Genomic DNA, 143,678 nt, shown 5'->3' on the forward strand with positions numbered 1-143,678 from the left:
TCTTTGAATAAAATTTGTCATAACAGTTTTAGTATACAAAATAAAAGATTAAGATGGAAAACGTTCTGGTCCAAAAAAGAAAAACAAAAGTTCAGCAGGCACAACAGGTGTAAAGGTTATGAATAGTTAAATATATGCTCCAAACGTGTTGTTACTGTACCTAGATTTCAGAAATACTGCATTTATGTGTATTTTTACTTAAATAATCCAATTTAAAGTAATTCTATGTATATTTTTACCTGTTGGTGATTGATATTTAAAAACATAAACATCATAAATTGTTGAACAGCATGAAAATTAAAAAAAAATTCCTATAGTAAAACAGGAATACTTTTCATTCATGACCATACTGAAAACGTCATTTGAAAGCGCACAGAATAAAAAAAAAAAAAAGTGACGTCATTTATTTGCGACAGTGTGTCCAGTCGGTATAGAGAGCAGGGAGTTCAGCAGCATCCCTGGCGCTTGTATAGGAGCTTTAGAACGGATTATTGTTAAAAGCTAACCAACAGCTTGGTCTCTCCGGGTGTGCTTTTCCTCATATAATCATCGGACGTCATCCTTTTTTGCTCAGTGGAAAAAACGAGCCAATGGTTCGATGGAGACACTTAGTTTGAAGCAGCTGCTAACGTTAGCGGTGTTTTACTAGCCAGCTAACAACACGAACTGGGGATGTGGAGGCTAGTTAGCTGCAAATGCTAACTTGTTAGCTTCGTTTAGTTAGGTGCGAACTAACTGCTGCTGGGAGCTGAGAGACGACTGAGGAGCTTCTACCTCTGAGGTTTACTTCAGAAAACTTTAAAGGATATATCCGCTTGGATTCCTGGCCACTGGGGGTTGACAAAAGAGTCCTGTCCCGCCTATGTCACCAGTTTTCAGGTAAATACAGCTCAAAAGCAGGATAACAAGTGTGTTGTGCTCTAATAGTTGGACCACTGGGCAGGGGCCTCGCATTGACTGGGTACACAGAGCTAGCAATTTACTTGCGTGCAGTCTGTTAGCATCGCTAATGCTAGCCAACTTAACGCTACTGCTAAGTGTAGCTTGTTTTGGACGAAACTGAAAATGACAAACCAGTTAAGCAGGCGATCAAGAAGTTTAAGTGACCTACTAGAGAATATGGTTCAGTTTGTGATGTTTGAGTTTATTTTTCTTGCTAAATTATGAGCTTCCCCTAAACGGCACTTTACCCTGCAAACAAAAAGTGCCAAACGCACCGTGTTACCATGGCGAACCGCGTGTACTCGACAGCTTTCCACCTTTTTTGTCATTAAAACAAACTTTTTTATTCACACATTCTATCGTAGAGATGTTAGATTAATTCATACAAGTCTGGATAATTAGGAAATAACCTATTTTATCATGGTTTCAACCAAAATTGAAAACTCATCTCAGAACACATGCATTAGTTAGTGATGCCTGTGTTAAACCTTAATATTTAGAATTATTAATGGATTTTAACTTGTGTAGTCATTAATAAGCAGGATCAAAACACAAAATTTACGACGAACAAGCCTGCATAGTGCAGGGAAATACTAATTACGAAGTCACTGTTCATACTAATTGAGTAAAAACTCACAAACATAACAAACAGATGAAACACGTTTGCACAGTAATAACTTGTTGTTGTTAGTTTCTTACTAACTAACTAGACTAAGTTCTTAAGATTTGAAATGCAAGGACGTTTAAACATCCATTTTTTGTTTTAAAGTTCAGTACAGATTATCTGAAGGAGAACAACTTGTAGGAAAGAATTGTAGATAAACTTGAAACCAACAGATTATTGATTTAAGTTCTTAAAGACCTAACTGGATAATAAGCATCTTCTACATGATTAATTGATAAATTAAGTTAGATGTAGTTCAAAGGAGTCTTGACGGATTAAATTATAACATAGCATTGTCAAATAAATCCCTGTCATGCTTTTTGCATTCAAAATTCATCTGCAAAGAAAAATGTAGCGATCAATTCTGTTCTTTGCTATCCAATGGCACTTTTTGTGCTCTATTAAGAATACTAAGGTAGGCTTTTTGTGAAAATTTTACTTGCAGGGTTCATTGATGATTTGTCTTGGTGTGTAAAGCCTAGACAGAGTTCTCATAAAATACAGAATAACATTTGTCTACATTTAAGCAACACAATGTTGTCTGGTAAATCAAAGTATGTTTGTTTTTGATAAAACTTCTCATTAAAGGCAGTTATTTTATCAGTTTTTGAACACTGCAGCTAAATTTGACGCGTCAATTATACTCCTGAAATGCTAATGTAAATACAAGATGCTTTCTCACGATGGTCATGCTATGTTGGCAAAGAAAAAAAAACATGCTTCCCAAAGGAGCGCCGTTCCTCTTCAGCAAGTCACAGGTCAAGTGGGTGTTATAGCTCTAATTTGTTGTGTACTTACACTCTGGAAGGTGTATTCACTGAAAGTGTCGTTACTGTCCCACTTAGTGCTGCATTTGACCTATTCTCATGCATTCACACAATGCATGAAGGTGATAAGAAAAAGTACGTCCTTCTGTGATGCTGTAAGTCACAGAGCAAAGCGATTTAATGCTCAAGTTGTGTGAAAGAGGCTCATAAAACAACACAAAACGTTCCTTTACTTTTCTTGTGTCCTTACTTATTTGTTTCTTAAAGATGAATTTTTGTCCAAGGATGTTTTGTGTGAATTGCTTCAGATAAAAAAGTGAATGCCCAAAACACAAAGTTCAGCAGTTAATTGTTTTGTTATTTTATTATTGTTAGTATTTTTGTTACTTTTGATCTACTTTAATAAAATTTGGAGTAAAAGTTGAAGGCCTTCTAAAACATTCCGCCTTTTTCATATTAAACCAACTTTCTAGTTATAAATTTTAGATGTTGGACAGTACAAAACAATTGTTTTTCTGCAGTAATTTTATTTGACATGCATATTAATATATAGGTCATGGTCATGACCATGACTGGTATCATTATTTGTTCAATTTGATTATTATTTGGAGCAATTTTTTTATAGTAAACGAAGCACTGATTAAGAAATACTGTTTTTCTTTTGTTGGAACAACTAATAAATTTTTTTACTTTTTAAAGAGCAATAGGTTAGCACATGACGTCCGTCTTTTTGTGACATTCTGTATTTATTTTTGTGTCAACTTTTGAAATGTTGACAGCTGGTTTATATTTAGTAGAACCAATGATCTCAATATTGATTTATTTCTTTGAAACTATTTACCTGATGAACAGTTAAATTTCTCTTAACGTATTTGCTTGTTCCTCTTCTTAACATGTTTGAGGCACTGGTTATGATTTGAAAAAGGGACAAAACACATGAATCAATAACAGAGCTGGGCGATACCTCGTAATATCTATTGTATAACACTATTGTTTTCACATGAAAACTAGGTGAAAACAATATTGCCTCCTACACCTAATGTGTTGTCAGTTTGTGTATTCTTTCTGATGATCCCACAGCTTATGTTGTGAACACAAACTGTCCCTTCCCTTATTCATGCAACACCTATGAGGCTGCAGGTAAACTTACAGGATTTCCTCGTTGTCAACCAAATTCTTGAGTAACACAATTGAAAAACATTATTTCTTTAATTAAGACTTTGTACAAAAAAGGCAGCTTCAGGCAGAAAATGTTCTGATATCAAATCAATATTTAATATGAACAATCTAAACATTTTATGCTGCTCCTACAGCCCAGAGTGCATGAATGAAAACAATAGGATTCTTTAAGGCAATAGGATGAGGAAGAGAAAGTTTCCTTTGAAATTGGGAAAAGCTTTAGCCACATTTAAATCCCAATTTTGAACCCAATCTGTCTGATTAAGTTTCGTGAGGTACTAACTTATAAATCTTTGTGTTTGTCTGGAGACCCAAAACTAGTTTTCCAGATCCGCTGCCACAGAAAAATAAAATATAAAACCATTGATTGTATAAGAGAACTGGATTGAGTGTACCTTTCCTCCTTGTGTTCCAAACAGAAAAAAACGCTGGCTCTAAAAAGCCAAATCCCATAACTGTCTATTGAGAAATAAACAGCTATTACTTTTTCATTATATTTGTCAGAATACCCACTCTTGCTCTGCTACCTTTTTCTGAAGATGGTCTTGCTAATCCCAAAATCCCCCCCCCCCCATTAACATTAGTTATTTGTTTCAAGTTCTTCAAGTTATAAATTGGCCAATCAGATGCCTAAATAATGCCATGTGCTGCCCGCTGGCCCCCACCTCGAACGTTCGAAAAGGTTGACAGATTTTCCTGAGCCAGCTTTCACTGGAAAGGGGCGTGGACTTCCAATAAGTTTGCTAATGATTGGCGACAGCAGTTCTCATAGAAACTTTGATTCAAACTCTGACTCGGACCAATCGTTGTGTACTAACGTTGCCTGACCCTCCAAATGACTTCCTTTGTATCGCACAAAAATCGGTCCAGTTCTCATATACAGTCAATGGAATGAAACAGAAAAATGGGTGGGGCTTCAAAAACTAGTTTCTTGAAAGTCTCAACAAGTCAATATTGATATACATAGCTGTTTATCATCCAAATATTGTATTAGGAAAAAAAATATATTTTTGTGTCAACTAACTATGCAGTTCCCCGTGCTTTAAATCATTTTATTTTACCTCAGTAGCTATGTCTTACTCTCACACCACATTAGAAACAAGCACTCTTCTTATGTAGCGGGCCTTTGCAGAGTAATGCTTTTTGGTCAGTCATTTGATTACCGTTTCTGTGCCGCTTTGAATGCACAATGAGACTACCGGAGATTTCTTATAAGAATGTGGGATTCCTCCGCTGTTGTGAAAGACACTCTGCTTCACATCTGTGAGGCACAACAACCTCTTAATAATTCAGAGCTGTGCCATGTTGCTCTTCGCTGCTTAATCAACAGGAAAAAAAAATCTCCTAGTCATATTGCTTTGTTGTGGTCCAAACTGTGACAGTACAAGAAGAAGAGGAGCTTTCTTAGTAGAAAAAAGAGACAGCCGGTTTAACTGTGCCACAGTTCCAAATAAAATCAACAAATGTATGTGAAAATACTATGCTGTTTATGAAGAGCATTTTGTTTTTTCATTGCCAAAGTGCTGTTTGTCAAAGGCTGCCTGTTGAGGTGTTACTCAGCAGCTATAAAAAAAGGTTTTGCCAATGGAGACTGTTTAACTTCTGAAAAAGTCACTGCTGCTTAATAACTCGTGTAACATTCAGACCTGTCATTAGAAGAGTTAAAAATGGCTGTCGTGTCCTTGAGTTATGACTGATGACCTGTATTGGAGGCAATGACAAGTTTTAATGCAGGTGGATTGATGTTTGGTTTGTAATGCATGTATCATGAGAAGACTGCAGCCTTCCACCTAAAGCAATCTACCAAGATTTTGAATGTTTAATATTTTATAGAACTAATATTGATTTATAAACCCAGATTTTTGACCTTTTTAGTAGTGTTTTAAGGGAATTGTATTGAGCAGTATTGCATTTACTTTTAGTAGCCAAGGAAAATTTCACATAAAAACGACAACTTTAAATACAAAACTCAACATGATTGAAAGAACTTTATCTTTTAGCAAGGGACTTGGCATAAGCCAGTTGTATTTGACCTTTACCAAATATATAAAAAAAATGTTTAAATTCAGGCATTTATTTTCAGTATGGCCTTTTTTTTTTACATATTTAGCCCTTCTATGAAATTTAAGTATATTTTTTCATACATCAATGTTTTTATGCATGTTATTTTATTTATAGATGGAAGAAAAAAGAAAGAAATGATTGTAAAAAATATTATTTTTATTCAGAAAAAGAGTTTAGTCACGGTAAGACATCTTTCCTTGGAGTTGATCTGGTTGGGTTCCCACAGACGGACACAAGCAGCTGGCAGCTCAGTTAAAGTGCCTGTAAGTCAATTAGAGAGGATAATCCTCAAAGGAAAGTTCACTCAATCAGTGTGTTTACCTGCACTGGAAAGGCAAACTATAGTTACTACTCAACTAAACAACTGAAATAAACAACACTATGACAATTGATAAGTGTAGAAAAGACGCCCCCTTTTTTTAAATTAACAGTCTGACATTGCTACAAAACTTAGCATATTACATATTATGTCCAGTGCTGCTCAAAATTTGGTGAAAAAGTGTTAAATAATACTGTTAAAATTATATTTTTGATTTAACGCCACACATTATAATAACACTTGATGTCTACCTGTTTCTGAGTGGTTGCTCGCTTGTATCCCAGTCTCAGAAAATGAATACCGGTAGATTATTAGGTACTTTAAAACTCCTGTGCTTTCAAAAATGCGAATGAAGTGAATCATGATGAATTTAGCGGTATATACTTCAATAAGCTGTTGCTTATGGCGTTTCTTGGCTGCCATTAATTGGTATAAATTAGGTGAATATACATGTACACTTTAGTTAGCTCGAGACAGAGCTACTACGCAACTCAAAGTAATGGAAACATGTATTAGCATGTGGTTAACAAAGGTAACAATGGAGCAGCATCTCACTGTTGAGAGCTTGACCTTTTTCGGGTCTGTCATTTCGAGACCTGGAAAGATGACCGGTGGGGGGGACAGAAATCAAACAGTTAAGTAATATACCTATGTAACTAACGAACAAACAGATATATCTGTATGTAAAAAACATACAAAAATAAAAAAAATAATATATATTTTTTTTAAAACCAATAATTTAAAAACTAAGCAGTAAAACGAAGATTCATTTTATACTACATGGTTGAGAGGCTGCTCAATTGTTAGCATTTGTTTAGCACATGCTAATACACAATTACTGTACTTTGAGTTGCGTAGTAGCTCTGTCTTGGGCTAACTAAAATGTACATGTATATTTACCCAATAAAGTGATTTTCACATGAGAAAAAAAAACCAGCTGCAGTTTCTTACCTTGGTCTTGAGCCGTTCTTTAACGTTTTAATCCACGTTACATCTGCCGTTTTTTATGCTATCAAAGCCTCTAAAGAATTGAAAGTCCTGCCTCGCTGGATTGGACAGGAGCGCCGCTCAGTCAGGATTGCAACTGTGCAGTTTTAAAAATGTGGGGTAGCTCGGTTAGCATCGCGCTTGTGCAGTTGTAAAGTTTGCTCACTCAGTTTCTGAATACACTCGCTCAGTTATCTTTGTGCTCATTCTAAGCCATGGAAAAAACATTCTTGGCTGAAGAGTTCATAACAGTTACTGCTCTCTTTTGAAAAGTTTCTGTTACACTTAGGTTATTTTGGTGAGCTGCTGTGTTTTGTTGTAAAGTATTGATAGAGGGCTTTAGGCTTTGTGGTTGTTTGATCCTTCTTTCTTATATTTTTTGGCTAAAAGCAAAAATATATTTAAATGCGATCCTTTTGTATTTAGAAGGATTTTCCAACACTTCAGTACTGACAAACTTCAAAGTATGCATGCTCCTGACAAGATTACATAATACATTATCTCAAAAACTTTGCTTTTATTATTTAATTTAGTTACTCTATGAGGCTTGCCTTTCAAACAAATACACAAAGACACATGCACAAAAGAAATAATTTTTTTTATGAACTTCGCATATCAGTGCACACATTTTCAATAGAATGTAAATGGTAATTTAGTTTGTGTGAGACTTGTTGCTGCTGAACATCCCCCGCAGCCAGGCTGCATTTACTAGCCAGCTGATCATGACAAAATATTATCTTCATTACCTTGAAACTTGAAAGTATTGAGACAAATTGGTTGATATTTAAAAGTATTCAAGGTTTTATTCAGACAGGGAAATCAGTTTGGTCCGGACCCAGTCCACTTAATTTGGTCCAGATCGAGCTCTGAACCTTGCATTTGGTCTGTATTCAGACTGCCGTCAAGTGGCCTTTCCTGATTTGAACCAAAGCTTGTAAAGCTTAGGCGACAAGTGGCTCAGGCGGTAGAGCAGGTCGTCCAATAACCGAAGGGTTGCTGGTTTGATCTCCGCACCCCCCAGCCAGCTTTCGTCTCTCGAGCGCGGCTCGTCTGCAGCTCACCACACCCTTAGGGGATGGGTCAAATGCGGAGAATCTCCATTGTGGGATAGATAAAGTAAACTTTATTATTATTATTAAACAAAAACGTGAATACAATCTCATTGGTCAGGAATTACGAGAGTGGACCAGAGCAACCAGAGATGAAATAAATATAGATGTCTTGCCCTTTGCAGTCCTTGTAGGGATAGTTAATTTAAACAGATTTTACTGACCAATTTTGCACTTGTGGATCAACGTCAGGTTTAAGATTTTTTACTCGCTTTTTTTGGTCCGGTGGAGGCATGCAGCAGGGTGGTTACTGACGAGAACATAGCTAAGAAGATACGCAAGTAAGTGTTTATGGCATATAGATTGTTAGGAAAACAGTGTGAAAAGCAATGTGTGTCATGTTAAAAGTTGTTTTAATGAGCCTCTTCTGTGCTCTTTGCCCTCCTGGCGGTGTTGCCAGATTGGGCAGTTTTGGTTCTAAATTTGCAGGTAAAAATGGCTTTTAGGGGAGTAGGCAAAATTTAGGGGATTTTTGGGTCGGTTTGGCAGTTCTTATTTTCTCATGAAAATATATTACCGGACTGTGTGGCTCTTGGATTTCTGCGAAGCTTCTATGTACTGGAGCTCCGTGAAAGCACCAGGCCGAGTGTGGGAGGAGCTACAAGCTAATGTTTTTAGCCGGATCGCTACATGGAGCGTGTCTGTGTCACTCATTATCTTACTTACGATGCATGGAAGACATGGAGAATGTTGAGAGATCAGGTGTATTTATTTTAAAGAGTTCTACATGGTAATCATAATGTTTCCGTGTTCGAGTTCATCCCAGAGATTCTCCCAGAGATGTTCTGCTTCAGCTTCCAGGCATGACGGCCACTGCAGGCTGCGGTTTTCCATCTCCCATCTCAAAAAAAAAAAAGATTCAGGAGAAGGGTTTAGGATTAGGTTAAAACGTGTCAACAACAACATTTAGCTTTGGATGCATTTAAATCTGTACTGCGGGCAATGCCACAATGTGCATCTTGGCTGTAAATATGTGGGAAAAACTTCAGCCTTTATTTTGTCTGGACACGATTGGAAACACATTCACATGATTGCATGGTTTCTCAAGACTGCCAGAAGTGGCACTTCCGCCTTCAAAAGCCGCCTCAAAGCAACTCCTCTGCTCAGAGACTCGGTTCTCCCGGGAGACACAGTCAGACTTTTATTTTTAATTATACTCCAGAAAAAGTTCCATAAGTCTGAACACATCCTAACTCAATAAGCCCTAGTAAACACAAGCAAAAAAGAGATTTTGTTTGTGTCATGATTTTAAAATATATTTTGGGATGCAAGTTTTTTGTAATACAAGAGTTACTAAACATGAGATCAGTGAGATTAGTAAAAATGGATCAGTTATGCCTTTGTTACCACAAAAATTAGCTTTATTGTCATACATTGCTTCACAGCCTCTGACTGTCTTGAGTCCAGAAAAAAAAGAAGCTGTTCAACATCTGCTTTTTGGACAGGTGTTGGAAGTTCAGCTGCAGCTGCAATGCTGAGTGCAGGAAATTGATAAAATGCCTGATCTCTGTGGACACAATCCACACAAACACCTCCACAGAAGAAATGCCCTGAAATAAAGTAAAAGTTAAAAACATCAATAACTAGTCTTTGAAACCAATCATTTTGAGTTGATGACATTTTTACAGTCTATATTCCTGGAACTACTAACTAACTACATTTAAATGCATGTATATACATCCAACAATCCTATCACATTCATTTTGAAAAAACTGGAACAATATTCATCCATACTGGTTGAAATTTAAGTTTGTTGTTAAATTTGTGGAGGTTGTTTACATACCCACAAAAATCAGACATCTGGGAGTAAGTATATATATTCACATCGACTATAAAATATTTTCATTCACAATATTACATAATTGGCAACTAATAAAAATCTGGTGACAATAAAAATAATTGTTTTACAGTATATTAGAAGTACATGGTTGTAAATGAAACAACAATCCCTTTTTATGGAGTTTTCATCATCTGTTGCTTTGTGGAGAAATCCACTGATCTCTTTTGTTTCTCTCCACTTTTTTGTGCTTTTTTTACCTTCAAAATTGATCAGATTGACTGAATTAATGTTCTTTTTGTGGCTGTGATTTTCCTAATTTCATTTGGACACAGTGCCTTAACCCTTATTGGTGGCCCTGTGCAACTGGGGTTACAAATGCATGAAAGATTACATCAAAATAACGTGGTCACATGGTCAGTTAAAAGGCCAGAGCTGGTGGTGCTAAAAATCTTGTCATTTATGGCTTTCACCAAATTCCCTGCAAAAAAAATCTTGTCTCACTTTGTTTTCATTGTAGCCTCACATAACATTTAAATGTGCTTTAATGAACTTTCCACTGTAAAAATTGCATGTGCATCAGCTGTTATATTGTCCCACAATTATCGAATGTCAACAGCTGGATGGTCTGAGCATCTGTTAGTTTTCTAGCTTAGTGTCAGTATTTAGTTTTTTTTAAATGCCTCCTATCATTTTCCTAGAAGTTCAGGATATGCAACAAATTTCCCAATTTTCTGAAATTTAATGAACCAAACAAAATGTTTAAAATATTGTACGGCATTGAAAGAATTGTGGAACTCTGAGAGAGGATTTTGGGTGTTGAATTATTTTACATAATCCAGTATTTGCTTACAGTAGTTTACAGTAATAAGCGGTTATCCGGTTTTCCGAGACAACCATATTTCACGGAGGACAACAACCAATGAATCTGATGGTTGTCCGTGTGACAACCTGGTCTTTGATTCAACATTTTGGTATTTTTCGACTATTTTTCAAAGTTTTTGGGAAACCGACGTCCGACTTTTTAAGATAAAACAGAGTGTACGCGAGTACGCCCGAAGACATCGCAAAAGGACAACACTGCACCTGCATGTCTTGTTTAAAAGATCAGGGATATTAGTCTTTACTGCTACTGCATCGCACAATGTAAACATGGTATCATTTACACATGTGTTTATTTGAAATAGATGTTATATCATATTATAACTTTTCATCACATATAAATATTACTTTATATTTGGAATGCTGTAATAGTCCCAGTCCATACAAGTGTTCTAAATTTTAAAAATACTCATTAGGTTACAGTGTTGGTTAATGTAATCAATTTTCTGATATATTTTAGGGTAAGATAAAGTATTTTCTTTTAACTGTAACAGTATTTGATTTACATGGCAATACTTTGTGTAACCAGATGCTTCAATATTTAGTAAAATGTTTGTTTTTAATATTTAAAGAGTTTTTTAAATGTCCATAAGAGGCAGTTGATATTAGATGTATAGAAGAAATAAAGATTTAAGTACTGACATCTGAGTAGGTTTCGTTTCTGTTGAATATTGGTATCGAAAGACAACCAAAAATATGGGAGGACAACCAAATATTACTTGCCAGGACAACCATTTTTTCCCCCTTATTTCTACCGCTGAAATATATCGTGATAGAACCTTTTCTCAATCGAATAATGAGCCTATCACAATAGACTTTTATTTTGAAATGTCAAAAATTAACACTTGCCAGTTGCGGGCATTTTCTCTTTTGCCGTGTAAAAGTTAGAGGGTTAGTGGTCACATGGGGAGTAAATGTTTGTCTAAACTTCAAGCTGAAGCAAACTGTGCACCTGAAGCGGACCTACCAAGCATGCTCAATCTCAGACTGAAATTAATGATAATTCTGCTTATAAGACAATTTAAGGTAAAATCCAAATACAGCAACAAAATTAAATTAGATATATTTGTATAGAATAATTTAATATTTTCCGTACATTCTTACTGCTTGGGCATTGAAAACTGAGAATTATCAACCTAAAGTTATGAGGGGAAGGTAAATTTTGAAGTTTTGAAGTTGAAACGCACATATATGTTGAAACGCAAGAAAGCAAAAAAACATGTCACAGTTGGAAGAAGTATGTTTTATATGTTAGTATATGGGTAAACCAGTTATGACAAAGCCACCTTGGTTCAATAAGTTCTTGTGCATTTTCGACTTTATATTCTCAGCTTTTGATTAGCTTCTGGGTGTTTTCTATTCAATTGGTGTCAAGAATAGTAACTTATGTATTCTATAAAGTCAAGTGTGTACTTGAGCCACTAAATAATTAATTTCAAGCAGGTGCACATGGGTTAAAGGTAAAGTGATAGGACACATGCTGCTGCATTTTTAAAGTGTGAATTGGCACTAAATAACAAAATGCCAACATTGTCCTTCTCAAGAAAACTTACTCTTGTTTCAGTCAACGGAAAGGGGATATTTGATACAGAGTTTGAATAATTTATGATCAAGGTGAAATCCGAAAGAGTTAAAGCTTCTGAAGTCAAACTTCTTTTCTAATGTTATTTACTTTTACTCCTGTGGTTATTGCTCAATATCTTTTTACAAACTTGATATTCAAAAGGTTTTTTTGTGCAATTTGAAATAACTTGTGATTCATAGAATTTTTTTTTTTTTTCAAGGAAGGTTTAATAGTTTTTTTTTTTTACCTTTATTTTGTTCTGGTAGACTGTGGTTTTCTATTTTCAAAAATTGGGTGGCAGGAAATTTGTTTATCTGCCTTAACCACTTTAAGACAACATTAGTTGGCAGTACTGTTGCCAATACTTCTATTGCAAGTTTTAAGTGTCTTCTAACAAAAATTTAAGCCAGCAAAAATACTGTTTTAACAGAGATGAGAAATTTGGACCCGTTTCTTATTAACCAAAAGGCAGCATGAACGGCAAAGCCTACATCACCGTATAGAAAAAGTCAACACTGTATTTGTATTTATGTTGTTGTGACTAATAAAATATATTTATAATCTGTGGTTTTAAATATTTAAGATTTTAAATAACCCCATAAAATTATATACTCTGATGTTATACAAAATCAAGTCAAAAAAGTTCTAATGACAAGACTACTTTAGTGCACCATCATCTTTTATCTTTTGTCAGTGCATATAAACATGAGAATTGTGGTTTAGGTTCCAATATTAAAAAACATCTAAATATTTTTTTGCAATTATATACATTAAAGATTTTGCCTCTGAACAAAGCAAATTCTTTTGCTGCACAACAGCTAAACACTGTTATGCAGCAAAAGATAAGAAAATGCAGAATTTTGATAGGCCATTGAACAAAATGATGGTAAAGCTTTTAGTTATCCTAAATGTCTGCATTTTAAATCTAGTTTAAAAATCTAACAAAATAAATATAATTAACGTAAATTACACATCAATTATATTCAAATTATTTGCATTTTTTTTCTAAGCCAGAGAGAACCAATGATAAAAAGAGCAGCAAATGGCTTTGGAGGCCCAGGTTGCAGAGCCTTGGTTTATGGTAATTGGTTGAAGGATTTGTTTGGGCACCAATGGCGTGAAGCCAGACGGAGGCTTGTGTCATCACACATGGGAAAGCATTCCCCTGCATGTCCTGATTTCCTGTTTGATACTTAGTATGAGAACCTTTTGTGGAAATGTGCAGCTGCTGCCAAATGTCTTAAATGGCATATACCATGCAAAATCAACTTTTTGAGCTTTTAACTGTATTATAAAGTTCACTTCTCACTATTAACAGCCCCACAGCTGTATTTTAAACCATTGATGCATTTCTGAGTTATCCTCCAAAATGATCTGACGTAAATTATTCAGAACAGCCCCTTCCAGGAAGAGTGCACTGCCAGCACCGCCCCCAGGCTAACACACACCCACTCTCTCCAAGGTTCTAGCAGTCACCGGTCTCCAATAGTGGCTGGGCTCCTTTAAGACACACACCCAGGGTCACGCACGCGTTATTTGTGTTGTGAGCCAGTATAGCGATGGCCAAGAACCGCTCATTTGTTTTAGCGTTTACATTTCATGTGGTGGCATAAGCCAAAGAACATTCTGGTGAGGAAATCTGCAAAACATTACTGGGGTGGATCCTTAAGGTATCAGAGAATGGAGCAGAAAGATGGGTGATATTTAAAAGGCGGCTGCAGAAAGAGGCAGACCGACTTCCTGGTGGAGGTTCAAAGAAAGCAAGCGACGAATTAGAGGAGCTGCTTTTGACATGGATTAATGAGCAAAGTTAGAAAGGTGCGCGTGTCTCCAGGAAAGTGATCCACATGAAAGTGAAGAGGATTTTTTTATATAGACATTGATCCTTCAAGGAGAAAAGAAATATTCGCTAATCAGATCATAATACAATGTCCGTACATTGTAAAAGCAAAATAACGAATAGCAGTTATATAAGAACGAAAAATGCAAAAATACCCCCCCCCCCCCGACGATGTCATCGTCCATCCCGATGGTTGACAGCAAACATCGTCAACGGCCAATTTAGGGGACATCGCCCAACCCTAGGTTGAACCATAAAGGACATTGACATGGCATCAGTTAAAAGTGTTTGAGCATGTTCTGCTAAAGGCAGCAGTAGGTCTTGGAGTCATTTTAACTTTACCATTACCAAGAAGCAGACTGTCCCAATCCATGCCATCTGTAGACTATTGTCCTTTTTCAGTTTCTGTGGCGCAAGGAGTGTCACATCCACTGTCTCCATTGTTTAGATAAAACATATCCAATCCACAGTGCAATATTTTCTTCTTTAGCACCCTCTTCCTTAGAGTCTCATTTATATTAAATTGAAATGTCAAAAGCCTGTGGGATCCTTGTGTATGTGGTGTTTCTGGCTTCACTGAGGCTTTTCTTTGATCTGAACCACACTGTTGAGTCTTCAAGGAAAAAAATGCCAAGTAGATTTTTTTACTCAAATTTTTAAACTATGTTCAGCAGAATATTTTGTATACCTAGCATTTATTGGATTCAGTTTAAGGTAAAAATGAACAGAAGAAAACCCTTTTAAGGTCACTCAAATGAAAACGTTTAAGTATGATAAACAACAAACACAGTCAACTTCATTAAATTACCGGTATAGTTTTTTTTATAGTAACAACTATATTTTTAGTCTGAGACAGCTTCCTGCTGCTTTTTTATTAAACCCTGCTTTTGAAATTTTTAAGACTTTATGACATGTAATTTGTGTGTCCTCCAATAAACGACGTCCTGTACATAAAAGTAAAAAACACCAGTATAGTTTAATAGAAACAGTATTGTGCTTCACTTTTGTTACTTTTGTAAACAAGAAAATGGAACACAGAAAATTGGGGCACAGTACACTTAACTGATAAAAACATTGCACGGCGTTGGATCTGGCTATTGCTGTATTGTAATTTATTTTATACAAATTTAATTGATGATATTTTATGAACAATAATGCTAAAATATCCGACTCACTGATGTTTGATTTCCTGCTCCCTCAAGCTGCTGAATGTTAAATTTGTGTTTTGCCTTCCTGTGAAACCCTGCAGTGCAGTGAGTTTCCACTTTGTGGATCAATACTGAAGCAGTAAGCTGACACAATGAAAAGCAATATTCATAAATAATGAATAGGGAACCTTACTACCCTTCTCTGTCCTTTTTCTAAGAACGGAGGAAAATGTGCAGAGGATGGTCTTTACCCTGGTTATTTTTATTGTTAAACAAACATTTAGACGTCTCTCAAACATGTAACTGGTTCTTGTTACATGAACAATGTGGGGGTCACTGTCTGGGTTGAATAAGTGCTGCTTGTGCATTTTTTTTGATAACATTTAGGGCAATCTCACTAAGCATGATTGAGCAAACACCATCAATGTGACATGTTAAATCTTGCATATTATTTATATAAAAAAAAAGCTTCAGATTTTTACCATTTCTTATTTGATATAAATAAAGTCCATTCTTATATCAAATTTATATTTAAAAATCAATTTTGTTTGGTAATGAAAAGGTATTTTTACATGTCTAATGGTTTAAACTGAACAAATATTTTATTTTTACATAAAATGATCAATTTTACAACGGAAACAAACAGAAATGTTATTTTTTCTTTCAAATTCTTAAATCAAAATCTGTTGAGTAAATCGAATAGAATTTTTTTCTTTACTGAAGTTTGATTGTTGTTGATTGTAAAATTATTTTCCTAGTGAGCAGTTTCTCAGTTGTTAATTTAGAATAAAAAAAAAAAAACTGCTCAACTGCTAAAGATCATGTATCTTGATTTGGCTATTACTTTGTCGTTGTATAATTCATTTGTCACACTCCTAAGGATCTATTTTTAGTTTCTAACATCTTTCCATGCTTCCTTTTTAATCCAGACAATTTCTGGCATTGATAATCTGATTACAATAAACTTTTTGGTCAAATATTTGTTATCTGGTGCGCAGATTCCTGAAAAATCCATATGAAGGTGGATAATGTATGTGTAGTTTCACTACCTAATACCTTAGTCACAACTAGGGTTGAGCATCAACAATAATTTCTTGAATCAATTTGATTCGATTACACAGAATCTGGATTAAGTCAAATCACGATTTTTTTTAAATTCCATTTTATTCTATTCAATTCAATTATGAATTCACGCGATTTACACATTTAGATGGATCTGTATAGCAATGCATTAATAATCTATATATGTTTTGAATTTATTTATACTTAGTCAGCAATGTATGTTTAGGTTGACCGAGCTTTAGCATTACCCGTCCTATGGAAAATTCTATTATACGTTAGCATCAAGCTAGAAGACTTTGGCTTTACTGCCCTAATGCGTTAGGTCACCAGAAAAGGAAAAGCATCAAAGGTCACCGGAAAAGGAAAAGCATCAAAGGTCACCGGAAAAGGAAAAGCATCAAAGGTCACCGGAAAAGGAAAAGCATCAAAGATCAAGCTCTCCTTTTATGGATCAATGATTGATCTATTAAGCTTGGATCGATTCAGATTGATTAGTTGATTTTGTTAACCCAGCCCTAGTCACAACTATCCTTACAGTTAGATGTGGTCTGGCTGCAGGTGAAAAAGTGGCAAAATTGTACGGGCCCATATTAAGGTTGTTGACAGTTTAGTGAAAAACTCTTTTTTTACAAGGCTTATGCTTTTGGCGACAGGCCTTAATGAATACGTATATGATAAGCAAGGGTAAAGTAAGGGTGGAGTGGGAGAGACGCTGCAGTGCTGTATAGATTTTTCATTTCGATTCTCTGCAAAACCTGCGGACTGAGCAAGGGGCTCCTGAATGCAGTTTAGGTGCTCCTTGTGTGCAGCCTGACTGCTACAAATGAGGAAATTAGACAGAACGTAGTTTGTGTGGGCATCCACTGGACGTTCTACTGGACACCCAGTTATCACATGCACACCCAACATGTGTGGCAGTCAGTATTGGACCAATATGTGGACCTCACTATTGACTAGAGTGTGGCATAAGAGCATCATGCAACAGCATCACAACAGCTCTTTTTACTAAATCAATAAAACATTTTTTTTATTGTTATAAATACTAAACAATCACATTTTAGGCTATTAAGTATCCATGTGTTTAAAATAATATTGAAGTATTAAGTATTGACATCTTGGCCCTAGTGACAGATTATTGCATTAATAATTATGTCTGCCATCCTGCCATCTCCAACCTGCTTACCCAGTCTCCTCCCCTGCTGCATATTAACTGTCTCCTCCTTATCAATTCTTCAGCTGTATGCAGAGTGGCTTTGATTTCTGTGCATTGCTTTCTCAATTAATGGAGCTGCCTGCAGATCAAATTTCAATTGGGAAAAGCACTTTTATCGGCAAGTCGGAGGAGCTCAAGTATAAGTGGTTCACCGCTGCATCTGGCGATGTGTGTGTGTGTGTGTGTGGGGGGGGGGGGGGTAGTGGTGGATGCTGTTTTGACAGGGGTAGCTTCCTCATTGCACAGTGGAAAGCCAGTGGAGGGAGTGCACAGAAAACTATGGGAGATGGAAGCCAGTGGACACATACATAGCATCCTGTGTATTTTTTGCTGCAAAAGACAGGTGTTTTGTGCATAGAGGGGAGTTTTGCAGAAGACCTGCTCTCCAAGAGAAAGCTTTTGCTTCTGACAGTTAAAATATGGTAGAAAGAGGAAAAAAGATCACTAAACTTTTTACTCACTTGAGTACCTTTACTATGGATTGAGGTGAGCATCTGCATCCGTGTTGTGATTATCTTCGTTACAACCAGCCTGATCCTTGATGAAATACCTTCGGCTTACCGCTCTGTGGACTGTACTGCCCAAAATTCTTCAATCTTTATGAAAATTAAGGGACCTTGGAAGCACCGGGAAATCACTGCAGATTTTTTGCATTTTCTTCTCGGCTTTAACTCCGGAACAGCTAAGTTACTGATGAACAATTTGATGTGTGGCTGTGGCTGCAGCATCATCTCCTCCCTGATGAAGAGGCTGGGCCGCACAGCTTGCTGCTCAGATCTCCTCTCCTGCAGTCACACCTCAGAGACGCTGCAACGTCTATCCACTAGCTGTCCACCCCGAACAAAGGTAACAACACGTACCTCCAAGAGACACAGACAACAATAACCCTAAGGCAATTTATATTTCTTGTGGCAAACGTGGGATCTTAAAACAGTTCATAGTTCAGTTTGTGTTTACCTGCTCTGAAACCGTTATAGTAGGTTGAAGATCTACGGGCAACTGAGTAATTTATTTAGTTTTGAGGCCTTGTAAATGCTGTAGAATGCAGTCTGTAGAGTTGCTAAACCGACTGGGACCAGGGGTGTCTGTACACACGGGAGTTCTGAAAAACACATTGCATCAGGTGTAAATGGGTTAAGTGCTCAGCCTTCATTCCCTCTGTGGTTTACAGTGATTGCTGTTCCTCCATAATTTAAGGAAAAGCCAATAAAAGCCAAACAAAATGGTATATGCATCAGTGTATGTATGTGCTTGTGTCAGCCTGTAAATGAGAGTGCAAATTGCTTCGTACTTGGGCTTTTATTGCATTACTGTAGTAGTTCACTGCCTTTTGTTGCACACAACTGTTTCGATTGTAAGCTGGTCTGAATGGAGTTTTAACTCCCAAACCAGAATTCTTTCTGACAGTTGATCATTCTTCCAGCTGAAAAGCTTGGTTCTCTTGGTGTACAGGAAGCTATATGCTCTAATGAGAAATGATGCAAATCTACAAAGGAAAGTGTTTTGGCACAATTGAGTTGTTACTTAGCAACAGACCTAAAGGAAAAAAGATGAGTGACAGTTTTAGATTGGACGGGTTTCTTTTTGTCAGACCTTTCGTGCCACTTTTTTTTTTTTTTTTTGCATCAAAGGAATTGTTTTCCTGAGCCTAGTCTTTAACTGAATTTGGAAAAGATCTTGTCCTGAAGCTAAGCAGTTTAAAGATTTAAATTTTACTTTCATCCACCAGAACATCACACTGTGCCGTCCTGAAATAGAGCCTTGGAATTAAGCACTTTTATATAACTGAAGACACATTTTTTTTTGACAAACACTGTATTTCTAAGAAACCTTGCTATTTTGTGTTGATTTTTTTAAGTCAAAATATATTTTGCAAAAAAGATGTAAAAGTTCTGTAAAAAAGCATTTAAATTTCTGTTTCAGGATGGAATTTGTTTTTTTCCACATATCTGTTTTATAATGTTAGTACTATTGATTTTAAAGGCTGCCTTTATTCATTTATCTGCACAGTATATTGTCAACAGCTTTGTGTCTGGTTACCAGCCAACATATCTCCATTCCAACTGCTCTGATTACATAGATGTGATTAATTCCTACAATTTGAGGTTTTTAAGCTTCAATCCTCAGAAACCAGGGTTCGACTCCGGGCTGCTCCCTGTTCCCTTCTCTTCCTCTGCCGGTCCCAAGCCCGGTTGCTTTGAGAAGGTTGCGTCAGGAAGGGCATCCGGCGTAAAACATTGCCAAATTTACCATGCGACTTGTTCGCTGTGGCGACCCCTGATGGGAAAAGCCGAAAGTGGAAGAATCCTCAGATTCTCTGATTATCATAGAGATTGAAGCAGAATCTTATTATATTTGAAAAATAATGCAGATTTTATGTAATTTGGAAAATGTATAAATAAATTACTTAATTGCTATCAATTCTTTATGTATTTAACCAGTCTTAGTTTTGGAGAAGACAGTGCAGACCTGGGTTCTATAGCTTTTCAGACTATCAAGTGTTCTACTGTAGACCATAAATCAATCAGTGTGTTTGACTGATAGTCGTTAAAGACCCATTTCAATGAAAATAGTTTTTGGTGTTTTTAACATGCTCTTGTGGCCTTTTTCTGATGATGGATGACATATATAAAATAATTTACAATTAAAACTCTGTTTCTGAGTATTTCTTTGTTCAAATCATTGTGAATTGGGAGCAGACGAAAAAAATGCTGTTTCAACAAGACCTTGTTTGTGTTGATATGCTGGACGGGCCACAAGCTCCCTGCTCCGAGCTCTCAGCAACGAGAGGGAAAGGGGGGCGGGGTCGCTCCATGCCAGCGGCCCCACCCACAACTCATAAACCAAATTCACAACAACAGTCGTCTCAATGGGCTTCGTACTAGTAATTGTAAAGTAAAACATTAAATTAAAAGGATCATAAATGCATAGAATTCAATAGGAGAGTACTAAACTTAACTGACTAAACAGACTAAACTAAACTGGGCATCCCTGCCCTTAGACCCTCCTTCCGTTTATAAATATTGTTATATTCATAAACAAGATTTAGTTAGTTTGCATTCAGTCAATCTCTATGGAACTTGAACAGTACTTTTAATGCAAGTTGAGATTATATGAATATAACATAAAGGCCCGTACACACCGGGACGAATATTCGCCAGGCGTTATTCGCCAGCGTTTTTCGCCACGTTTTTTGTGTTCACACCCAGGCGATTTTCGCTGACAATGAGCCGAGCGAACATGCAATTTTATTCCCTAACATTAGATGGCGCTTAATGTAAACAGAAATACTCCTGTACACAAGGTGGCGCTGCGCAACTTTACGCTTCTTACAGTCGCTTTTCACTCAGAAGAAGAGAGCAAGTATTTACGCGCTTGTCAGAATAATACAAAGAAAACATGAATATTTCAAGCATCAGTAGCTCCAACTGGTACTTGGTAAGGGGATATTTTAGAATGTCCGTCATTATTTCTTTGCGGCAGCGTAGACGCTACTTGGCGTCTATCTTCTTCGCTGGTATGTGTGCTCAGCAAGGCAGTTTTGTGTTTGAGCGCCCCCAAGTTGTGTTTTACTGTAACTTCAGAAGCTCCAGACACGTGTGCAAAAGCGCCATTCTCATTGGTCGAATAGATTTCGACGCGATGCGTCGAAAAAAAAAACGAACCCGAGGCGTTTTTTTTTTTGACGCTTTGGCGCGTGGCGCGGTGTGCACACTCTCATTGGTGCCCTTTGTTTAGTCACGAGGCGTTAAACTTCGTCCCGGTGTGAACAGGCCTTTAATGTGTTGTTCGGAGCTGTCAATACACTCGTTTTTTAAGCAAGCACTTCAGAATGTATAGATCCCTTTCCACATCTTAAAAAAGGCACCATATGTTTTTAAGTGCACCATGTTGAGTCTGACTCTGGGCACTCGGCTTAACTGTTGTCTGTTTTCCACAGCTGTGGTTTTATCTGTGGAGAGCCAACTTGGCAACTTGACAGAAATCTCTTTCCCTTCTCATTGGCAGCATTGACCAACAACTTTATGTTGGACTGGCACACTGCTGGCTGTTTGCTTGCACTGTTGGGTGTTATTTTGTTAATATCATAATCAATTTAAAGCAGATGCATTGCTTTTCCCTGCCTTTGTTTGCTTTTTTCCTGTGCTGCAAAAGCTTTAGCTTTTTTGCAAACCGCTTTTGGATTTTCTCTGTGTATACAAAAAGGTGCCTTGCCTAAGTTAATTCACTGATGTTTATAATTAATAAAGAAATTATGCATTACCATTTAAAAGTTTGGAAGCACTATTTAAATCAGTGGGCAGCTGAAAATTTTTGACATTTACCAACTGTGGCATCCATGTACTTGATAGTCAGGATGGACTACTTGGTGTGGGTGTGTGGGTGCGGGTGCGTTTTCTTGTTACGAAAAATTACCGGTAGAAAACAAACAACATGTTTTATACTATTTATTTTATAAGTTTAATCTATTTCCGATAAACAGGAGTGCATTCCTTTATAAGGCCAAGCGCTGCATCCTCTAATACCATAATAATTTAGTTTTAATTATATATAGTTTTCTTTCTTTCCTCTGCTTGGCTTTTGGTTAGGAACCACACAGTCAAAGCTCCTCTGTTGGTTTTTTTCACATCTTCAGCTTGTCAAAAAACAATAAATTGATGAATGCAACTTGTCTCATGCTGACTGTAATGTCTAGCTAATACTTAACTTATCTGCATGTACGCTACAAAGAGTATTCTTTCTTACTACAATATTTCCGAGTTTTGAGTAGTGTATTAAGACTGTCAAAATCCTCAGCAGCGATGGCTCAAAAAGGAACCAGAGATGTGCATTTGCTCTGTTCCAGGAAGACCTGGCTGTTAGAACAGTCTCTTTCTTGATCTGTGTACTAACTTCACAACTGTCTGCTCATCATCAAAAAAATAAGAATTACATTTTAGGATGTGTCAAGGACATTAATGGCAGAATGCTTGTTGTTCCAGTAAAAAGCTTGAGAATTTCTGCTATTCATAGCCTTCTTTTCTGAGGCTTAGAGCAATGGACTGCTGTTCCCTTGAGGAGGAAGGAGCATGGAGAAGGTGTGGGGGGGGATGCAATCTGAGACAGGTCTAATGCTTCTCACCACAAAAGCACTGAGACTTTACACCAGTGAAGAAAAGCTTTAAAAATGGATCATTGACCTTTCCATCAAGGTCAATGAATTTAGAAAGAAGTGCATTAGATTGAAGAACATTATTCTACTTGAGGATTTCACAAACGTTATTTATACGATATTCCTTCGATTCTTGCAGAGATCTTGAATATTAAAGACTTCATATGCAATTTGGCAGTTTTAAATTACAGTATATTTCAATGTAATAAAAATAAAAAACAAAAAAAAAAATTTGGGGCAGTGCATCCAGCAATGACAGATTTATCTAGTAGATTTACCTGCCCTACTACAAAGATAAGATTCATAATGACTAAAAGACCATACCGGGAAATGGATTTCTAATGAAAGGTGAAGCCACTAATGTTTTCCCACTGCGTCAAATAAAAAAACTCATACATTGCTTGTCACTCGTCATGCAACGAGGATTCTCCTTTTTCTCTTATAATATTAAAAAAAAACAACAATTTAGATATTTAATGGCACACAAACACAAACGTGATACGCCAAAAAGCACTTTTAGTAAATAATGAAAACCTACATTCTTTTACTGGAAACTTGAGATGATTTTTAAGATCATGGCTAATCAAAGTATTTACTGGAACTTCCTTTTGCGTTGACGTTTGTAATATGAGGAAGGAGGAACTCTTTCGAATAAAAAAACAAAAAAAAACCCAGCAGGATGCGGCTCTTTTTTGTACTGAAGGATCATTCTTCAAAATTGATGGTGAAGTTTTGCATGGAATGGTAGATTACTGAATTCCTTGTTAAAAAAGTTCTATTAATGTACACTTCCCTAGGTTTTTATGCTGGCTGAGGTTTATCTTTGAATAAAATTACACCTTACTAACTCATTTCTGTTTTTACTTCTCACTTTGTAACACTTGTTGAACACATTTCCTTGATTTGAATTTCTCTCAAAGAATAAAATGAGAGCAATGCAACAACATTCAAGATAATGAAATGTTAGAAACAATTTAACAATTTTAATTACATGTGTTCATTGTGCTATGAAAAGTTTTATGCACTGAAATGCAAATGTACTTACAGTTTTCACTCTGTCAGGTGGATGTTTATTGTTTTGCACCAAATCTCATAAGATTTACTGTCTTGATGGTACCTCTACCCTTTTTTTATTAGGATTTTTAATGGCTACACAGTACAACGCTGTTTATTTTTTACACCTTAAAGATATACATGATCACCTCTCAGTCCACACACACACGTGCATATGCATGCACACACATACAGACCCGTATGTGCTTTAGACTCGTGAACAAAGGAACTTGCAACTTTGCGAGCACTGCTGGCATCTGTGGTGCTTTGCAGCAGGAGTGTTGTTCTCTTTTCTGCATGCAAACAAGTCATTGCATTACTGCCCTCTTGTGATTAAACTAATGCATTACCAGAAATCACCAGGGAACACACAGAACAATTGACAGTTCAACCCAAAATATTTAATGTCTTATTACAGTAAACTATTTTTTATCAGGGCTTTCTAGGTAATCTTACAATACGATTATATTAATACTTTGTCAAAAATATTCAAGCACTAAAAACAGTCAAATCAGTATTGAATGTTCAGAATTGACCCAAAGGGGCATGTCAAACACAGAAACACTGTTTCAGAGTTCCTAGTGCTTAAAGCATGGTTTCATTAGTGGAGAATTCAGAAAGATATTACTCTGTGCCAAATGAAATTTGATCACATCAAGAATTGTAGGAGCATCCAGCTCTATGCTACTTTAAAATATAGTATTCATAAATCAAATTATTCAAAAATGAGGGGTTAATGAAACGTCCTCCCCTCATCTAACTAAATAAATAAAGTAAGTAAAACCTTCAACATCTGTGTCTTTTTATTTTTTTTTTATCTTTGCAGAATGTCAAGACCTTCTCATCTTCAGACAGCCTAGCGAAGGTCCAGGAGGTAGCAAGCTGGCTTTTAGAAATGAACCAGGATCTGCTGTCGGGGGGCAGCAGCAGCAGGCGGAGTCGGGGGCCCGGGGGTCCAGCAGTGCGAGGTAACACCTCCTCTACGACCCGGGCACCCCAGCAGGCGGCAGAAGAAGCCGACGAGGATGAGCACATTAACCGGGTTGTCGAGGAGGATGAGCAGTTGCAACAGAGGGTGAGGCCAGCTCATGCTTAGGAAACATTTCCCTTTTATGTAGGGGGAAGATTATAAAAAATGTGTTGATACTTGAAAGATTTATAACTATTTTGATAATGGTGGATTAAGTTTTCCCTAACATGTTAAAAAAAAAAACGTAGGGATCCTTCTTTATGAATATGAACTCAAGGAAATGCATAACTCTTTAATTGTGTTTTCTTGGGTTGGCCTGTAAAGAAACATCTCTACACGAGAGGCCTAGACTGCAGTCAACTGTGTTTTTTTTATCTTATATTTCTCAGTTTAGTAAAATAAGTAATTAAATGAGTCGCTTTGATCTCACAGAATTCGATGGATGGCCTCACATCTAGCTCCAGAACAAAGTGATTTATATAAAGTCTTGGCAGAAGCCAGAAACGTTACCCACCCAACCTTAGGAGTTTGAGTAAACACAGCCCTTCACTGTCTTCTCAATGTGGGATCGTCTCTGCGTACAACTTTGTTCCAGAAGTGTTCTTGTTTTTTTTAGGTTCAAGTTTGCAACCTTTTTCTGTTTTGATTCACAAACTTCTTTAAAAGCAGTCTTATATTCCTTTGAACTTTAAAACTTAATTCTCTTTAGGTGGTACTCAAAATATCATCTTTAGCATTGTTTTAACATCCTATAGCCTTAGAATTGAAAGGCATTTCACATAAGCATCCGCTGTTCTTTTCCTTTTCAAAGCCCGAGGTGTCCCAGGTTGATGGTGAGAGGGAGCAGCTTTGGGAGCCCAGCGAATCAGGAGCCAGCAATGGCCCTCAGGGAAACGAGGAGGTGGAGGAAGATGAAGGAGCCCCGCCAAACGAAGTGAACGGAGACGAAAAAGGAGCCAGGTGGATGTGGGGGACCGAACACAGACAGGTGAGAGGGCAGCCACCCCTCGAAGAGGAGGAGGAAGAAGAGGAGAACAACAACAACAACAGCAGCAGCCACCAAGAGGAGGATGAAACTGAGGAGAGGACAGAGGGAGGGGATGAACAAGGAAGGGACGAGAGGGGAGAAGGAGAGGAGGAAGAGGAGGAGGATGAGGAGGAGATGGACCAAGACAGCGATGAGTTTGAACATTCAGCAGAAAGCGAAAGGGAGGAGGAAGAGGAGGAGGAGGGAGGTGAAGGGGAAGAAGAGTTGCATCCCCCCTCTTTCGCGAACAGGGTTTCTGCCCCCAACAATCAGGACTCTAGATGTAAACCCCAAAGCCCTTCCAACAAGAAGGACAAGGTAAGACATCAACAAATCCATTTGTTTCCTTTATATATGGTCTCTCTTTGTAGCTGAGAAGTGTGAACTTTGTTTGGGGAAAATCACCGTTTACAATTTGCACCAAAAGGTTTTAAAGTATTTTTGTTTGAACACATTTCCATTCACATTCATTCATAATAATAAAACATATATGTGAAACACTTAGATGGAATGACTGAAACTGAAATTCCCACTGTATACTAGATTTATAGGTGATTGGCTCCATCTTGTGGCATAAGCGATACTCCTCAACAGTTCCTACTAAGAGCGTCTATTTTACTTGAAAACTTATAACTAGGGATCATAATTACTTTACCCTACACCAGTGAGGAAATCCAAAGAAAGATACTTTCAGAGCCTTGTTACAATTGGAGTTTGTGGCTTTCAGTCTATCGTTCGATGAGTGGGCATATTCGAAGAATTACAAGTGTTGGTGATTCTCCTGCAAAATAAGCATAAAGCGACGATATTTACTGAATATAACTTAGCCTGGGGAGAAAATATCAAATATAGGTAAAGTTGTGCATTTTTCCAGTTCCAATAATAACAGTGAATTTTAAAGAAGCAGATTTGTTTTTATTCCCCTAAGATATCTGAGTCAAAGATCTTTTGAAAAGCAATGGTGGGATAATTTACATTCCTTAAATCTGTGGAATTAAGCTGATTTTAAGTTACAGTTTGTCTATTTATCTGAATAGACTTAAGTCTGAATAGACTACATTATTATTAATAGAAAGACCTGTTCTGAAAGGGATGTTTATTACACTGGCTCCTTACATGGCCTTTACAATGCTTTAATCCTTGGTTTCGAATGATATTTATGCCATTTAAAACTACTTATGCCAAAGCAGTCTGTCTATGTTGCTGTGAGTGTTTGTCACATTTCTGTGCCGTTTGTTTGCTTTGGCCCCTCTGTAGTCGTGTTTCAAGATGCAGGATTTGGCCACATAACACTTGGATGAAAGCAAGTACAAGCTTTTGGTTCTGGGAATTTTAGAAGATCCATCCCCCAGCCAACTTGACAAGCTTTACAAATATTCTCTAAAAATATTGTTATTGCAAAAAGGAACTCTGTGTCCTGTCACATGTTAATAATGTATAAAACCATCTATTTATCAGTGTTATTTTATTACAATTTGAAAAATCTTTCTAATCAATGTGTTTGAGTACAGATGTTCGATAACTTATGTTTTTAAGAGGTGTTTCAATGCTTTACTTGCAGTGTGGATGTTGCAGCCCCTTAAGCCCCACAAGGAGCCAATTGTCTGAAATCATTCACATTCCCCATCATGTTTGTTTCCGATTCATGTTTTTTTTTGTCCCTGAATCCTGACATATTTAAAGTCATTGCTTTCAATATTCTCTTGGTACGCTCACAAGAATTCAGATTTCATGTCTCATACATTTCAAGACCAGCCACTGTAGAGGAGAAGTCAGGCCAACTTTTTAAAAATGCTTAAAAAACATATTTATCTTTATTCCAGATGTTGCATTTGCTTTTACCTTAATCAAGGAGCTGAATATCATTTTTGGGAAAGCAGGAACACACATATATATATATATATATATATATATATATATATATATATATATATATATATATATATATATATATATATATATATATATATATATATATATATATATATATATATATATATATATATATATATATATATATATATATATATATATATATATATATATATATATAGAATACAAACACCCAATAAGAGAAATATATACATGTATATGTATATATATATATATATATATATATATATATATATATATATATATATATATATATATATATATATATATATATATATATATACACACACACATATACATGTATATATTTCTCTTATTGGGTGTTTGTATTCTATAGAACTGTCATTGTAATGTTATTCTAGACTGCAGTGTTTTTTAGGGATTACTCAATCTGAATCGATCCAAACTTAATACATCAGTAATCAATCCATAAAAGTAGAGATTGATCTTCTTTTGCCTTTCCTTTTCTGGTGACCGAACACGTAATAGCAGTAAAGCCAAAGTCTGCTAGCTTGATGCAACGTATAATGGAAGTTCCCTTCCCTTAGGACAGTTAACGCTCTGCCGACATAAATATACATTGCTGACTTAATGAACAACTTTATATACTCACAGGCATGAATATTCCAAACTCCTTTAAAGCAAAACTTTTTTAAAGGTAAATCTGTGGTGTAAAGCTCTCTTTTGTTTTCTTTGCTCAAATCTTTTGGAAGAAAGTGTAATGCTATAACGAGAGCTCCACCTAGTGGGCAAACTGAAACGCCCTCCAGTACACGCAGATCATTTACTGGGTAATATGAGGCAGTTTAGAGCTTTTACAGTGTTAATGACCTGCACATTTTTGTTGGAGTTTCTCCTTTTTCAGAAACCATGTAACGCTGTTTGGTGTTAACAATCTCATTAGTTTATTATTTCACTTATACATTTTACAGGATGTGAACTGTATTAAATGAACATGAACATCTTCTAAACATATATAAAGTATTAATGTATTTCTATATAAATATGTCTGAATGTGTGAATCAAATCGAATTGAATCGATTGGATTGAAAGGGAAAAAAGCGTATCGATCTAGGCTCTGGTGAATTGAATCTGATTGGTTCTAGAAATTATTGGTAATACCCAGTGTTTTGACTTCATTTAAATGAATTTTACTTGAGATGAAGATGTTTGTTGACTAATACTAACAATTAAGTTGGGCTACAATTGCTATTTTCCCCTTTTGCTTTTTTTTCATTTTTTACAACACCCTTGTATTTACTGTAATTATACACAACACCAAGCCTGCAAAAACCACAGTTTATCCCAGATTGCTTTTATACCTCAGCGTTCCTAATGTTGAAAATACATGTTTTGTTTGGAGTTGATTTTTTTTTTGCGATGTAGCACATTCTTGTACCAAGCCAATGTGGGGGATGTGTTTTACCTTCCCATTTTTGTTTTTTTGGTATTTTGGTGCATGTAACAACATTCCGTCCATCTTGTTAAGGAAATTTGGCTTTAGTTTTTTGCAGAAATTGCTCATAACTTGAAGAAAATGTGATGTTTTAGTGGAGGTGATCACGTCTGAGCAGACTGGAATAGCCTGTCTTTCTCGTGGCCTGGTGGCTCCAAGATGAGTCTGCAAGCTCAAGTAACCTACACACGCTCTGGAATGTGTCCGAAACGAGCAGCTGCACAATATAATATTGTATTGTTTATTTTGCGTATGACCTGCAAAAACATTTTACAGTTGAAAAATCTCATTCGAAAATGTGAGTACCGGTATTTGATTCAAAGTAATACCACAGAAGCATATGTAGTATTTAGAATATATTTTTACCGTCACGGCATGCTCAACAGTTGGGAGTAAATAGAAAAGACCTTGTGTGCACATTGTGTTGGCATGAAACGTGTGCACAAAGTAGTGTGCTCCTGAACAATATAAAGTTGGTCGTTTCTGTATAAGCACTTGCTCACATTATTTTTTTTAATGTTGCATGTGCTGTGCATTGCTTAACTTGGTTTTTCTGGTGTACAGAAGCCTTAAAGTTTATTAATTAGAAAATTAAAGTTGTAATTTTCATAAAACTGTTTTGTTTAAGTAGGAAGAGATAGATGGATAGATCTTTATTTGTCCTTATCACAAGTACAATAAAATTAAAAGTGCTTCCTGGTCGGTGCAACATTCATTCCTTAAGAACAACCCCTGGCAAAAAAAACTTACTACTAAAAATAATAAATGATGCCTAAAAACACATAAAAAGGGGTTCAATATGTGTTAACATTGTTAAAAAAATGTAACAATTGATAAATGTGGCCCCAGAAAATACTGGTTATTGTTGAATGGATTTCACAGGTCAACAGTCCTTTTTAGACTAATCTGGATTCAAGTCTTTTGGGTTTGATAAGAGACATAAAGGTGTTTAAATCAGTGAATTTGGTTAAAGGAAAAAACAAAAAAAACCCTTTCATTGCCACTGTAGCTAAATGGGATAGACAAATGGACGTCCATCCAATTCAATTCTGTTCAAAGGAATTCCTGATTAGGTGCATTAGTGACACATTCTAACCATAGACAACTGGGATCTCCTCCTGAAATAACCTAGACCTCTTTGCTAACATAACCAAATAATTGGCATTCCCTAACACATTGGTGCATGGAAGAGTAAGAGAAAGTTGCCCATAAATCTAACCTCAGCTTCAGCACCTCTGGTGACCTGTGGGATTCAGATGGAGATGTACTGAGCAGTTCTTTTTCCTTAAATGTTGTTCATGGGATAAACCTAAACTAAGCCTGGATATAGCCATCTGTACGTTGGGAGGAGTGGGGTCACAGGCCGACCACAATGAGGAAGCTCCTTGGGCTCTGTGTCCTGACGCACATTCCACCACCGAGGAGGGGGGTTCATAGAGCAGATTCCACAGTGACTCTCTGAGGGGGGTGAGACTGAGCTGGTCCATCCTCTTTCAGGCCCTGACATCAGCTGTTCTCTCTGGCTTCAGGGCAAAAGTGACCTCACAGCCTCGAGTCACTTTAAAGGGAGCCAGTCGGTGAGGAGCAAAGTGTGAATAGGCAGGAGCAAGTGTAGTTTTAATACGTCTGCAAAACCGAGATTCAGAAATACCTTTTTATTTTCTTAAGAACGGCTTTCCACTCGCAGCTGTAGCTCTTTAAGTTCTAGAACCTCCTGGGACATGATCCATTAGATAGCGAATTTTGCAATGCTTCGGCATTGCTATATTCCCCGCTTCTCATCGACGGGTGCCCAGAAAAAGATGCCAAATGTTGCCTGTGGGAAAGAGAAGCCTTTGCATGTGCCGCTGGGTAGCCAAGCGCTCAGCCAGGCTGAGCCCAAGGAGGTCGCCCCTGAATCGCTCCCCTCGCAGAGAGTTCTCAAGATCTTTAGCATCAACATCATCGCCCAAGGTTTGCCTTTCTGCCGCAGACGGGTGAGTCTTTTCCACCCGCAGGCGATCACGCCGCACTCTGGTTTCAACTTAATGACCTAAGCCCGAAATGTTAAAGGTCATCATATTCTCCTTTTTTGTCATTGTGCTTTAAAACTTGACATTTAGTCTTTACAAACTGGAAATGTGTCAGATTAACAAGTTTGAAATGATTGACAGACATTTTTATTTTACTTTGTCAAAAAAAAAAAAGAATTAATTTAAAATGAAAGAACCCATAAAAATCTCCCATTGTCTTAAATTTCATAAACACACGGAAAGATGATTTTAATGTGTGACGCTGTTTGTAGCAAATGTAGAGCTTCAACTTTTAAAAAAGGTTGTGAGCAACCACCCTATTTAAAGGGTAATTCCTTTTAGATGACACTGCTCACATGCACAAACTTTTAAAAAAAAAATCTCTGCTTGCTCATTTGTTGAACTTTGTAGAGGAGATCCAGTTCGCTTGACTGTTTTTAGTCGTTTTTAACATAATATATTTAGAAACACTGTGACCATTAGGGACGTCGAGGCATATCTGCAGCAAAATGGACGGCCTAACATGTGGCGGAGGAGTGACTCTGCCCATTTCCTTTCAGCTGAATTATAGAAAAATAGAAAGACTTGAAATAAATAAGATTGAAAGGGTCTTCCCCAGAAGAAATAGTACTTAAAATAGGCTTGTGTTCAATTTATGTAGGAATTTAAGTCACACCTCCAAGTTAATTAAAAAGTTGGCATTTTTATTTGTAATCAATTCATATCATACTCATGAAAGCTGAAAAGCAGTTATTTAATTTAGTAATGAATATTTAGACATTTTCAGCACCTAATAAACTATATATTTTGCCTCAGTTCATGTTTGGAAAGTCATTTCATGTACATGTTGAGGCTGGCTCTAGCAGCAAGAAAAGGGATGGTTTTTAAACCATGCCCTGAATGAATTTGCTTGTGGCCATTTGACTTTAAAATACACATTTGACACTTTCAGTCTCCCGTAACTGAAGACCTTAATGATGCAGCATTGAATCTGAGCTGCCGTTTCCATTTTAAGGTCTGTTTGTTTACTCTGTGCAGTAGGACCTGCCCTACAGTCCTTAACATTTGTCTTTTTTTTTTCATTGTCCTATCAGAACCTTTAATAAAAATGCATTACTGCATTACTTTGCAGACACTTAAAAGGTACTAAATAATTGATTCAAATATTGAACCAAGGTTATAGGAGTGGCAGTTAGCTTTGCAGTGGTAATTAATGACTTAATATTGCATTATAAATAATCCCCAAAGCATAGATGTTTTGTATGTAGTTTTGAAAAATTGAGCGGACGTTTTTGTATGTTCTGGTGGTCAGGTCTTTTTTTTTAAATTTCTTTCAACAGAAACAAATGTATAAATGCTAAATGTTGCTTTTCATACATTGCTTTAATTTGTCTCACTCTCAATGCTGCATTTTAAATAAGATTTTGATGTAATATATGGCAATTCTGATGCTCTGATGCCGTTTTGTTTCCAAAACGTCTGATGTAGATTGAATATTCAAAGCTACAGCTTGTCAAATCCTCATTTCGTCCATTAAACCTTTAGGAATCTCAACATTGACGATATTATGTGTCGGTCCTGGTGGGATTTATAAATTGTAACCGGATGCTTTTTCCTGACCAAGAAAGCGCCCTGTATTTCCGATGGCCAGAGAAGGCGTCCAGCTGTTTGCAGAAGATTGCAATGTAGATACATAGACCATTAACAGCAGGTCATTTTAGCTGCTGCACAACTTTGTCACCCACCACACCCTGCACTGCAGGCCTATTTAGTAAGGCAATCTGGACTTGCCCATAGCAGCTATGCATGTGCAAGCAGCCATCAGCAAGATGCATTTGCTATTAGAGCAGGTGCTGGGGGTGCATGGCATCTTTCTTTAGCAACTTCCCTGCAGCCGCTGGGTTTCCTTTATGCCGTCAACAGATAAAAATCATTCAAAGCACAACAGTGTGATAATTTTGCGCTTTTCTGGTTTGGGTCTTTTTTTGTTTTGTTTAAGATTAGTTCAAATTTCCCTTTATGTTGCTGGTATCGCGTTGACACAGACCGTTTCCATTCAAAGTCTCAACAATTTAGCGGTTTGCAGACAAGAGCATTAAAGGACAGTAATGCTTTGCTTCAAGATGAACAATGCATTTTTAGAAACCAGTAAATCCCTTTTTACCTTTTTCATTTTATTGATGAGATTTGAGACAGACATTTATTTTTACATTGCAAAAACACGCCTTTTATAACCCAGTTAGTCTTTCAGACTCTGCACAAATATAATATAACAATTACATTTTGATTGCATTTTGCATTACCGGTAGTTAAAAATGTACTCCTCATCCTCTTCACAACTATCAATATTTTCAAGTCTGTGCTTAAATGCACGTACTAAGGTCGTGCTCGCTTTTGCACCCAGTTAGACGTTCATGGCAGGAATGTGAAAACTGATAGGACACGCTACCTCAGTAGATCATGCTCCTGTGAGGTCAGATGATCTGATAGAGGCTCAAGTGTTTTTACCTTTACTTTTTAATGTCAGAAAAAAAGTTTTGTCCCTCCCTGAATCACTTTTAGACATTTACATTGAGGTTATTTTACCACCATCATTCTATATAAAACAGAAGTGATTTCTCTGCTCTTTTTCTAAAGCATCATGTTGCAAATTTAGTCAATATTCTTTTATCTATGCATATTTCCGACAATCAGAGAACTGCTAACAATTTTAAAGTCTGTAAAGTAAAATTCAGTTGTTGGATCCTTACAAAGCTTTACCTATTTTTTTTTCAGTCGGAGGTGTAGATTGACATCTGATTTTAAGGAAACAAACCTAAATTATTACAAGTAGAACTCCTTGTTTATGTCAGATAAAATGACTAGAAGCAGCTGTGATAACTGGCTCTTTTCTGTTGACAAGTGTTATAAACAAACTTCCCCGATGGCATCACGCAACTTCAAAGTCACAACTAGGCCTTTTAAGTATTTTTTATTTCATAGATGGTAAGCCAAATGTATAATATTTGATGTCATGACGTGAAATGGAACAATCTTTCAATATTTTATTTCTTCTTCCCTTCCTGATGCAATGTACCGTAATGCGCTGAAGGAAGATGGCAATAAGCCATAGCTTGGTTTCCTGCAACTGTTGAACAACTTAACAAAAATAGACGCAGAATTCCTTTTGCTATTTTCTGTTGGGACTTTTGCTTTTCCCTTAAGATTTAATGGAATCATTTGGAATGGAACTTGGCATTCTTGTTGTAAGTTAAACAAAATGTTTGTTTTGTTTCCGAGAAACAGGAATAAAAGTTGTTAAACTTTTTACACCTTTTTATTTTTCCCTCCAATAGACTATTGTGGTTTAAAATGAGAGGGGGAAAGTTTGCTGATTCCGTCCTCTTCATTCAAGCATGACTGTGTCCTAAAGTAAGGATAGTGCGCCACAGGAGACTGAATTCATCGCCCTTGGGCTTCAAATAACACAGTGGGAACGCATCTCTCTCTGGCTATTCTAAGAAGCAGTCTCTATCTAGAGCATGTAGATTTGGTCAGTCAGTAAAGCAGCGCTGAAAACCTTGTGTTGGTCCCATTTGCATCCGGACAAAAGATAACAATGGCACAAATGATTAGTATGGATTGAGTCAAACAATTTTTTGGTTGTACTTTTAAAATGTTTTTTCTGTCCTTTGTTCACTTTTTTTCCTATTAATTATCAATATATATATATATATATATATATATATATATATATATATATATATATATATATATATATATATATATATATATATATATATATATATATATATATATATATATACACACACTCATGATTGAATGACCTCACACTTGACCAAAATACCTCCTAAATTATAACTGATGGCAAACACTTTGATGGAATAATGTTGATGTGTTTTCCATATCCCATAGACCAGTGTTTTTCAACCTTTTTTGAGCCACGGCACACTTTAACCTTGACAAAAATCCTGCGGCACACCAGCGCCCCCCCCCCCCCCCCCCCCCCCCCGGCAATCTGACGTGCATTTTTGTGATAATTGTGGCAGAAAAAGCAGGAAGTTGCAGATGTGTTATAAAAGTTAAGTTACATACAAACTGTATGTTCGTTGTGGTTTCAATCCGTGTAACAAGGACGACTCATTGTACGCTAAGGCGCTGTCCCTTTAAGCCAATGTATCATGGGAGATGTAGTGTGAATACGGCGAAAAAACGGCAGAAACGAAAAAGACGAGCTTTAGCTGGTGTTTTTGTTGGAAATGAGTGAGTTATGAGCTAAATTGGAACAAGGAAGTTTAGACTTTAAACACTTCTGATTGGTCAGACTGATGACATGTGATTAAGCCTTCAAGAATAATTGGTGGAGTCGTGGAGACAGTAAAAGCTGCGGGACTTTTCAGAAAACAGTTATAGCTGCAGGTAAATCGCGGTGCCGTCATTCTTATCAAAATGTCTTTAATAGAATCAGTTAAACACAAAGAAATAAGTATTTTATGATCTTTCATATTCCTAACTACTCAGTGTTTTATCAGGACCTGTTTGGATGAACAAAGAGCTGATTTCCTGGAGATGGTTAATGTTTTTAGATCAGTTAATGAGGGCAATTTTCCACGGCACACTTGACCATCTCCCACGGCACACTAGTGTGCCGCGGCACACTGGTTGAAAAACACTGCCATAGACCTTATGTCAGTGAAGCTTAGCTGCTGCAGGGCTGCCTAGGGGCACCGAGTCTTCCCACCATGTTGAACAGGAACTGAGAAAAAATTGAGAGTCTCCACTAAAAAGTGTCATAACTTCTTAAATTTATCTTACTCCAATAATGTCCCTTTTACATAAAAGTCTGAGGATTTCTCTTCCACTTAAATTTTTTCAAATTCTCATGTTCTACTAAAAGTTTGGAAGCTACTTTTGTTCAAGTTTACATAGTTTTATTTTACAGTTTGAAAGCTAAACTACATGTTTTATAAAATATTATCATATAGTAATACAGATCCCCCCAAAAATAAATAAATAAGACAAACGAAAAGCCGTGCTGGTATTTTAAAATGACTTAATCGAGACAAAAATGATCTGGTTTCCATTAAGAATTGATCTGGTAGTTCAGGTTTAGTGTTATTGCACTTTGAAACTGCATGGGCAAACTACTACCGGTAAATAGTTTTGATTTGGATCAACAAGTACACATATACCATTGTTTTCCATAAAAATTCAATTAAATATAGATCTAATTGATACCATTTTTGTTGGCTAAAAACTCTTCATAATCAAACTAGTAATTTAATTTTACAAAGGTCAAACTTTCATTTATAAATTTTGAATTATTTATAAGAAAGTTACAGAAAAGCCTTGTTTTTCCCTCACATAAAAATGTATATCTGGATTTGATGTATCAATTGTGCTTTCTCTGGGAAAGTGGGTTTGTTCTCTTGTCTCTTTGTGTTATTGGTTTGTGTCAATTCAAATGCACATAAACTTAAGAAAGTTTATATTATAATTTGAATTTATCTTTTGTGCATTATTTTTAAGTGTTTGATAGTTGAAATGATGAGCCAATAATGGCAGCAGTGCTAATGATAAGAAATGTGTAAATGGGCTTGAGTTCTTTAGGGTTTTCCCTTTAGTTTTAACCTAAATCTTTGACACATTTAGGAGTAGTGGTCTAATCTTTTCTCTAAAAGTGTGCCAATCTTTGCCAAGAGTCCACTCTGGGGTTTTTTAAGTTCCCTGGACACTTCAGCAAAGAAGTGCACCTCCAGTATAGAGACACATGTCGATTTTCTACAGTTACATGTCTAAAAGTAACTTTAAAGTCATATTGGCTTCTTGTTTTTTTAACGCACGCCTTAGATTAATGCTAATTTAGGCACATGTAGTTGCTTAGATTTATATATGTATATATATTGGTTTTTTTGGCAAAAAAAAAATTCTTGATCAAACGCTGTATCCCTGTAAATACTTTTGTATACTTGATCATTCCTTCCACTCTCACCTTCAAGCTTCAGGCCACAATACTCACAGTGTCCAAATTTAGCCAAGCGAATTGAACAAACCTCACATGGTCCCCTTAGTGGCGGGTATGAAGGAGCAGCGCGCCAACTGATACAGGCATTGATCGTAGCGCTCGAGAGGAAAATGTATACAGGCTTTACATGTCAGTTGTAAACATAAAAGCTTAATGTATCAGAGTAGGGAAAAATGAATTCTTTTCAGAACTGTCATAAGGGAAATTTCTGGGTTTGAAGATTTCAATGTTTTCATTTCCATTGGCCCTGTTAGTAAAAAAAAATGCATACATATATACATTATCACATAAATATATAATGTAAAATGTATAAAGTGACCATTGTTTTCCTTCCTTCTTGATTGTTGCCCTTCAGAAAAGCCATTCAGCCTTGATTTTTGAAGTGCTCTGCTTGCTAGAATCTGTTCATCAGTGCACACTCCATGTGAATGAATAGCTGACTGGCTGTAACTGATGCGATCGTCTGCATACTTTGTCTAATCTGTGTGCGGGCCCTGCAGCCTGAGTCGGTGTGTGGTCTCTGTCACTCTAATGTGCTCTTGTGGTGTCCTGCAGTGATGTCTACACACTTACTGTGGTCAAGTATTTCCCATAATGTCTATGTCATGAGGTCTAGAGATGTTTTTCTTTTGTCCACCTCTCTGCTGTGTCGGGTGAAGCCTCGAAAGACGGAAAAACGGTCCAGGAAATAATGGTATAATAAATCTAAACTTCATATAAACTTAAGTAAGATTATCTATTTTTTCTTCAGCATCCTAACATCCTATGTGAATACAGTGCTAAGGCTCTGGGCATTTGTAATATATCAATTACCAAACTAGAGATGTGTCCTTTGTGAAGCTGTTTTTCCTGTGCAGCTGTTAGTGGGGAAATAAACCGTGTTTGTGTATCCATGCAACCTAATTTATCATCTGACATTGATTAGCATTGTACACATGAGAGAAAATAGGATAGCTGCCAAGTTTACCATCCATATTTATAATTTCCTCATGTTATAAATGACCTTGGGCGTGTTGAATTGTATCAGTGCTGTCAAGGAACACAGTATTCAGACCAGAAATAGAAATCTGTTTTGAACCCCAGAGGGACATGTTGCTGCAGGTAACCGTCATAGGAATGAAATATGATCAAAGGGTGGAAGTATTAATGTGCATCAATGAGTTCAGAGGTTTGTCACATTCCAAACTCCGTTTCAAGGATGGCTCCTTCTACTCTAGCAGCCATTGTTTGATCGTAAGTCACAGGGTTGGTTGTGTAAACAACAGAAAATAACGCAGACAATACAAATGACGCCTAAAGGAAATATGCGTGGGTCCTTGATTAACCTCTTCACATCTACACATGTGCCCTAAAGTGCTGGTAGGCTTCTATTAGGGAAAGAGAAATAAATCTCAAAATTTAAGATCCCAAAAGTATCAACATATAATTAAAAATCAATAGATGAGAAAGCAAACAGTTAATTATTCGTTTTTGTTTAAAATTCATTTAAAAAAATGAAAAAGGATGAAAAAGGCCAAAACAATAGTAAGCTGAACTTAACGTTTTGTTGCATAAACCATTTCTGCAACTGTCAATGAGACTTCTGTCTATTGGTAATTAGGTCCACTCCTCATAAACATAATGCTGTTGTTGTCTCAGGGTATAAAGGGGGGCCTTCTCCAGATGGTATGTTTCATCTCCTCCCACAGATGTTCAACAGGAATTTAGATCAGGTCTTCCATGAGGCCACTTCTGAATAGTATGACGCTTTATTCTTGAGCATTTTGGGGGGATTTGTTTTGACCCAAACAGCAATGGATCTGCTGTACCTTCACCTTTTGAGTTCATCTATAATGTGGAGTAGTACTCATCCCGTTAGTCTGTGATCAATTTTCCTCTTCCAGTCGCATCTAGGGATGTTGGCTTCTGTTCTATGAGCCTCAAACGTCTGAATAATATTTACAGCTGCAGTCACAGGAACAATAAGCTGCTTTGAGATGGTCTTTTAGCCTTTACCTTTAAGTTTACTTTTCTTTCTGATCTCTTAAGAAAATGATTTCCTGTTTCATGGTCAAAGTGGCATCATCACCATTTAATTAATTAAGCTTGACTAGTTGATTATTGCTTTGTGGACATGTGATGCTAACCAGAGGACACACCTTAGTTTACCATATCTAACGTGTTTGAAGAGGTGCCATGATTCTTTTTCACATTGGTTTAATTTCTATTTTTTTTTTTTTAAATCTTTTAAAATAAAATTTCAACAATATTCTGTTTATAGTTACTTATTCAGTTCTGTTTCAGTGGTAAATGTGGAACTTTTTTTGTTAACACAAAGTACCAACAACATTTTTGTGATTGTTGCATTCATGGTCATTTAAACAATGTAGGGAATGGAGCTGTCTTGAAATCATTGTTTGTTTAAAGTGGTGGCAGTTCAGAATGTCTTTCATCAAATCTCATTCTTAGGGAAAGAACTAATTTTTTTAGGGTAACTGTAAACATTCAAAAGTTTAACATACTTTTTAAAAGGGAAATAACATTTTAAGTATAAACTAAATATATTATCATGTGTTTCCTATAAACAGATGTTTTCAGCTATCACTTATAGAGAACAAACTACTAAACCTGCTGCCACTAAGAGACCTTTATTAATAAAACCCTCATGTCCACAAATAAATTACTTTTATTTGTTGTCTGCTAAAAACATTTTTTGACTGTTGGAGAAATTATTTTAAAGGCTTACTTTTCATCATGCCTTTATGGTGTTTTGGTTAAAATGATCGCGGCGCACATTAATTAAGTGTTCCTGTCTTTATTTAAAGCAGTGTCATTTATGAAAGTAAAACGTTGAAAGTTATTCTGCAATGACTTTTTAGCGTATGCGTTATACTCTTATGTCCATGGACGTTTAAAGTATTGCTTTATGCATATAAATGCAGAAAGAAATTCTAAAACTTATTCTTCTTTATTTTCCTTTCCTTTGTCTTTCCATCCATGGCTTTCTGTGAATTCATAGGTAAGTGCTTTTTTATTCTTTTAGGAAATGCACAAATATTGTTAGACCTCTGTATTTTTGTCCTCTTTGCTCCTCTGTTTTTTTTTATTTTATTTAAACAAAAACCCAGCCTATTTAAGGCCATTGCAGGGTTTTGATTAAAGTGCAGCGCCCACCGTGTCTGCAGTGGTTCACACTACTACTACCTCTAGGGGGCAGCATGCACCAAAAGTTCTGCTGTTCAATATGTATGTGTCATCCCGAACCTTTCTGTCATATCAGAAAAGTTCATGTTCATCCTTCTTGATTTACCTCTCTAGGGCACTGTAACCTTTTGTTACAAACATCTGCTGCTGCTGGGTTTGTATTTGGAGTCAGCTGTCCTTTTTCTGTGTATGATCATGTCTCTAATGTGTAATTACAAACACTTGGTCTCTAGATTTTACAGAAATGAATATGCGGATGAAGTTCGCATGTCCCCCAGACACACATCTGGTGTTTTTGAAGCCTCATCTCTCTTCCTGTTCACTTAGTTTTTTTCACAGACAGCTTTTGGTTCTAAGAGCTTCTGCGAATGTTTAGCTAGTCGTGACTATTATTGCACCACTCAACACTCCATTAAGAGTCTAAAGATGCTTTTACAGCAGGAAAAAAATGCAGTGGTAATTATGTGAAAAATCTATTTCTTCTAAATCATTTCTTCAAGGTTAGTGATAAAAGATGAGTCGCTGTTGTTTAAGTTTGGGTGTTGAAGAAGGCTAATTTAAATAGGAAATGGTTTTTGTCTGTTTATGTACACTTCTGGGTTTCTTAGAAAGCTCATAAAAGCACATCTCTTTTTGAAGAGGACATGTACCTTTTACTTGAGGCAGAAGGTTAACCTCTAATAGTCTTATCTGTTTGCTTAAACCTTGCACGCTCGTTTGGAGCTAAATTCTAAAAGCTTTTCAAAAAATATTTCATTTTACTCTGCCTTTAATTGTCTACAGAAAAATGTCTTAACATGAAGTGCTTTCAGAGGTGACACACTACCTTAAATCTTCATTTTTGTCCCATAGCTGAGAGCTATGTCTGAGTTGAATGAGCAATAGAATCCTGTAATATTTCCGTTTGGTGCGATGCATTTCACAGCAAACATCATATTTATTAGTTCTGTTGCCGGCCACCATATGTGTCTGTTCTGAGGTGGATAAACTATGAGTTTTATAAAGCATATTCTCCAATTTAATGTCTAGAATTATATTTAATCTTTATCTTACTCAAAGCTACTGTTCGCTTGTCAATCAATCTTAAATTATTGGTTTTCTATTTTTTTAAAAAAAAGGCAAAAATGAAGAAAGTTGTGGTTTTCACTACACTTTATGCCCTGAATTGGTTTTATCTGTATACACAGATGCCAATACCTTTTGACACATTTAGTTGTCATGAAGCAACAATGAATGTAATTTTAGTTTTTGTCATTACGTCTACATTTTTGCTTCCTTCTTTATCTCAAGGTGAACAGAAATCATATTTTCTCAGAGGGATAGCAGTGTAGTGCCATTAGGAATGAGCTGTGTGTAAAAGCAGTACTTCAAATGCTCCAGTGTTCTCTTGGGTAATATTACCATGTTCTATTGCTCTAGCATAAGACAGGAGGGTGTCACTAAGTGCCAGTCCTCCAGCAAGTCGGTTTTAATTTCTGTGATCCTTCTTTAAGATTTTCAGACGGTCTAATTACCCAGACTCACTTTAAGGGCTTAACTGTATTTTGTCCGTATATTCATCATGTTAGGATTAATGCTAAGAACTCAGACATTTTCGAACACGACATTTGTAACAATAAATTTCAGTTAATTGGTTCATCTGACAGTATTCAGTTTTTTAATCTTAGGGTTCCTTGTGGTTTAATTCACTCAGACCTGGTGTTTGCATGATCTTAAGTGAATTAAAAAATTTCACACACTCATTTGATACGAGTTCAGACATCCAGTTTATTTGTGGATGTTTTTGTATTTTTTACGTTTAAGGACTATAAAATAAAGTTAGCTTAAATATTTGAGTTTCGTAGATGATTTCTAGATTGTAACATGGCTCCTTGGTCATAAATGGTGCCCAATTTTTAGGGGAAATGGATTTGTGGGATGAGCAAAACAGCTGCGTATGTCAGTTAAGCCCATGGAAAATTTGCTAAATCTCTGCTAATGCTCAAAGGCTTACATTGATGTTGAGTCTTTTTTGTTTTTTTTGAACCTCTGCTTCTCCCAAGAGCTGCCAATCGGACATCAGTGAGCACGAGCCAGTCGGGGTCGGTAGGCTTTTGCTCCAAGTATCATCATTTTACACTTGACTGACCTGGATAGGGCCTCTGCAGTAAGGAACTTTGGGCAGATGTCTCTCAAAATCAAGTTGAGATTGAGATTACAATATCAAGAGAAGACTCTGTAACCAACGATGATCCCATATCCACTCAGTCTGGGAGCAAATTGACAACAGTTGCCTCCACTGGTTAGGGCTTATCAGAGACCATTTCCAGAGTTTGGGGCGGGAAAGGACGGAATGGAATAGCCTACTCCAAGTTCTGCCCAGTGTTGCCAGATTGGGCGGTTTTCCGCCCAATTGGGCGGTTTTTGTTCTAAATTTGCGGGTAAAAATGGCTTTGGGCGGGTATGCATAATTTGGGCGGTTTTAAGGTCTGTTCGGCGGTTTTTTTCCACTCATGAATACATAATAACGGACTACTTTAGGCTGGGTGGCTGTTGAAGTCTTATGTTCTGAAGCTCCGTGAACACACCAGGTAGAGATGCTTAATGGGTTCTGTCATCTAACCTGTTGTTGGGGGTTTGCCGCCCCGCCCCGCCCCTCCTCTTAGAAGTTGCGTTCTTTAAAGCTGACACCGCGGTCGCGTGTGGGCGGAGCTACGAGCTAACGTTATGGTCTGATGGCTGGATGTCTGTGTGTATCGATGCATGGTAGACACGGAGAATGTGGAGAGATCAGGTTTAATATTTTGGAGAGTTCTACTTGGTAATCATGTTTCCATGTTTGAGTTCATGAGATCGTCCCAGAAAGTCTCTGCTTCAACTCCCGCAGAGAAAGCTGCGTGTGAATCTGACGCCCGTGTTTGTTTCCATCTCTCTGACAGTTTGAAGCTAAAGCCCCTCCCCCGCCCCTCTACCTGCTTTTCCTCTCTACTTGTTCACCTGTTCATATCCTCTGTAGCTCAGAGTTGTTTTCCCCCGCGCTCCTCCAGTGTGTCCAACACAGGGAGCGCAAAATACGGTCATCATAGCAGCAGGTTGACACGGTAGTAGTCGGGGCGCTTTGGCGCAAGCGCAGCACAAGGATGGAAGAGGTTATAGGTTATAGCGGGTTAAGAAAATGAATGGAAGAAGGCCGGTCCGCTGAAGAAATACGCAATACTGTACTCCTTTTATTAATAGTCTGAACTATCTTTGATTTTAAGAAATGTTTTATTTTGAAAAATCACCGCATCGGATACTTAATCAGTCCAGTAGGGGAAAAAATCTACAAAAGCTGTATATATTGATCTTATTTTGCCCCCCCCCCCCCCCCCCCCCCCCCCCGTTGGGCGGGTTTTTGCGGGGTCTGGCGGTTTTTAGATGACTTTTGGGCTGGAAAACTGTGACTCTATCTGGCAACACTGGTTCTGCCCTTAACCATATTACCCCCTTATAGGGTTGTCTTGGATGTGCATTTGCCAGGCTAACCAATGCAACCACGTTGGCTGATTATTGACTATTGTTGGTTGAAGTTGCAGTGTGTGACCCTGTGGTGACCAGAGGGTGTGGTTTTGGTATGAGCTACCAGGCTGTTGTGGTTGTGCATGTTCTTCTACAATAATCCGCCATATACTGAAAAAGAGTCATTAGCAACTGCAATTTATGCTGTTGCTGTCTTGTTGGAAGAAGATTTGACAACTCAATTAAGGTTGCGACCCATGATTCAAGCTCTGCTGGTCATTAGACGAATACAGAATCTATACAATATGGGATCATTTAAAAGGGTTCTAAACAGGCTTTCTAATATGATAAACTGTATTGCTAAGAAACATTGTTTCAACATAGAATAATATACTTAACATGTATGCTATAGTGTGTCCAAAATGTATATCCAGTTCCTAAAACATAGCTTTAAATGAAAGCATGCCTTTTGTTTTGTGCTCATTTAAGCACCAAAGCTCTGGATCTGGGCTGTCAGTCCTGAGAGTTGCATTTTAATTAGCCTTGTGCAAGATGCTTTGCGTTGAACCAAAGCTGGTGCTTTAACACAAGTTAGCAGAACCTATTGTGGAGCAACAGAGCGCTTAAGCATGCTGTTGTGCATAACAAGGCGCAAAAACACACAGGTTACTGCAGGCAGTAAAGTTAGTATTATTTCGAGCTGACATGTTTTCATAGACCTGTGTCAGAATACATACTAGCCGGAACTCATGTGTGTCCGAGTCAGCAGAGGTGCACTAAGCTCTGCTTCAGAAATCACATATTTTATATTCCTTTTCTTCAGGAATGGTTGTTGCTTATCTGAGCCAATAAAAAAAAAAAAAAAAAAGAATATGGTGAAAAAACCTCCATATCATATACAGTAGATATAAATCCATAAAGTTTTATTTGGCAACTTGCAGTACAACCTTCCTTTTGGATAAACTTTGTTTTGAAGTATAAAAATGACAATTTCCTAAAAAGGTCATAAAGATTTTTTTTTTCTTGCTTTGTATAGCTCAAGTTCCTTCCTGCTATCTCCTAAATGTTGACCAGGCTGGGAAAAACTACCCATCCATTAGCTCATTTTGGAAATGGTAAAATACATTCTCAAAGTCACACCCTGTGTCCCCTTCCTTAAAGCATGGCCTTGTTTGCTTTGCACAACTAGGAAGTCGATATGGTCCCTGATTTAGTTCACTGCTGATTGCTGGTTTTGATCAGCGAATTATAGCCTTCTTAAGGCAGTATAACAAAGTAATCAATATCTGCTCCTGTGATGAAAATAGGCAGGCACGTTGTAGGGATCAATTTATTTAAAGAAAATGGAAAATCAATAAGTTCCTGACTCAAATGTATAAATACTGAAGATGGACCTTATACGTGTTTGTCTTTTGTCCCATCATAATGATAAATTACAGTACATTGGGTTCCCTAATTTTAATAGATTTGATTGTCTTTTTAAACAAAATCAGTGTAAAATTTGGTATTATATTGTATTTTACTTCAACTATTTTACTTGGTCAAAATAAACAATTAGTTTAGTGGTAAAGCAGAAACTGAGACGTTTATGCACAGTCCTAAAGTAATTATTTTCTTTTTCAATGTTTTTTTTAATTGGATCTCGTTTACCATCCTAGTCTTACATTCTTCATGTGTTACAATCACTTTGTGGCTACAGGAAGGCATTGCTAATTAGAGTTGTCTAGTTCCAAAACATTTGTTAGATCTGATATAAAATTTTGAGTATTAAAAAAAACACAACTTATTATTGAGAATTTCTACCTATTTTTCACATTGCATTTTTCCATTAATTAGCTAAAATATTAAAGCAGAAGTAAAGGATGGCCTTATAAACCTGACTGGGTGTTATTTTTCTCTGCTGTCGGACTCTGACAATCTAGGACAGTCCAGTCATAGATCTTGACTAGATTGGGCCTAATATAGGGACCACTACTATTTCTGGGTAAACTACAGGCAAGGGAAATGTCATTGTGGGAGGATACTTGGTTTTGTGCATAGATGTGTGACCTCTTTTGGTTTTGCTGTTCAGTTTTGGTGTTGGAGACTTTCTTGCTTGATTGATGTTTCTTTTTTTTTAAGAATGTGAAAATGTTGCAGTGTTTTCATCACCAATCCATTTCCCATATCTCCTGACGAGAATGAGATTTACTTATGAGTTGAGGTGAAGTGTGAGTTAGTCATTATTAGTCCAAAAAAGGTTTAAAATGCACGGGCAAGCTATTTCTTTTAGCTAGTTTTTGGACACCATTACATATACAATTTCTTTCCCTGCCTGACTCTTTATTTGCTCCACTCTTCCATTGATGAACTCAGAACACACACAGGTTTACTTTGTGGTTCCCTCAGCATCACTATGCTGCAGTGGATAAGGGAAAGTGCTGATTTGGTCTGACTGGCCTCTTTAATTTGTGATGAGCGTGGGACTGCCATGGGGCCACCAGAGACTCACGATCAGGCCGTGTTGCTGTTCCGTTCCCTCGCCAGCTGCAGATGCTCCTGCCAGCTCAGCACTTTTCAGCGAACTTTATTTTCTTGTTCTCACCTCCTCCAAACATAAAGGAATTAGCTAACTCATTTTTGACCTTTTAATGCTCCCGCGAAATGTCATTTTCATAAGACAGCCGTTGCATATCGATTAGTCTGTATTTGCTTTATTTCCTTCCCTTTTTCTCGACTATACTGGCTGCTTTGCTGAAACTCAGTTAGGTAAGTTAGTCTAACCTAAAGCTCACAGATTTTATATTATTGTGTAAACAAAGATACTCGTCATAAGGTATATTTGAGGTAAATAAAAATAGGTTCAATGTGACATGATCTAGAATTGCTATACATGAAGAAAGGAGGGGGATGTATTGGCCTAGAAAATCTTTGAAATAAATAAAAAGTTAAGTTAGAAATAAGAAATAGTGTAGCATGAAATGTCTCCCTAGGGAACAGTAAAACCACAGTATTTGGCCATTATACCTGTTCATTTTAAAAACTGTTAGAAGAAGCATTTTAGAAAACATGATTTTGTCAAACATTCATCACACACAATTTAAAAATTCAAACAGACTATAGCACCAAATAAAAAAATTCATGTGGGATTTTAGGAAGTGGCCACATTGTAAGAACAATGTATGATAATAGCCATTATTTAAAGACTAGATTTATGCTACAAACCTTGTATCGCCATTATTTTAGTCTACTGGGTGTAGGTTTTTTGACAAGTTCAATGCTCAAACTTTTAAATAGGCTGATTACCTTAATGAAACTTAAATGGCTTAGCTTTCTTTAATTGTTTCCATTTTTCACCATGACCAGCATCAGAACATATTAATGACTTCATTTATATTTTTTTTGAAAAACATGTTCTTTGTTCATTTATAGCTGATGAGTTTTGGAGTTTAAGTTGGACAAATTTAAAATGCTCAATTATTGCCATGTTTGACACTCATTTCCGCTTAATTCCATGGATTAAAAACCAATTTCAGATTGCAGAATGGGTGTTCTACTACAATTTTTTTTTTCAAAATGGTATTATAGAAAAGTGCACAGTTGGTGTTACACTTGAGCTACAATGGTATTTGTTCTCTCTGTTTGTGCAAGCAGGGAGGTTGGGTTACTGGGCACAGCAGTTTATCTTCTAAACCAGGCAAGGGCAGGCAAAAGGGAAGGAATTGTTTACACCCAATAGTCTGGTAGACTCAGACACTTCAGCTTCAACATTTTTACATTTTCCTCTGATCTGCATTCGGTTTTCCCCTCTTTGTGAAACAAAAAAGTACCTGTTGCGTTATTATTAAGAATGGACAACTAAACTAACTATTCTAATACCGGTAGATGAATTAATGTCTTCCTTTTATTTACTGTGATCCCGCCAAAACACAAAAGGATAAAAAAAAGACCCAAATACTTTGAGCAAACATCAATTTTTTAAAACTAAATCCAATCCAAAAGAAAACAGATTCAGCCTAAGAAAAGGTTAACCTCTCCTTGTCTCTGCATCACTTCCGCATTCATTTTTTTTAAGATTTCCACAAAATTTCTCTTATGTTGGTCTTGATGCTAAAAAATAGTCTGTTAAACTATTGTGACGGTGTGGCACCGTCAGATGACGAGGGGGGGGCCACACCGTGTTTTATTGTTTGTGCATTTATGTATTTTATGTTTAAAATTATTACCTGTGGTGCCACCTGGGTGAGGATTAAGAGCCACGCCCCATGGGAGGGGCTCCTCATTTAAAAGGAGCATCACAGGTTAGAGAGAAGGGGAGTGACAGAGAGTGCTGCATGCTGCATGGCCCTGCGTGGTGCTCACCGGGTCTTTAATAAAAGCAGATCCTCCTCACCTTGGCTCCTCTGCATCCTTTCTCGGCGGGACCCCGCCACATATGGTGTCAGAAGTGGGATCGCAGAGGGGCCACAAAAAGGTGAGGACGCAGCGGCGTGGTGGGGACAACGATTCCCCGGCAGCTCAGCGCCTCCTCAGAGCAGTCCATCCTCTAAGGAAGAGGGGGTGGATCCGGGTGGCCTTGGCGGTGCTTCAGGCCTGGCCAGGGGCCCGGAAAGAACTACGGCGTCCAACTCGGCGCCCATGGCGAGCGGCGGACCACGCGGACAGCAGGGGCGGACCGCCGGAGCGCGAAGACGGCCGGAGGCGGGACGGGCATACCGCCCGGTTCCACTGCCGCGGATGCGGGCGTTGGAGGCCTGCACGGAGCGGGACAAGGGGCGGACCGACGTCTACCGGGCCGTCAGGGGAGTGCTCCGGGAGAGGCGCATCATCTCGCCTGTAACATGCTGTCGGCGGCTCCGATCGGCGGAGGTGCCATCCGGAAGGGGACCAGCGGGGGCGTGTTGCCGTTTGAAGGGCCTTTGCCGGGGCTGGGACCGACCGGAGCGGCACCGAGGAGCAGATCGGAGGGGTCGCCGTCGTGGAGCAGCAGTCCATGCAACCAACCGACGCGACGCGAGGACGTGTTTCTGGCGGATCGGCGTGGGGAATGCACGGCAGCGGACTGCTGAGGGGATTGCCGCACATCGTCAATCCCTCAGAGGAGGGGGATGGTGTGACGGTGTGGCACCGTCAGATGACGAGGGGGGGCCACACCGTGTTTTATTGTTTGTGCATTTATGTATTTTATGTTTAAAATTATTACCTGTGGTGCCACCTGGGTGAGGATTAAGAGCCACACCCCATGGGAGGGGCTCCTCATTTAAAAGGAGCATCACAGGTTAGAGAGAAGGGGAGTGACAGAGAGTGCTGCATGCTGCATGGCCCTGCGTGGTGCTCACCGGGTCTTTAATAAAAACAGATCCTCCTCACCTTGGCTCCTCTGCATCCTTTCTCGGCGGGACCCCGCCACAACTATCAAAAGAAAAAAGTGATTTTTAGAATCCACTATATCTGAGCAAATTTACAAAAAGCTTTTTGTGCTTTGTGCCTGCCCATCTCAAGTCCTTTCTAATTTTCAAAAATAATAGAAAAGAAAAGCAAGCTCACTGTCTCCTGTCTGCAAGCCAGTTGATATCCATAAACACAATCCTATTAAAAATAAACTAATGAAGAAAGATTGTTGAAAAAAACTTCAAACGATAGCTGATTTAGCCTGAAGATAGCCGGCCGTCTTCAGGCTAAATTTCTAACCATTATTCTCTACTACAACCCCCCACCCCCACCCTGGTGCAGAGGTAGATTTTCTATTCACATGATCATTGTCGTGCATCAGCTTTTATTCTTTTATTTCTAATCTCATAATTCATTTTTTGTTTATTGTGACAGCTCTTTTATACCTGTGGGTATCTGCTAGGAAATCCAAGAAAATCATTTCAACAATAATTTTTGTGAACATTTTTATTCAGTATTGCAGCTAGAAATGGCAAGCCATTAAAATCACAGAAAAGTTGGATGATAGCTCATACCTTTGCAAAGATTCTTTCCCAGTTGGTGTTGGTAACTAGATAGTTTAATGTTACATAGATGGTCAAAGCAGAAGCCTCTGCAAAGCCTGTTGTCCTTGTTTTATGATTCTTTTTGTTTTGTTTTTTTAGACTCTAATTACAAACCAGCGTTTTACCCCTAGACAAGGCCAAAAGGCAGTATACCCAAGAAGGCCAGCAAGAGAAAGTCTGTTGCCAGGCAACAGTTTGCAGACTGAGGCAACTAGTGGAGTCCTTCAAGGCTGCCTAGAGCCTTGCGTCTCTTCCGTCATAGTCACATAAAGATTAGGTCTGGAGGTTGCTCAACTTGAATAATTTATGTGATTTTCCATAGGTGTTGATGGTTTCACTTTACTGGTTATTACTTGATTTAATATCACCTATCACAGCAATGCAGTTCTGTTATAACTTATTCTAAAGTTTGCCTTAATTAAGCAACAAACATTTTCCCTCTAAGTAATGTATGCATTTGGTTTTAAAAATGGGGTAAAAAACCATTAAGGTTGAGTGTATTTGGTTGCTGTTGTTCATATGTTATGTCTTTGGGTAAAAGAGACTCATTTCTTTCCTGAATGTCTAATCTGCCAAGTTCATGCCTTTGGCTGCCCACTGAGAAGGGGTTCCTTGTTCGGTGTCTGCCCGGCAATTCCAGTGACTGCTGCTGTCCCCAGCTTCTTGTGCACATTAACATACAGCTGTCCCACAGGATGTAGCGAGACAGACACCCAGGAACTTCAGAGGGAAGCTGGGCACTCCCTTTCCTCTCCCAGATTCAACTCACAGCAGTGCCCTGAGCAGATGGACTGTGGAGATTAAACCACCAGGCGCATGGCAGTCATTGTTTGCTGTCCATTGTGAAATTCAGAGGTCACTGATGGAGTCATGGATGAATTGGTGCAGTGAGGGTTATCTCCCATTCATAAACTCTGCTGGTAACTGTTTGTCAAAAAAACACAACACTTCTACATGGATTTTATTTTTAAATTAATATTTGGTCATTTTTAACATTACTTTTCAAGTTTATCATTATTAAATTCTAGTTTCCTTTGTTTGGAATTGTAATTCTTTTTATATTCAATTGTATTAAATAAAAACGGAGAACAGGTCTGTCACTAGGTTAAATGTTTTATTTTGACAAATATGTTTCATTGATTTAAAGTTTGTTAAAAAACTTAATGAAGATTATTTAAAATGCATGTATTAAAAAATTCAATACTTACCCTATTGTAATGGGATTACACACAATAGAAGGAGCAGTAAAAGTGATTTCGTATTTTTGATCAAATAGCTCAGCTGTACAACATTGATGTTGGCAGCTTAATTACAGACATCCAACAGTGATACAGAATACTTCCAACTAAACAATAGAAAAATACTGTTACATGTGCAGTTTGGCCACTGTGCCACGTTAAAGATGATATACTTTTATATTTTATATTACAGTTATTTTGCTTGTGTTCAATGCAGAAGTAGTCTGTAATTATAAGATTAGATTAACACCCTGGGTTATTTCCAATCCAAATATTAATGGTAAGAAATTAGTGGGTTAGAAAGAAAACTTTTAGTAAAATCAAAGAAGTGTCATCAGGTGTATAATTTTTGTGAACGAAAAGCAATTGTCTTTTTGAAAACCTGCATTTTTACTTTTCTCCCTGTTAGTTTTCCTTTGCTTATGAAGTGAAATGCTTGTGTTTTTCCACCACATATTGTTTATGGTTTTATAAACTTTTTGACCTTTAAATAAACTCTTTAAGAGATGGAATGGAAATGAGTGCAGCGGATAAATATTTCTAGAACTCCGATAAGTATTTTTTTCCAGCTTCTTATGTGAGCAAGCTCTGTCTTTTATCTTTTGTTTGTCATGATAATATGAACTGAAGGACTGTAGGGGCTGTATTGCCCTTTCTATGGTATGTGCGTTATACTTTGCTCTTGAAAAGGAAATTACATTTAATTACGTTTGAAAGAACAGAAAAACGGGAGAGAGGATAAAGCCAACCAATCTGCTAAAGCCAATCTATATTGGTGTGTCCTAGATGACCCACAGTGGTGCGATCTCCCTGTTATTCTCTACAAGATAAGAAGTTATACAGAGAAGTGTTTGTGAAGTTGTGCTGTGTAGGTGGGCTCTCTGTGTGTGTCAGAAGCTGTACAGCTGTATGAGTCAGAGGCAGGGAGGAGAAAAGACTGCAGCAAAAACTGAATTGAATCTAAAAGACTTCCCTAATGCCTCCCACTTCTAATTCTATTGCAGTTTTCAAGTAAAGATGGAGAGACAAACTGTTTGAGCATATTGAGCATATGTTTGAAATAAAGTTTTTTTTATGGCATACAGTCAGGCACAAAGGCATTTGGCAGTCATAGATTCTGCAAGTTTTCATTAAATCATGATTTATAATTTAAAAGAATTTATTTGTATAATTGGCGGAGGAAATTTACCACCAACAAAGATGCCCTTAATACTTTGTGATGTAACTGTTTGCAGTGACAGAGATCAAACATTTCGTGTAGGTATTCACCCATTGGTCCCTTCTTCCATGCAGATCTTCTCAAGAGCTGGGATGTTTTGGAATTGTTGCTGGGAAACAAACTTTCAATTCCCTCCACAGATTCTCTTTTGGATTGAGGGCCAGAGACTCTCCAGAAGCTTGACATGTTTTTTATGTAGCCTCTCCTTTGTTGCCCAGGCGATGTGTTTGGAGCATTTTCATGCTGAATAATTCAGATTTATTCCATCTTCAATGATGGAATGAGGTTTATACCTCATATTTCACCATACATGGCCAGTTCATCCTTTCCTCAATGCAGATCAGTCATCCGGTCTCCTTTGCAGAAAAGCCACCCCAAAGTATGATGCTTCCACCTCCATGCTTTAGAGTGGGTATGGTGCTTTTGGGATACAACCTAGCATTCCTCTCCCTTCAAACATAGAGTGGTAATTATACCATAGAGTTCCATTTTGGTCTCATCTGACCACATTCAATTCTCCCATTCCTTATCTATATCATCCAGATTGTAAACTGTAGATTGGTCTGGACATGTGCAGGCTAAAGCAAAGAGACCTTTGGACGACTGCACCACAACAACATTGTACGTTACTAACGGGGACCTTTATTACTGCAGTCCTAGTTCTCTTTACATCGTTTCCCAGTTTCCCTGTGTAGTTCTGGGCTGTTTGCCACTGTTCTCAAGGTCATTTGTACCCCATGAGGTGAGATCTAGCATGGAGTGTCGGGTAGAGGGAGATCGTTGGTGATCTTGTTTTTATTTCAGTTTCTAATAATTGCTAACAGTTGATCTCTTATCAACCTGCTTGCTAATTGTAGATTGGTTCATCCCAGTCTTGTTAAGTTCCATGTGAACAATCTTGCCCCCTTTGTCCTTGGACAACTCTCTGGTCATGGTTGCAGTCTGACTGTTAATGGGTGTGGACAGGTGTATTGTATGTAACCAGTTTAGTATAGAACAGCTTCTTAAAGAAGAAGTAACAGGTCTGAAAGGTACAGAATTCTTGGTCTGAATACATTTTTTTCTGAACAACTTTACAAATAAATTTTCTTTAAAAATTATACAATGTGATTTCCTATGTTCCTTTTTTACATTGTGTCACAGTTAAAGTGAATCTATGATGAACATTACAGATTAATCTCTTATTGTTTTAAGTGGGACATTTTGCCAAATCTGTGACTGACAAATACCCTTTTGCCCCACTGTGCACTTCTGTTCAAGCAAGGATTTTTATAAGTCTGTAATGTTTTCTCTTTGCTTCACAACTGATGCAGCTGTCAACATGCTTCCTGCTGATGACCCTCCTAGTAAAACCCATGATCCACTTAGAATTCAGTGGTTCAACCACCTTAATATTGATCATGTTTGGAGTCTTGAAAATGTCTGGGCTGTTCGGCATATAAAATTTCAGTTTGGCCAAATCAGTTTTTTTGGAAGGAAGTATGCCTAACGTGCATTTTAAATGTGCACCATTTAATATATTTCTCAAATAAATCAATGCAAAAGTATTTAATTTATAAGATTTACACTAGATGGATGGACTTAAAAGAAAGACATTAGACAACTGTTGTGAATGCTGTTTTATAGGAAAAATCTTTTTGAAAACATTACTGAACTGTGGGCTACTACATACATTATTCTAAGTTAAAATTCTACATCTATTGATTTTTGTCTTTTACTATAATCACGATAAATATTTTTAAAAACGTTGAATCTTTTACTAATATTTAATGTAGGTTTCCGCTCATGCTACACTAGTGACATTGTACAGATGTTCTCATGCACATGTTGCCTTGACTCCTTGCTCAGGATTAGTAATTGGTTAAACTGTGGATCAGCCAGTTCCTGTCAGCAGCTGAGCAGTAACATAGTCAGGTCATGTCATTTCTCATTATTTCTATTTATTGGTACAACAAATATTAATAATTTCAGACGACTTGCTGCTATTACTTTTTTGCAAAAGTTTTTTTTTGTTTTCTTTATTTAAAATTAAGTTAAATTTTCCCCACATTGCATTAAATACAATATGGTTTCGTAATCTACTACTATGGTAAGGTTTGTCTTTGTTAGTGAGTGTGTGAATGGTTGGGGGGTAGGGAGACGCTTTCAGGGCATTCCTGGGTCACTACTCTTCACTCCTTCCTGATTGAAATCTTTATGGCCCTTGACCTTTTCCTTCCGTGTCGCACCTTTAATCTAGCAAACGGATATTTTACTGTCACTATAACATAATCCAATCACTTTCCCATGCTCTCCAAATATTCAATTTTAGTGATATGCATTTCCTTTTTTGCATAACTGTCAAATGCATCTATTTATTTCACGACATTACAAAGTAGAATGTGTAACCTACGAGTATTCAAAAGTCATGCCGCAATGCTCGCTCAGTTTACGGGGTGGGGGGTGGGCTAAATAAAAATACATATATACCGTGTGTGTGTGTGAGTATATATATATATGTATATATATAGTACTATTTCACAAGCACACACAAATTTGGTGTAGGTGTTAGGTAATCACATTGTTTAACAAAACCAAAAATCTACAATACACTGTCATTACTACCTTGAAATCATAACTGTCCACAATTTTGTCAGTTTGTTAATGTCACCGCTTTTAATGAAAATGCTGAAGCATTTAGTTGTAAGTAAATAATTTGAAAACATTTGTTTTAACACAAAAGCTTTCATTTTCTTGCTTTTCCCCACACCTCCCCCTTTGTTTTACATTGTAAAACTTAAGAAAATCAACTTTAAAAAAAAAAATCCCAATTAACTGCAGTCTGGTTGTAGATTTTTCCTTTGACGACATTCAGTGAAGTAACATTCCCCTCCAGAGTCTAAACTCCAGGTTGCATTGCTCAAACGTTGCATCATTCATACGTCAAACAAACATCCAAACGTGGAAAAAGTCTTTCATCTGCTGCTTTTGTGATATTTCTTGTAAAATAAAGTCACTTTTTGACAGCCTTTGCCATCAGACATGGCAGTCGATAACAGTCGTGTGATATTTCAAAGGTTGTAGTTACTGACAGAGCTGGTGGTCCATCACAGACAATAATTCCAAAAAGTGGCTTTGGACACGGTCATCCAGAGAGGGTAGATTAGAGAGAGGTTGAACTGTTTGCTGCTCCCTGTTTGGTTTGACCAAAATGTGTTGTTTTCACACTAGGGTAGCTGTGGACCCAGTATGAATGCTAACAAAAAAAAGAAAACAATTCACAACATTAACCAAATCCTGGGGCAAATCAACGCTGTTAATGTGAATGTGGCTTTATTATTTTCTCACAATAGTATAATCCAGTGAACGTCTATGGGTGACGTCACCCATAGAAAATGTCTTCCTTCCGGTTCCGACTAAATAAAGTTAATTCAGTCGCCATTTTGGAGCCAGACGTCCCCAGTAAGCCTTGATTGGTCCATCTACATTTCTATGGCAACCACCCTCGTCACTCAGGAGTGAGCACGCTAGAAGGTCACGCCCTTTCCACTGAAACCCTTCAAACATTTTACGCGAGGTCACCTACTTTTAGTGAGGCATCTGATTGGTCAGTTTATAACTTGAATAACTTGCGCTACAGCAAAAATATAAAGAAAATTAGGATTAGCTAGTACGTTAATAAAAGGTATTGGAGCAAGAATGGTTATTCTGAGGAGCACAATGACTGAGTAATAGCTGTTTATTTCCATTTATTTACTGTCAATGTTTCACACACATCGCACTTCAGAAGCGAACCAAAGACTGAAGTAGACCAAACTGCCTGAAATGATTATACAGTTTCAAACACCGGTCACTGTCCAAACTGGTGGGAAAGAAAAAGCTTATCCCCTGATAATCATGTAATAAAAAGTACAGGAGCTTCCTCCCTTCACAACTTTTAGTCTCTTAGACATTCTACAAGTTGAGCCGGGTTATTTATTTATTTGATAATTGTCATACTCCGTTTGCTTGTTTGATATTTAATTGTCATTAGATTAAATTTCATAACCTGTTGGTATTTCTTGATAAATGTTAGGATAAATCAATATTTTTTGGTGGTAACACTTTAAATACCTCATCTGATCTTTGATCCACTCAGTTCATATAATTCCATTTTTCCTGTTGAAGTGTTTGATCTGAATTATAATTTGCAAATGTCTGTTTTGAAAAGATATAGAGGTTGTTGAAGGATGGGAAAAATACCAAAGGAATGCTGCTCACCAAGTATAATTGACTTAATGTCAAGGCAAACCAGTGTCCCAGTGTCCCCGCACTGTTCCCATTACCATGTCACGAACATTCAGGGCTCTATAATGACGGGCTGCACCTTGCATGCACAGATTGGCTCTCTCTGCTTCATCTGGCATGCAGAGTGGTAATTCTGTATGATTAAAGAGGTTTATTCGCTTCTGTCAAAATAATGTTGCCAGACCCAGCCAAGTTTTCCTCTGCTCATCACACAAATTTCTAGAACGCTTGTTTCTTTTCTGAAAGGGATGTGACAGCGTAGGCTCCATCCAAATGCAAAATTAGATAGACTTATTGAACAAAGGCGATCAGAAGTTGGGAAAATAACAAAATGGTTCTATAAAAATTTTTCATGCTGCCATTAAATAGTTTATGCTCCATCTAACCTTATTATAAGTTCTTTAAAAAAAAAAAGGTACATCTAGGTCAAAAGTTGCCTGTGAATTTTGCAACTTCATATAATTACTTCATGGGCTTTAGATTGCAATACTCTGTTAGGTGATTGCTTGTATCTGGACTGTTCATGTAGGATCCGTGCCTGTGAAGCATTTCAACTTTTCCAGTTTAGTTCCTCGCATCGAAGGCTGTGTCACAACGTGGTTAAAAGTCAACCGCCACAAACTTAGTATTTTTAGCTAAAAGGCTCGGCTCGACTTTGAACTTTTCTGTGAAACGACACGGTCATTCAATTAGGAGAGGGAATTTGCTTTGAAATGTTGTCTAGCTGTGTTTCTGGTGTTCTATGTTGTAGTGCAGAGCTCAGATAAGAGATTATTGCAGGACAACTTCTTTTTAAACTGTTTTAAGGCTATAAACACTCTTACAATTGAGATAAAATGAAGACAATGCAACAACATTATGACTGACTATTGCAGGGTAAATATGTGACTGACAATTTCTTTCGAGACAAGTTGTTCTTTCACCACAGAACTGTTTGACTCCACCTTTTTTTTACAAGCTTGAATTCTTTTAAATTGCTTAAGGCAAAAAAAGGGAACATATTTTTTGTATTCTGGTTTTTATTGTGTAGATTTTAGTGTTGATTCGTAAAGTTTTTCTCAGGGAATAGCCTCTTGTGTTTTAAACTCTCTGCCTCTTCAAATCCAATTTCTAACTGATTGTTAAGAATTGCAAAGCACTGACCTCCCCTACATTTGCTATGAGCCACATTGTTTTCCTCAAGGAAAGTTGTCCATCTTCAACCTAACCTTTAAAATGTCTGTGACAGAACGAAATTCGAATGCTTGCAGATAATTCTTTACAAAAAAAATACTATGATCTATAGTTTTCCTTATTCATTAAGGCTCCCTCTCACGCTGTGCATCTGTCCTGCCTTCTCCGTTTTAGGAGGATCTATTCAGAACAAGCCCCCCGTTTCTCATTTTTCCTGCAGAGGAGATGGTCACACAATGGCATGAACTTCTTTAGTGATGCATCACTGCCTAACAAGTATTTGCCTCATTCAGTCCGTCACTTAGTTTTCAAACATTTGCTGGAGAAAGCCTGCCTTTTGCTTGCGGTTTGTTTTGTTTTTGTCTTAAACAATTTTATTTGTCGAGAGACACAACTCCCTAATGTATAGTTTTAAGAGATCGAGTTGTTTTCTTGCTGAAGGAATTTTAATCACGCATTTTTTGTATTTTATAGTAGAATAAACATAGTTTTATAAAAGTATTTTTAATGTTTATAGTCATTTTTAGGTTTTGGAATTTTTAAAGCTACTTTTGACTCTTCTTAGGTGTTAACTTAAAATAAATTGGCTTATTCACAGACCTAGTACTTGACTGTTAGGGGAGTACATCACTGGGACCTTTTAGTGATGCACATTTAGATTCTTTTAACTGTACAAAAATGATTAATATTTATATTATTTAACTCATAATGTTTTTTTTTTTTGCAGGTTCTTTGAATTTCTCTACTAAAATATTACAAAATACAGTCGTGAAAGGAATTTTTTTTTAAATCTCCCTTTATAAAATCCTTTGCACAGTTTGTGATTTTCTTGCAATCGATGTGAATTTTGACATTCTATTGTTTTATTTTAATTCAAATATCAAAGATTTCAAAGAACAAATCCTAATTGCTCAAATGCCCTTTGAAATGCCTAACTGAAGAGTATCTTAATATGTACTGCTGAAGCTTTGACATAGTCTGTCTGTGCAGGCAACAGAAAAAGTTTCATCTTTTCTCAATACTGTTCTGCAATTCCACTTTTTTGTAGTCATGCTCTGCTGTTTAACCACTCCAGCAAAGCTGCTGATGTCTGATGGGAATGTTCTCTTATTTGTTGATTAAAAAAAGAGCAAGATGTAAAGCTGACTAAGAAAGAAGAAAAAAAAAAAGGTGAGACTTTGCGCCGCTCTGTGCAGCAAGACTCAAGTTTTGATGAGCAGGAGCTCGGTATCAGGAGAAGGCCTGTTAATGCTTTACCAGCTAGCAGAAGGAACGCGACAAAGGAGGCCAAGGCCCTTTGAAAGGCCACAGTGGAACCTCTCTTGCATGCCAAGCATTCCTGTGTGCTGTGTAAAGGTTGAGGCAGCACGGAGCATCGAGCGGGCCTTCCTCATGAGAGCCACCTTAAAACACACAAAGACGGGGCTCCCATCGCTTTTGTCTCATGTGCCTCAGCATCCACTGATCCTGAATGCTTTTGTGTGAATTGCTTTGTGGTGATGTACGTGGAGTGTTGAATTCCCTTCAAACTTTCTGGGTCTGTTCAGAAATTCCCTCTGTTTCCTTAAGTTTTAAACAAAATCTTGAATCTCCAAGCAGACAGCACTTTTTTTTAAAATCTAACTTGTCAATTCTGACAGATTTTGCAGTCTTGTCCTATCTTTGAAATCGGCCCACATGCCAGGTCACACAGTAATTACAGGTGCTTGTCAGTAGTATTTTTGAAAGGCTGCCAAATCTCTGCTCCATCACCTGTGAATACTGCCCTTCTCGTGACCCTGCAGCCTACAGAGAAGGAACTGTTGGCACCCTTAGATGTCAGACAAGTGTAAATTACACAAATCTATTTAACTGAGATTTAAGTTTCTATTTGTTCACGCTGATAAGACGAATGTTTTCTGCTGAGTTAATCTGCCATGGCTAAACAAAGGTTAAAGCAACGCCTTCTCTGTTGATTTTTCTCAATGGGTTCCCTTCAAAACACTCCTAAAGGTTATGACGATTTCCCTTCTCCTGCAGACGGTGTTGATTTATTTTTAAACTAGATCTGCCTTCCTTCTGGAGGCTGTGGTCTTCTTTTTTTTTCTAGCTGTAATGAGAAGTGTGAAGCTGCCGGAGGTGCAGTGTTCTCAAGTGGGCAGGTGCAGTCGGCCATGAAAATGCAAATGTTGGCCTGCAAATAAGCAGGTGCAGCATACATGGATCAATTCACATGGTTTCAGTCACGTGGTCGGCAGTCTTGGAGACTGTCCTGCAAGTGTTTGGATAAATGGATGGATTGCAGGTGCCGTGAGGAGCATTCAGGTCATTTATAGTCTGTGCCCACCAGTGGAAACAATGCCATTTGAATAACAAAAGGAATGAGAAAACTTAGCTTTTTTTTGAAACAAATGTGGATATTATCACATTTATTTGAAGCCATATAAAAATATTCTGCTGCGTTGATTGTATGGCTGTAATGATTCATTTTAACGATTCGATTCATATTGTAATTTGTGGTTGGCGATCTGATTCATAGTTGATATTCATTGTGATGTAATGGCACTGGATCGTTTTTACGTTAGAGTTAAACGAACCTACCATCTCTAACTCGAATGGTATTTTCCAATACCGATTATAATGGATTGATTTCATTTTAAAAAACAATTATATAATGGTAGAAAGATCGTTTTCATCAACAACTTGCCTCAGATTGTTCTGGTTGGATCCTAGGAATATAAATCAATTCATTGATGAAGTCGATTAGTAGTTACACCCCTAATTTATTGTTGAAAAATAAAATGAAACAGGTAGAAGTTTCTGTTTTGTTGCAGAGAAGATGCAGCCTTCCTTCAGGATAACGCTTGAGTAAACCTCTGGATTCTGATAAATAATGGGCTGGTACAGGAGGAACTGTTTTTATGTGATCTAAACGGTCTCAAAAATTGGTTTGTTGGGGGGTGGGGGGGGGTCTCTCTGCAACAAGTGAGCTTCACGTTCCCCTCCACCCTGGTTTCTCTGCGTCCTCTCCTCTGCTGCGCACCTGCCCCCCCTCCCCAGTCGCGCAGGCTGCGCTGCAACAGCCTTGAAGCAGGACTGCACCATTCCCACCGCCTCCGCCAGGGAGGCTGTACTCCGCTCCTGCGCGGAGGAGCCGTCGTGCAGCCTGTGAAGAGGAAGAGGGCGAACCTCCGCGCTCTGACGCGCTCCGCATCCACTCCTCCCCCTTTGCTGCCGAGTGTCACCCTCTTCCCCTCTCATCTGCTCACTCCCTGCTCGGCGGCGCTTGAGCCTCCGGGATCGTCGCATCGCATTGTTTCAAGCAGTCGACCAACACCCCCACCCCCTCCTCCCCTCCTGGCGTGAAGTCGTCGTGATACGGTGGAGTGTTTGCGTCCCCCCCCCCCCCCTTTTTTTGGTAATTATTATAATTTTTTTGCCCGAATGCCTGCACCGTGGGAATCTACTGCCTGCGCGCAAGTCCGGTGACGTGCCCGAGCATGTCCACACCGCAGACGGCGTCGGATTTACCTGAAAGTACGCTGCCCTCCTCACACCGCCCGAGCCACCTCCTCGCGCGCGCAGCCCCGGACTTCCCCGATTTTCACTGAAGAGGGAGAAAGGACAAACCCACCGGACTGCAAGGATGGGGTTCTACGGCACTTTAAAGATGATTTTCTACAAAGTGAGTAGGCTTTCTGCATGTGTGTCACCTCTGGCGCATCCTGTCGTCCGTCATGATTGAAAGCTGGACGCGCTCCGTCGCCCTCATCATCTTTGACGCGTCTCTCTGGCTGCAGATTGTGCGGCCAGTTCTGAGGATGAACAGCAGACGCCTGTTTAATTGGCTGGGCCTTAATGTAACGTTAGTTACATGCAATAATAAAACCCATTATTTCTTCACTTGGCCTGCTCTCATCATTTACTATTTTTGTTAAATTTAGTCACATAAAAGGCTTTTATTTTTTGGTTTTTCTTTTTATTTAAGATAACATTTTCTCATGAAGAATTCAGTCTGTGCCTGACTAAATTCATTTAAGTGTTTCCGTTTTGCTCAAACATCCATGACTGATGTTTCCTCCATCTGCCCTCTGCTCTACAGACTTTAAATTAGGCAAAGTGAAGCATACAAACAGGCACTTTCTCCCTCTATTTACAGATGTTTTAACTGTACTTAATGCAGCTGCAGTTATCTTCTTCCTGACTACGCCGTCTACTCCAAATGCATCCATGTGATCCGCCTGCCTCTGCCTGTTGGAGTGGAGCCTATTCCTTGACTCTGTGCTCTGGCCTCAGGCACCAGAGATAATGGGTCACTGTGTCAGACTATGTGATTGAGAATCAACCCCAGGATGAATGGCATGTTGTGGTGTAGAAGAACAAAAAGTGAAATGGTCCAAACAGGAGTATCTAATTAATGATCAGCACAGAGGGTTGTTTTTAACCGAGTGGGTTGTGGTTTCTAGATCAAACGGTTGCCTTTTCCCCCGTTAGTTTAATGTACTTTGTCGGAATTCTCCTGCAGAGCCTGAATATTTTCTTTCTCACCCCTAGCAGGTTAGTGACCTTTATTTAGAAACAAAGCCGTTACTTTTAGGGAGGATTCAAACGTGCTTTTGAAGTGGCTTTTCTGGACTCTGATCCACTCTGTTGAAAGTGTTCGGTTCAGAGGTTAAAGGTGTCTGTCACTCGTCAGGGTGTGGGTGGGTGTGGGTGGGGGGGGGGGGGGGGGGACTTAAGTGACCCCTTGAAAGACTGTTTGAAAAATGAGACTTTTCGAGTGACTGCAAAATGCCGTAAACACATTACGCAAGAATTGATTGCAATCTTTAAAACATCATTAACCTGCTGCACATCCATCTGTCCTTCTTTTTTCTTCTTTTTGTCAAGTGGGGAGAAGCCTGGGGGGGGGGGGGGGGGGGGGGGGAGAGAGAGAGAGAGAAGACTTGCTGGTGGTGATTTACAAACACTGCATTCTCTGGTTACTTTTTCCCAGGCTGAAACATTAGAAGAGGCTGATTACACTCCGTACTTTTTTTTGTTTTTTATCCCTTCATTCCCACATTTAGCTTGAAGTTTCTCTTTTTATCCATGTTCTCAGTGAGACACATTCACCCTGAAAAGCCAACCACTTCCCTCCTTTTTTTTTTTTCTCGGAAGCACTCACACCCCTACTGCATGCATACACACACCCAGGCTCTCCTTGACTACTGAACTGCCTTTGCAGTGAGATGTCTTTTTTTGAAGATGGGTGGATGGGTTGAAGACCCACACCGTAGAAATGTAATTCATCACTTGAAACAAGTCTTTAATAAGCTGAATACACATATATTTTTGTAAAACATGGTAATCAGTGTTTGTGTTGTTTTAATTGTATTTCATTAGATTTTTCAGAAATTTTCCCTCACAAGTTGATTGTTTTTTGTGACTTGTCTGTTATTTGACATTATCTATACAAATAACTAGTCCAGGGTGGAGCAATATATATCCATTAAAACCTTTTTTTTTACTTAAAATGCAATACTTTAGCATGAAAGTAGGAACTGTGATTTCTATTTGTTGAATGAAGCACATGGATTAACCTCTCAGATGTTTCTTTTTTTCATTGTTTTAATTAGATACAGTCTGGGAAATTAAATGTTTGAACATTTTTAAACTGTGCAGAACACCGATCCATTTTAAATTCCCACTTTGATTTGATTTGTGTTTTTGGTCTTTTTAAACATTTTCTTGTAGCATTTATCTCATAATGGACATTTTTATAAAATTAAGATTAGAATTGCGTTTCTGAGTATTTATTTCAAATATTTGTGAATCAGGAGCAGACGAAAAAAAATAACGTTTGAAAAAGGTTCTAGTTGTGACGTAGAAGCTACAATAGACGAGCCACAAGCTCCCTGCTCCACTCTGCATCCATTTGTAGACGACTGGATCCATGTTGGTCTTTGTTTTCCTCCTCCGATCTGGCGGAAAACTGTACGGCCAAAAAGCTCCAGTATTGCTCGCCAGTAATGTTAGGCTGGAGTTGTGAGGGGCTGTAAGCTAGAGGGAAAGCATGTAAACAGATGGGTAGTGTGGAGGGGCACGCCAACAGTCCCCGCCCACAAATCAGAGGTGAATTTTTAATGAACTCCTGCTGCTCTGCAGAAACTATGTCCTAGAAAATGACACCAAAAAGCGTTTGTTTTTTAAAGTATGGCTAAAAAATGGCATAATCATTATTAGATGGCCACTTGAAGCAATAGATCAAAAGATGAATGGAGTGGGTCTTTAAAGACAATATCTTTGCTCCTAAGGAGTTCAGCACTCAGCAATTCTCAGTCAGGCTCTGAATTGGGAAGAAAGAATCCAAAATCGTTGTGCAGATCAGTCCAAGGTTAGGGGGCTATAAGCTGCAGGATATTTTGGAGTGCTCATCACAGACACGTCTGTTGGAAATCTGCCATTTGTTATCGGGGACTGAATCTGTATTCAGGAAATATTGACTAGGGTGTCCAGCATTGATTTCTAATTCCTGGATGCCTTTGCAGATATGCTGCTCATGATTCATCTCTTCTGTGGTTCTAAAGAAAAACAGCCCCCCCCCCCCCCCCCCCCAAAAAAAAAGAAACAAAAAAAAAAAAAAAAAAGCTGAATTCCTCCATCACGAATTGCTGTTTTCATATATTTGTGCCTATGTGGAGAAACCTCAGAGGACAAGCACACATATGCACGTTTCCTTAATTATAGTGATAAACAAAAAAAGCACACATCTTAAGATAGACGTGTAATCATGCCAGTGTAGAGCCAGACAGCATGGAGTCAAATGTCCAGTGTTGTTTTTCTGAGCAGCTTATAAGGCTACAATAACATGCTTGCTTCAAAAGGCCATTGTTTTCTTCAGAGATTAATGCAAGTGCCATTGAAATGTAGTTTCTGCTCTTACTGTATTCCACTATGTGATTAAGGCCACTAAACAATGAGTTTTCAGCACAGGATGTGCTTACCTTTCAACTCTAAACAATGCGTTGCTGAATGGCTTTTGCCTTAAATGGCTTGACTTGATAAAATATGAATCTGAAAAAGTTTGAAGTACAAGGATCTGTTGATTGATTTGTTTCTATGGAAATTGATGAGCAAGTCATAGGTAAACAATGCCACATGTTCCTTAAATCAACCTAATTCAGCCTTGTTTTTTTGTCTGATATGTATTGGAATTCAGTTTTGGGTCAATGATCACAAAAACAGACAATCTTATGACTTGTTTTTGATTCCAAACTGTAATGCTTTTTATTTTTTTGCACTTTCATCCAATTTATTTGTTGCTCAAATAGGAAGGGAAATGGATGCATAACATAAAGGATTACTTAGTCATCCCATTAAGTACCGGTAGATATTTTCACACTTTACTTGACAATGTTTTAAGACTATTTTATTTTTCAATCTGAGCTGTTCATTAGATCGTGATGGAAGCATTAAGTTCAGCTGTTTTTTTTTTAGTGAGGATTATTTTTCTGGTGAGACATTAACAGCCGGTGTTCAACTATTCTGCCGGCTTGTTTGTTTTGTCGGAGCTCAGCCAGGATGTAGCCGTTGCTTCCATGTGCAAAGCAGTCTTGCCAGAGATGCGCACTGGATGAAGCAAATGACCATGCCCAGGCTTTTAGAGAAACTCCTTTGTAGGCACAGCAGGGTATGTGGTTATAGGGACTGGGTCATGTGTACACATCAAGGTAATGGAGATTATGAAAGAGCAGAGTTGCTGGTCTGTCTGTGAAGTTTTTGTATGAATCAGAAATGTATCCAGTGAAAGTATTCTTTAGTCGTGTTTTTGGAGTTTGGGTTTACATGTGTGGGTTGGAATTACTATTCAATGGGTGACGCTCTTTTTGTGCCATAAGGATGAGAAAACCGTTCAGAATCGACATCAATCAACGTGTGTCTTTCATGATGGACCGTTTTTATAAGTCTAGCTGATGTGTTCAATGCTCACTTGTAGTTTTCACATTTGAGTTGGGAAAATAGTGCCATTTATGTTTAAAAACTGGATTTAAGACATAAAGTCAACAAAATCTGCAACTTGCAAAGTCATTGTTCGCCTAATTAAAAAACAAATGCTTTCTGATCAATTTACTAAAAAAAAAATGTTTTTCCTCTTTTAATTTTTCAGATGAAGAGAAAGTTGGACCATGGCCCCGAGGTCCGACCTTTCCCTTCAGGAAAAAAGCCCTGCAAAGGCCCGGAATATTCCAGGTACGGTCTGAGATTTTTCAATGTTTCTACAATGAGACACACTTTTCCTTCAAAATGGAAACGGCTCTTCAATCAAGTCCCTTTGTTGCTGCTGCTGCTGCAGCATCTTGCCTTTTGTTCCCCCATCTGCCACATATATACTAATTGAGCTTGACATGAAAAGAAATCAGAAGTGTCGCACGACGTAGACGTATCCTGCATGTGCCCTCCAACAGTTGGGCGTTTCACGCTCTATTGTATGCAGCCTCGAGTCCCAAATGTTTTTCCTTAGGCTGCATCTTTAATGCACGTCTTGGCATGTGTGTACATTAAAATTTCAGTTCAAGGCAGCCACTTAAAGCTAAACGCTGCCATGTAACTGGCGCCTTCTCAGTTTCCTCTTCCATTAAATATGAATCAATAAAGAAATGGACCTCAAACTTCCATTTTTGCTGTCAGCACGCTGAATCTGAAGAATAGGCGATGTCCAATGAATGCTTTATCCTGCCCTTCAAAAAATTTGTAAAGCAATAGAATATTATGTTAAAGTTTCCAGGGTAACAGCATTTGAGCTATTATCATTAAGTAAATTAGGTGGGAAATTAAAATGCTACAAGTTAGCAGTACTTCTTTAAATATCTTCAAATGATCAATTTTTATTCCTTGAATGCACTTCTATCACATCTGTCTTTACTGTCTAATAGCGGTTGCTTGCACCTAAACGCCTAAATCAGTGTTTTTGAGGTGTTTTGCTTTGCTATGAATTACAGCCCAACAGGAATTGTCCCGTGTCCAGCCACACCCACCACATTTGGCCACATCAGAACAGCCAATGGTCAGGGGCAACAGAGACGACGCATCACCTCAATCCAACCCCCCACAGGTCTCCATGAATGGCTCCGAACCTTTCAGGTCAGTTCAAAGGGATTCATTATTCTCAATGGTTTAATGTCCAGTTACTGTTTCTTTAGTCTTACTAGACAAAGCTCTCTATTTTTTTTCATATTTCTTACAGTTATTCAATCATCCATTTGTTTTTTATTTTATTTTTTTCCTTTTTTAATGTTGGGTTGACCGCCATGATGAAGCTTTGGATTCGATCTTATACTTTACCCACAATTTTTTCCAATTTTTTGTTTTTAATGAAACGCCGAACTTGTCAGGGTTAAATTAAAAATGTATTACCTGAAAATATGAACACACACAAGTGTTGTGTGAAGCTGTCACATCTGACAATTTTTTATAACCTATTTTTTTATTCCCTATTCAATCTTTTTTGTGAGTTTGGACAGTTTTGGACAGTGGAAAACTGACGGAGTTAAGCCTCAGGTCTGCTTTCAGGATATTCCCTACTCCAGTCCAAGCTTGTGTGTCGTTTCTGGAAAAGCGACAAACAGAACTACAGAAAATCTTGCTGTTCCTGTTTAGGCAGTATTTGTCTTTTTGGAGGTTTTGTGTTGAGGACTTTTGCTCTCAGGGAAAGTTTGCGTTGCGTTTGTGTAATTTCTTTGAGAAGCAGCTCTTTTGCAGACCTCCCGATTTGAGAAAAAGCATAAACAAATAAATGATAGCTCAAAGACGATGGCAAAAGCGCAGTGCTTTTTATAAAATTTGCCTGGAGAATGCAATGAATATTTTGAAAGTTCATATCATTCTAGTATGCTGATAAACGAGGTTTTTAGGAAAAATCCATTTGAAAAAGCAGGAGTAGGAAGAATATATTTTTTTGCATCTCTATGTTTAACAAGAAAAAAAAAAGACAGATGCTTGCTTCGCCATTAGATTGGGAGTAGTAAATCTGAATTTTTGTTAAGTTCCGTTTGCACTCACAGACTTGGTTAACTTGCAGGGGCAGAAGGTTGAAGACATCAAATAAGTAGATGCTGTTTTTCCCTCTGTTGGGGAGTTCTCTGAACCTCCTGGTTATCCTAACAAACGGCACCTTCGGCTAAACCCTTTAGCTGCCAAATTATAGGTGGAGTGCCTGTGCCAGATTTTCCAGCCTGCGCCTTAACCTGTAATCATTACTCAGTGCTCTGTAGGGCAGAGAAGCTGCAGCTGTTGGTTTGAACGTGCAGTCCAAGTGCAATTCAGCAGCAACTGTTTAACAAGTCAAAGTTAAAGCTGGAGGAGATTACACGGTTCTGTGAATTTATTTGATTGAAGCTGCTTCCTGATGGTTAACTTTTCCACTGATGGCTTCTGTTAAGATGCAGGAGCCTCAAGCGACTGCTGCCGTGGAAACCAAGCAGGGGCCATTATTGTTGCACTGGACAAGGCACGATGCCTTTAAAGGGCTCCTGTTGAGAATGCCAACAAACAATAGTAGTCAATTCTTCAAGCTACCTTTTTCTACGTTTTTTATCTACATTTTTGGAGCATCCTGTGTAAAAATGAATAAATAAATAAGATAGATGTGGCGTCAATGATGAGATAGTAATGGTGCTGTGCCAGCAAAGTTACTGCATGGTCGTTTAGAGTATTCTTTCGGATAGGCTGATGTTTTAAAGCTGCACCCAACAGAACCACCTCCGTAAGAGATGAACATACTGGTTTTCAAACCTGTCCTTTTTCTGTGTGCATCGCAGAGCTGGACTGGTCCAGAGAAGCTTCTGGCACTGGATGAGTTGATTGACAGCTGCGAGCCCACACAAGTCAAGCATATGATGCAGGTGATAGAGCCTCAGTTTCAGCGAGACTTTATCTCCCTGCTTCCCAAAGAGGTGAGACCTTTTTACAGTTGTGCTCTCTGATTTCTTTTTCTGTTTCTTCAATAGAAAATATATCTGACCTCTCCTGTCTCACTGTCCACCATAAAACACGTTCTTAGCTTTTGATCTGCGTAATAGTGTTCACTTATGGAGAGGTGTCCTCCCCTTTACTACTGCTGGAGCTGCTGGAAATAAAATTGAAATTGGGTGTAAAGTCATTTTTAAAAGGCACATTCTTGTAGTTCAAACATAAATGCTTTTAGAAATGAACTTTCAACTAAAAAAAGTTGTTAGAGACTTCACGAACAGATGGAAAGGGTTTTTGGTGATTCTTTTACTTGGAACCTTGAAGAAAAACCTTGAACTAAACTAACAACAGAAAACCTTTATCAGAAGAATTCAACAAATTCAAAAATACAGTTAACTGTTATTAAAATAGGACCTTTTAAACACTTGTGAGCCTCTTTCAACTGCGTGAAAAACTAGAATAACTAAACTTTATTTGAGTTGCAAATAAAGCAGCTGCTTGCAAATTGTTTCTGCTTTACGTTAAATCTGTAGTGAATTCTGTTGCAGTTAAGCTGACATGTGAGGGATTACGTGTGTAAAATAGATGAAGCGTGCAGGATAACATCAAACATATCATACAAAGGTTTTTAAGGTATTTGGACACTCATTAAAGTTTTTGTGTTCCCACACCTATAATCTTTATCTTTTAGGCATTTGAGTAAAGAATGCCAAAAATGATTTGTTTTTAATTACAGATTGACTTTTTCTATGTATGCTTCTTCATTGTGATGTTATTGGGACACCATTAAACGTGTCTGTTGCACATTTAGACATCCTGCAACAGTGGAATCACTGCTTTACAATCTGGGAAAATTTGAATTTTTTGTGTGCAAATAATATACATACCAAGTTGTACAAAAAAAGTTGATCATAAAAGTCTGTGAAACAGGTTTTTGTGTCTGTTTAATTGAAAAAATGGGTACATTTTCTTTTGTCCACACAGAAGTATGGATTCAAGTCAGGACCAGCAATTCTTTTTAATAGATTTTTCAACTTTAATCTGATTACTTTCCTTAAAGTCATTTTTTTCCAGTGATGTGCACAGTTAAAACGTGCATCAGCAGATGGATCTACTTTATCAATAACCCCCCTCTGTTTCCTGTCTGTCTAAAGCTTGCCTTGTATGTACTGTCATTCCTGGAACCGAAAGACCTCCTTCAGGCCGCACAGACGTGTCGCTACTGGCGCATCCTAGCAGAAGACAACTTACTGTGGAGGGAAAAATGCAGAGAAGAGGGTAATTTGTTTTAAAGCCTTTTGTAACCATTTTAGCTCCAATTTTGAAATGCTTTGTTAAGCTTAAAGTGGAAAGAGAATCTTCTTTTATTGGAAAATAAACTGTGTCAATCGAATCAGTTTTGCTTTTCACAGGTATTGATGAGCCTCTGGCCCCAAAGAAAAGGGGAAATGTCAAGGCTGGCTTTACCCATAGCCCCTGGAAGAGTGCCTACATCAGGCAGCACAGAATAGACACTAACTGGAGGAGAGGAGACCTCAAATCCCCAAAGGTACTCTCATTTATTTCTTTATTTTGTCTGAAGGGATCTTCTCAACATTACCTTTTGTGCAAACTTGAAATTACCCACAGCTAAGTGGATCTTTGACACGAAGATCACAAAGTCACAAAATGCTTAATATAAGTATTTGAAATGGAAAGCTGATGGAAGAAAAGTAACTTTATACACAGGCAATGCTGATTTAAAAAGAATCCAGCGGGGCAAGGTTTTGTTTTTGTGTCTTCTTTTTTAAATCTTTACTTCACATGAGCACAAAAAGGAATATCCGTAAAGGCATGGCCAGCATATTTTTGGCAAAATGTTTCATTCATTAAAGCTGTTTTATTTTGCGTCTCATTTAAGTAATTTGTGGTAATAGTTGTCCTTTTTTGAGGAGCCCAAATGCCTTCAGAAGGGGTTCAGGTTGGAAGATGTGTTAGGTTTGTTCACAGAGCTGCATTTAAGTGTCTTTTAGAATCTACTCTGACAATGATCGTCTGTATCAACGTTCTTTTGTTATTGTTGGAAGATCACATTTTTATTTTTTTGTGTGTGTGGAGGAATCTAATTACCATCATTTTAGGATCATTTTTCACACTGACCACTAACCGTTTGACCCCATTTCCTTAACGGGGTCAAACTTTTCTGCACTGAAGACTTAAATCTTAAACCACGCTAGGTGGAAGAAATGGCCAAAAGGGTTTGTTTTTCCTGAATTAGCAGTTAGTTTGTTTTCATTTAGCAGTAGCACTTGCTACCAGTTAGTGGGGACGACACTATTGCTACACTTTCAACACCAGCAGACATTTACCTCATTTTCACTTTGATGTGAGACACTCATCGCTGTATCTGCTCATGTCATTTGCGTTGCCATGCCTCATCCACCTCTCCTAATATCCTATTTTTCTCACCTCTCTTTTTGTCTTCCTTATCTCAAGGTGCTGAAAGGACACGATGACCATGTGATTACCTGCCTTCAGTTCTGCGGCAACCGCATCGTCAGTGGCTCTGATGACAACACGCTGAAAGTCTGGTCCGCTGTTACAGGAAAGGTAAGCCTGACAACCTTTCTCTGATTTATTTATCTCACTATCTTTTCTTTCAGCATTTTGTCTGGTGCACTCACTTTCCTGCTCTGTGGCTTCTGTGATCTTTTCCATCATTTTTAACCAAGCAAAAAAAAAAAAAAAAAGGATGTGAACGAACTTTCCTTTTTTAATCAGTTTTCAAGTTTTAAATTACTTGAGATAACATTACATAAAAAATAAAATCCTTCTGCACAAATCATGTCTTAAAGATTAATGTAGTTTTTAAGGAAAAATAACCACTTTGATTAAGTCTTTTTTTTTCCTTACTGAAAAATAACAGAGTGAAAAGCATCTAGTATCAAAACCTAAATGCAACAAATCACAAAATAAAATGGAAAAAACCAAGCATCCCCTCAGAGCTGCATTACAGTGGGAGCTCTCAGTTCAGCTTTGGTTTGAGGCCTTAAGGAGGGAAATAAGAGATCATCCGTTTAAAGGCGGAGGCATAACTTAAACTGTGTAGTGCTAATTTGTATGCCATAAAAATTGATCTATAACCAGGCATTCTTTAATAGAAAAATCTTAATTACTGTAATGATCTAATCACACTTCAGAATTCTACCCATCTGGACTTTTAAGGGGATAAATATGTGAAATTCCTAATAAGCTCATTGAATAATAATATGAACTAAACACCCTTCCTCCCAATTACCATGCTTTCAGACTGAAAGTTGCTCTGGAGTATGGGTAGCAGATGCCAAAAAACACATTAGCTTTAGCCACACTGGCTCCATATTGGTGGCAGAAGTCTGTGAGTCATATCACATGCAGATTTGGCCTATTTTAGCCCATAACCCACCTGTGCTCTGGCAGATGTCACAGACACACAGCATTTTGTATGTGGGTTTTACAATGCTTATCTCCCAGAATGGTTTGTTTGCATTGGGTATGAGGAAGGGATGAGCCCGCATCTGTTTGCATGGCTGCTTTATTCAGAGCACACGTCCTCTGTGCGGATTACACGCCTTTTGTTTCCTTAGCTCTCGACACTTGAGAGAAGCCTTACTGGAGAGGAACAGCCAATTAAGTCAAGTCAAGCATTAAGGCAAAGTATCTGTTGATCCCAAGAAAAGTAAAGTGAAAACTCAAGCTTTCACCTGCAAAAAGCAGTTAGGGTTTACATTTGGAGTATAGGAGAAGGACAGTCTGAGCTTTGTTCTTTTATTTAATTAAAGAAGTGAGAATTTGGTCTGAGGCTGTGGACACACCGTGTTTGCATGAACGTGCGTTTAGGCCATGGTGGTTCTTGTATTGCTGTTTACTAGCGCATGTCTGCCACCTACATTTGGAAGAAGCTTGGTGGGAAATGTCGGCGTGTAAATCGTGCAAATCTTGATCCAGGCTATTTTGAAATACAGCTCTATTCCAAAATATGAAAGACTTGGTCTTTTGGAATTCCATCCGAGCACAAACTGAAACTGATAATTTCTCCTCCATAATCGATTTTCAAACAGTTGGCACTTCAATTAATGAAAAGAGACGCCATCCATACGTCACCATCAAATCCAAGTCCCTGATTAGTCAAAGTTTGACCTGGTTTAGGCCTGCACAATATACCGCAAATTTATCGTTATCGCAATATCAAGCTGTGCAATATGCATATCGCAAAAGACAGCAAATTTGCAATAAATGGTTACCTTAGATGTGGCCAAACAATCTTATGGCAGCTTGAAGTGTTTAATGGATCGAAAGAATCCCTTTCTGCATTTGACCAATCAGATGGACCCCTTCACATTGTTAACTAATCGGATGGCGCCCTATTATGTTGCATGTTCGCCTCCTATGTCAACAAGGGTCATTTGTAGTATAATTTTTAAGCTGTTGTAATGGAATGGGAATAAGATTTTTGGTTGTTTTGCTAATTGTTTATATACCGCAAATTATATCGTTATCGCAATATTAATAACTAATATCGCATATCGCAAGTTTTCTTCATATCGTGCAGCCCTAACCTGGTTTAAGTGGCAACGCACGTTCAATGGCCATGCGTTTTGTATGTAAAGCCCAAAAAGGGTTGTGAAAACTTGCATAGTTAACACGAACATGGAAGCCTGAACCAAGTTTCTGTACGTTTGGAAAGACTTTTCATTGAAGTGGGTGCTTGAACCCGCGTTGCTGAGGGCGGTCTCAACGCAGCTCGATGGAGAGACTCTAGACTCTAGTGCAGCTTTTTTTATTCCAAATACTCTCATGCTGGTAAATAATCCTGGAAGGACTCTAAATCCTGTGCCAGATGTCATGTTGGTATATTCACAAACTTTCTTTTGTCTCAGATTGAGTTCTTTTGACCTCACAATAGTCTGCAACAAAAAGTCCTCCACTGTAAAACTTTTATTTATTAGGTAATGCTACCGGTAATTTGTTACAACCACCAGGCATTTTGTAATGTTTCGTATTTCATGCCAGTTTTTCTCAACTCTGATTCATCTTGTTGTATAAAACTGTGAATGAATTCATGCTGCGAGGCAATAGAGGAATTATTATGGGATTTTATGTAAATGCATCCCACAACTGTAAAATGTGGGCCACAGCTTTAATGATCAGTTAAGTCGTTTAGCGCTTATTTATGGTTAACGTTGCTCTGAGTAAACTCAAAAGCCGGAGAGTATCAGGTGCTGTTTTTAAATACATTTTCAAATAGATTTGCTGTAATATGTAAAATATGATATAGCGCTAAAACATGCTGTCAAGATAGATTTTTAATGTTTTGGGGGTTTTTTTGCACGCCTTTACACAGCCTCCTCCAAAGCTGTCACTCTCGCATCCAGACACACAAACAGCCGATCAGATGTCAGTGTTTCAGAGGTGGCTGGTTCCTGTTTAACAAAGCCCTGCGTGTCCTTGGTGGTGCCTGTCAGAGGCAGCCTCAGCTGTCACGCAGATTTAAGATGGCAGACCTGCAGGCTGACGGCCAATCCAGGAAGAGCTGCTTCGCTGGAGGCTGCTGCTGCATCAATATGAGCTTTATCCTCTTCATCGACAACAAGAGTGTTTATACCGTCTGAAAACGCTGAAGGAATAATCGTTGTGTGGTTAAAAAATAAAAGTTAAAAATCCCTCATGACCTGAAGACCGTGGAGAAATTTGTTCCTGGCGCCCCCCCCCATCTTTTGTGGTTCAACCTGTTGTGTATAGATAAGCCCGCGACTGCTGTAATCCCATAATTATGCGGTGTCAGGCCATAATTGTTGGATGGTTTTACCTGTTTAACCTTTGAAAAGCATGAGCTGAGTACACAGGTAGCTGCAGTGACCCTCATTTTCTAATATTCCCACCAGGTCAAGAGGTACGTGTGTTTGTACGCTTTTTAGGACAGAAGGAAAACGTTCCTCACAATTTCCACCAACACCATCCATCTCAGAGGCTGCTCAGCTTCAGAGAAAGGGTTTTATTTAATTGTAAAGTAATAGGCTTTCAGTGCTTGACTAAAGGCTTATTTATCTTCCCTCACTTTTAGAGATACCTTGTTTTTTTTCTGTTGTTTTAGTCGATGTTTTGTCTTTTCTCTCAAAGATCGAGCAAGCTTTTAGGTACACCAATTTGTTAGGAAAAAAATGTTTAATTTTATTCCTTTTTTTCATTCAAATCCACGATAATTGTAGGCGGACATCCCACATTAGTTTGTTTTTTGTCCTAAATGTAAATAAAAATGGGCACAGTAAGTATTACACCTTATTTTCTAATCATAAAAGAGGAGAGCTGGAGTCATAGTTGGACGTAAGCAGCAATTTGACAAAAATGATGCAGTTTATGGCACCAGCTGTTCATCTTCTTCCTCTGGATTTAATAAAGCCCCCCCCCCCCCCCCCCCCCCCCAACCATTTACTGATCAGTTGCAGGCAGGGGTCACATGTTGTACACTTCTGCGATACGCGTCACCCTGAACCTTTCACACACACACCCACCCCTCCTCTATTTACTCTCCTCCCCCTCCAGAGAATTTCAATTTAATGCATTGAGCGTAATTAAATCGAGTCACAAGTGGGACAAACTGTGGACACACCAATTCAATTGATCAGAACGATTTCCATAACCGCCTGGAATCAATAGTTAATCTGCCACCACTAATGAGGATGAATGGACGCAGTATATTGAGAACCGTCATCAACTCTTTTTGCAGAAAAAAAGAAGGAAACGGCCTTTTTCCAACAGATAAGTAGAAGCAATTATAAAAGCGGGTGGCGGGCTCTGAGAGATATTTAGCTGCAGTACTTTCGCAGCATGCCTGAGCTTTTCCATTTAAGAAAAGGTCACTTCATTTCACTTTCCCTTTTTTTTTCTGCGCTTGAAGACAGCATGAGGTCATGCCGCAATGAAATCCCAAAAGAGGGATGATTTGTCCTTTTTTTCTTCTTTCTTTCTTTTCTTCAACAGTGCTTTTTAGCTATTTTTATTTCCTGATTGAAAGGAATAAACACGTGGATTGTGGTTTCTCTCTTCTCAGTGTCTACGGACGTTGGTGGGCCACACAGGTGGAGTGTGGTCGTCCCAAATGCGAGAGAACATCATCATCAGCGGCTCCACTGATCGCACACTCAAGGTCTGGAACGCCGAGACGGGAGAATGTATCCACACCCTCTACGGGCATACCTCAACAGTTCGCTGCATGCACCTACACGAGAAAAGGTATGGGCCGAGTTTGGAAGCACCTCCTAAACGGTTAAATCACACTCTTTTTTTGTTTTTGGTTTTTTTAGCAGCTTTAAAAAAAATTTTCATTGCAAAGAATGAGTTAAAAGTTAAAGCACAGACAGAGCTATTTAACAAAACTAATAAAATGTTTTCTAAACTTATATCAGCCTTGATAACTTGCTGCACACCTTTTTTTAAAGTGTGGGTGGAAGAATTTTGCTGTCGTTTTCTTTTAGATTTGAGAAAACCTTTTGTTGGTCGTGATAACAATGATGGAAATTTTTACGCAACATGTTACAAAAAAATTTTTTAATTATATTTTGGGGGCAAAAACTGAATCTTAAGTGAAAAGACTCTTGAAAAATGCATCAATTGCAAAATAACCATAGTTTGAGAAAACATGTCTCAGTGACTACGATTTTTTTCTTAAAATAAGAATTATTTTCATACTTTATTTTTTTCCTAATTAAAAAAAAAAGTCCGAATTTTTTATGTATATCTAGAGGGCTTTTTCCTGCATTGTAGAACAAATGTAAGCATTGCAGCTCAGTGTCTTTCTCTTTTGTAGAAAGGACACAAAAAAATCATTGTGTAAACTCAACAAAAGTGTGTATGAGTGAAATATCAAGCCCTGAACTACTGTTTTGTTCTCCTTGATTCATAACAGCTGACTTAATCAGCCAAAAAGAGCAACCGCAGCACTAAAAGAGCACAGTATTTGTGGAAAGGGGAGCATGCGGTTTCATAGTGATTAAATAGACCCTGTTAACCGTCTTGAACTGAAATGCTGCTCACTCATTCACTGACTATCACACTCCAGAGACTCCAAGTGCTCTTTTCGCCTTAGGGCCCACCAAGGTTTTTGTGTAGCATGTGATTACTCACTCCGCAGAAAGCCTGTGAGCTGCAGACACTGAATAACACCATGATGATTTCCATCTTTGCAGTGCTGGAAGGCATGTATTAAATAAAGAGTGTGAGCTGAGCGAAGCTGCAAAATACTTGTTTTCCTGTGTAGTCGGAGATAAAGCCTTCCTATGGAAACTTGTGTACTTCAGTCGTTAGTGACTTACCCGAAAGTCTGTACATAGACTGATGGGATGATTTGACCTCAAACCTTTCTTTAAAAAAACAAAACATTTTGAAACATACTTGTGCAGAAAACCTAAAAAGCAGTCAGTCTTACTCTTACTGTAATCTATTTTTCCATTAAGTTGGCTTGAGCCTTAAAGCCTGCACTCAGCTTTAGGAGATCCTTCACACTCAGACGTGAACATGAATGAGATCCAGCAGGAGATCGCTTTCACACATGCCTTATATTATAGAAGTGCAGCTGTTGCTGCATTCATAATCAGATGTATAATCTTCTTTTTATTGGCTAACTTGGAAAATGCATTTTGTATGTTTTTTTTTTTTTTAACTCAAAGTGTTTTTTTTTTGTGCGTCTGCTGAGCTCCTCATCCTGTGCCTCTTGGGGTTTTCTCTTAGGGTGGTTAGTGGCTCTCGGGATGCTACTCTTCGAGTCTGGGACATTGAGACAGGTCAATGTTTACACGTCCTGATGGGCCATGTGGCGGCGGTTCGCTGCGTCCAGTACGATGGGCGGCGGGTAGTAAGCGGCGCCTATGACTTCATGGTCAAAGTGTGGGACCCAGAAACAGAGACGTGTCTCCACACGCTGCAGGGCCACACCAACAGAGTGTATTCTTTGCAGGTGAGTCAGCGCTGGAAAGTTGCAACTAAAAGGAAGTTGGATGTGCGGAACAGCTGCTGAACCTGACTGATGACTGGTTTTATTGAGAAGTTGCCTAAACAGCTGCAGATTGATCTTAGTTGAAATGAGCACATGTACACCTGCTTTTTGTAAACAAAAATCAAATTACTATCAGTGCTGGTGGTTGTAAATCTGGCAAATGTTCTAATTTACTATGTTCTATGATGTTCCCCTCTCTGGAACTTGATAAAAGCATGTTCAATTTAAAAATAACGATTCTGCCATTGCAGAAAAAATGAGCTCTTGCAAATCAATAGAACAAATTAGATCATTAAGCCTGATCTAAATTTCTTAATGGGAATTCTCAGTCTATTTTTCAGTCAAAACAGGTGAAGGTGACAGCTGGAGCTTTGTTGAAGTGGTGGTTATAGCTCAGTCTCTCTGTCTGCAGTTTGACGGGATCCATGTGGTGAGCGGATCACTAGACACGTCTATAAGGGTCTGGGACGTGGAGACGGGCAACTGCATCCACACACTAACGGGTCACCAGTCCCTCACTAGCGGCATGGAGCTGAAAGACAACATTTTGGTCTCAGGCAACGCAGACTCCACCGTCAAAATCTGGGACATCAAGACAGGCCAGTGCCTGCAAACGCTCCAAGGTGAGTGCAGCGTGGCTGGAACCCAAGCTGGAATCGTTTTTAGGCTTCAAATGTGAACTACCAGTGCAAATGTGGACGTTTTTTAACATTTGTGTCAAAATAAAACCCGCCTTTCAGACAATTATTTTAATTTGAAAATGTATCAACTTGAATTTATAGCAACTGTCCAACTGATTTAGATTTTTTTGTGGAACTATGGTGTGTAAATGATGCTGCCGGTTCATTTTAAATCCTCACCAAACACTCAGCTGCTGGTATTCTGTAGCTGCTGTGTGTATTTGTTAGTCCTGATCACAGTATCACTGGCATTGTTGTCTTTGATCGCTCATTCTCCATTAGCTGAGCTTACAGTCTCCCAGGAAGCTGGAAATCATGTGGAGAACAGGAATGGCGGTCTGCGTTGAGCCCACCCCCTAAATGTCCTCATTAGACAGTGTAGCCTCAGTATGCTAGGTCTTCACGCAGCAGCATGACGAGCAGCTGAACAAAAGGATGCCCTAGTGACAGTCTGACGGGGGGGCGGCGGCAAAGTGATGAGTGTCTGAGTCTGAGCCGTCAAAGAAGCGGGCCGACCAACTTTGTAGGGCATAGAATTGGGTCAGCGGACAGTTTCTGCCGCTCATTAGTGTTTTATTAAACTATACTCCAACAACAGGGCCGTCATTTAATCTGAGGGAACTATAGGTAGCACAGGAGGAGGGGGCTTAGGGGAGGGGGTTATGAAGTGGCAGAGAACATAGGATTTACATCCAGTTAATCCTCACCTGCATATCCTGGGTTCATTTTATTAAATACACCAACTATTTTTTCCAGTTTCTTTACAGTTTTTTTTAAGTATTTAATGCAAGAAGTCATTATTTGCAATGGAAAGCTCCGTCTTTGTTCTGGTTCCATCTAGTTATGTGGAAAATGTGGTGATCATGACCAAAAAAATAAATGTCTTTATACCGTAATTTGAAGAAGAAAAAAAGATTTATTAAAATTGAAAATTGAACTGCGAAGCTGCAAATTCCAATTCCCAGCTCTAAATGAAATGAAATTTCCTTGAGGAGGAAAATGAAATTCCCTTAACCCTTTAGCACCAAAAGAACACAAACCATAACTCTCCAAATGTTTCTGGGATCAACAGGTTTCAGCTGAATCTGAGACTTCCTATCTGTTTTTGCAAAGCCGCTTGCCTCCACAATAGAATCAGCTGGTTCACGTTGATTACATCACTACTGTAAAGTGTTGCCTATCAGTTGAAGCTCCAGTGTTGAAGGGTTAAACACGTCTGCCATGTCCGCATGAGAGCAGCTTGCTTTTCCAGAACTCCAATGTAGACCCTCGTCGCTACTTTAGGCTTTAGTTTTGCTCGGAGCTGTCCTGACAGTTGCATATAAATGGAGAAAAACGCAACAACAGTACAGGAACTCGCAGATCTGCAGGTTGTGCGGCTTCTCTGACCCATTTCTATGAGCCTTGGATCATAAAAGAGTTTATCTGGGAATTTGGCCTGTAGAGAAACTTAACAGCTGTAGGAGCTGTGCGTACGATGCACAGAAGAGAGAGAAATGTACTTACATTGAAAGTGTTTATCCAGCACCCCTTTAGGCTTCTGTTTGTTCAAATCCCTGCTTCTCTGCAGCTCTCCCTCTACCGGTTAGTTTTAATGAAACATGGATGACAAATCAGGCTGGGGAGTCTTAAAAATCAAAAAGGAAACATTCTATTTTGAAAGGGGAAAAATTATTCGCCATTTTTTTGACACAATATACATTTTTTTTCCAGGTCCCCACAAGCACCAGAGTGCCGTGACTTGCCTCCAGTTCAACAAGAACTTTGTCATCACCAGCTCAGACGATGGCACGGTGAAACTCTGGGACCTGAAGACGGGAGAGTTCATCCGAAACCTGGTGACTCTGGAAAGCGGCGGCAGTGGCGGCGTGGTGTGGCGCATCCGTGCCTCCAACACAAAGCTGGTGTGCGCGGTCGGCAGCCGCAACGGCACAGAAGAAACCAAGCTGCTGGTGCTGGACTTTGGAGTGGACATGAAATGAGAGCTGGGGGGAGTGGGACACGTTTGAAGGGCGAAGAGAGCAGACCGCAGAGATGAAGGAACAGAGAGTGAGTGATGAGGCGCCTGGAAACCAGAGGGCCAACACCCAGAACTCTTTACCCAAACTCGCAAGATCTGCTGGCACAGCCGCAAACGGCCGGCTGTCCTGTCATCACTCGCATCCCACCTTCTTGGGGTTAAACGTTACTGACGAAGATGCGCCTGCTTCTACCCTTTTCACCCGTTGACGGCGGGGCGGCGGCTGGAAGCACAGCCGCAGGGCAACAAGCGGTCCGTCCCCGGGATGAGCTGAAGAAGAGGGAGGAAGAACACGACGATCGAACTCTTCGGAAGTGACTCTCCACCTTTCCGGTTCAGGGTCAGCTTCGCAGAGACTTGGCGTTGCAAAAAACCTCGACAGATGTTGAGATGTACAGAGAGATATTATTTTTTAAAAAGTTCCAGACACACCCCCTTCTTAACAGTGGCACCCCACAGACACACCCATTCAAACAGCCAATCAGAAAGCAGTAAAGGCGCTCCCCATATAGGTAAAGATTTGAGGAAGGTGGGATGAGGGGAATTTCCACACTCAGTTACTCCTAAAGTGCTGCTTGATATAGTGGAATGAAAGGAAGTGTTAGGAGCATTTATTTTCTTCACTCCATTTCCGTTCCTGTTCTTCTCCACTCGGTTCCTGTAGTTTGTTTTTTTTTTCCCTCAAACGCAACTGTGAATTTCAATAACTTTGACATTTATCACATGAAAGGGGTTTTTCTGTTTTTGTTTTTTTCTTCTTTGTGCAAATCTCAGTATTAGAAATGACCCTTTTCTTTTATTTCGACTTGAGTTGTTCGCTTCTTACAAACCTAGGCTTCGAGCTCTTTCTCCACTTTCGGCCGGCGTCATCGCTGCCTGGAGGTTTTTTCGGAGTCCGGCTCTGGTGGTTTTCCTCAACGCCAGAGCGGCGGTGAGAGCGCTCTTTATTAATATTTCCCCCCCGATCCCTCAGCCCCGCCCCCTCGACTGCTTTTCCCCGAGTGGCCAAACTGTATTTATGCTGCTAAAGGAGTGGAAAAAGAGAGGAACTCTTACTTGCTGTGGCGTTTTAGTCCCAGGCGAAATTCCAAATTGAACTCTGTATGTTTTGACTTCAAGAAACAAAAACACACACACACAAAAAAAAAATCCAACGTTTTTTTTGTTCTTTTCTTTTCTTTTTTGCCACTGAAACTTGAGCCAAAACGTGCCTCTACGAGGCTGAGAGGGGGGAGAAGGTCTGACAAGTATCTGTCAGATCGCCTGCCGCTGGGAAGCGAGGGGATGAACACTGTTGGCATGTGTGTGCGAGTGCATGAGTGCGTGTGTTGGCGTGTTAATGGGCAACTTGTAAACACATTCCTTGGGACAAAGCTTTGTCAGCCTGTTCTGTAGGGAAATGTACAAAAATGCTGTGTGTACTGTTAGAAAAAAAACAAAAGAGGACAAAAAAAAATAAATCAAACTATCAGAAGTTTTGATTTGGAACAGGTGAATGAATGATCTGTCCGTATCCATGTGTGGTTGTTCCATTCAAAGATGTCTAAAGCAACAGAGGAGAGCTTGGCGAGTTTTCAGCTGACGGGTCGAGCCGCCCAGAGTCTTAGTGTTACATGTGTTGCAGGTGAAAACTCTGGGGCGGCTGCGACCTTGTGGGTCGTCGGTGAAAAGGGGGTGGGGGGGGGAGAAAAAAAAAAAGAAACGCAAAGGAAACAAACGGCAAGAGAAACGTAGCCAAACAAAAACCGTCTCAATCTCCAAGAGTCACAACTCAAGCTGAACTGTGAAAGTGGTATAACACTGTATATTAAAAAAGAAAAAACAATCTCGCTCTATCTCCTCTTGTTTTCTCTGTTTTAATTTATAATCTGGTTTATGAAATCAGATTTGTTGCAGGTGTTTTACTTTGTTCAGTTCATGTAAACTGCCTGGCAAAAGAAAAAAAAAGAAGAGAAAAGGCACACGACAGAAAAAAAAAACTAAGCAAAAAACAGACAAAAAAAACCTGAAAGGGATTGTGTATTTGTTTGATTCACTTAGAATTTTATTTTCTTATAACTTAAGTGCAATAAAATGTGTTTCTTTTTTTTTTCATTTCAAGCATATCAGTTTGTTCAGTCTGTTTTTGTTACCTCTGTGAAGGCATCTTATATGTTCAATAAAGCAAATTATTTGGTTAAATGCCGTCCAGAAGTGCAGGTTTCCTAGGCCAAAGTCATCACTGACACGCTCTAACAGCTCTTTGGGTTCTTACAATATTCGTTCATTTTGATCCAAATCAGGACTTTTAGCTGCCTAAACCAGAATAGTTATGTTTTATGTTAATCTTTTATTACATTTCAGTAAAATAAGAGAAAAAATAATGGTCTAAGACATCTTTTTTTCTGATAATTTGAATATTAGTTATTGAGCTTTTTACATGAATTTCAAAATTTTTAAAAGTTTGCAGATGTTTTAACATTTAGTAAAGTTAAAACAGAGACTGTCAAATCACAAGGAAATGTTTTTTCACATGGATTAATTTTTTTTCTTTCAAAAATGACCTTTGTGAAATGTTAAACTAAAAAAAAAAAAGTTCTGATAAAGATGAGTTTACCAAAGTCTTTCCACGACAGCCTGAAGACGTCTGGGCATCGAGCTGGAGGTTCTGGTGTTTGGAGGTTGGCGTCTTCTTTGCCTGATTCGGGTTTCCAGCCTTTAAATTGTCATTCAGTCATTCATCTTCTACCGTTCGTTCCCTTTCGGGGTCACAGGGCTGCTGGAGCCTATCCTGGATACTTGTGGGCGAATGCAGGGGACGCCCTGGACAGGTAGCCAGTCTGTCGCAGGGTAGAGTGTCCACAATCACACATCCACGCACTCTCACATTCACAACTCTAAATTGTCATCTTTGACATTTTCTCTACATAGATGCACCGAATGAATGAAAGCTGTGTGGTGAGCAGTTCAGCGTCCAGACTTTAAGGACAGAGCCATACTTTTGACATAGCTTAACTAAGTAGTGGTGTCCTGCTTAATACACCAACCTTCCTCTATAATGCATTTATGCTTTTGATGGTTTCTTTCAAAACGCGATGCAGTTGACAAATCCAGAAGGATTCAAGCTACAGGACTCTACATGTGCTCTCAGTGATACAAACAACTCAAGAGAAAGTCCCAAAAACAAATTCCTAATATTATTGAACCCTGCGTCTCCAGGTCTTCTACTATTAGTCAACTTCCGTTGGGTGACAGAATTGCAAATATGCAATTGCGCAAATTTGATTTGCGAAAATATATTTAATTTCGAAAAAACTTGCATTTATCGAAAACACAATTTTGCGCTTGGAGGAGGTGGCTTTTTAAAAAAAAATTTTTAAATTAAATGAGTCACGTGACAAACAGCTGGATGGCAATGTGCTTCTCGGTAGGAACTGGCTGCCTTGGGCACAGCGGGCGCCAAAAGAGGTCCCACAGCTGAGCGTCTCTTACGGAATTGTTGGTTCCTCTGTAAAATCCCAAATCGCCTTATCTGTAGCCACTCCCATCCCACGTGTAAGGAGTTTGCAGCGATGCCTCCTTTGATAGATGATGATGAGCGCTGGTGCCGTGGCAGAAATCTGAATCTATATGCTGTAAATCAAAGAATTGCTCGCCATGTTTTTCAATGACTTATCGCATGAGTTGGTTTGTTTTTATTTACATAACTATGATTTAACAAAAAAAAGTGTAATTGTGAAATGGTGGGGTTTTTTCTGACATTTCTAGAATTTCGATAAAATTTTGCACATGTGTGAAAAAGACAGACTTGACAGCAAAGCCTTCTGGTAGAAGACAAACATTTTATTCCACTTGACCATACATGAATACATTTTGTGACTAAAAAATGTAAAACCTTTATCAATAATATAAACCAAATGTGATGGTTGTCAAGCAGCATAAAGTAAAACATCACACTGGCCAAATCTTAAGTATTCATCCTTTCATCATAGATGCTTTAGAACTGCTGACAGTGTCGCGGATGTGCTCACAGACTATATCTGAAGGTTTTCTGGACGCATTTCTTATTGTCTTTGACTGCAGTGTCCTCTAGAGGCAATGCAATAAAGGTCTTTGTCCTTGTCCCTGACGCACAGAGACTCCTCAAGTTTTTCCCAGATGTTTTGAGGATGTTGAGCACAGTAGATGATAGGATTTGCAGTAGATATGCTATTTGGCGTTGAGGAACATTTACTTACTCACTAAAGTCTTTTAGTGTTTTTACACATATGTGCAGATAGGAGAGCATCAGTCCACATTTCCCTCGGTTTGAATCCACTAACACCTAAACTTTATTAGAATTTTTGTTTTACTTCTCATTAACAACAGTGAAAAACTGTCATTTGTGACAGAACATGCACAGTATCTGTGCAGGAGGCAGCGATGTAAGCTGTCCTTGCTTTAAAGAGAACATTATGGGATGCCACGTCCAGTCTTCACAGAGCACATAAGCAAATGTCCCAATTTAACACAGAAAATCCTATTTTCAACCCAGCATCACCTCCACTGCTGCACAGTGGACTTTCCACAACTGTCTCCTAAAGTGGGTCATTTTTCAGAAATCCTTCAGATCCATCAAATCCTTCCATCCATCTTTTTTTCTAAACCCACTTTATTCTCATTTGGGGGTCCCATGGTCGCTGGAACCCACCTAGCTCCTAAAGCACGACAGTTCACCCTCAGGGCCGCGCAGTCGGACAGCCACACACACTCAACAGACCATTTCAGAATGAACAATTAACCTATGAAGCTTGTTTTCGGACCCAGCCAGGATTTGAACCAGCGTCTTTTTTCTGATTCGACAATGCAGATGCTGTTACCCAGTAGACGGGCTTCGTGTCATCCGGGTCTCGGTCAAACCCATCATGTAAGTTCACTTGTGGCTCAAAGCTGCTGTCCATAAACCAGGTGGGACCTCCACTGCTGTCCTGTTAGTGTCTGAAGATAGATTTCCATGAATGTATTGAAGAAAAGCTCGGTTGTGCCTCAGCTAAAAATGCAGAAGGAAAATGCTGCGTTTGTTTGTGACTATTTTCAGCTCTGCTTAACATTAATGCCATGTTAATGAAGGACATGTTGGCCAGGCAGACAAACTGCCTTTTGTAATCCTGTGAGCATTTTCCAGAATAAGAAGCAGCTTTCTGATTCACACGGGGAAGCTGGGTACAGTTTTGTAATAAAATGCAAATGCTGTTTATCAGATACTCTTTTCTTTCCCTCTGTTGTGACTGTTAAACTATACAAATGAGAAAAATTTTACTTCTAAGAGATGGAAATACATCAGTGCGTGTGCAGAATTTAAACTTTTAGAAATCTGTGCTTACAATCATGAAGCGCTCAGCAGCAAGTGGCTTTCAGTCCATGAACAGAAAGTCAAGAATGTTTCGCCCTTGACCACGAAATATGATATTTAGGAAGTTAATAAAGTGTGAAATGTAGCCTCATTAAAGAAAAAAAAAAAACACCAGACTGCTAAAAGTTGCTACGTGGTGCTCCCCATCCTCAGATTTGTAAACTGCTTCAACTATTTTTCTTCACAAAGGAAGGTTCATGGCTTCTTATGCACGAAAAAAACTTTTAAAATATGTCAAGTCTTTTTCACGACTCCTGTTACAAATTCATTAATGTGACCCTTCTTACCTGCTTTATTGCTGGAGGGGGGGCTTCTTTTTGGACTCACTGGTGCATCAGTGTTGGTTTTGTAGAAAGCTTTTTGCAGATGTGTTGTCAAACTCTGATCTTGTGATGTCACATTATCCTCCATGACAGTTGCAGGTTTGGCTCAGGACCTCTGAATGAGTCCAGACTCCTCCAGCTGCAGAAGGCGCTAAAGGTTTCCCTGCAGGTCTGTGATTTTAACCCCCTCCCCATCCTTTTGCATGATTTTCCTTCATTTTGTCAGTTCTACTATGCTCAAACCTTCACAGCTGCGAGGAGTGGATCTGCAGACCACCGAGCCAAGTGGAGTAAGTTTGTTTCGAAATTCTTTCTTGCTGTTTTACGGCTCGCTGTCCGGTGTCCTGTGAGTCGTGTGGACGGGATGCTGTGGGTTTTACAGTCCATCTCATTGGCCATCACGGCTGAACTGTGGCCCGCTGTCACCAATAACCTCCTCCGGTGTTCCACATTAAGCAAATGTAGCTTTGAGTTTGAAAACTGCGAGTGTAGTTTTGGATGGTATGCAGTTTTCCTCCGCTGCCTGTCTGGGAGGTTGGGGGGGGGGGTAGACAGAAGAGCTTCTTCGTGTCATGCTTTTCAGTGTTCCTGACACTACTACACTTTACTAGGCACAGCTGACCAACTGCTCGTTAACGCAAATTTCTAATCAGCCAATCACTTGGCAGCAACTCAATGTCTTTATCCAGCAGCCACATATGCCCTCCTCCTTGTGTTTGTCTCTGCTGTGCTTCACTTCAGCTACAGCCGGTGTTTACCTGACATGTCCACAGCCTCCAGGTTAAACCTGATCGGCCCCATAGGAAGTCTCTGTCTGGTATTGAAGCATTGTTAAAGATTTATCAGTGGTATAAGAGGGTTCATGCTCTGTGACCAGTTTAAGTTCTGGTGGGACCATGAAGGCATTTTTCTCACATGAAGGCACAAGTCTGCATTGCTCTGTTCCCTTAAACACAAAGCCACTGGTCTTCAGTCGGATCCACGAAGATGCTTGCACCTGAGGACACCTCTGTTTTTCTGCAGGGATCATAATAAACCAGGGGGCATTGTGAGAAGACCTTGAATTTTGAGAAAAGCTGCCAGTGGCACATGTCCTTGGACCTATGTGTGTGAGCTCAGGAGCTCATGCAGTTGTTGACTCACTGTGTAAAAGTCTGGATTACCTTTATCTAAGTGGTCGGTCAGGGTTGTTTTCAGGTATACTCAGGTGTTTATATGCCAACTCTTTTGCTTTGTCAGGTCTGATACTAGTTTGATTGAAGACCAGGCCAAGAAAGAACAGCTCTGTTTTTCTGAACGTATTCAGCATTTTCATTTTTTATTAAGTCTTTCAACATGTTCACTCTTTTTATTTCTTTTCCATACAGACAGCAGCTCCACCCCAGTCTCCAATGTTTTTCTGTGGATGACCTTGGGTAACCCCAAAGGAAAGTCATTTGAAGATGCATCATCTGTTGGGTGTTATGAACACAGGTGAGTAACAATGAGTTATATTCACTTGTTTACATTTATTTAAGTCGTTCTTGTAGAAACAAAATCTCTGTTTTTTCTCCTCCATTTTAAGTGCACTACAATTGTTTATTGATTATAGGTCTTTATAAATTAAAATGATCAAGTTGAGAAAATGTAATATTTTATAACCCTAATTTATTCTAAATAATCACTTTCCTGTTATAATATTACTAATTTTTATTTCCATTCCTAAAAATACTAGATTTAACATAATAATTACAATTTTTATGTTTTTTCTAATACCAAATGTTTTAGACAATTAATGAGATTGTTGCTCAGTACTTGTACAGTAAAGTTTTGAGAATGACATAAATATTGGAAATTGGAACAGTTGCTGCTTAAGTTTTTATAATAGCAATTTGCACATACTCCAGAATGTTATGAAGAGTGATCAGATGAAAATGAGCTTAATCCCAACAAAACCTTTCATCACTGCATTTCACTGCTGTCATCAAAGGACCTGCTAAGATCATTTCAGGAATCGTCTTGCTAACTCGGGTGAGAGTGTTGACGAGCACAAGGCTGGAGAACTTTATGTCAGGCTGATTGGGTTACAATGGCAGACTTGACATGTTAAAAGGAGGGTGATGCTTGAAATCATTGCTCTTCTATTGTTAACCACGGTGACCTGCAAAGAGACGCGCGCAGCCATCATTGCGTCGCATAAAATTGGCTTCACATGCAAGGATGTTGTGGCAACTAAGATTGCACCTAAACAACAGTTTATCAGATCATCAAAAACTTTAAGGAAAGAGGTTGAATTCTTGTTAAGAAGGCTTCAGGCTGTCCGAGAAAGACCAGCAAGCGCCAGGATCATCTTCTAAAGGGGATTCAGCTCAGGATCGGAGTGCCACTAGTGCAGAGCTTTCTCAGGAATGGCAGCAGGCAGGTTTTAGCGCATCAGTGAGGCGCAGACTTATAGAAGATGGCCTAGTGTCAAGAAGGGCTGCAAAGAAGCCACTTCTCTCCAAAATAAAAAAATAAAATAAAATTCAGGGACAGATTGATCTTCTGCAAAAAGTATGGCAAATGGGCTGCTGAGGACAGGGGCAAAGTTCTATTCTCTGATGAAGCCTCTTTCAGATTGTTTGAAGCATCTGGAAAAAAGCTTATCCGGAGAAGAAAAGGTGAGCGCTACCATCAGTCCTATGTCATGCCAACATGTAAAGCATCCTGAGACCATTCATGTGTGGGGTTGTTTCTCCTCCAAGTAAATGGGCTCACTCACAATTTCGCCCCAAAACACAGCCATGAATAAAGAATGGTACCAAAACACCCTCCAACAGCAACTTCTTCCAACAATCCAACAGCAGTTTGGTGATGAACAATGCATTTCCAGCATGATGGAGCACTGTGCCATAAGGCAAAAGTGATAACTAAGTGGCTCGGGGACCAAAACGTTGAAATTTTGGGTCCATGGTCTGGAAACTCCCCTAATCCCATTGAGAACTTGTGGTCAATTATCAAGAGTTGGGTGGACAAACAAAGGACCCACTAATACTAACAAACCCCAAGAAGTGATTATGAAAGAATGGGTTGTTGTCAGTCAGGATTTGGCCCAGAAGTTAATTGAGAGCATGCTCAGTCAAATTGCAGAGGTCCTGAAAAAGAAGGGCCAACACTGCAAATACTGACTCTTTGCATAAATGTCATGTAATTGTTTAAAAAAGCCTGTGAAACATATGAAGTGCTTGTAATTATATTTCAGTACAACACAGAAACAACTGAAATAAAGATCTAAAAGCACTTTAGCAGCAAACTTTGTCAAAACTAATATTTGTGTCATTCTCAATACTTTTGGCCATGACTGTAGTTTTATTTTTTCCACCTGTTATTTATTTTATTTTTTTACTTTGAAGTACTTATTTGAATGACTGCTTAGGTTGTTTAAAGTAAAGGTAGCTTTCCCTGAGTTCAGTTTATGGATACTCTACCTACCTTTAAGTATGAAGGTGGTTCCATAATTGTATAAGTGGATCTTCCAAACAACTGGTTACTAAAATATCCTATAGCTTCTCAGATAAACGAATCCTCTGATTTTTGCAAAATACATCTGTTTTTAAATCCACACAGACACATTTATCTTTACTCTCTTTCTGAGCTTTCTGTTCCCCGTTCTGTCTTTTTTTGCCATGATGTTGTCAGCCTCCGCCTGATCCAGCTCCTGTTTTACAGCTCTCAGCAGAGGAAAAGGCAGCAGTCTAGCTCTGGTAACTGCATGGGGCTGTTAGTTTGTCTGAGCACAATCATCACAGGCTGCGTCTCGCATCAGTCAAACCCCACTCCTTTCCTTCTGCTGGTCTCATACATCTGCTTTATGAGCTCCATGAATGCCAGAGTCCTCAAGTCTTCACGTTTTTCCTTTACAGGAAGCATGTTTGATCTATCAAACCAAACGGTCTAGACTGAACGCTGGAACATGTAGGCGTGGTTTCTTCCTTGGCTCGAGAGACTTGAAGTCAAAATTTGAACTTTTCTCCAATGGTCACCTTAGCAGCCCATCATCAGCTTACTGCATGCTGAATGATATCCATCATGTAACTCACTTTCCAACTTTTCCATATCTCATTTCCCCACAGTTGTTGCAGGTGTTTCTGGGTTTTTCCATTTCTTTTCTTTTGGTGGAGCAAACAAGTGGCTCCTTCATTCCCTGCTTCTTCACAGAGATCATACACTCTTTTTTCACTGCTGCTGACACCATGTACTGAGTTTGTGCTTTAAAATGGAAGAGTAGAAAGATGGAGAATGTCCATCAACATGCTCCCATTTCATTTTTTAACCACTATACTTCTCAGAGCATAACTCGTCTGTGCACATTTGATATTCATGCTGTAAATTATTTTTAAATCAGACCCACAAAGTGGAAAAGCGAAATTAATGATCAATAATCAACTGCAATTGAAATAATTTTGCCTTTTAGCTTCTGTTTATCACTGTAATACAGATTTGTCAAACACACTGCTGTAATTCAATCAAAGCATTATGATTGCTTTTCTCTTCCTCGTCTCCCATTCATTCATTTCTTTTTTTTATTCCTCTATATAAATCTTTGATGTTTAGCCTAAATGCAACAAACAGACAGTGTCTTCATTCTTTTTTGTTGCTTTTTATAAAAGCAAGAGGGGAACATTTTGAATGTTACCGCTTTTTTTCTTCCAAGACCGTTATCTGTCATGAAACCATGCAGCTTGAGCAGCAGCAGCAGAGTCTGTACCGTGCTGCAGATTCCCTCCTGTCCGTTGCCTAGCGATGGCTTGTCTCTGGCCCAGCCTCAGACATTAGTGTCCGCTGGCAGCATAAACACTATTGTGAGGAAGCGGCGAGCGCTGCACGTCCTCACATGGATGGACCTGTGGGGGGAGTGTCCACTGTGGCTGGCAGAGCTGCTCTGTGTGACTGTGCTGCTGCTGTGATGTGCAAAAACAGCCGCTTTGCTCAGTTCGTTAACCTTTCAGGTAGCTTTGCCAGGCGCACGTCTCTTATTTAACGAGTGGACACTTGCAGTCAGCTTCTTCATGGAGCCAGTGCATCTAATCATTAGCTTCTTCGTGCAGTAAACCCTTGTGAAATCTCTGCAGCGTGCATCCGTCTTCCCTCCCCCCTATGATCCAGGTTCAGTTGTAAGAATGTGTGGGTTGAATTGCAATGAAATGATCTTCGCACATTCATTTCCTTTGACATAATGACTTCCAATAGCATTATGGATCACTGACTTTCATGCAGTGCATTCATTTTCCTTAATATCAATGGTGCTTCTCCAGACTGGGGTCTGCCTTAAACCTGCGTTAGCAGCGGTAGGCTCCATCAACCCCTCCGACCCTACCCAGGGTGGAGGAGGGGGCGTCGCTTAAAGGGGGATTCATCCATCATTTCCCATCATCCATTTGTTTACATGCTCTCCCGCTAACTTACAGCCCCTTACACCCCAACCTAGCATTGGTGGTGCAACAAAAATAGCGAGTAATATCGTAGCTATCCAGTTGTACAGTTTTGAGCCAGATGTCAGCTCAGACAAGGAAAACAAAGACGTTAATGAATCTATTTGTCTGCAAGTGGATGCATCAGAATGGAGCGGAGCAGGGAGCTTGTGGCCCACCGACTGTCACTGCTACAAGTTTTTTCCAAAGGCATATTTTGGTCAGCTCCTGATTCACTACAACTTGAATAAATAAATACTCAGAAATTCAATTTTAAGCTCAACTTTCTTTATAAATGTCCTTCATCGTGAGAAAAATGCTACAAGAACATTTTAAAACACCAAAAACACTATTTTCATTGGAGGGGGCTTTAAGCACTCACTTTTTTTACTCTCTGAAACAAACAAGATGGTCAGGAGTTCATTAGACATTGATGCATCTCCACAGGCAGTCATTAAAAGAACTTAATATTAGAAAGTGATGAATCATCTCATTCCTTCAGGTTATTAGCCATTTATCTACTTTACTCTTACTGGTGCCATTGCACAGTGCATCCTGTTGATGAATGAATGCCCCTCTGCCTGCAGAGACGAAGCCACCCTCAGCACTAACTCATCCAGCCATAAACACTGCCACACACGAGAGATGGAAACAAGTGAGGGATGCTTTTGGGAAGCGTTTAAAGGTTTGGTGTCAGAATAAAAGAGGTAAGGAGCATTGTGTATCCCTCCATCTCTTTGTTGGGTAATCCTGGCCTGCAGCAACATGGCTCCGCTTAGTGCCAGCAGAATTCTCAAAGGGCTGTGGCATTAGCCACGGTAGCGTTCCACATGTCTGCTTAATCCCATTTTGGACTTTTGTTGCAACTCGGGAACTGATAAAGGAACACTTAATGGCCATAACCTGCAGTCAGTGGGTGATGCTGAAAGCACCATCAAGCACTGCAGTTCCAGAAAAGCTTCCTTTGCCCAGTGCAGCTAACATGCACATCAGTCAGTGGTGGTGACACTTGCCCTGTGGATTAGCCTTCTCATTCCAGGCCGGAAGGTTTGCAGGTTCATGCTACCCCCTGTCTTGGATCTCAAACTGTGTGTTTGTGCGATTTTGACAAATCTGACCTTTTGCACTAAATAAATAAAAAAAATCTGCTGCTTCTGAGAACCTTGTTGAAATGCCAGATCTGTCATTTGCAAAACTGGCGGGGTGAAGGGATTTTTGTTTGATCAACGAGGCAGCAGATCACATCTTGTGTCTCATAACGAGATGTGTCAGAGCTATTCTTGAGCACAGAGCTCTTATTTGAGAGCCCAAAACATCCATTCGCCTTTTTTTTCCCCTCTTCGTCACTCCAACTCACTTAAAACCACCAATGTCCTGATGGAATTCACACTCGGCCGCCTATGCAGTATCAAGGATTTGACATCAGCAGCTAAAACTGAAGGAGTCATTAGTTCATGTCTTTGTCAATCCTCATAAGCTCCAAACATTTGTCTCCTTTAAACTGCATCCCTTTTAGGCGTCGTTGTCCGAAAACAACGTCATCAAAAGCAGCTGAATTTAGAAATTTGATTCTGTAAAATTTAGAACCATATTCGTCCACACTAAAGGGGGCACTGGATTATATTATTAAGGGCACTGTCAATAAACGGTCTATTTTAAAGCGTACTGAACTAAAAGACTGTCAGTCAGACAGACTTTATTAACTGTGTTTGCGGTAAGTCTAGAACTTGTTTGTAACACGCTACCCATGTAGCCCTGTTTGGGTAGTTAGAATAGCTCAACTGTAATTTTGAATTTTGTTTGTAACATGTAAGAAAAAAAAAGACTGATTCCGCTGAAACAAAAGTTACTGTGACTACGCTCACTTTAGACCTTTTCAGTAACCTTTCTAAAAAAAACAACACACAGTACGACACTGCTTCACATTAGCTGGTCAGTGTATTCACAATAACACCCAACCTTATTTAGAGCTCGTAAAAAAACAGACTCAGATTCTGACAGAACACCATGTACCTCTCAAAACTGCTTCAACATCAGTAAGGACAACCAGAATTTTAGCTTTATGGCTTTATAGTGCCAAAAACACAGTACTTAATGAAATATATATATATTTATTTAACTTGTTTTGCTTTCAAGCAGATGCTTAATCTAATTTTGGAGCTGAAGTTGTTTGATGCATATTTCCATCCAAAAGGCATTAATGGGATCAATGGTAGTGTATATTTTCTAACCATAAACTTTTACTTTATTGGAATATTTATTATTAAATAATACATGTTAAGAGAGAAGCACTTTTAGTTTAATAGGCCAATGTGCAGTTTAGATCGTGTGAAAGAAGTTTCAGCATGGGCTTGTTTCTGCATCCTCCATCCAAGATAAAGGATGTGACATTCCCCTACATCTCTGCCTGAGCATCAGACATGTGAGTCTCGAGGCTTTAGAGGTGTCCTTAAAGTTACATGTCACAGTGTGAATCACGAGAAAGGCGTCCAAGGAGGGAGCAGACACGACCAAATCAATGGTTCGGTGTTTCAGTGTCTTTTGACCCGCAGGATTACATTATCCCCAAATACAGAGCAATTTACAGATGTCCACTCAGGTGTTTCCCTGGTGGTTGAAAGGCACCAGCCATGAAGCACATCTCTCCTGCTGTCTGAGCTCCTGAGTCTGCCAGAGACGTTTATCACACACTGTTCACGGTCTGTTTCTGCCTGCAATCTTGAGATCCTGTGAAATGGTGCGATAAAGGCTGAAACAGATTCACATTGCACACCTTAGCCATTCAGGTTAAGAAGAAAGAAAATAAACGTATTTATCTTTAAAAGACGGTTAACTGAGAAATTTTAAGGCATAAAATTATCATTTAAACAGAAATATGTGAATTGTTGGTGCCGGAAACGGACTCATGAAGTGAAATTGTGTTTTCATTCTGTGGAAGACTGCAAAGGAGCAGTCAGGCTCACGCTGCACCACAGCCCATCTGCAGCGCGCGTGTGTGTGGGCGGCAAAAGTGTGGCAGGGGAGTTTGCCAGCACATACTGCTAGGGAGAGGGCAGGCGTGCTGACTCTACGGCACCACCTGTCTCCCATGGCTAACTGATGAGCACAAGGTGTGCAATGGTGCATGCTCTCATTTGCACACGAGATGACTAAGCAAATTCCCCTCAAGTGATATATGATGTATGATCAGTTTCTGACATACAATTAAATTATTTTCTTCAGATCTTTCTTAAATACAGAGCAGGATTTGGTTGATTTTTCTTTTTTGTAATTCAGTCAGAATGTAGCAGCATTTCCCTGCTCTTTCTTTTCTGCTCTGGCAGTGAAGTGCCCCTGTCTGTGTGTGGAGGTCATGGCTGGTGGCCTCAGCTGCTGTTGTGGCTTGGCAGGGAAGCATTGCTGGGTAAGGAAAAATGTGCAACAGGTAGAGTTGATGCATGAAAACCTCTGCTGGTGTTTTTCTTCCAATTCAGGAGAGGGATGCTGAAGATGCTGATATCCGCCGGTCTGGCTCTAAAGATCCAATGTCCTCCAAGTCTTTGCCCCTCTAGTTTTAACTTGTCACATTTAGCACAATATTCTGACCTAAAGAGAAAAATCATTTTTATACCTGTTTATAGTCGAGTTGAAGAACAGAGCCTGAGAATGGTGCCCTTGCCTCACAGTGAGAAGGCTCTGGCTCGATTCCAAACTGGTACCTTTCTGTGTGGAGTTTGCATGTTCTCCTTGTGCATGTTTGGATGTTCTCCGGTACTCCGGCTTCCTCCTACAGTCCAAAAACATGCTTCATGGTTTAAGTGATATCTCTGAAATTGTCTACAGGTGTGTAGAGTTTGGGACCCTGCGGGCGAGACCCGGGGAGTAAATTGTCATGCTCTATATCAATCTCTACTTCAGAGAAGAAAAATTAGCTGATGTTTGCTGTCTTCAATCCTTTGGCACATTTTTAATTATGACCTGTTAAATTATGTTTCGTCACCATAGAGTTGTAGTAAATGGTAAATATTCATCTTTAAAATTACCTACAGATTTATGAAAATTCTTTTGACTAAAAATATAACCCAACATTTGTAAACAAATAAAAAATAAACTTCATACATGCAGGCCCAAAATTAACCCTCTAAATAAAAAAACATTGTGAAAACGTTTAGGTTGCCACAAATGATTATTAAAGTAATGGCCAATCTGAAGTTATTTGCCCCATTAGCATGATATGGCGGCAGCAGCAGCAGCATGCTACCATCACAGCTCATTTAACATTTATGAACTAATTATACAAATAAACACAACAAAACCTTTGTGTTACAGCAGAGCAGACAGAATCACAACTAATGTTACAAGTTAAGGCAGAACAAACGTTTAACAAGAAAATCTAACTTCAGTTTTGGTCATCGACCAAAAAATAGTTTTCATCGGCAACGTTGTTGTTGCAGGACCAGGTAGCATTAGAAAACGTGCATCTAGCTGTGAGGACTTACCCTTTTCTTTATCTCTTTTGTCCTCTTCTTCTTTTCTTTTCTTTCAAAATTGGGCACCAGATGGCTTTGACCTTTTTTTGTCCACATTTCAGATGTTTTTGGCATGTGGCAATAAATGTCCTCACAAAGGCATCAAGTTCGGTGACTAAATCAACTGTCACCTTAGAAAGAACATTGTTTTGTGTTCCCATTTTTTTTTAGGCATTTCACACAAGACTAACCCAAAAAGCATGATTTTTTTTTATACCTTTATTAAAATTTAGGTTATAGAATGTCACCGAATGACTGACTTTAAAAAAAGGTTTTATAAAGTAGATTCCACCCCCCGCCCTTGTCCCCCATCTGGCCACTTCATTTGTAAGCGTCGCACAGTTGAACTGATTCCGCCCCCCCCCCTTTTCTTCACACATTTCCACACATTCCAGCAGGAGCGCATGCAGCTGCAGCCAGGGGCGCCAATTCGATACATGGCGGCGCTGTCGCAGTTTTTATTTTTATGTTTTCATCAAGCACTGAGCCGCGGCCCGCAACCATCGCCCCCTTGAAGATGATCCAGCCAGGTTTTGCGCATGCGCAATCGCGGCTGCACTCCATGTCCGTGCTCACCTCGCAGCATCCTGCGCCGCCCCCCTTCATTTTCCGCCCTGGGCAATTGCCCGCATTGCCCGTGCCTAAAACCGCTTTCGCCCAACATTAGCTGTGAAAGGCTCCGACAGCCCTGTGACCCTGAAACACATGTAGCAGGTTCTGAAGATAGATAGAATTGACTAGATACACTTGTCATAATTAGACATTCATTCTGACCAAAGTCTGATGAACTGAAGAACTGCTTCTGTTGGTAGATCAGTTTTGTGGGACTTGCTGTGCACTGAGGGTGAGATGGACAGTCAGGGAGTCTGCTCCCCTCATGAACACATAAAGTACTTTGAAAACCTGCATCTTTTATCAATTATTGAATGAATAAGTCAAGCTATGAGCAAAGCTGGACCACAGAAGCCGATCTGCTCCTGCTGAGGCCTCCAACGTGCTCAGCTATTCTGATAAAACATGAGCAGTTTGGTAGACAGCACCTGATTGCAATGTTAACATCATTTTTATTGTATTAAACTGTCCTCATGCTTTAAAAAACACATGAAGCTGACTCTGAAGTCAGCAGAAGTGGCAGGGAAAAGTGGTCCTGAAAATGCAAAACAGAGTTCATGAGCCTGGCAGTTCCCAACCCAACAAGCCGATTGCTGTACACGCAATGATAAACTGCTCAGGCACATGCAGACTGCACTTCTTTATGTAAAATGTTCTGAGTGTTTACACCACGATCTGCAGTGACAGGACTGTCCATCATTCCACACATGCTTTCACACAGTTGAGTGGGAGTGGAAAGCTTTTGTCACTTCTTTAGAGAATCATAAAAAGGGGGATGCTGTGAAATGAAAGCCATTTTATGCTTTAAAAAAAAAATAAAGAAACATAATTACGGTTTTCCTTTTTAAAGACCCACTAGAGGAGCATGATGCCCTTAATTTTGTGCCGGCTGCATAATTTTTTATCAGTTTTTCTTGTCATCAAGGGGAGTTCTGGTCTGCAGGCTGCAGTGCAGAGTGTGATCAAGCGCCCAGAGTAATATCAAGATTTCAAAATCAAGCTATCAATTTACAGCATTACCTTTCTTCTTTTCATTGCTGACTGTGTCCACGTTGCAGACACACCCACAGACCTCTGCAGAATAAGAGCCATGAGTTCAAATTTAATTAGTATCTTTATATGAATTCTACCTCATTTTTACCTCAATTTCAATCAACTTGAATTTCATATTGCTCCTTTTTGCTGAGATGTTCTGACCAAAAGTCCTTTAAAATGTAACATAACTAACATAAAGTCAGCTTCCTTAATTAAGAAATGGCACAGATGCCTTTAACTCTGAAAAGCTAGAAGAGTTTTGTGGTTAATGTCACATCAATGCAGGATCTATTTTGTGCAAATGCTAAATCTGACACTTCCAATTATTTCTTTTGGCATAAAATATAACGAATAAAATGGGAGAGCACTGAAACATCCGGAAAAACTTTTTATGCAAACTAGTGCGAACATGAGCAACAAAATGCAGGTGGCTGATAGCTTCAGGTGCACGAATGCTGATCTCTATCAGCAGATCTGGCACTGGCTTTTCATTCACGGGTTACATCTGTGTTGTGACCTGCAAAAGCTGCTGGGAGAATAAATTAAAAGTATGTCGGATCTGGAATTCACTTTCTGGCAATTAAGAGTTTCACGGACTGAGAGTGAGATATTGATGCCCGCTGGGATTTATCAGGTAAGACGAGATACTAACAATGATGAAAGTCAGTTTTTTGGGTCATGGTTAAGAAGCAAATACTAGCACTTTGAATGAACCAAAACAGCAGTTCAGTCATGCATCTTCATCCTCTTAATAAGCCGGATTTTTGCAGCAGTCTCAGCCATGCTCTAATTCCACCTAATTTCCTCTTTATGCTGATTCTGTGTTCAGCTGATCACCTGTTTGTTTTGCAGAACATCATCCAGGTTAATAAGACCCCTGCAAGATCCCACTGGCACATTGGAAGCTTTGAATAATTAATTCACACCATTGTGCTGTATTTGTAATGTGCGCACAGCCCTTCTCTCACTCTGAACATGCAAATCAATCCTGTAACACCTTCAACTGAAAAGACATCCGCTCTCTTCATTTGCAGCTCGAGTTTGAGAGAGCTTGACCGTAAGTCCCGCAGGATCTCATTTTGCAGTCAGGAGATGGAAATACGCCATAATCCCCTCACACTGGGGTGTTTTGATGCGATACACAAGGGATCCTGGGGTCCTGGAGTGACCTACACAAACCTGGAATTCAGCCTCAACCCCATGCACTGCTAAAATAGGCCCCTGAAGCTATGTTAAGAGTAGCCTCAGGCGCTCAAGCGACCACTGTCTAGAAAAAGTCTCTGTATAGTAAGTCTATGTTCGGGATTTCAGGTTCAAAACTCTCGCGCTCACGATGTCGCTATGTCTACGACCACATTGAACTTTGACCAATCAGGGACTTGGTTTTAGTGACGTATGAATGGCGTTGAATGGTTTACGGCAACCATTTGAAAAACTATTCTAGAAGGAAAAAAATTTAAAATTGCGGTTTGCCCGACTGGAATTATAAGACACCAAGGCTATGTCTGAATTCACACCCTACTCCCTAACTACTAAAAAACTAAATGGTGCAGGACTATGTAGTGCCCTGGATTTTAAAAGCAATTTGGACACAATTCTCACTACTTTTTTACTTTATTTTTTATTTTTTTGATCTGCAAATGTGACGTCACCGAATTCACAAAGTGAAAATCTAATAGATATGAGTGTTCTGCCGTGACAGTTTAACTGAACAGAACTGTGTTCTGATGATGAAAAAGTACATTTAAATACATTATTTCGCTAAAATTGTTCAAACGCAAGGCCTTGTGGTCTATATTCGCCAATTTAGTGAGAATCAATGCACAGTGGTTTTTCATAGAGACTTCTGGGAAATTTCTAGTGAACGTTTGGAATTGTTGATTTTGACAGCCATACAAAATGGCAAACACTGTATATAGGGAGTAGTGAAGGAATTCGGACATAGCCCATGTCTTTCACATTTTGAGATAGAGCTGTGAAAGACAAATCTTGAAGCTACATTCATGAAATTTACCCCGCTTTTACATTTTGCACTAAGCCTCTTCCAACTGTTGTAGACAAGCACTGTAGGGTACAGTAGAAAAAGAAAAAGAAGACGACCCTCTCTGCTTGTCGGGTGTGATGTCCATACAGTTTGAAGAACACGTGTCGCATGTCCAATTCTTACCCCATTGGCAGATTTTCTTTATAAAAGCAAAAAAACATATCTGCTTATGGGGAAAGGAAAAATGTCCTACCAAGAATTGTTATTTTAAGACAAATAATTTTAGTCACATGTTTTCTCAAACTAAAATTATTATGCAATTCAAATACATTCTAAATGAGGTTATTTTTCATGCAATACAGAAAATAAGACAATTTTTCTTGAAACAAGATTCTTCTGACTTTCTTAAGATTCCGTTTTTGCAGTGTGTTATGCTGTAGTTGGGCACTTGCTTTAAAGCTTTAACTGGAACCCAAAAAATGGTGAAAAAGACCCACTTCAACTGAAGAATTTCTTCAAACTCCATCCCAAATATCAATTCAAGTAAGTTAAAGGAGAACAAACATAAAAACAAACAACACAAATTAGTTTTTTTACGCTTTATTCCTCAGCTGTGTTTAAAAAAAAACAAAAAAAGGACCCACTGGTGGTGACTTCAGACAAGAAAACAAAAGTTGTTTTTTTTTGCGCGTCAAAGGATCTTTTCATGCCGCATTCAGCTGATATCATTGCCCACATAGGGGGTCTCAGGATTTTTCTTTTTTTAATCAGCTTTAAAGCCTAAAATCTCCTTTCACCAGAGGCAAGTGTCAGAGTGAGATGTGGTGAAATGATTTTCCCTCCTAGACAACTTGTCATAAACTCTGTCTTTTTTATACATCATTGTCATCCAGCACCTACTTAATTCAGGCTGTATGATTTGTTCCTTTAATAATGTGTAAATACATTGAAAGCGATAGAACTTATGCTAACACTTGTATGTATCACCACTTTTGCATGAATGTTTAATGTTTGCGTGCATTAAGTCGGTGCATAGCCGCAGAAAGCAGTTTATTTCACGTAAATTAGAAGGTTTATAGGCAGCTACGCCACTTTTCCTTCCCTCCTTTTTTTCAGTTATTGGCCCAGTAAAAGGTCATTGTGCTTCGTAGTTTCAGTTTGTAAAACTCTTGACCACTTTCTCTTTTTCCCACAGGTTTTGAAATCCTGCCACCTCTTCGACCCGATGAGGATTTTTTATTTTTTTTCAGTAAACTAGCACACTTCTGAGGCTGTTTCTGCTCCTTCATTGGTGACATGGAGGGTCAAAGTTTGTCAGATAATCTGCCTCCACAGCAGTTCTTTGTTCCCCATCAGATGCGTCATGTCCATCTTTTGATCACGTCTTTTCTGGGAGGCGATGTAGTAATTTAATCGGCTAGTACATGAAAGGGCTTCCCTGGCCATTAAATGAAAGACTTTTTGATCACCTGCTGAGGAAAATGTTGTCCTGAACCTTCTGTGACCTGTCTGTGAGCATCAGTCTGCACATTTGCACTCCAGCTGAGCTGTGACTCTTTCAGCAATTCCAATTGTTTTTCTCAGGTCTAATTACCTTAATTGCTAAGATGCGATTTTTGAGCGCCAATAATCAACCGTAATAACTTCAGTGTATCTGCTAATCCTTTTAACAGCTGCAGTATTTGCCTTTTTATTCCATTTTCAAATTCCATAAAGACAAATTAATTAGTGCTAGATCAAAGAGCGCTCCCATTCCATAAACAGGAAATGTTGGTACACGTTAATGAAGGACTGAAAGGCAACCATGGCGCTCCCCGTCCTCCACAATGACACTGCGAGTTCCCCACCCCCACACCACCAGGGACACATTCAACCAGTGAGGCTCAAATCCCCACAGTGTGAGATAAGACGTGGATGTAAAGGAGAGAGATGGGGAGAAATGCTCCTAATGACAAGTGTAGGAGAGCTGAGGCGGTTGAGAAAGCCTCACTTCAAAGGAGCAAATGAGAGACAGAGCGATGTCAAACACAGGCAGGCGTGATGTGTCAGAACAGAGAGCAGGCTGAGGGCGTCTGTGGGAGAAGAATATAAAGGCTCCAGGTTTAAGCTGCAGCCCTCAAATGCTGTCAGGGAGACATCTGAACGCTTCAGTCCAGATACACTGTACTATTCAACGACTCACCTTTTGAAGCCTGTAGACCTTTGTTTTTGATGTATAATTAAGAAAACTGCAGGAGAATTTTGAGTGTTGCAGCACCCCAGACTGTATTTTGATTACTAATAATGAGGCTGGCCTCCGGTTATGTGGAACGACGTGCATGATGATGCGCATCGCACAAAACTGATCAAAGCTCCTCAACATGGAAGGTGAAGAGTTTTATTAGAAATGGAAGTGGTCAAAATAAAAAAATGAAAAGTGAATACTTAGAGACGTCACCCAAATACCCCTGTATTTGCATTTCAGATCTGTGAAGACTCATTCATCCAGGGCGGTTCTATAGCAGAAAAGGTTTTAAAAAGGTCATCTGGACTTTCTTCTTAACATGCAACAATTTTCAAAACAAGTTTTTTTTATTTTAGTAAAGTTCATAGAGTCTGTCTTTTTAACTGACTTTAAAAATGTATTTTTGAGATTTAGGACATGTCAGTGAAGACCAGTCAACAGTTGTTGTTTTTTTTGCTAACTTGTGCCTTAGCCACACCTGCCCTTATGTGTGAATAGGGGCTGTCTGCAGGTAAAAATGGGCAAACCTGTAAGGGGCAGGTAGGTGGTCAACAAGAAATGACAAGGTCGAAGACCGTTTGGTGAGCGTACAGTGAAAATGTTCATGCACATTTTTTTCTGTGGGCATCGTACATTCCATTATCATGACATCCCTATAGGTGGCCACACAAGCCTCAACGGAGGCTACATGTGTGCTACACATAATTCATGTGTTTCTTGGAAATTCTTCATGGGAATTCGGTTTTGAGCTGTTCCAAATTTTCCGTCGGTTGAGAATTACACAGTTCATGTGTATTTTATGTAGTTTATACACAATTATTACATAAATAGTACATATTTGAGCGTGATTTTTGCAAGATGCATATGTACATTTGTTGCTTTCCCCGACAGTTCCACGTACATGCACTGACAGACTTTTCATGCATGTGATTTTTAAATTGTGTATGCGGCGCAAATATCACATAAAAATTATTTAAATGACATGTAAAGTTTGAGCCAGAGTTGGCTTTTATTTTAATTTACGTGTTCTTTGTGGGGTTAAGTCATACCTCTTCTGTGGTACATTTGTGATATGTGTGAAAATTTCACATAAAAGAACACAACTTTTTCAATGTATTTTCAATTATGACCAGTTTTCATCCGTGCAATATGTGCAAAATGTACGTAGTGGCTGTGGCCTTAAGATACGGCAGCCCCTGTCCACGGGCCCAGAGAACCCAAAATCCCACAGGACCCGTACAAGTCAACTCCCAGTATGGGTGCATGTGATGAGGACATTAACTAACAAATCCACAACAGAACTTGTCACATCTATTCCTGCCTCTCCTTTAATTGTCTCACTGTATTTTAATGCACAAAACACAGAAAGATGGGGAGATTCTGGTCATTCTAGTTATGTCACTATGAAAATGTTTCATGTGTCTTTAGATCAAAGCGGGCGTCTCAAACTCAAATGAGCTGAGGCTCACATTACAGTTTGACTACTAATAAAAGAACAATTCCAAAAATGTTTTAATTTGAAAAACTTAAAAGACCAAATTTATAAAATTTAATTAGAAATCTTTTTTCTTCTTGTTTTGAATACTTTTATGAACTAAGGATTGTAGAGCTATTGTAACTTCCTCTCATATTCCTATTTGAATAGATACACATTAGTTTTGAATTGTTGGAGCAAATGAGTTTCACTGAACCCACGTGCAATCCTTCAATTGATTAAACTTTCTCCCTTTTGATTGTGAAACACTATAAAATGACGTGATCAAAAAGCCGCTCTCCTTCCTGATTTATCTCCTGTAGTTTTTTTAGAGGATACAGGGCCCCTCTTCTTCTGCAACCTATTGGTTTTGCTTCTTCCCTTGCTTGTTGATCATGTTGTTTACTCTGTATTGCACCACTATTTGGGTTCAGTGTCATGCAAACACTGTTCTTTGATGAACCTATACTAGTTTTGCATGACAAGCTGTTTACAAAGAATAATTAACAAATAATTAATAATTTTAATAAATTGATATGGCAGGCAGTTAAAGTATAATAAAAAATGAGTTACCAAATGGCAAAATTGTATATTTTGAAATCAAGTGGTAAAATGAATCCTACACTGTGCTGATATTTCTGTTGTGGAATCATGCTCTGAAACAAAACCAGATTTGGCTGATCTCGATTTTTGGAACAAAGTTATTGTACAGAAAGTCACTTAGCTAAATAAAAAACAACAGCCTCCTGGAATCAGAGCAAATTAGTGGGTTATGCAGATTTTCTTGTGTTTTTCTGAGGGCCGGATTCCCTCAAAGCCACGTGATAACCCCCCCCCACACACACACACACACACTTAACTGTGATATACTGTACGTGATTAGTCTGCTGTACACACCCACAATGCTGTGGAGTCACAGATTTTTTTCTGTGCAGCCAATGATCCAGAGCACAGGAATGGGGATTCCTGGAGTGAGACAATTAGGAGGAGACATTGGAGGAATCAGCAGCAGACAGTTGGCAGGCTGGAGCTTTCCGAGCCGGGCTCCTACACCAGGAGACAGCTCCTTCAAACGGGGGGAGGGGGGGGGGGGGGTGAACAGCACCATTTCCATAAAAAAAAAGTTACAATGGTGGTGGGCATTTCCTCATCCAACAGCAGGTCCAAAGCAGACAGGTGCAGAACAGAAATGAGGTATTGCCTTTAAACAGTGAAAGGAATTAAGATCTACCAAAAAAAAAAAAAGAGCTTCAAAACTTCAGAGTTTTTGATCCCCTCTAGATTAGAAGAGCTGAAGAACATCATTCCAGTTTTAGCCACTTTGATAAATATCTCAAAGCACCAGCAAGCGAATGCTCTTTTTCAGAACCGAACACACAGCCAGCACTGCAATGATAAAATGATGATCTCCCTGATGATAGAGATACTATCTGCTTTGGAATACAAAGCAGAAATGACTTATAGAGTGGAGCAGTACCATGAAAAGGAAGCAGCATGTGTTCGCGTTTTTTTAATTTAAAAATGTATTTTTGAGATTTAGGACATGCCAGTGAAGACCAGTGCAATTTTTCCTTTCATGCTACTGTTGGTTTTTCTCAGAGATTGAAGACACTTCCCTCACACACGTCTTTCTACACTGGGAGTGCATGTTACTTTGAAATTCATTGCTTATCCTCTGCTTTCGGCAAGGGAAGGAAGGCAGACCTACAACCTAACAATCCTTTCAACACTAGGAGAGATTTCACAACAAAAGCAGGAGAGGAAGCTTTTTCTTTTTACTTCTTTCAGTTGCTGTGTCATTCATGGTATTTACTCACAGAGCACAACTCAGCTCAGGGAGCTGCATTCAGTACAAATGAACAATGTTAACTGTAGATCTGGGTTGCCTATAGATCCTAAAGATCTGCCACCTTGCTTGTTTTTCAGCAAATCCTACCCTTCCCCGGTGATCAGCTAGATCCGGTGATTACAAATTCAGAACAAACAAAAAAATAACAGCAGGAAGCAACCAAGGTGGTAGATTTTGAAGACTAAGTCTAAGAAGAGGGATGTATAGAGGTTCAGATCCTACTTTTTGTGGGTTCAGACTCTAGGATGAACTGGATGTATAAACTGACTGCCTTGAGACAGACTCTGTACGCAACTTAGTGGAGATGCACCGCAGACAGATCCGTGTAAAGTCGGGGTCAGGGGTTCCATAATGTCATAACACTCATAGCCTCCACCACTCCATCAAACTGGACATAAAACAGTACTCTTATACTCTTCTCATGTCAACCTCCAAACCCAGACATCTGATTTTTGTTTTCATAGAAACATGAGTCGTCACTCCAGAGAACGTGTCTCCTCTGCACTAAAGTCCAGCGGTGGCATTTATACTTTGCAGTGCATTTGTGCAGCTTGCTACAAAACCTCCAGCAGTTGACTAGTACACCTGTATGTCTTTCTGTGGAAATTTTACAACTTGATGTGTTGCACAGGAGCATCCTTTTCTGTGCAATTCCCAAGTGGTGCGATTTATTTATCCACCTGTGGCGATGAAAGGAATTGGAACACCTGAATTAAATTATTTGGATGGATAAGCTGAAATGTTTGGTGACATACTGCAAGTAATTGCACAAAACCAGATATGTGCAAATGCATTAAAAAAAAAACAGAGTTATGAAATATCAAGTTCTCCAAGAAAGCTACATCCCATTTCCGATGTTTTCAGTTGACTCTGCAGAGCAACTCATTACCATCTCCCACTGAAGGCTTTGCCCGGAACTAAAGGGAATGATTAAAAAAGGCCCATGCTGGCTGGAGAGCTTGTGATTCTGCAGTTGTCCAAGACTTTAATCAGCTTCTAATTGAAAACTTATAATGAGGTTAAACTAAGCTTAGCTAAAGCACCCCATCTAGACTCAGTTTGCATCCCAGGACATTTGATTTCTGACACAAACAAACTTCGTTGAAACCGATCTTTAGGAGGCAATCTGGTTCAGATTATTTTGCATCATACCTAAAATGAAGTGACATGAATCTCCAAACTGAATGAAGCACATCAATTTGTATATCTGTTCTGCTGTGTGTGTAATTAGTTAGAGTTCGTTTAGGCCGACAGAGGAAATGGAGGAAAAACAATGCATACATATTACATTAGGGAGCAGGCGGTTGAGGAGGAGCATCATGAATCAAAGATCCGTAAACACCGCTCAAAATGTTAATTCACTGCTCGTGCTTAAAGCTCTGGACACTTGTAATGAGAAATTTATTTTTGCACGAGGTTTCTACAAAACGGCAAAAGATCCAGAGCCAGATATATTTTAAATAATTCCTCACAGCAGCACAAATGCCTGATTTTGCTCTCTTTTAATCTTCTTATTGCTGCAGCAGAAACAAAAGTTGAGCTGTGTGACCGCTGATAATTTGGTTGTTTTTTCTTCTTGATCCTAAACCGCTGTCTTCTCTAAATATGTCACTTTTTGACTTATGGAGAAATTCATCAGGAGGAAAAAAAAAGCTCAAAGGATCACAAATCCCTATAATGTACATATGTGCATTAATGAACACACAGCAGACGATTTTCATGGTCAATTAGCTTCCGATAGTTTTATGTCCTGTGGGTGTCACAGATTCTCCATTTCTTGCTTGTGTTTCTGTAAACCAATGGTTGGCTCCAGGAATCAGTTCCTGTTGTTTTTCCTCTGCAGTTCAATAACCTAAACACTCTGAAGCTCGCATGTGTGGGCTCAGTTTGTGAATTTAGTCAGCTCAAATCATCTTTTGATCTATTGTCAAAGCATTCCCAGTGGTCTTTTAATTATGATTATGATGCTTTTAGCCAAAAAAAACTGTCTCGTTTTCATGTTCTGCAACAAAAACGGCAAGCAATATCAGAGCTATCCAGCCATACAGTTTTGAGCAAGATGCCAGCTCAGACAAGGAAAACAAAAATGTCCACAAATCTATTTGTCTGCAAGTATACGCATTGGAATTGAGCAGAGCAGGGAGCTTGTGGCCTGCCGACTGTAGCGCCTACATCACTGCTAAAAGGTTTTTCCAACACTTGCTCCTGATACACAATGAAATAATTTAAGAAATACTCAGTCACATAATTTTAATCTTAATTTTCTTTATACATGTCCTCCATTATGAGAAAAATGCTGCAAGAACATGTTTAAAACACCAAAAACATTCATTGACGTGGGTCTTTAAATGTTTAGAGCCTGATGAAGAGCATCTGACTTTCTGTAAGCAGAATCTTTTACTGGGAGTTAAAAAAAACCTCATTATTGTGTAAATGTGCAGCACAAGAGGAAATAAATGTTTGCTTCAGTTCCTGTTAACTCAAAGGACTCCCCACCATGCAGGCACTACAGAGTCATTATGTTTTCCTTGTATTCTTTCCAGATTTTGGTGAATAATTAGTTGTCTTCCCTTGATTTTCCAGAAAGAAAATCCATCTCCAAACATCCTTTTAAGCATTCTGCAGAGCAGAATGAGAACGGAGAGAAAAGAGAAAGATGTAAAGCTCAAACTATCACAAATCCAAATTAACCTAATCCCTATAATTCTCCCATGCAGCAATTCAGTTGTGTCATATCACTGCACTGTGGGGGAAATGTTCAAATAGTCTCGTCTCCATTACGCTTTAGTTGTTAGCCAGCAAGCAATGCAGAACAAGGGAATCATCATAATGAGGCAATGACAGGACTCAGCACGGTCCGAAATGAAAAGTTGTCATTTCTCACTGCACTTCCTTCAATGAGAGAAATTGTGAACTTTAAATAAAGAATCACTGTTTAGCAGTCCTTCGATCATTTCCAGCTAACTGCCCATGCAGAGTGGTTTGGAGCTCAGACCTCTACATCATTCATGACTGGCTTTGAATTAAACATGGCTGCACTCGCCAGTGATGGGAGTTTTCAGAAATGTTCCTGACGCTTGTTTATTTGTTTGTGGAATGGGCAGCAACAGCAGATCATTTTCATGATGTAAAGGATTCTAATTGGAGGTGAAATAGGCTTTGCTGTTTCTCACTTTGTTCATGACGTCACTTTTTTTTTGAAAATTGAAAAGAGGGATCGAAAAAAAGAATTTTCTGAACATAAAGGAAATAGTTCTCTGTTTTTTTGGACCTCAGCTGTGAATCCCGGTTTCATCATCCCCTCTCAGTTTTACTCGTTGTTTTGGCTGGGGCCTCAACAGGTCACAGGTTCTCTGCATGTCCACCTGCTGCCTGTCAGCAAACCCGAAGAAAGGACTCGTCTTCTTTACCATTGGGTCACAAAGTAAAAGGCTGCAGTAAAAAAGTTTAATTTGATCCTCAGCTAAACCTAGAATTAGACTGATTAGATTACTCTAAGTGTCATTTTTTTCCTGTTTTTTTATGTCTACACAAATTGAAAATCTCAGATTTAATCGCATAATTGCTGCAGATTTACAGACTGTATTCTACAGTGGCAGGCTGCAAGTAACATGATCATGTCATTTTTTTTCCGCTTTTATTTATCCTTACATAATCATCATTCTAAAAATACTGTCCACTATAAGAAAAAAAGCAAGCAGTTTTCTGTTTCACGACCTCGTGAATCCTCATGCAGGGAACTCCAGTTAGACTTCCAGAGCTATAAAAAGAAAAAAAAACACACAAGCTCACTCAGTTTTCATGTATTTTTTGCAACGTTGTGTTCAAGGTTTAACATGAATATTTCTGTTTACACACGACAACACAACTGTTCACATTTCTTGAGGACAGAGACTTGAGAATAATTCCTATCTTTACTTTCATCTTTAGGATATCACTGTCAGATCTAACAAACAATTTCGACAACTTTTTTGTCCACAGTATTTTTTATTTGTGGGGGTGCAGAAACACCAGATGTTGTGGGTTCATGTCAAAGTAATGTATCAGCAATGTGTGTCAATCAATGTGTGATTTTCAGAGTAAAATTTAAGATAGTCTAGACTTGCGTAACCCTTGTGCTATCCTAGGCACTTTACCATTGGGAGTTGGGTCATCTGGACCCACTAGAAAGTGCTCTGCACCTTTTTTTCTTCAATGATTTGTGATCTTCACTGGTGTCCATGGATTACATGAAATCTTTCCACCTTTATCCAGCTTTGTCAACGTCAATGTAAGGGCGGGGTCATCTAAGATAGCACAAGGGTTAAAGGGACTTGTGAATAGTCTTGCCTGAAAGTCAAACCCATTGGGATTCAAAGTTTCTAGAAGCTAATGCAACAAATCTGAGGTCACTCTAAATATTGAAACTGACTAAACTTAAAAACAACACAGAATGCTATCTAGTTAAGTTTTTCCACAATATATTCCAATCACCAATATAATAGGAATAAATTAAATAATACCTCCCGTATTCACGGGCGTTAGGCCACCAGGGACACCAGCGAATAGGCCAAATATGCAGATACGGAGAACCACCCCCGCGGCCAAAGAATGTCCATCACCAATCCTTACTCATCAAAAACCCTTCTGAGACATTCCTGATGTAAAAGAGTAAAGAACAGTGCAATATTGATTAACATAAAGAGTTTTTTTTTCTTATTCATGACCATAGACTGTACTGTAGCATACTTTATAACACACATTAGGAGTTTCTGTCTGTCTCTCTGTGCCTCAAAACCAGGAGCCCGTGCTTCCTTCTTCCGCCTTCATCAGTTAAGTGCCAGAGGACATCTTCTTCCAGAAGAGGCCGGTTTCATCCGTTCATCATTCATCCAAATGTTAATTATTCTCCGTGATTATCTTCCTCAGCATTTCAGGATATTTTTCAGCTGATGCCATTTCTACATGCAGGGGCCCAAACTTCGATTATATCGATTCAGGAACCGGTGGAAATAGCTGTGAAATATTCCTTAGCAGCCGACAAGGAAGCCGACGGGCCGGCGAGCTCTTTATCTCCACTCCCCTCCTCCCCTGCATCACCTCCTTCACAAAAGTCTGATACAAGCGTCTTCCGCTGAGTTTTTGTTGTGAACCAAAAGACTCACGAGACTGAAAAAAAATCCTTGAATACGTGAAACCCCGAATATTGAAATGCAAGTAAGCAAGTGCATTGTACGCACTGTACCGGTGATACGGCACCTTTTACCCAGCACACAATGCTGCATGAACGGGGTGTGCAAGTGATACGAAAGTGCTCGTAAGATGCTCATAGGGTGTCCACACAAGCTACACTTAAACATTTCCTTATTTCAAATAGTCAAGCTGCACGCAAAGGATGCACAACCACTTAAACAGTACTTGACTTCCTGCATAGGATTGGGGAGGTAAAAAAGAAATCCGTACGACCCACCTGAGTCTCACCTACTTCACCCTTATTCACCCTTACGTGTTGCTTAAGTGTTCCCTTGAACCTGATGGCCGCAGCTTGCTCCTAGTAAAAAAAAAGTGCATCAACGTTTTTGCCTACCTCAAAACAATGCCATCATAGAGAGGGTGGTCTACAACTTTAAAATTTGGGCGGACCCGCAGATACCCCATATCCACCCCTAAGGGCAGTTGTGTAACTAAGAGTATTCAGACTGGGATAACCGTTTGGTCCGGACCCAGTCCACTTAATTTGGTCCAGATCGAGCTCTGAACCTTGCATTTGGTCTGTATTCAGACTGCCGTCAAGTGGCCTTTCCTGATTCAAACCAAAGCTTGTAAACAAAAACATGAGAATTGACTTATTGATCAGGAATTACGAGGGCGGACCAAAAGGAACTAGAGACAGAAATAACAGAAGTCCTGCACTTTACAGTCCTTCTCGGGGTAACTTTATATTTTGCTGACCAATTTTGAACGTGTGTATCAACGTCAGGCTCAACACTTTTTACTTGCTTTTTTGGTCTGATGGAGGCATGCTGCAGGGCGGTTACTGACAAAAACACAGCTAAGAAGGTACAGTAGTAAGTATTTATGGCATATAAATTGTGGAGTAAACAGTGAGAAACAATGTGTTTCACGTTAAAAGTTGTTTTAATGAGCCTGCATTCATCCAACCACATTTCAATGAGTTGCTGTGTCTCAGTGTTGTGGTGTTATGGTATTATTTTAAGATAATTCTGTCAACCTCTTGAGACGCAAGCTCTTGTTTCATATGCTTTGTTTTAATTTCATAGTCACAGGGCCCCACATAATCTGAATTAACTAAAGTGAAAATAAAACCCTCAATGTGATGTCCTCGAATGTGGAAGCCAGGTCTCAAGAGGTTAGAAACTACAAGGTAGCTTTAAGGATGACGTCAGAGCAGCATAAAGAGACAGAAATCATGTAAGAAATGTTTTCAGCCGTGTCCTACACGGCACCTCATACTTTTTTCCTCTTGACAACAAGACAATCATTGCTTTACATCTGTCTGGGGCTCATCAGTTGCTACATTCTGACTGTGTTTATATCACGTAACCACAGGCTACGTGTCCGTTTTAGTCCAGTTTTTCCGCTCAGGGAATAGATTGTATTCAGCCTGAGGAATTTCAGAGCGAACCAAAGCTCAGTCCAATCAGAAACGAATCGAGATCACCTTGAAAAAAGGGGTCCGAGAGCGGTTCCTGGTCCTGGACGAGGGTCCACTTGGCTGTATTCAGACTGAAAACTTGTGCTGGATTATCGGTGGAAATGAACTCTGTTTCACTTTAACCCTTGTGCTATCATAGGCACTTTAACATCGGGAGTTGGGTCATCTAGACCCACTAGACAGTGCTCTGAACCTTTTTCCTTCAATGATTTGTGAACCTCACTGGCATCCATGGATTACATGAAATCTTTCCAACCTTTATCCACCTTTGACCTGGCAGGGAGAACACGTCAATGTAAGGGTGGGGTCATCTAGGATAGCACAAGAGTTAAATGGACCAAATAAATCCAATCTGAAAATGCTAAGGCCTAATGAACAGATCATGGCTGTGGAGAATTTTCCTCATATTGTATTTAATCTGTTTTTGTGTTGCTGCCCTTCTCTTGTCTAGTGCTGCGTGTTGCAAAAAAACCTTTTTTTGTGTACTCTCTTTTCACACACCAGTTTTATCCAAATCACTGCCTCCCATAAAGTATTCAGAGGGCTAGTTATGTTTTTTTTTTTTTTTACTCCCTGGAGTTTGTTTGCTTTCCATCAGTTTAGTTCCTGCTGTGTCTACGTTTGACTGCAACACGCTTCACAGTGATAAAGGATAAAATGTATCTGATGATTGGGAAATCTGCTCATTCTTTTATTGTTAACTGACGTTTTTTTTATCCACATCAAATTGCCAAATTTTGACTTGTACTAAATCAGCTCCAGATTGTGACTTCTGACAACTTTTCAGCAGCAGGGATCCAGACTTTTTCATTTTTATATGCAAATTAACAGAAAAATCTAACTTTTTGCTTTCTAAATTATTTTATTTTAGATCATTGCAGCTGCTTTGATCGTGGGTCTGTGCATTTGCAGAAGCTCTTCACTTAACCTTTGTGTTCATTTTAGCAAACTTTTGCACGATCTGCGACTGCCATTCCTTAGAGTTTGAAAGCCCTCTGGTCAGTGTTTGCTGCTTCGTTATTCCTGTTGTTTTGTTTGTCTGATGCTGACCTTTATTTGATGAGTCTAAACCAGAGTAATATCCTGTCTAAGACCACAGGATGTGTGTCCACAGACGTGGTTATTCAAGGCTCTTGTCAGACTTAAATGACCATTAATTAACCTGTTATCAACTAAAACATATTAATGACTGCAGCTCTTATCCATTTCAGGACGTGATTTAACCAGACAGGGCCTTTATTGTTAATTCACCTGCTCCTGCAGCTTTTTTGGTTCCACAATTTGGCTCTGAAGAAGTAAATTGTCTTTCAACTTTTCTCACAAACTCAATTTGGGTCTTTTACTTTTGCCCTGACAGACTACTTCTCGATTTGGCTTCCTTTTCCTACTGATGAAATAATAAACACCAGACAGAGCTTGACTGAGCCCCAAAATGGATGTGTTCCAAATTAAAAGCTTCCAAAAATGCATCCGTAGGTGCCAGACTGTGTTTCCAGTCAGATAGGTCATTCCCAGTCTCTGTGGTGTCTTCATTTATTTTGTTTCCTCTGTTTTTGTCTTTGTGTGCCACTCCCTTCTTTTTGCAGGTCCATCTGCTGACCTGATTGACAGGTAATTACCAGACAGGTGACAGCAGCCTATTCTAGGAGCTGAGAAGGTCATCAGGTTGTGTTTTGGGTGTGCTGTACTCCTGCGCCAGCTGAACTTTTCCTTTCTGAGTCTTTTTTCCCCCCTGATGAGACAGCAGTGGGTGGTAACAGCTCAGAGCTTTCCATGGGCTTTGTGGAGGAGCGCACTGCTGTCAGAGCTGCCGCCATCTACATCTGCCCCAATCATCTTTGATCTTGTGACTGAAAGGCAAGCAGGGTAAAGGCTTGTTTTCTGTTCCAACCATTGTTCTAGCAGTTGTACAGGTGGATAAGATCTTTGATTATATTAAAGCCACAAAACTGTATAAATTAGGGAGGAGGAAAGCTAAATCTATGCAGAACAGTCGACTGTATAGCTCCAAGGGAAAGCAAAGTTTAGCCTTTTTATTTTTCTGAACAAGTTAGAAAAGATTTTTTTTAACCTGTAGAAGTAGAGCTTCAAAGTAAACTCATGAATATTAGGACAGCATTAGAAGTGTCTGTGGAATAAAAAAATGGCAAATGTGGTCACATTTTCTACAGTTTCTGCTCAAACTACACCGTTGTGTGGCGGTCCAACTCTAAAAGGAGTTCTCCTTTGTTCTGGCATTCACCTTCTCTAAAAAAGAATATCTATTAATTAACTGTAGCTTTACTGTCACTTACTTAAATCAGATTTGAGAATCACATCTACATGAATTAGCTTTTATTCAGTTTATTTTGCTTAAACTTTTAATTTTTTTTATTAATCCTTTGATGGGTTTTTTACTAGTTTAATTTAAAATAGTTATAGCTATTACCACACACCAAACCGTTTATATAAAGAGGCTGTGCAGTTGTTCTATATTCAGTTTCTATAAAACGATTGAAGATGTTTTACTTTCATGAACACTTGAAAATATACCTGACATTTAATTCATGTCCCTAAAAGCTCATTGGATAGAGCCACATGTACCTCAATGCTTGCGTTGGCACAATCTTCTGCTGTCATAATGCTTTCCAGCTGAACTCAAATACATTAAATTATGATAACTTGCTCTTAATTTTCTTTTTGGTGTTTTTAACACGTTTTTTTGTAGCATTTCTTTTTTTTCCTGCTTGATGGAGGACATATATAAAATAAGTTAAAACAGTGTTTCTGAGTATTTCTTTGTTTCAAAATGGGGGTGAAAGAGGAACAGATGAAAAAATTGTTAGTTAGCTCTTTGTTAGTTGTGATCTAGAAACGCCGATGGGCGGGCCAAATCTCACTGCCCTGTGATTTTGATGCGTACACTTATAAACATCTAGATCCATGTACGTCTTTGTTTTCCTCGTCTGAGCTGACATCTGGCCCAAAACTGTACGTTTTGGATAGCTCAAAGTATAGTTGCAAAGTTTAATATTTGGTTGGGGTTGTGAGAGGCTGTGAGCTAGCGGGGGAGAATGTGAACAGAGGAATGGTGTGAAATAAGTGGAGGCTTACTCTGTGCCACCAGTCCTGGCCACAACTTAGAGAAGAATTTCGAATGAACTACTGCTGCTCTGCAGAAACTACAGTATGTCCCAGAAAACATCACATTTGTTTTTGAAATTTTGGTTAAAAACACCATAATCATAAATAAAAGACCACTGGGAACGCATCTATCAATCTATCAATCAGTCAGTCAGTCAGTCAGTCAGTCAGTCAGTCAGTCAGTCAGTCAGTCAGTCAGTCAGTCAGTCAGTCAGTCAGTCAGTCAGTCAGTCAGTCAGTCAGTCAGTCAGTCAGTCAGTCAGTCCGTCCGTCCGTCCGTCCGTCCGTCCGTCCGTCTGGTGTGTTGTGTGTTTTTGTGTTCTCGTACACCTTTAATATTTTAAATTTAAGTCTTGTGTTCCTGCGTGTTTATGTCTCCATAACATCAGGGGTTTCTGTGTCTAGGCCTTCTGTCTTTCTAATTGGAGTAATTGTTGTCTGTGTGGTCTGGTCAGGTTCCTGCCAGCAGTTACCCCTCATTTATCTTATCCATTGAATTAACACATTAAAACAGCATCCTGCAGCCACGTTTGACGTTCAAAGACTTATTAGCCGCTCATTTGGCATTTGTGCCTCAGCTGTGGGAGATACACCGAGACTAACAAGTGCAGGAAGCAAGACAAAGCAGAAACGAATCTTTTAAGGTTCCACTGAGTAATATTTGGAAGGGTCCAAAGCAACCAGTTAACATCAACACATATCTGAGCTCTTCCTGGAAAAGATAGGTCACACTTTGTTGTGTTGAAGCAACACTGTCTGAGTAACACCGTATTGCTATTTTCAAGGCACATTGAAAGAAAGTTGTGTCTCTTCTAGCCTGATTGCAGATTTGGACCTTGGTTGCATAAGTCTGTGCAGTCTTTATTTAGCTTGAGAAGGCTCTCATTTGCGGTGCAGCATAAATGATGCAGGGCACTGAATGACGCACGTATACACAAAAGCAGTGGAAAGGTTTCCCACAGTGAGAGACACTTTGGGCATAAATAGTCATGGCCATGCAGGCAGCGGCTCTGAGTCACAGGATGGACAGTGCAACCTGCACTTGCACGTCCTGTCTTCCCGCTGCAAGTAGATCGAAATGAAAATTTCAAGAGTTGGGAGCCTCATTTCCCTCCTGAGCAGGCAAAAACACGAGGGTGTGGTTCAGCTAAACTGCAATGGAGAAACACCACAGAACACCACGCTGCCACAGAGAGCCATCATTTACCAACAAGACGCTCCCCTTTGCCCCAGCTAACTTTAATTCCGAGTCCCGCAAATGCTGACGGTGCTACTACCATCATCAAAACTTCAGCCCTATTCCCCCTGCCCTTTCTCTGTTTCTGCCTCTGGCCTCACAATCTGCACATGGACGTAAAACAACTTCCATCAAAAAACATTCTGCGTCCTGTTTGATATGCACAGACTGCTCTCATATAGGCTGCAACTGCTGCTGCTGCACTGGAAGAAAAATAGACAGGCAGTAAGAAACAAATGAAAAGCCCACGGCTTACTGTGATCCAGATCCTGCTCTGAGCCTCAGAATACAGAGCAGAGCCGCTCTTGGAGCTAAACAGACCCAAGGATGTGAATCGTTAAGCTTGTGTAAACCCGACTAATTGATACTTTGCAGCTGCTCGGAATCCAAGCCCATCCTTGATTCACGGGGCCTCATATATGAGCCTTGGAAGGTTAAACAAATCCTCTATGAATGAGACAATATTTGATAGGACACTTGGAATAAAAGCAGATGTTTCTGTGGAGATGCCAGATGGACATAAACTACATGTGTCCAACATGTTGTTTGACTAAAGCTTAATAACAGAGACATTCCTGCTGAATGTAGTTAAAAGTCCTTCAGTGAGCAGCCTCAGATCCTCATTAAATTTATTTCTTGGTTCCTTTTGTTTTGAGGCAGAATTGACAGGAAATTGTATCGTTTGTCTTCATTTGAGTTTTCATTTCGAATAACGTGTTATTACGTTCACCAACAAGCTGCCAGATTAAAACCTGAGACCTGATCAGAGGCGTTCTCAGTTAAGACCCACTAATTTAGTGAATGCAGTTAACAGCAGCACCTAACAGCAAACAGCCAAGGTCTTAGATGGGGAGGTTGGATGGAAGCAATAAAGAACAGATGGGTGTTCTCTATGCTCATTTTCTCGCGCCATTTCACTTCAGTCCCCCCAACCTGCCCAAACTACTCTAATAAGCGTTTGGTGTCAGCGGACTGTCGGCTGATGGCAGCAACTTTGTTTGTGGGACCAAATGTAGAATATTCTGCAGGAGACAGCTGTTGACAGAGGAGCTTTTTCATGACGGCCACTGTAAAGATGTGACGCCTGAATATCAGAGACGGGATGGCTAATTTGATTAAGAGAGTCCTTATGCACAACACGATCAGCGTAGTTTAAATTCACTGAACAAAAACATGAATGCCAAACCCTAGTTGGGACTTTTACATGTTTCCGTTCATTGCAATTCAGTTCCACTGATCCACAAAAAAAGATATAGTGTTGAGTTTCAAGTGATTCCAATTGGGATGCACATAGAGATTACACACAGAGTTTGATGCAAAATCACTGGAGCTATTTCTTAAATTTGTTGTTTTATTCTTTAAGCAAACATCATCATAAGACATAAGCAAACATAAGATGATCTTGTATTTGCTTTGAGCACCAAGGGAAAAATGTATAAATTTTTGTTCATAACTGTTGTGTGTTTTTGGAAAATGTTTTGTTTTTAAGTTGGGATCGACTTAATATTTGTGGAAAAAGTTAAAAGTGACTCCCTAAAAGCAAAGGTAATTTATCTTCAAAGAAATCTCATTGATGAGCTTGGATGATATACCTTTTAAACATTCAATCAGTAAATGTACATTTATTTATGTTTTAAAATGGTTGAATCTTCATAAATTCAATTCAATTCAATTCAATTTTGTTTGTATAGCCCAAATTCACAACAACAGTCATCTCGATGGGATTCGTATAGGTAATTGAAAAAGTTAAACATAAAATCAAAGGGATCATGATTACATAGAATTCAATAGGAAAATATTAAATTGCACAAACTAAACAAACTAAACTAGCATCCCTGCCCTTAGACCCCCCCCTTCGCGGTAAGGAAAAACTCCTAAAAAAAACGGATTCCGGAAAAAACCTCAGGGGTGCCCACATGAAGGACGGATCCTCCCTCCGGAAGGACAGGCGATTTACCAGAACTCATAGAGAAGAATTAACTTATCTAACTTTACAACTACATATTTAAAGTCCAGCAGATGAGCTTCATCCAGACGGAGTTGAGGGGACAGTCGGGGGCGCGAGTCGAGCTGGAGACAGGATCCACAGCCAGGTGTGGGAGCAGGAGCAGAGACAAGGTACACGGCCAGGTACAGAGCAGAGACGAGCCAGAGGCAGGATCCACAGCCAGGTGCAGGAGCAGTAGTAGAGACGAGCCAGAGACGAGGTACACGGTCAGGAACAGGAGCACGGATGAGCCAACTGGAATCTGGAAGCACTCCCACTCCCCAGAAGGGGAGTGGGAAAAGAGGGACAATACATGAATCGCACTGCACCAAACAGAGGCATGGAGAACTAAATGATGAATAATGATCAAGAATAGAGAAGAGAAGGAGAGTAGAAGTAGATGAGAAAGAACCCCAGTGCACCATAGCTACCCCAGCTTCAAACTTCTAGCAGCCTACTAACAACTAATTGTCATTGTTATTAAGTTTAATTTAAACAAATTAAAATTAAGTTAAGTAATCTCAGAATACTAGCTAGTCTGACAATAGCCCTGTCCAAAGAGGAATGTTTTCAGTTGTTCATTAGGCCTTAGCATGTATTCAGATTGGACTTATTTGGTCCATTTAACCCTTGTGCTATCTTAGATGACCCCACCCTTACATCGACGTGTTCTCCCTACCATGACAAAGGTGGATAAAGGTGGAAAGATTTCATGTAATCCATGGACAACAGTGAGGTTCACAAATCATTGAAGAAAAAAGGTTCAGAGCACTGTCTAGTGGGTCTAGATGACCCAACTCCCAACGTTAAAGTGCCTAGGATAGCGCAAGACAACAACCTGTGAATGTATAAACTGTGTCGGCCTAGTTTACATGAACCTATTGCTTTTTAAGCTACACAATTTTGAACGTTTTAGAATCACCTAAAGCCTTAAGGCCCGTTCACACCGTGACGAATTTCGCCAGCGATTTTCGCCGACGTTTAACGCCTCGTGACTAAACAAAGGGCACCAATGAGAGTGTGCACACCGACGTGAAAAAACGCCACGCGTCAAAGCGTCAAAAAAAACAAACGCCTCGGGTTCGTTTTTTTGTTTTGACGCCTCGCGTCGAAATCTATTCGACCAATGAGAATGGCGCTTTTGCACACGTGTCTGGAGCTTCTGAAGTTACAGTAAAACACAACTTGGGGGCGCTCAAACACAAAACTGCCTTGCTGAGCACACATACCAGCGAAGAAGATAGACGCCGAGTAGCGTCTACACTGGTGCTTGAAATATTCATGTTTTCTTTGTATTATTCTGACAAGCGCGTAAATACTTGCTCTCTTCTTCTGAGTGAAAAGCGACTTTAAGAAGCGTAAAGTTGCGCAGCGCCACCTTGTGTACAGGAGTATTTGTGTTTACATTAAGCGCTATCTAATGTCAGGGAATGAAATTGCATGTTCGCTCGGCTCATCGTCAGCGAAAATCGCCTGAGTGTGAACACAAAAAACGTGGCGAAAAACGCTGGCGAATAACGCCTGGCGAATATTCGTCCCGGTGTGTACGGGCCTTTAGGGTGTATTCAGACATGAAAAATCCTTTTTTCTGGAATAAGTCCACTTAATTTGTTTTGGATCGAGTCCTGTGTTTGATCTGTATTCAGACTGGCATTTGCGGACCATTCTGTTACCAACCAAAGCTTGTAAACGAAGGCACATGACTAAAGATCTCTTCAGTCATTGGCCAGGAACTACGAGGGTGGGTCAAAACAACAAGAAAATGACAGATGTGCTGCGCTTTACAATTCCTATCGGGACAGTTAACTTTATATTTTGATTACCAGTTTTGAGCATGTAATAAGCGTTGTAAGCTGACTTTTTTTTTCTGTTTAATAACATGACAGCCGTTGCTTTACATTTCTCCGCAGCTCATTTGTTGCTTCATTCCTACTCAATTCACATTGGCTACAGTGGCCGTTTTAGACCAGTTGTTCCACTCAAAGGTGTGACTTGCAGTTCCTTGAGGCTTGTACGGCCTACTTAAGAGGTGTCATGAAAATTAAATGTACCATTGTTGTGCATATTATAAATGTATTGTGAAGTATTCTTAAGGTGAATCTAATTTTCTTGGACTTATGACGTAGAGGTGGTGCTGTGGTACACCGGCTGTGTATGATGTATCCATAACTGTTTCAGTTGGTCTTCACTTATATCAAACCTCCTGTTCCCATGGCAGCAAAACATGTAAGCGTACAGCTGCTTCAGCTCTTTCAGCGCATCTTTGAAAAAAAGAAAAATTAAAAAAGACAAAAGCACCCAAAGCACCCTTTCAAGTTTGAAGCAATTCCTTTAATATTCTCCAGAACCATTTAATGGCCATTTCATTCATTACCTTGGTACACTAATTATGAACTATTCCTACAGTAAAAGTCCTGTTTAACTCTGTGCTCTGGTAAATGGTGCTGCTGGTTCACATGAAAGGCTTAAAATATCATGATTTGAAAGTTTTTTTCCATCAAAATCTTCAATTGCAGACTTCCATTGTGACCATTTCATTTTCTTTTAATAAAACACAGGTCCACACAGTAGCATTGAGGCTTCTTGATGGTATCAGGCAGAGAAGAGCAGAACCACCAGATGCAGGAGACTTCTCAAGAAACCCTGATGTCTCATCTAACTCCTCCACCTATCTTTTGCAGCTGTCTCATAAGCATGAGGAGACTGAGAATTATGTGAGCATGGCAGGCTTATTAGGGATGTTTGCAAGAACATTGTTTGCAGTTTCTCCTTTCATGATGTTTAAATTTCCTGCACGGTTGCAGTCGAACTGTCAGAAGGGTGGAGTGGAAACGAAGGTGGTAAAAATCTGTCGTAGGTGATGCTCTGTCCTCACTGCTGTTTTGCATAGGTCTGAACCCCCTCAGCCAAATAATCAACAAGACTGGCTATGGATACCGACTCAGAAATGGAGCCAACATCAGTCACCTCCTCTACATGGATGACATCAAGCTTTATGCTAAGAGCGAGCATGACATTGACTCCCTGATCCTCACCACCAGGATCTACAGTACTGACATTGGGATGTCATTCAGGCTCGAGAAATGTAGCCGGATGGTGACAAAGAGAGGCAAGGTAGTCCACACTGGAGGGGTCTCACTCCCAGAAGGAACAATAGCAGACATCGAGGACAGTTACAAGTACCTTGGAATTCCACAGGCAAATGGCAAAATACCTCCAACGAGTAAGGCAAGTCCTGAGAAGCCAGCTCAATGGCAAGAATAAGACCCGAGCAATAAACAGCTACGCACGGCCAGTTATCAGATACCCTGCAGGCATAATAAGATGGCCAGAGGAAGAGATACAGACCACGGATGTTAAAACACGAAAGCTCCTCACTATGCATGGAGGGTTCCATCCCAAATCCAGCACCCTGAGACTGGTGGACTGGGTCTAGAAGCCAGAAAGTAGAAGCCACTATCCAGGATGAAACATCCAAGATGCATGAGTACATCAAGCTCAAGGCTCCAACTGACAGTGTGCTTAGTGAATGTCTCAGGCAATGGAGAGCAGAGGATACAGTGCTGGAGGACAGATCCTCATGGGAGGACAAACCCCTGCATGGGATGTACCACCGGACCATAACTGAAGTGGCTGATATCAAGAAGTCCTACCAATGGCTAGAAAGGGCTGGCCTACAGGACAGCACTGAAGCACTCATCCTATATATATACACTAGCATGTTGAAACAAATTTGATAATAAAAACCTTAACACATTTAGTACTCAGACTCAATGATCTCCACAATCCTACTTTTTTTGTTTTGTTTACTTGCAAAATAAATATAATAATCAAGTTTATTATTTATTTTTCCCCACAATTCAGCACATAATTTTGGACTGAAACAATATAAATATAAAAATATACATAAATTTCTGACTGGATTCTCAAACAGATGATTGAGAAATCAGGAAAGAAATTGCCTTAACAATTTCTTGTAACTTAAAACAACAGATCCATGGCGTTTCACATTTTTAGATAAACGAACTTGTAAATAAAATGCTGTGCAAATGTATGAAATATCCTTTAAAGATAATCAAATCAAAACCTCTGAAGACCTTGTGTTTGTTGGTGTTCACTGCATCACAGGACAGTTGCTGTTTATCACCAGTTCAGTGTGTTTTTGATGCAGAGAAACATCAAAGGTTCTACCTAAAAGATCAACACACCGAAGCTTTAACACAACGCTTCATCTCACAGACTTATGTACACCTACAGGATGTTGTAAGACGGATTAGTTTTATTAGTTTCCGCTGCTGACGGGTAGACGTGGGGGCGTTCATGACCACGAGCTGCTTCAAATGCAAACACCAGCAGCTCTGCAGGGACTCTGAAATCTCTTCTTCATACTCATACACGAAGTTTAAACAACAGCCAACGCTTCAAATACAGGAATCATTCCAAACATGTGTGTTTGTATCCAAACTTTGGAGGAAAATCAGTCAAATGTGCAAAAAAACAAAAAAAGGGACTTTGTTTCCAGAGAGATAAAATGTTGGAGAAGAACCTGCAGCTCAGTTTCATGCCAGTTTTTAATGTTAAGAAACAAAAAAGAGTTAGATCACTGTGAACGCAAGAACAGAACTGAAGATAAATATTCTTTATTCTATAAGTCATCAAATGTTCATGAGTTCCACCTTATCAAAATGAACACTTTTACCTCCAAACACAGAATGTCTTTCATTTAGACCAGGTGAGCATGTCTGTGTTACTGAGAGTATGTGTGCCCTTTAAAATGTGGGTGATGAACTCATGTCCAAAGCACTTATAGTCCCACTCCGATCATCTTTTAAACTATTGTCAAAGCGTTCCCAGTAGTCTTTTAATTATGATTATTCACTTTTGAGCCAAAACCAAAAAAAACGACAGCGTTTTTTTTGGAAATAGTTTCTGTAGAGCAGCAGTAGTTCATTAAAATTTGGTTTTGAGTTGTAGGCAGGACCGTTTACATGGAGTAAGCCCATCCTTATTTCCCATCGTCCATCTGTTTACATTCTTTCGCCAGCATACCACCCCTAACATTCCCGGTGCAACAAAATGGTGAAGTATATTGGAGCTATCCAGCAGAGGAAAACAAAGATACAAGCTCTTTTTAAAATACTTTTTTTTGTCTGCTCCTGATTCACAATGATTTGACTAAAGAAATACTCAGAAATGCCATTTTAAGCTTAATTTTCATTACAGTTGTGCTTTCATCAGAAACATGCTACAAGAACCTGTTAAAAACACCCAAAACAAAAAATCCCATCTGCTGAAGGGATTTGTCACAGTAAATTCATATGTATGGTAGCTGAGAAAGGTCATGCATCCCAAAAGCACAAACACAAAAAAACTCAAATGTTATGCTGTTAAAACTTTTTTTCTTTCTGTGGTTGTGTTGTTATTTGAAATGTTTTATATTCTAATCATAGATAGAATGGATAGGATGACTCTTTAGGCCAAAACTCAAAAATAGCAGAATAATAACAGAAGCAGTTTAGCCTGGTATAAATGATTAGCACTGCAACAGGTTAGCCACAAATACATTTCTGATTAGAGCTAAGGAACTTTTAAGTCTCTGTTGTGCTTTTGGGGCGGCTTTAGTGCAGAGGTAGAGCGGTCGACCTCTGATCAAAGGTTTACAGATCTGGTTCCCGTTTTGCCTGCCCATGTGTCAAAATGTCCTTGGGCAAGACACTCAACGCCACGTTGCTCCTGGTGGTTAGAGGTTGGGGCCCATGTGTGAATGTGTGTGTGAATGGGTGAATGGGACTGGGACTGTAAAGCACTTTGGGCCTTCTAAGAAGGTAGAAATGTACTATGTTCACATTGACATATAGATTGCACCCTCAAGTTTTAACAATAGGCAATTTGGATTTCAGTTACAAGCACGTTGACAAAGTTTGACACATCTAAAAAGGCAGGTAAACAGCTCATCTTACTGTTGACATCAGTGTTTGAATTTTTTGTTTTGTTCCTTCATAGCACACATAAACCAAACTGCAGAGCTGTTGTGAAAGCTTTAATTGTTGTGCACGCTTGTCAAGGTGGAGACAGCCTAGCGTCTGGTTCTTGAGAGGTCTTTCTTGTAGATTTTTCCTGGGAAGAGAGTGTATTGAATGTCGTCCACCTACTCATCTTTCTGACAGTGACTTGGTGCAATGAAAAGATTATCCTGGGATCTTCTTCTTTCTTTCACAGAAACTTCCTGTCACTTAGCACTTTTTCATGGTCTTCTATAGTAAAGGTGTCTGAAATAACTTTTCTATAGCCTATTAGCCAGCTCTTACTTCACTTCCAAACCAAACACATGCCTAATTCTAGGTTTAGTATTTCTGTGGTGTTGGGTAGTTTTATAGTGACTGAACATTCTGATGTAGAACTCTGATGTTGATTTGCTATATGGTAGTAATCCCTTCAATTTAGTAGCGTATAACAAATCTGTTACATTTCCTAAAATAGTTATTAATCTGGCTCAGCTGAAATCTTGTTTAGAAGTGAATCCCTGCAATAATCCTTGTAGTGCTCACTATTAAAATGCTTATAATCTAATCGGGCTCTGCAGAGCACCACAGCCTGAGTGCATCTCCCTGCCCGGCAGCAGACATCTGCCCGAACACGCAGTGGCCATAAATAGCCAGCATAAACTCACAACAGGCATGTTCTTCCGTAGGCTCTATCAATTGCTCCGAAGCACGGGGAAGCTAAATAACCTTTTAGCAGGAGCAGGCAGGCAAGACAGATGACTCTCCTAAATGAGTCCTCTGCTGATGCTGGGCTTTAAATCAATGACCATGGCAGGCATTGAAATGAAGGCCTGCAGCGTGTACTCCCAGTTTCCTCTGCGAGCGCTCAAAGACTGCCGTACCTCTTCTCACATGTTAATATTTTATCACTGGTACACTATCTAACTCATTCTTGTAAGAGGAAAAGTTTTGCCATCTGGAAAGTTATGATCAAATCCTGCAATGATCCGTTTTTACATTTGTTTCTAACTGAATGAAATGATGACAACTATGCCACGACATTTGTAATCAAGTTTTGTTTCCATTTGGCGCACACACATTGTTTTAACTTGTCACAACTGGTATGAAACGTTCACTCAACTGTCCAGTCACAGAGCTGCAGCTGTTTTCAGCTGGTCAAATGGGAATTGAGTCTTTTTGCATTATAATCTCAGACTTTAGTGGTCTCTATATGAGATCTCGTATTTCTGGATGGTTTGTCTATGAACTGAAAAGGTCAAACAGACATATGAGAGATAATGCCTGACGTGGAGGCCTGAACCGCCCGACGCGAAGTGGAGGATGGTTGCTTCTGATAATGCACACCTTGAGGCGCATTATCCCGCTTATATCATGGTCATTTATAAAAGAAATAAATATTGCATTAAATACTAGTACTTTATTCATGTTGGGGTTTTTTTTAGGTTTAAATTGTTTTTCACTAAAAGCAGACTCTTTATGCAGTGCAACACAATGTCATGCTAATGGCTATGGAGCTGCACCAACCTCGCTCCACAGCAGCGAAGAACAGTGGGATGCTAAACATTATATTTAGTTAAACAAAGCATCATTTCAATGGGAAATTTCACTTCTTATTGCTTGTTTTTGTCCAGCAAAAATTCGTTTAAAAAAGGTAAATCTAAAGTCTAAATTGTTCAATTCCTCCTCATTTCTCATCTCCTTCTTTTTCACCGTGGATTATCACTTCTTCATCCACACCCTGCAGTCAATCAGAATCAAGTATTCACCTGGATTGGGGAATTATTCGTTATATTTAGGATGTTTCCAAACATTAAATGACTTTAGCTTTTGATAAAAATTCATTTTAAATAATTATTTTTTAAAGAAAAAAACAACAGCCCAAAAAAATCCCACCATGTTTTCCAAACGCTTAAGAAAAAACAAATGGGTAAACATATAGCATTGAATGTTTTCCATGTGTGGCTTTGTCAAAGCCCAGAGTGCTTAGCTGTCTGTATTTGGCTTTATAAATATACTTTTGTGGCTTTAAAAAAAAAAAAAGATTTAATGTAAATTTTACTCCTTAATTGACAAATTTATGAGGTCGCGTCTGCACATATTACACATATTGAGTATTTTTATCTACTGACTTTCACAATCAAACTCAGATTCAGTATAGTTCTGTGAAAATTGCCCAACTGAAGATAAAATATTACTGAGGAATACAAGCAGAAGCCACAGGCTGGTTGTTGTTTTTTCTTGTTTTGTTTTTAAGATGGACTCAGATGGAAGATGGAATCTAAAGAAGCTGTTGAGGGAACGTGATGGAAGATAGAAGAAAATAAAGCTGATGTGCCCATCTTTGCCCCTGCCAGGAGGACACAGGGAAACCCTCCCTCCTTGAGTTGTGACACAGCTTAACCCTTGTGCTATCTTAGATGACCCCACCCTTACATTGAAGTGTTCTCCCTACCATGACAAAGGTGGATAAAGGTGAAGAGGATTTCATGTGATCCATGGACACCAGTGAAGATCACAAATCATTGAAGAAAAAAGGTTCAGAGCACTGTCTAGTGGGTCTAGATGACCCCACTCCCAATGTTAAAGTGCCTAGGATAGCACAAGGGTTATTACTTTTAATAGGAAGCCACAGCAACAGGAAAAAATAACCCAGAGCTTTTCCAACCAAGACAGGAGCCAAAAATCTCTTTGCTGTGAGGTTTCCTAATGCAGTTGGGTTGTTTTTGTCTATGGTAATATGACTATTGAACTGGAAGATAAGAGACTTATTTAGCTCCTGTAAGTCCTTTTTTAAATAAAGGATTTTCACGGTTTAAAACTTTAGTGGCCAAAAGGAACTAGAAAGTTTATTTTTCTTTGATTCCTCCACAATTTCCATGAAAGCACTCATTTTTAACACTAATCTTTACTCTTTATTTTGTTTCTCTTGTGTTTCATACCTCTGTTGTAAGCTGAGCTGTGTATGACAAGCAGTATTTACAGTAAAGAACAATAAACTGTTGTAGTTCTCTAAAAGTTTATACATTTTTTAAAGAATAACATATCATTTGGCATCACCTTCCTTATTTTATGTTTTTCATTAACTTGACTTTTCAAAGCTTTGTTTTGAGATGCAAATGTTTGAGCTTACAGTCACGGCTCCATTGTGTTTCAGTAGATTCCTGCGGCTCTGTCAGTTTAAGATGTTGTGCGTCTGGAGTATTGCAAAGAGGATACACTGACTGCATTAATTATGATTTAGTAGCAATAACTCAAAATCTGTCAGGGCATTGTTAACTGACGTTTCTTTGATGTTCCACTTCCTATTTTAGGTTAGTAAAGAGTTATGACATGTACTAAGTACAAAGAAAAAATTGGAAATTTGGGATCATGTTATGAATACTTAATTAAGATTTTTTTCCAAATTCCATCTTTCCATCTGTCTTTCTCAGCAGTGGTTACGTTGTAATTTTGGTGAGAAAAGCGTGCAAATCTATACCAGAAAGTCTTAATGAAAAAGTGTTATAATGATTTAAAAAATGTTCATATCTACAAATTTTTGTTTATAAAGCAAGATCAATGCACTGTTTAATACACACTTCAATAGACGCTTGAATCCCTTTTGGTCTGCAATGAACAAGACTATTTTCAATCATTTTTGGACAAAGGTAGATGAAGGTTAACAGGTTTGTGTGATATCTGGGTACTTGGTGCCTGTAGCTGGATTTTGAAGTTTGACTGTAAAAATAAATTTGCTGTACTTTATTGAAAACCTTCAAAGGAAACAGATGCTGTAATGCAAATTTAACGACTTTACTTTGTTAAACCATTTTTTTTCCCACCATTAACATCTTTATTCCCTGAGGGTGAGATTTTATACAGGGATAAAATCCATATCCAATGTTTGCACCACTTTTGCTCGAAGATTCCACTTTTATCTTTACGTAACTTAACAAACTAGCATCAGTCAAAGTGGTAGTAAACTTTATCTACTTTCATGTTTTAAATCTAACAAAAAAGGAATAAAACAGAACAAAAGCATTACAGCATTATAACCGGACATGTTTGTATGTTAAATAAATAAAATTAAAACAAATTTTCATGCAAGCAAAAGAGCAAATTGTGTTCATTTATATTTCAACAGTAGTTCAGAAAGGTTAAAATGACAAAAAATAAAGGTAATCTAAATCTCACAGTAACATTTATCAGATTACTAGATTGAGATTAAATGTCATGATATCACGTGACTGGGCAGACCCAGATGCTGGAACCCGGAAGGAAACCCAGAGGAGCGTACGAAAGTAAAATGGTTGAATTCTCAGTCAGTGATTTTGATGGCAAAGGGTGGGATGAGAATCTGGAATCTTGACTTGGAGGCGAGGCGTGACTGGAGGGTTCGGCAGTAGTAGATCAGGAGGACAGCTTGAACAGGATACGTGGTGTGGACGAGGAGCATGGACGGAAGACGGTGACCAGATGGACACTGGTGGTGATCTTTTCCTGTAAGCGAGTCGTAAGGATAAAATTAGCGAGAGGTAAGCAGGCATGAACGAGATACATGAGGCGACCAGACTATGCACCGTAGAGGAACAACGAACCGGCATTGAATACTGGCACTGGAACTACTTAAGAGGCTACAGGCGGATGAGGTGAGTGGAACCAGCTGGTCACGTCAGGAACAGAGCAGAGAGGTGAGGGGGAGGAGAGTTGACAGAGGCATCATGACAGTAAAGCTGGATCCCAATTTTTTCTGTATCCCTTCGGCTTCTCTCTGTCACTATTTTATCCCTCCAAGTGGATTAACTGTCTTCAAAGACTACCAGTGCTCAATGACATCATCAATTGTCGCCGGTCATCTATGTTAAGGTAAAAAATTAAAAAATCCACTTCTAAAATAATGATTTTGGTAAATGGTAAATGGCGTATACTTATATAGCGCCTTTCTTCCTACAAGGACAAAGCGCTTTACAGTCACAGACCCATTCACCCAGTCACACACACATTCACACACACAGTCTCACACTGGTGGTCGCTCCGCTGCCAAACACAGGCGTTTTAGTAGCTAATATTAAAAAAAAATTATTTGTGTGAAAAAAGTTAAATACATAACAATTTGACTACCTGTTTACCATAGAATCTGACCCTGGATGACCCATCGAGTCATCATTTGGCGACTTTAACTCAAGTACACTTGAATTGTGCAGCAGGATACTAAAAAGTTAAATCCTGGCAGAAAAAGTGGGTCAAAATTCTGCCAAATAACATAAAAAATACAATTTGATAGTTATTTCATGAAGGACAGATGAATGTGAGTAAAGATTTATTTGTGTTGCAGAAAAATGTGTACGAAATAAGTCTTAGTCTTTGGCTCTGAACCGAGTTTGGGATGAACTTGGCGCATAGACGTAAAAACTCTGGAGCATAGATGCTGATGGTGGTCAGAGGCTAGATCATTCCAAAACATCGCTCCAGGTGAGAGGGACCTGCCTGCAGACAACAAGTATTTGATTTATTATTCAGAAGCTAGGAAAAGGCTATTCTTTGCAATGCAGCCGTTCCACACAAGTTTGAGACATGCTTAAACCATAAGTGTGTCATATTGTGTTAATTTTTTAATTAACGCCTGCTTTATTTTGCAGGGTTTGAAACAGAAGTTTATCGTTTTGGTGCTCCTTTAATGGAGATCCGCTCTTTGCGGAGAAATGTTTTTTCTTTTTCTTTTTGATGAATTACCAGTCTTACAATCTTGAAGTAACACTTGTACAAGATGTATGAATCATGACAAAACTATACAGAAGATATAAATATAAAAATATAAAGCTATAAAGATTTAACAATTATCAAATGTATTAGTTTAAAATTTGAATAAATGGTCACTGTTACAGTCACCAGTACAAAATAAAGTTTTAGAAGCTTAAAATGGGTCAATAACTGTACTTGTTTTATTTCTTTCATAATTGACATCAACAAAAGTGTTCTGAATCGTAAAGAAAAAAGAAGAAAAGGATTCCAGTTCTTTTTACCGTTGCTGATGATGTCTGAAGCCAAGTTCTCCTGGTCCAGGTGGAGAACAGCATGAACCATCTAGAATGCAGAGAGAGACAGCCATTCATGAGTTTAAAGACAAACTTATGACTGTGATTGGCTAAGAAGAAAGGAGGGCTTTGAATGTATTGGTTCAGAGGGAAGGCCTGGTCATTAATGATGTGTAGAGTGATGTGACAACCCAGCATAACTGTAAGGGTTTTCTATCATGTCCAAGACTGCCAGCTACAACCACATGCAGTCATTTATTTTATATCTTCTTTCGAGAATTCTGAAATTAAAAAAAAGAAAAAACTGAGCTATACTGTGTGTCTGCAGCCAAGCTTTGCTGGTCTTTTTGACCCAAATGTTCTTGAATTTCTATGTTTTTGTAAAAATGATTACAGAGTTCATAACAAACTGCAGACAAACATGTACATTCACAAATCTCTCCACTAGTCTGTGTTTCTGTGCAAAATTTTGTGTCCACCTTCGAACAGGAAGTCAATAAAAAATAAATCAGTTACAAAAGAGCATCTGCAAGGGCGTTACTTCACCAAAAAAACATCTTAATATGTAAAAAAGTGAGAAAAGACAGCCTTCAAAAAGCTTTTGGAGTCATTTTGGGGGAAATGTTCCTACTTGACAAATGTTGTCGATGTGTGACTGTGTAAAGAATAAACTGAATCCCACCAGGGTTTCCACAGTGTATTGTTTTTATGAGATTTTTTTTACAAAAACGATTAAACCCTTGAGGGATCTGAAATCTATTCATTTATTTCCCCAACTCCCTCCATCCAGTTTAGGGTCACGGGAGAGATAGTCTCCCCCCTTTCTCTTTTTAATGGTCTGTTGAAAAAAGGAAGAGGATTTGCCGCAAACACATCCTGAACTACGGTCTGCAAAGCTGTCATTGCTTTCAGATAGAAGACTTGCAGCTTAAAAAGCATTGCTTCTTCCTAGATTTCATCTTTATTTGCTGTACAGTGCTTCGAATTTTGAGCATTTCAGTGCCTTGTGTAATTTACTTCCTCTCAATCATCACACATTTGGCAACGCTTTTTTGTCCCTCAAGGCGGGAAACATCTCCTAATGGTTGGCACCCAAGCCAATGCACTTAATGCACCACTCTTTGAACATAATGGCTGTACACTCACCACTGTGGCACAGCCTTGCAACAGGCCCTTTTCTTATCTGTCTCTCATCTATTGTTCTTTTTTTTCTAAGATTGAAGCTACTAATGGCTCCCCACCACAGGATGAACACGCTGCCATTTTTCATGATTACATCCTAATGTGATGCCATACATCCTCCTATAGCAGGACGAAGGGAAAACAACAATATTTATGGATTTTTATTGAACAAAGAAGCAGCACATTTTAATATTTTTAAAGCAGAAGCATAAAATTATTTTACTATGCTTGAAAAGTATTATTAACTTGCCTTTTTACAAAAAAATGTAATTCCTAACAGTTTTGTGTTTTCATCTACCTTCACCCTATTTTTTATGCAGATAAACAAAATTATGAATCCATTTTATGTGGAAAAGAGGAAAATAGAGATATAGAAATGCTTTATTCTTTGGCTACCTTAAGATTGAAATGTATGTTGTTGATTTGCAGTTTCTTATATTTAACAAATATTTTTTTAGCCTTTGAGAAACAGAAAAAACTAATTTAATTAATTAATGTATTCTTCAAACGGTTTGCCTTTGATTTATTTATGACTGAAACAAAAAACCTTCTACATTTTAAGCATGAACTACAGAAAAAAAAGGAAAATACTTGTAGAGAATGAGGAAATCCACTGCGTAGAACAGAAGAAAAAACGTTTTTCAGACAGTATTTCCATAAGTGGTCTTGAAAAGCTCTTATCCCACATTTCAGCCTCCAAGTCCTTTACAGCCCCACTGACAAGCTCCTCCTCCTTACGTTGAGGTTGAAATTCACAGCGATGGGGAGACAAAACACTGTCCGTCAAAATGGGTTTCGCAAGCACTTGAGATTCTTGGCTGATCACAGAGTGTGAAAACATCTAAGCCTCTCAAGCCAAAGCTTCATCAAGAGACCGCAACAGCATGCCTGATCTGACTAAGAATAGGCCACAAGACTTTCACTCTCAACTTAAGACTCTTTCTGGAAACCGCTCTCAACAACACCAAGCTTTATGGGGGGGCTTCTGTCCCATTCCTGCTCTCCTTGAATCAATGCAGACAGTCTTGTGAATGCAGACAGCCTATTTGTCAAGTCTTTCAATTAAGAGCATATAATGGTGCAGTGTTCCCAGCCAAGAATTTGTTTTTCTGGGATGTATAAATGCCCTGCTAAATACCCTTATTTACCCCAGTGTCCTCAAACATAAACCAAGCTTTACTCCTTGTTCTGTGTCTCGCATGAAATGAGCCCGCCGTGGACCCCTGCAACATTTCTCTGCAGTTCTCGTCAATTAGAGGCTCTAACCGGCCTGAAAGGTTTTTTAACTAAGCGGCTGACCACAGGGAACCTGTGTAGGAACACGGCGGAGCCTTTTGGTTTTTAATCAGATTTCACATCTTTGCCTTGGATCTGGGGTTACTGCAGTCCGGATGTGACATTTGGTGACATTTAGCACAGGAATTTGAATAAGTGCATTTTAATATAAAAGGTCATGCCAAATATTTTCCCTTCTGAATTTGCAGTGTCAACATTTCAGCGTTGGAGCACTGTCTGGGGGGCAGGATTTGATTATCCAGAGCCCCCCACTCCCTGCTGTGTCTGGCTGTGGTGATTTGTAGCAATGTTATTTTTGAAGTTGATGCCACCCAAACTCCAGAAAAAAAAGCTTTTTTTTAAACACACGAACACAAACGTGGTTAGTTTTAGAAAAGTTATTTCAGTCTTCTAACTAATTATGAGGAAGATTATTTGCCTTTTTTTGTAGATTTTAAATGCACAGCAACCCCGCAATTCCATCTGATTGAGTCGATTCTCTCCTTTACTGCTTCAACATGATGAAACTGTAAACATGATGAAATGGCGGCAATCTGTGAAAACAAAGTAACCATCGGTTGGCTGCACTTTTTCCAAAAAGGACATATTCCTGTCAGAGAGATTGGATGTGAAACTTGACGGCATCATGTCAAAAGCCTCTGGAAAACTAGACATTTTTCATAGATTTTATATCATAAATCCCTTAAAGATGTCTAGGTTTTTTTAAACATGAAAAGCTGGGTTATTTAACAACAATGTAAATATTACAGGTGCAGTCCTTGATCAGATGTTCTCCTCCAACCGTATCACTGTTAAGTTGTGCCACGTTTTTACTCAAAGTTTGGTCTTCTGCGATTTCAAATTGGAGTTGAGAAGCTTCTTGTGATGTGATGCTTTCAAAAATAAGTGTGGCATTCAGCCATGGTGTCTGTGGGGCTTTCTTCTGACAGAATCAATGTACAGCTCTCCCTGCTGAGGCCACCACAAATGTGCATTAGTGGAACTAATTACTGTTCATTTTATAAGTTAATTTGTTCCTGCTTTTAGAGCTGCTGTGTATGCATGTGTGTGCTGTAATCCTCTCTTTCATTTCTTTTTTTCTTTCTTTTTTTTGAGTCACACTGGTTCATTGAGGACACGCTATTATTTTGATTTGTTTCATAAAGCATTTGCAATCAAAATCACAGATCTAGAATATGAATTTTTAATGCTGGCCATTATATAGCGGTTTATTTTTCACATTACATGCAAGAGTAACAAGGATGATTAGTGTAAAATGTTCTGCTCTAAAGCAATTTAACATGTGTTCACTGTTTTTTACAGCATAAATGAGAATGCGCAGTGCAAAGAAAACTTAAAGATCTTAAAAAAAAAAACAGTTTGGCAAACAGAATTCCCTTCAGTGGAATCCACTGGTGCATTTTCTCAGATAAGGTGCACAGAGCTGATGTGAGGAGACAGACTCTTCAGGTGTTACAGAGAGGAGGTGTCTATCTGCTCAGCTTGAGAGGAATCGACCACAGGAGCTCCCAGGTGTAGGTGGAGGGTACACAGCGGCTCTCTGCTCCAGCGGGGTTGCTGATGTGTTCTAACATGACAAGACTGAAGCGGAAGTCGCACCATGCTAAATTTAGCTGTGCAAATATGACCCAGTTTAGTAGCCTGCGTGTCATTGAGGTATGAAAAGCTTCCATGACTGTCTAGATTTTATTTTTTTAACTCTGAATTCCTGATTCATAAGGAAAAGCCTAAAAGTAAAACCTATTAACAGACCCTCAGCGCAGACTCACGTTATGGGAGAAATTAGTTTGCAGCTGTCAAAAACCCCAGAACTTGAGACATTTAAAAAAGGAATGTCATGAGGAAATGTAGTTTTTAATTAAAATAAAAAAGGTCCCTTAGTATACCTCAACAAATTCCTGAGTATTTTACCAGTTTTGCACCTTAACCCTTGTTAAAAACACACACTGAAGATTCCCATTTCTGTTAAACTGTTTTTCTTACTCAGTTCTTGTGAAAACCAAATATGAGTTCAGACATATATTTGCCTTAATGTCTATTTTTTCCATTAGAATTTAAAAAAGAGTGTTTATCATATATGATGAAAATCTGAGTGTCACCTTCTTCACATTAAAACTCTGCGTGAAGATGTTAAATCTCCAGTATCAGAGTCCACAGTAGGTTTTTGCATAATTACTGGTGTGCCATCTGTCTGTCTCCAGAGGAGACAGACCTCCAGCTGCTCAGGTTTGATCTCTCTCGTCACCTGCCGGCCTGCCTCTGGATGGCTGTGAAACTCTGCATGACTAAAGCTTCTGTCCTCACCTCCTCATTCCAGATCTGCCTGCGTCAGCTGACTTTAGAAAGCTCACTGTAGTAAAAGAACAGCAGTTACTTTGTTTCCTTTGCTGTCAAATTCCAGTGTGATTACAAAAACGTTTCTGAGAAGGATTTCTCAGAGTTTGGCTCCAAATGTTTTCCTACACCAAAACATCTGACAACTAGGAGTGTACTCCATCCATCCATCCATCCATCCATCCATTTCCAAACCTACTTTTTCTTGTCTTAACCACAAAGTTGGTGGAACCTGTCCCATCCACCATTGGAAATAGGCAGGGTACATCCTGGACAGTTCACCAGTGCCAAGTTTACTTTACAAAATTGACAATAACTACCGCACGTCCGGACTATAAGTCGCTCTGGAGTATAAGTCGCACCAGCCCAAAAATGCATTATAAAGTAGAAAAAAACACAGATAAGTCGCACTGGACTATAAGTCGCATTTTGACGGGAAATTTATCTGACAAAATCTGAGACCAAGAACTAACAAGTTCCACAACCTCATATGACACAATCATAGCAGATTGTTTATCTCATAATTTCACAGTAATTCTTTCTCAAACTTATTTATTTATTCTATTCATGAAGCATCATTGGCCAACTAATACTCTGTTTTCATCCTATATTTGTAGAATGTAGTAATTTTTATTGCATTTCTGAATCTATGAAATCATTGTAAAATAGAATATTATGTTTTTAGCTTTCAAGATCTTACTGTAAAAAAAGGTTTGCTGATTCTCTGAGTCACTTAACATACTCTGAACACTTAACATACCTCATACATCAAATTGACCCAGGAACATCATCTCTGTTCCTCAAAAATGAACATAACAGGAGGGTTAACAATGTATTTATTTCAATTTAGTTCTAATATAAGTCGCTGCGGAGTATAAGTTGCACCCCTTGCCAAACTATGAAAAAAAGGGCGACTTATAGTCCGGAAAATACGGTACATAATTTCACATGAGTTGGTACATTTTTAAAGATTCAGATCACACTTCAGATTATATCTGTAACCTTAAATAATACATTAACATTATAGTGTTTAAATTTGGTAACCAGGTGGTATGTGGATCATGTTGGAACATCCTCACTGAGTAACACTTCACAAATACTTTGTTGTGTTATCAAATTCAAACCAGCATTCATCTTGATTTGGTTTCATTATTTAAATTTCCATGTCATACTACCTTCTCCGCCTGTGCAGTTACAGTGCTTGACACTTCATTAATCTAGGCTGAGGATGTAACTTCTAACGGAAGTAGCCACAAATAATCAAGACGAGTGTGCTGAGGTCCAAAGTTCAGGGTGTAACCTTAACATAAACCAAACAGGATCTATAAAAGATTGAAGAACAGTTTCTGATTTTATGTAATTTTATTATCATGTGTTTAAGGCATTCTAGAAGAGATAGATTAAAAAAAAAAATTTAAATTTACAGACTAGGCCACAGATGTGTTGCTGTGCATATCCACACCTCCTCATGAGTCTGTTTCGGGCAAAAAAGTTATACAATTTTTGAATTGCATCTCAGAATGATAATCATCACTGTATAGGATGACTTCCTATAACAGAGTACATCAACTTCACAACAAAATATGTTGGTCTTTTTATCCAGCACTTAATCAAGTTTTCGTGCTTAATTAACAGACATAAAAAGGAATTTTGAGGAAGACAGTTTGCCTGACGATTACACCTCTGTTCTGTTGGAAATGCTCAGAGGAATAATCAGAGGGAAGTGAATTGTGTATTTCCTTCCAAGTTCACGACTGAGGCTCATGGGCTGTTTGGCTTTTTCATTTGTATTAAGCTGCTCTGATTTTGCAGGGATCACCTCGACTTCACAGCCGCACAGCGCACATTTCAGGCAAGGACACCTTGGAAGGCAAGTCTTCATTTCTTTATTCCCCATGATCTCCCTGATTCTCCTCAAACTCTCCTCCTCTTCTTTTTTTCCATGTTCTGAAAAAATGCAGGTTTTTTATGCAATGATTTGTCCTATTTCTGGTAACAATTGTGTCATAAAAACTTAGTATCTGCATAGTTGCTAACATTCAATGGTAAGTGTGTTAAAGTGTAAGTAAAGAGAGTAAATATTGATAGAACTAATTGAATTATACCTGCAATTAAGGCACATGTTAATAAGGTCAGAGCAAACTGCAGGTGTTTACAGAGCAAATAACCAACTCAATCTGGTTTGTGCTTGTTTAACAGACTGAATGTTGCACAAGGAAGCACTATTATGTTTTTAAGCTTGTCCTCCCCCTTTGGTGGCTTGTCTCTGGCCTGAGAACAATAGCTGGATCCAGTGGACTGATAGGAGGATAACTAATAGCTCCAGCATGGCTGCCAGCCTGTACAATCATCCTTGCTATTGCCTCCACTGATTTATTGAGAGACAATGACCTCTGGTTCCAGGGGGCACACTGGCTGGCCCAGCTCCCAATCCGTGGAGCTTTTTCTGTGTCAGTGTCACACATTGCCATTAAAAGACACTGTGGCCCTGATGTGGAGCTCCTGTCATCTTTACAGATGCTGCTGCAAATGCTGTTAATGAAGTGATTACGATAAATCAAACCTTGCTTTTGCCCCCTTGAGTGCAGCCTGTATGGGTTTTAGTAAAGACAGAGAGTCCTCTTTCAATGTGATTGCTGTCTGAACATCGTCAGGGATTATAATGCAGCGAGTTATTTATGAGGCACGTTATAAGGAGAATACACTCATACATCAAGCGGGAAATTTAACATCCTGGTTGTTGATGGTCTGAAGATACAGCCATGCACCAAACGACGGGCGGCACAACAGAGGACTGGCCTGTGTTCTAGTGCAAACTAAATCATCAGTGAGCCATATTTCTGCATAGCCTGTTTGCTCATTAATATTTCATTTTAGTTTGTCATGGCAAAATGTTTTGGGGAAAAGCAAATATTTGCATCACAACACAAAAGCTGCTCTCTGTAATAGCCTAAGCGTGGTTAAAGTGCTGCCAAGGGCAACCATGCTGATAAAATAATGTGGCTTCAAGGGGACCTTGATGCTGTAATGCTTCAAATATGAGCCAGGAATTAAAATGCCAGACAATGAAAGTAAAGAAAGTCCTGAAAAATGAAAAAAAAAAATCTGGCCCAGACCGTGCATTGAGAATTAAGCCAAAAAAGAAAGAAAGAAAAACAGGAAGCAGTGACGATTTAAGGTTTACTAAAACAGCATTAGTGAGCATCACCACATCCTGTGTCCATCGTCTGTTACAAAAATGTCTCTTAGATTTTGTTTAATGACAGAAATTGTGGCTCAGTGCTTGAATTGATAGTTGTAGGGATGTCAAGATTCGGAAGCAAAGAAAGCAGCTTTTCACTGATAAACAACACTTCATAGCTTCATAGTTTTCACTTCATAGTTTTTACGGAAAAGCGACAATGCAAAGTTATCCAACGCTTGATAAACTTTATGAAAGCGTTTTTTTTCTGCGTCAGAATCCACTGATTTACATTGATCGTTTATACAGTCAAGAGGTACAGTATGTCAAATAAGAACGTGATACTTGGGTCCTTAGGTGTTGACATTTCAGGTGTTAAAGGGTTAAGTTACAAATGAGACAAAGGGCATTAAGCAAGTTAAAACATAATGTATAAAATTATCTGGTATAACAATATTAGAAGTGCATAGCGCTTTACTGTCTCAGCCCCATTCACCCATGCACACACACATTCACACACTGATGGTGGCTCCGCTGCCTTACAGTGGCGTCAACCTATATTCACCAGGAGCTATGTGGGATTGTCCAGCCTTAGGACACTTCAACAACAACAACAACAACTGGGCAGGCAAGGCGGTAACTGAACCTGCGATCCTCTGATTACCTGTACCTCTCCTCCACAGCCACAAGAGAGAAACATGGCTCTAGACAGCGGAAATGCAGGTGTTTGAGCGCTGTGTTGACAACAGCTGTTGTGTTGAAGTCTTGTGTGGCATCAGCAGGAAAAACAGCTGTTCTCTGCTCCGTGACTACACGGACAGAATTGATAACTGACACTTCATATCTGGTGGGTAAACCCATCCGGCCGTGTTCCCAAACATGTTTTACAGTAACACACAGTGGATCGACACCATCTGTTGGCTGAAAAACAACCAAAAGTTCACTTCTACCTCACTTGGCTCAGTGGTTTGATTCTTGCTGACAAAGATGGATGGACCCATAGATTTTGCTGTATTGTTTTGTCATTTTATCATTTGTACTGAGTTATACATAGTAATACATCACGTCTCCTAAAGGAAATACAGTATTTAGGAAGCTATTTGTTGTTGTCAGTTTGGGAATTGATTATTTACAGGATGCTTTAGTTGGTTTGATCAAATAAAACCAAAATATGCGGTGAACCCCAATCAGTATTGTTCTGTAGCAGAATTAAGTTGTTGAAATTGACTTAATCCTTGTAATGTTTAGCCATTCCAGCGTTTCCATTATTGGTAAATATAGAACAATTTCATTCATGAAGAGGAAGTTTTTATTGATGGGAAACTTTGTTGCATGTATTCCCAATTTAATTACACAAGCTTGGAGGCTATGGGAACACAAATTAAATATACAGTGTTTGAAATTCAGCGTGTCACAACAGGGAAATGCATGCAATTCAGTTCAATTTAGCTTTTACTCTCAGTGCTGATTCATATAGGAGGTCTTCTCAAGACGCTCTGCAAAAAATGCAGAAAAAAATCACACCAAGCTAAGTATAAAAAGTATTTACGATAGTCTTAAATCTAACTTAGTCCAAATCACTCAAAGTAGGTAAAAGCAGTGCAATTCCTTTACTATCGACATTCTCACCACTGTGTTGTCTCACCAATTCAAATTTTGACACAGTTTATTTCCCTCTCCCTTGTTTATCTTGTCAGAAGATTCTCCTGAGAATGCCTGTATGTGTTGGTTAGTTACACACACAAAAATTAGCTAAGGACGCAACAACACAAATTACACTCTGGGAGTGACAGAGCATGTCACTCCTGCTGCAACAGCAATGAATTTGAAAACGTTTGGAAAACACCTCTGAGCCCTGTCTTCTGTTAGCTAATGATGAATAAATAATGGAATGCCCCTTTTTTCACTCAACTATGTAAAAAGATTAATCAAGGAGGGAAAGGTGGCAGTGGGAAAAAACAAACACAAACAACAGAAAGTAAACTTTTTATTAATTTGCTCCTTTTTTAACATTGGGGGGATTTTTTTGTCTTCATTTCTTTTTTAGACACATTTCTCTCATTTTTTTTAACTTGTCCTGTCAAACTGATGAGAGCTGAAGGCCTCTTGTGTTGGACATATTTTACTTTAACAACAGGGGTTTTATGAATCTTCAGACAAATCGGAGGTATGTCTGAATAAACCCCTTTTGTAATTGAGGCCAAACTTTATTCATTTTAATCGTATTTGAAAATCTTTTGTGTTGGACCGGACAGAAAAGGAAACGAGGGAAGAAGAGAGAGGGATGTTAGAGAGGGGGGACTAGGAGGGTGATTATAGAAGGGTAAGTTTCTGGATGGTTATACTTATTGCGGTGAGGTTCAGATGTAATACAGGTCTATAAGGGCAGGGCCTGTCCATACACACACTCAAATGTTATAAACACACCTGTTGGCTCCAAAAATGTTCACATGTCAACATGTAAACAACACAAATAATGTTCACACACGCATACTTATGCCTTCAAACCAAGTAGTGTGAAATATTTCATTCAATAACGCAAATTATTAATGCTAAGGTGAGCTGACTCCTGTGCTCAGGTGAGTGTTTATGTTCTTCTAAAATGGATGATGGAATGTAAAAATAAGGAGGGAGGGTGCCCAGCCATCCCCACACCAAGACCCCCGCCGAAGCAGCAGCGGCAGCCAGAAACCCCGAATACCCCCACGGCAGCAGGTAGAGAACAACCGGCCCCCGGGCGATCACATCCGCCACCCAGGCCAAGGCCAGCAGGACCGCCACGGGGCAGCGCAGAAAAAATTTCTTCATCTCCTGATGCTGGGTGACACGTTGGATTTAAGTTTCTGCCGGGGGGGGGGGGTGCTTCTTTCTTGCACATTTCTCTCATTTTTTAGAGACCTGTGTTTGATCACATCTGATGAGTTCTGATTGGTAATCTACCTCCTTGTGGCAAAAATAAAATTAAGATTTCTTTCTGTCCCTGGACACCAAAATTACGTTCTCCTTCTTTGCTCTGAAGCAATGATTTAAATTTTTAACGTTTGCACTATAGGTGACATGAAGGAAAACTGCAGAGGAAATGTGGTTTGGAAAGGAAAACAAAATTCCTACAAGTTCATTCAAATTATTAATTTTTTAAGTTAAAAAATTAAGTCCAATTTGTCAGCCTATTTCCCATTTTCTTCATTTATTCCTATTTTAGATTAAAACTGTAGCTTCTTATCTTGTTTGTGATCTGTGTTGTGATTCTTCAGTGCGCTTCCTTTTCTTAAATGTTTTTTTTTTAAAGCGGCGGGTGGCATACAGCATATTTGTCCTTAACAACTGGTTCTGGCACTCTTTATTTAAATTATTTGTTCAAAATAAATATGGTTAAAAAATGTAATTTTCAACAAGAAATGTGAAATATAGAGGTTTCAAATAGCACAATTTTTAAGACTCAGATATCAAAATTCAAGACTGTTTTTTAGGTTTTTAAGGTATTATTTCCAAATGTATAAATTAATCTAGCCACAGGGGTTGCAAGCCAGTTGCCTCTGTGCCGGTCCCAAGCCCGGATAAATAGAGAGGGTTGCGTCAGGAAGGGCATCCGGCATAAAAATTGCCAAAATAACCATGCGAATCATCCACAACACTTTAGACATACCGGATCGGTCGAGGCCCGGGTTAACAACGACCGCCACCGATGCTGTTAACCTACAGGGTGTCGGTGGAAATTTGACTACTGTTGGTGGAAGAAAGAGGGGTGGCAGAAGGGTCCGTGGCCAGAGAGAGAAGGGAAAAGGCAGGAACATAGGTTTGAGAATAGGGACTCTTAACGTTGGCACAATGACAGGGAAAGGCAGAGAGCTGGCAGACATGATGGAGAGAAGGAAGGTAGATGTACTGTGTGTGCAGGAGACAAGGTGGAAGGGCAGCAAGGCACGTAGTATTGGAGGAGGATACAAACTGTTCTATCATGGTGTTGATAGGAAGAGAAACGGGGTAGGTGTGATTCTGAAGGGGGAGTTTGTAAACAGTGTTCTAGAGGTGAAAAGAGTCTCAGACAGGATGATGAGCCTAAAGTTAGAAATTGAAGGGGTGATGGTGAATGTAGTCAGTGGGTATGCGCCACAGGTTGGCTGTGAGTTAGAAGTGAAGGAGAGATTCTGGAGTGAGTTGGATGAGGTCATAGAGAGTTTCCCCAGAGGAGAGAGAGTTGTTATTGGAGCAGACTTTAATGGGCATGTTGGTGAGGGCAACAGAGGTGATGAGGAGGTGATGGGCAGGTTTGGTGTGAAGGAAAGGAATCTGGAGGGACAGATGGTGGTGGACTTTGCGAAGAGGATGGAAATGGCTGTAGTCAACACTTACTTCCAGAAGAGAGAGGAACATAGAGTGACATACAGAAGTGGAGGTAGGAGTACTCAGGTGGACTACATCCTATGTAGACGAGGTCATTTGAGAGAGGTTATTGACTGCAAAGTGGTGGTAGGAGAGAGTGTAGCCAGACAGCACCGCATGGTGGTGTGTAAGATGACTCTGGAGGTCAGGAAGAAGAAGAGAGGGAAAACAGAAAAGAAGACCAAGTGGTGGAAGCTACAGAATGAAGAAACTTGTGAGGAATTTAGGCAGAAGTTGAGACAGGTTCTGGGTGGTCAGGATGAGCTTCCAGATGACTGGGAAACTACAGCAGAGATTATCAGGGAAACAGGTAGGAAGGTGCTAGGTGTGTCATCTGGAAAGAGGAAAGACGGTAAAGACACTTGGTGGTGGAATGAGGAAATACAGGACTGCGTCCAGAGGAAGAGGTTGGCTAAAAGGAAGTGGGATGTAGAAAGGACTGAGGAAGGTAGACAGGAGTACAAGGAAGCGCAGCGTAGAGTGAAGAGAGAGGTGGCAAAGGCCAAACAGAAAGCTTACGATGAGCTATATGACAGGTTAGACACAAAGGAAGGAGAGAAGGACTTGTACAGGCTAACCAGACAGAGAGACAGAGATGGGAAGGACGTGCAACAGATAAGGGTGATTAAGGACAGAGACGGAAAGGTGCTAACAACCCAGGAGAGTGTACAGAAAAGATGGAAGGAGTATTTTGAGGAGCTGATGAACGAGGAAAATGACAGGGAAAGAAGGGAGGAAGATGTGGTTGTTGTGGAGCAGGAAGTAGCAGAGATTGGAAAGGATGAGGTTAGGAAGGCTCTGAAAAGGATGAAGAGCGGAAAGGCCGTTGGTCCTGATGACGTACCTGTGGAGGTATGGAAGTGCTTAGGAGAGTCAGCAGTGGAATTTCTAACGAGGTTGTTCAATAGGATTCTAGAGAGTGAGAAGATGCCTGAGGAATGGAGGAGAAGCGTTCTGGTTCCGATCTTTAAGAACAAGGGTGACACGCAGAACTGCAGCAACTATAGAGGAATAAAGTTGATGAGCCACACAATGAAGCTGTGGGAAAGAGTAGTGGAAGCCAGGCTTAGGAAGAAGGTGGAGATTTGTGAGCAGCAGTATGGTTTCATGCCCCGTAAGAGCACCACTGATGCCATTTTTGCTTTGAGAATGTTGATGGAAAAGTACAGAGAAGGTCAGAAGGAGCTGCATTGTGTG

General features: G+C 39.1%; 1 protein-coding gene across 3 annotated transcripts; it reads left to right on the forward strand.

Moving 5' to 3' along the window:
• Positions 1-402: 402 nt before the first annotated feature.
• Positions 403-82,456, forward strand: LOC144994221 (F-box/WD repeat-containing protein 7). Of its 3 annotated transcripts, XM_078951237.1 has the most exons (13): positions 403-879; positions 24,549-24,797; positions 25,504-26,037; positions 65,765-65,847; positions 66,597-66,738; positions 68,415-68,549; positions 69,720-69,843; positions 69,978-70,114; positions 71,041-71,154; positions 75,635-75,816; positions 77,311-77,536; positions 77,988-78,198; positions 79,969-82,456. In XM_078951237.1, the coding sequence occupies exons 2-13, from the start codon at positions 24,618-24,620 to the stop codon at positions 80,235-80,237; spliced, it is 2,337 nt and encodes a 778-aa protein (XP_078807363.1). In that variant the 5' UTR covers positions 403-879; positions 24,549-24,617; the 3' UTR covers positions 80,238-82,456. The 3 variants fall into 3 exon arrangements, with proteins under 3 accessions (XP_078807363.1, XP_078807368.1, XP_078807371.1); XM_078951242.1 differs by lacking the exons at positions 403-879; positions 24,549-24,797; positions 25,504-26,037 and adding an exon at positions 29,107-31,044; XM_078951245.1 differs by lacking the exons at positions 403-879; positions 24,549-24,797; positions 25,504-26,037 and adding an exon at positions 60,731-61,300.
• Positions 82,457-143,678: the final 61,222 nt, after the last annotated feature.

The sequence above is a fragment of the Oryzias latipes genome, chromosome 1 (assembly GCF_053564925.1).
Source record: "Oryzias latipes strain Hd-rR chromosome 1, Olatipes_Hd-rR_3.1".
Lineage (NCBI taxonomy): Eukaryota > Metazoa > Chordata > Actinopteri > Beloniformes > Adrianichthyidae > Oryzias > Oryzias latipes.

Coding starts and splice junctions, on each gene's coding strand:
- LOC144994221 (XM_078951237.1), top strand. CDS start 24,618: ATGAACCAGGATCTGCTGTCGGGGGGCAGCAGCAGCAGGCGGAGTCGG. Junction 68,550..69,719: donor TCTCCCTGCTTCCCAAAGAG/GTGAGACCTTTT, acceptor GTCTGTCTAAAG/CTTGCCTTGTATGTACTGTC. Junction 71,155..75,634: donor GGTCCGCTGTTACAGGAAAG/GTAAGCCTGACA, acceptor CTCTCTTCTCAG/TGTCTACGGACGTTGGTGGG.